At 41.5% G+C, this 144,179-nt stretch overlaps 2 protein-coding genes and 1 long non-coding RNA gene across 7 annotated transcripts; all 3 read left to right on the top strand.

The window, feature by feature from the left end:
- Positions 1–23,293: 23,293 nt before the first annotated feature.
- On the top strand, positions 23,294–24,368 carry LOC103699536 (uncharacterized). The gene is made up of 2 exons (XR_015969256.2): positions 23,294–23,845; positions 24,220–24,368. It is a non-coding gene; the product is annotated as an uncharacterized LOC103699536 (long non-coding RNA).
- Positions 24,369–62,136: 37,768 nt separating this feature from the next.
- LOC149752681 (uncharacterized) lies at positions 62,137–76,231 on the top strand. The gene is made up of 2 exons (XM_089925683.1): positions 62,137–66,173; positions 74,877–76,231. The coding sequence occupies exon 1, from the start codon at positions 63,818–63,820 to the stop codon at positions 65,084–65,086; it is 1,269 nt and encodes a 422-aa protein (XP_089781809.1). The 5' UTR covers positions 62,137–63,817; the 3' UTR covers positions 65,087–66,173; positions 74,877–76,231.
- LOC113461687 (uncharacterized) lies at positions 76,107–142,693 on the top strand. Of its 5 annotated transcripts, none has more exons than XM_089925679.1 (13): positions 76,110–76,364; positions 76,500–76,649; positions 76,734–76,845; positions 77,009–77,354; positions 88,537–88,750; positions 88,892–88,981; positions 112,115–112,370; positions 112,492–112,604; positions 120,214–120,312; positions 120,410–120,457; positions 141,892–142,002; positions 142,109–142,199; positions 142,432–142,693. In XM_089925679.1, the coding sequence occupies exons 1-13, from the start codon at positions 76,245–76,247 to the stop codon at positions 142,539–142,541; spliced, it is 1,860 nt and encodes a 619-aa protein (XP_089781805.1). In that variant the 5' UTR covers positions 76,110–76,244; the 3' UTR covers positions 142,542–142,693. The 5 variants fall into 5 exon arrangements, with proteins under 5 accessions (XP_089781808.1, XP_089781805.1, XP_038976891.1 ...); XM_089925680.1 differs by having other exon boundaries at positions 76,223–76,404; XM_089925681.1 differs by having other exon boundaries at positions 76,233–76,364; positions 76,450–76,649.
- The last annotated feature ends 1,486 nt before the right edge of the window (positions 142,694–144,179 follow it).

Here is a 144,179-nt window from a genome sequence, read left to right as displayed (position 1 = left end):
CACTGCAACATGCTTGAGAAGCATTGTACAAGAGTTGTACATTCATCAATCTATGTGTCACCAATAACTATTAGGTGAGGTGGCATGTAAATTGGTGGGACCGCAGTACCCACTAGAAACCCTAGTCGTGTGGGATTTCCGTTTTCCTACCAGGGGAGTGTGAGGGATTCGGAAAAATAGTGGGAGTTATATTTGTTCTAAAAGATCTTAGAATAGATTAGGACCAAGTACAAAAGTCTAACTAGAATCTTTACTCTCTGCAGATACAATGTCAGCTTCAAACCCTTTGACCCGTATTCTTGAGACCAACCGACTGACCGAAACCAATTACAAAGACTGGCTTAGAAATCTCAAAATTATTTTGGACTGTGAGAAAATAGGCTACATACTCGATTCAGATATCCCCACACTACCAACACGTCCTACTGATGTTCAGCGTGAGATGCATAAAAAGTGGTTGGATGATGACATTAGAGTAAAATGCTATATGATGGCATCCATGTCAAATGAACTCCAATGCCAGCATGAAAATATGAAGACTGCTAGGGACATACTGGCACACCTGCGAGAGTTGTATGGTGAGCAGAGTCGCAGAGCTCATTTTGAAGTGTCCAAGAGGCTTTTCAAAGCGAAGATGCGCGAGGGGCAGTCTGTCCATGATCACGGTCTGACTATGATCAAGGATCTAGAGGAGCTTGAGAAGCTCAGTATGGACATGCACAAGGAATTACAAGTGGATTTGATCCTACAGTCACTTCCTGATTCATTTGGTCAGTTTATAGTAAACTACCACATGAATAAGATTGAATGCACTAAGACTGAACTGATAAACATGTTGGTAACTGCTGAGGGAGCCTTGAAAGGTTCAAGGGGCAATGTCCTTGCTGCTGAGCTGACTTCTGGTTCCAAGAGAAAGTCTACTTGGAAGAAAAAGAAGCCTGCTAAGAGGCAGAAGAAAGACAAGAAGCCAAAGAAGGAAGTTCAAAAGAAAAAGGCTAACGACAAAGGAAAATGTTTCCACTGCAATGTCGACGGCCACTGGAAGAGAAACTGTCCTTCATACCTCGAGAGCCTGAAGAACAAGAAAGATGACATACCTTCAGAAGGTATAGACTTGCTCATTATTGAAACTAATCTAACGGTTTCTTCTACTTCTAATTGGGTTATAGATTCTGGTTCTAGTGCTCATTTGTGCACTACCATGCAGGGTCTAAAGGAAAGTAGAAGGTTGGGGGAAGGTGCGGTAACCCTTCGGGTTGGCAACGGGGCAAAAGTTGCTGCTGTGGCTGTGGGCACCTACCATCTGCGACTACCGTCTAGATTTAGTTTATTACTTAGAGACTGCTATTATGTACCTGCTGCTAGCAGAAATTTGATTTCTATTTCATGTCTAGCACAGGAAGGTCATGTTTTTTCTTTTGACAAAGACTGCTGTTCTATTTCTTTCAGAAATAAAATAGTTGCACGTAGTTTTATGATTGACAGTCTCTATCATTTACATATGGATGTATCTGTGAATGTTACCGAGCAAGAAGTGAGTGCCAAAGGATCCAAAAGATCCAGTGATGAGATAAACCAAAAATATTTGTGGCACCTCAGACTTGGCCATATTGGAGAAGATAGGATGAACAAAATGGATAAAGATGGGCTTCTCGGCTCATTGACTTCCGAGTCATATCCAGTTTGCGAGTCCTGTCTTCAAGGAAAAATGGCTAGATTGCCCTTTGTAGGACAAGGGGAGAGGACCACTGAAATACTTACCCTAGTACATACAGATGTATGTGGCCCATTCGATGTGCTATCCAGGGGACGTTATTCATACTTCATTACCTTTACCGATGATTATTCACGGTATGGGTATGTGTATCTTATGAGACACAAGTCTGAATTTTTTGAAAAGTTCAAAGAGTTCAAGAATGAAGTAGAAAAACAAACTGGAAAACCTCTTAAGGCTCTTCGATCAGATCGAGAAGGAGAATACCTTAGTGGGGAATTCCGGGACTATCTCAAAGAAAATGGCATAGTCTCACAGTGGACACCTCCGGGTACACCTCAACTCAACGGGGTGTCAGAGAGGAGGAATCGGACCCTATTGGATATGGTCAGGTCCATGATGAGCTTTACTGATTTACCTATGTTCCTTTGGGGAGATGCCTTACTCACAGCGATTTATTTATTAAATAGAGTTTCCTCTAAATCCGTTCCTACCACACCGTATGAGATATGGCATGGTAAGAAACCAAATCTGGGTCATCTCAAGATTTGGGGATGTCCGGCCCACGTCAAGAGACTACAGGCGGACAAACTAGAGGCTAGGACCATAAGTGCTCGTTTTATAGGATATCCTAAAGAGTCATTAGGATACAATTTTTACGTCTCAGAGGATCACAATGTGTTTGTGAGCCGTCACGCCATCTTCTTGGAAAACCAGTTTATCCTTGATAGAGGCAGTGAGAGGAAAATTGAGCTTGAAGAGAAAGTCTCTGAAAAACAACGAGTCATGGATCCTATAGAACCCATTCATAAAGAGCCAGTACACGATGTCCCTCGACCACCTCGTAGATCTAGTAGGGTCTCCCATCCTCCCGATAGATACTTAGGTATACTAGAAGAGGATACCGAGGAAATGTTCCTAGTGGGAGATAGGGATCATACACAAGATCCCAAAACCTACAACGAGGCGATATCTGATATCGATTCTGAGAAATGGTTGGAAGCTATGAAGTCAGAGATAGACTCCATGCATTCCAACCAAGTCTGGACCTTAGTAGACCCACCAGAAGGTATTGTACCTATTGGATGCAAATGGATCTACAAAAGGAAGATAGGTTCGGATGGAGAGGTAGAGACCTATAAGGCAAGGCTTGTGGTGAAAGGGTATAGTCAGCGCGAAGGCATTGACTATCAGGAGACCTTTTCACCTGTAGCCATGCTAAAATCCATCCGAACATTGCTTGCCATTGCAGCATTTCATGATTATGAAATCTGGCAGATGGATGTGAAAACTGCTTTCCTGAATGGATATCTTGATGAAGATATCTATATGGAACAGCCTTTGGGTTTCACTTTCAGTGATGGAGATCACAAGGTCTGCAAGCTGCAAAGGTCCATCTATGGACTAAAGCAAGCATCTCGGAGTTGGAACACTCGTTTCGATGACGCAATCAAAACGTTTGATTTCATCAAAAACGAAGAGGAACCGTGTGTTTACAAAAAGGTTAGTGGGAGCGCTGTCGTATTTCTCGTACTGTACGTGGACGACATCCTACTGATAGGGAATGATATTCCCATGCTAACCTCGGTCAAGGTCTGGTTGTCAAAAGAATTCTCCATGAAAGACCTTGGGGAAGCATCCTATATTTTGGGAATAAAGGTCTATAGAGATAGATCTAAAAGGATGCTTGGCCTTTCACAGAAGATGTACATAGAGGAGGTGCTGAAGAGGTTCAGCATGGAAAACTCCAAGAGGGGTCTCTTACCCCTTAGGCATGGAATTCATCTCTCCAAGAAGATGTGCCCCAACACATCTGAAGAGATTCAACGCATGAGCAAGATTCCCTATGCATCGGCAATAGGAAGCCTCATGTATGCCATGCTATGTACACGACCTGATATAGTTCTTGCTGTGAGTGTCACAAGCAGATATCAGTCGAATCCAGGTGAAGAACACTGGACAGCTGTGAAGAATATTCTTAAGTACTTGAGAAGAACTAAAGATTTATTCTTGGTTTTTGGAGGATCATCAGAATTAAAGGTAGAAGGGTACACAGATTCAGATTTCATGACTGATGTCGACGACAGGAAGTCAACATCTGGATATGTGTTCTTGTGCAATGGTGGTACGGTGAATTGGAAGAGTTCTAAACAACCGATCATTGCTGATTCTACTATGGAAGCTGAATACATCGCCGCCTCTGAAGCTGCTAAGGAAGGCTTCTCGTTCAAGAAATTCATTGCAGAGTTGGACGTGATGACATCAGATACCATAACACTCTACTGCGATAATAATGGCGCCATAGCCCTTGCTAAGGAGCCAAGGTCTCATCAGAAGTCTAAGCATATAGAGCGGCGCTTCCATCTCATACGCGACTATGTTAAGAAGAAATATGTAGAGGTGCAGAAAGTAGACTCTGCGGATAACGTGGCAGACCCGTTCACTAAGCAGCTAAGTCAGCAAAAGACTGAAGCCCACCTTGAGAAGATGGGGCTTAGATATATGACTGATTGGCTTTAGTGCAAGTGGGAGATTGTTAGATGTATGCCCTAGAAGTCAATCTGGCTGACACATTATTAATTCTAGGGACATAATTTTGTACTTGACTATTTATTATTGAATAAATAAAAGGCATCTTTTCATTCATATTATTTATGTGTCTATGAATCGTCCAAGAAATTAATAAGATGATGATACATATTCTCAAGGGTTGAGAATTTGAGCCATGTATCATTGGTGATTAATTTCTAAATGCTCCTGATCAATGGATCATCACGAGGACGGTGATCGATCCGATCAGTGCATAGATCACTTTCCTTCTGGATGGACGAGACTTGAGTCCACAGTGTAGGGACACTGAAGTGATAGTGCAGGTGCTTGTTAGAGAACAAGGGTACTGAGCGTGACCAAGACAAGAAGTCACTTGGATGTCTATCCACTCGTCAGTGACTTGCTTGATGTTGCAGTAGTGTGACTGATCCTTTGACCTGCGGTGCTTCGGCTACTCACAGTGAGGTTATTGTAGTTTGACTGCACACATACATGGTCTCTAGCCATATGGGTCCATGCAGTGTAGATTGGCTGCAGTAGGTTCACTGTAGGAGTAGGGTATGCACCTACAAGGAATCTATCGACCTTGATAGAAGAGGAGTGATCCTATGTGATTTGTTAGACTGAGTTCTAAGACCTTGGCCAGGGCAGTAATATAAAGTGGAGAAAGAGTTTTCCACTATCGAACTCGAGTCGAATAAATCTTGACATATGACAGACGATGGGGTTTGACGAGTTGTCCATGACCTCCGTCCTGTAGGGATCCACGATAGTAGGACTGTATCACACGTTAACTGCACCTAGAGGTTCATCATTCCATTCTGCTGGGTAGCCACTACATGCTGCTAGGTGTCACTGGTGGATGGTGGGACTCACAGGGATTATCTCGATGATCGATAAACCCTAATGAGTTGAGTTGGAATCGTTCCAACCCATTGAAAGGAGTTTTCAATGATATAGTGATAGAGATCACAATATATCTCACTACCAGTCAGAATAGAACCTATGGGGTCACACACACTAGAAGTATTGACCGATCCGATGGTTGAAAAGTGATTATGAATCACGAGTAATCAATTCGATTGATAAGAAGTTGAAGAAGGAAAGGGAATTAATTAATTGGACTTGAAACAAGAGTCCTACTTCGAGTAGGATTCCTAGAGTCCTAATTAGATTAGGACTGGGAATCCTAGTTGGAGTAGGACTGGGATTCCTACTTGGAATAGGATTCCTGCAATCCTAATGAGATTAGGAGTTTTGAATCAAAATTGGATTCCTACTTGGAGTAGGATTCCTAGAGTCCTAATCGGATTAGGACTTCGGATTCAAATAGAGTCCTAATTGGATTAGGACTAAAATTAAATATGTCCTAATTTGGATTAGGATTTCTTAAGTCACAATTAATTATTAATCTAATGAATCAATAAGACTCCTAATTGGATTAGGATTGAAGAGTTCAATTGAGTCAAAATTGATTTAAGTTCTAATTGGATTAGGACTTACCTAGATTGGATCCAAATTGGTTCACCCTTGGGCTAAGCCTAATTGGATTAGGGCTTGACCACATTAGGGCATTCCAATCCCTACCTAATATGGATTAGGGTTTACCATGAGGAGGGGGATAAGCCCCTCCCCTTTCCACGTGGAGAAGGGAGAAGAGACGGCGCCCCCTCTTAGGAAAGACATCAAAAGCTCCTAAATGTTAGGAGCTCCACATGTCTATAAAAAGGGACTTGTGGGCGGCACCTAGGGCATAGAAGAAGTCCTCTTCCTCCTTGCCGTACGCCTCCCTCTCCTCTCCTCTTGGTTCAGCCGCAAGCAAGGAAGATAAAAGCCAAAGGTGTTGGCGGCATCCTCTTCCTCCCTTCTTCCTTCCAACGCAGGGAAAAGAAAGAAGGCTGTGTGGGGATTCTTCTTCTTCCTCTTCTTCATCCTTCTTCTTCCTCCTCTCAAGTGCATTCAAGAGTTGAAAGAAAGAGAGGAGATCAGCCATCAAAAGCTATCTCTGCAAGGGAGCTAGCACCCTGGTGAGATAGAGAGCTTGGATCGGATCCTGCTTCGTGTGGATACCCGTAGAGGCCGGACGTTTGAACGGCTTCAAACGAACCTTCATCCTAAAACCACGAACTTCAGTTTGCGGTGATCATCTACCCGCACAAGGTGAAGATCTGATCTTCCTAAAGTATTTGAAAGTTTTAATTCTTATCTAACTGCGAACGGTTCATGAAACAACGTTCATGCGATGAACGTCGATCCCGCTTATGCCGATTCCGCTGCCATCTGATTTTTTTTGAATTATCAGCGGCATGGGCGGGTTCCCAACAGTGACTAGGGTAGGGCCAGCTGGGAAGCTGTGGAAGACCCAGCTGTTAAGCCCTTCATGAAGAGGAAGCTGGGCGTGACACCTCGCCCCCCCCCCCTTAACCACTTAAGAACCTACTGGTTCTTCCTTCAAAAGTCTCAAGAACCTGTGAACCGGCAGAAGAGGTGAGGATGATAGTGTTATTTTGATGATTAACAAGCAATTATCTAGAGTATGTTATAAGTTAAATCGATACTTCATTCATAAGTCCATTACTCTCAGTATATTTGTATGAATTGATATAGATACATTTCATTGTTCATTTGAATGAATCTAACCTTGAGTTGCAGCAAAGTGTGGATTGAGTCGACCCAAAGAATGATTGGGTCGACCCCGGCACATCAAGAAAACATTTGGCACACTTTTGCAAAAATGGCCAAGATGAACAGTGAGTTGGGTCGACCCAAGAAAAGTATGAGTCGACCCAAACATCAAGATCCTCAAAACAAGACAGAACAATGGTTCTCTGAATTTACTGAGAGGGTCGACCCAAGAAGTAGTTGAGTCGACCCAAGCTTGAGTCGACCCAAACCCTGAGAGGGTCGACCCAAAGGCAAGACAGAAAAGAAGACAGAAAATGGTTCTCTGGAATTACTGAGAGGGTCGACCCAAGAAGAAGTTGAGTCGACCCAAAGAAAGGTTGGGTCGACCCAAGTGAAGGAAGGCTGAATTACAAGTTTCTGTGGATTCTGAGAGGGTCGACCCAAGGAATGTTTGAGTCGACCCAAGTGAAAGTTGGGTCGACCCAAGGACAGGTTGAGCCGACCCAAACACGGGCTGAAGCATAACGGCTAGTTCTGCAGATGTACTTTTTGTCCTTCCAAAAGGGAGTAACGGCTAGTTTTTGAATTCTAACCATTGGGGCTTGTCCAAAGGATGTAGGAAGCTATTTAAAGTGGCACTATTCATCAGATAGAACAACTTTTGCAAAGAATATCAAAGAGTACACAAGAAAACAAAAGTGCCCTAATCTTCTTCATCCAAGTGCTTCATTCAAGAATCAAAGAAAGGGGTTGAGCAGATTAAAAGAGTCATCAAGAGCTCCATCCTCCCTTGAAGAGTGAAGCATCCTTGACAAAGAAGAGAGAAGCCACTTCAAAGCGATAAATATTTTTTAACTCTTCTTTGTAGTTTATATTGTTTCATTTGCTCATTTAGGAGTTTAAATCTTTCTTTTTGGTTGTTAAACTACTTGTAAAGGTTGGTTGGTTAGCCCGCAAAACCAACGGGATAGGTTTTTGGTGAGCCCGGAAAACCAAAGTGTAAAGGTTCGTTGGTGAGCCCGTAAAACCAACAAAGGTTTTTGGTGAGCCCGGAAAACCAAAGTGTATAGGTTTTTGGTGAGCCCGGAAAACCAAAGTGTAAAGGTTTTTGGATTGTGAGCCCGGAAAACAATCCAACTGTAATCCGCGAGATTATAGTGAATTCCCAAGGGGTCGCTTGGGGAGTGGACGTAGGTGCTAAGGAGAGCACCGAACCACTATACTTTGTGTTGTTTGTATTGTGATTTGTTTCAACTTGCTAACCATTCATTTGACTCAAGTAAGTTAGTTAAAATTAAAAGAAACCAATTCACCCCCCCTCTTGGCTTGTCACCTTGGGCAACAAGTGGTATCAGAGCAAGGTGCTCTAATAGTACTCATTGATTTCACAATCAAGAGTTAAAGATCATGACAACCCAAGTAGGATGCTCTATGAGTGAGGGGCAATCCACAAATAGACCACCTCTATTTAATGGCACAAACTACGCATATTGAAAAGCTAGAATGAGAATATTCATTCAAGCTTCAGACTATGAACTATGGTATATCATCACTAGAGGACCTCACACACCCACACTTAACATAGACGGCACTATCATACCCAAACCAGAAATGGATTGGAATGAGAGTGATAGAAGATTAGCACAGTTAAATGCAAAAGCTATAAATGTACTTTACTGCTCATTAGATGTAAATGAATTTAATAGAATATCTACTTGCACTACTGCCAAAGAAATTTGGGACAAACTTGAGGTCACATATGAAGGGACCAATCAAGTTAAGGAGTCAAAGATAAACATATTAGTACACAAGTATGAATTGTTTAAAATGGAATCTACTGAGTCCATAACTGATATGTTTACTCGTTTTACTGACATTATAAATGGGCTTAAGAGTTTAGGAAAGTCTTACTCTAACTCTGATTTGGTGCGAAAAATTCTCAGGTCTCTACCAAGGAATTGGGAGGCCAAGGTAACCACCATTCAAGAAGCTAAAGACCTCAATACACTGCAATTAGAGGAGCTTCTAGGATCACTCATGACCCATGAGTTGACAATGAGGCAAAATTCAGAAGATGAAGTCAAGAGAAGAAAGCCCATTGCCCTAAAGACTACCACCCCTAAACAACAAACTGAATCGGAAGATTCAGATGATGATGAAGAAATTGATGAAGAAGGGATAGCTATGCTTGGAAGAAAATTCAGAAAATTTATGAGAGGTAAGAATAGATTTCATAAAAAGAAACCCTTCCTTAAAGGTAACTCAAGCAAAGAAAAGGGTAAGGACAAAAAAAAAGGAAAAAGAAACTCTCATTTGCTATGAGTGTAACAAACCCGGGCATTATAAGATAGATTGCCCAGATTTGAAGTGGATGGCAAGAAAGCTGAAAAAGAAGAATTTCATGGCTGAATGGAGTGAAAGTGAGGAATCAAGTTCGGAGGAGGAAGATCATCAAGAGACGGCCCAAATGTGTCATATGGCCAATGACGATGAGGTAGATTCTGAACTTGACTGTGATTTTACTGTTGATGAATTACATGATGCATTCTTAGAACTCATGGAAGAACATAAGAAACTGATTAATAAAAATAAAGTTCTAAAAGAAGAAAATCAATCTCTTATCAAAGATAAGTTAAAACTGTCTCATAACTGTGAAACATTAAGTAGGAAACTTACAAATGAAATCAAGAATCTGATTGCTGAAAATATCAAGCTAAAAGAAGATGCTGAAAAATATAAATCCTTGGTAGATAAATTTACACTTAGTTCTACCAAATTAAGTATGATTCTTGATAGTCAAAAAGCTGTATATGATAAGGCTGGCTTAGGATATAGAACAAATATGAAACAAAAATTCTTAAAGAACATTTTTGTAAAAGCTAAAAGTGAAAATATCACTTGTTATTGCTGCAATAGGTTAGGACATAGAGCATATGAATGTAACTTTAGAAAGTTCAGTCAAAACAAATCAAGTAATAATCAAAAGATTAAATTCAAGAAAGTTTGGGTTCCAAAAGGAACATGGAGTACTAACCCTAAAGGACCCAACTTAGTTTGGGTACCTAAAGTTTCTTCTTGATCATGATTGCAGGAGTGTCTTGCAGCTGATAAAGTGGAAAAACGATGGTATCTAGATAGCGGCTGTTCAAGACACATGACCGGTGACGTAGATCAATTTGTCACCTTGGAATCAAAGAAAGGTGGAGTAGTAACCTATGGAGACAATGGTAAAGGGCATATCATTGGAAAGGGTAAAATTTTCATTGCTCCATCTATTTTTATAGAAAATGTCTTATTAGTTAAGGGTTTGAAACATAACCTTCTTAGCATAAGTCAATTTTGTGATAAAGGGTTTAAAGTCACATTTGAAGCATCTGTATGCATAATCACAAATCCTAAAGATAATAGCATTGTACTTGTAGGACAAAGGCAAAGAAATATTTACTTAGTAGATCTTCATGAGTTAGGCAAGAAAAATGGTTTATGCTTAATTACTAATGAAGAAAAGAAAAATGAAACTAGTTGGCTTTGGCATCGAAGATTAGGACATGCTAGTATGGAATTAATATCAAAACTAGTTAAGAAGGAATTAATAAAAGATGTGCCAAAATTGATCTTTGAAAAGGACAAAATATGTGGACCATGTTCATTGGGAAAACAAACTAAATCATCTTTCAAATCGAAGAATGTAGTATCAACAACTAGACCATTCGAACTCATACACATGGATTTATTTGGACCTACTAGAACTACAAGTCTAGGAGGGAAGAAGTATGGGCTAGTTATTGTTGATGATTTTTCAAGGTATACATGGGTTTCATTTTTGGCACATAAGAATGAAGCATTTTCTGAATTCTTGAAACTATATAACAATATAATAAATGATAAGAAACTCACCTTAGTAGCAATTCGAAGTGATCATGGTACTGAATTTGAAAATCAACACTTTGAAGAATTTTGCACTAAAAATGGTATATCACATCAATTTTCAGCACCTAGAACGCCTCAACAAAATGGGATTGTTGAAAGGAAAAATAGGACATTGGCAGAAATGGCACGCACGATGTTGTGTGAGTCAAATCTTCCAAAGTACTTTTGGGCTGAAGCTATAAACACTGCTTGCCATATTCTAAATCGAGTTTTAATACGACCAATAACCAAGAAAACTCCTTATGAACTTTGGAAGAATAAGAAACCAACTGCTAAATATTTTAAAGTATTTGGATGTAGATGTTTCATATTAAACAATGGCAAGGAGGATCTAAGCAAATTTGATGCCAAGTGAGATGAAGGTATCTTCTTAGGATACTCCACATCTAGCAGGGCATACAGAGTATTCAATAAAAGAACCTTAGTAGTGGAAGAGTCAGTCAATATTATATTTGATGAGTCTGATAGTGAGTCTGCTAAGAAAGAAAATATTGTTGATGATGATACAGGAATTATCGACTTTGAAAAGTTGAATATTGATGACGTGCCAAATCAAGATAAGGGAGATGATTGCGTGCCACCACAATCCCAAAGCTTGCCAAAGGAATGGAGGTATGCATATGGACATCCCAAAGACTTAATCATTGGTGATCTATCTCAAGGGGTAAGAACTCGATCATCTCTTAGAAATTTAAATGATTATCTTGCTTTCGTTTCACAATTAGAACCTAAGACTTATGAAGAAGCTGAAAAAGATACTAATTGGATAAATGCCATGCAAGAAGAATTAAATCAATTCAAAAGAAGTAATGTATGGACATTAACTGAAAGACCAAAGCATAACTCAGTAATTGGAACAAAATGGGTATTTAGAAATAAATTAGATGAGAATGGATTAGTTATAAGAAATAAGGCTAGACTTGTAGCTAAGGGATACAATCAAGAAGAAGGAATAGATTTTGATGAAACATTTGCTCCTGTAGCTAGATTAGAGGCTATTAGATTACTTCTAGCATTTGCATGTTTCATGGATTTTAAATTATATCAAATGGATGTGAAGAGTGCGTTCTTAAATGGTTTTATTGAGGAGGAAGTATATGTAGAACAACCTCCTGGTTTTGAGAATCATGAATTGCCAAATCATGTGTTTAAATTACATAAGGCATTATATGGATTAAAGCAAGCACCTAGGGCTTGGTATGATCGATTAAGTAAATTTCTGCTTAATAATGACTTTAGTAGAGGAAATGTAGATAAAACTCTATTTCTCAAAAGAAAGGATAAAAATCTATTAGTGGTACAAATATATGTAGATGACATAATCTTTGGTGCCACAAATGATACTCTTTGCAAGAAATTTGCTGATTTAATGCACGGGGAATTTGAAATGAGTTTGATGGGAGAACTAAGTTTCTTTCTAGGATTACAAATCAAACAAACTAAAGAAGGCATTTTCATTCATCAAACTAAGTATACAAAGGAAATACTAAAGAAATTTGGGAATGAAAATCATAAGGGAGTAGGCACTCCAATGAATCCTACTAGTAAGCTAGACAAAGATGAAAAAGGGAAGAGTATTGATATTAAGCTCTATAGAGGACTAATTGGATCCTTGCTCTATCTTACTGCTAGTAGACCCGACATCGTATTTAGTGTAGGAATATGTGCTAGATACCAATCAGATCCTAAGGAGTCACATTTAAGTGCTGTTAAGAGAATCCTTAGATATTTAAGAGGAACTACCAATATAGGATTATGGTACTCAAGAGACTCCTGTCTAGATTTGCTTGCATATTCAGATGCTGATTTTGCCGGATGCAAATTAGATAGGAAGAGCACAAGTGGCACATGTCAATTCTTAGGAAATAACTTAGTATCATGGTTTAGCAAAAAGCAGAATTCAGTGGCACTATCCACAGCTGAAGCTGAATATATAGCTGCTGGCAGTTGTTGTGCTCAAGTATTATGGCTTAAGCAACAACTAGAAGACTATGGAGTTAAGCTAGATAATATTCCTATTAAATGTGATAATACTAGTGCCATCAATCTTACGAAAAATCCAGTTCAGCATTCCAAGGCCAAACACATAGAAATAAGGTATCATTTTATTAGGGATCATGTGCAAAATGGAAATATATGTATTGAGCATATATGCACTGAAAAACAATTAGCCGACATATTTACGAAACCATTGAGTGAAGATAGATTCTGCATGCTAAGGAGGGAATTAGGCATGTGTGATCCTTTTTATTGAAGAAATATAAAAGGGAGCTAGTAGTCTCATGATACATTCCTCCAATCTCTAAAATCCCATGAAACATGAGTCAAATTTGTTATCTGTAGATTCCTTACTCATGTATCATTGTCCCAGAAAGAATTTATAAGGATTGGAAGCAAAGAAAAGTTTTAGAAGCAAAAAGGAAGAAAAAAGAAAAATTCTGCACTTGGGTCGACCCAACCCAGAATAGGGTCGACCCAACGTTGAGTCGACCCAAGAAAATTCTTGAGTCGACCCAACGTCGGGACCCCACTGTTAAAAGGGAGACTCGAGAGCAAAGTTAGGGCACTGTTTGCCCTTGTCCTCTTCTGAATACTCTAATCCCCACTTTCCAAACTCCTCCAAGCAGTAGATTACCTTAAGATCTTGCAGAAATGGGACCCAAAAGAGCCGTAGCCAAGAGATCTGGAAGAGTCTCACGGATCCAACGGGAGGAAAGGCAACCTACGGAGCCATCTACCGTGTCTCCACGACGTGAGGCACGTGCGGAGCCCCCTCCTCCTCCTTCCCCCTCAGTGATACTTGCAAGATTTGCGGGGAGACCGGTTACAACGGGGAGAAGGATCCATTCCGAGTTCTTTGATCAAGAAGGGTTTCGGTTGAGGGAATGGATCCAAAGGCAAGGTTGGGAGTATCTTTGCTCCCTAGATGTGATGATCTACCCCGGATTGGTTCAGGAGTTCTATGCCTTCCTTAAAACTGGTATGGGAGGGCTTGTTTCGGAAGTTCGAGGAGTTCGAGTTCGAGTTTCCGAGGAGAGCTTGAGTGAGCTGCTTCATCTACCCTGCGTAGGAGCCACTCCGGAAAAGCCTGAAAATAAAATGAGAGCCCTACAGCGGATCATGGAAAATGAGAACTTCGACTTTTCCGAGAAGGTAATAGCTAGTTCTCTTTCTGCTGAAATGAGATTACTGCTCAGTATAATAAATAGGATTTTATTTCCAAAGAGCGGGAGATTCGATCGCATCACAGAGCGAGATCTAGCAGTGATGGAGTGTATGATTCAGGGGATTCCCCTAAATCTTCCGGCCATGATACTGAGACAGATGAGGAAGGTGATCTGCAACTCGAGGGTATCACTACCTTATGGTATGATACTCACTTTGATTTTTCGACAGCACGGTATATCTCTCGAGGGGGAGGCATCCAAGAGTCTGCATCATACTGACACATACACTGCACGGACACTTATACGCATGGGATATGAGAAAGTGAACGGGCAGTGGATTAACACTGGAGCAGGCATTCAGGGTGAGGCACCAGAGGGCGATGCACCAGAGGCTGAGGATGAGGAGCATATGGATCATCCTACTGCACCTTTAGAGGCTGGACCATCATCATCCGTTCCTCCGAGAGATACGGATGAGTTTTGGAGTAGGATGACTGAGATCATGTCAGCTCAGGCCAGGACTATTACTGACCGACTGGACATCATGTCTGCTGAGATCAGTGATCTGAGGCAGCAGATAGGAGCACTCCGGAGAGAGAGAGAGACCCATGGACCATCTGTGCCACAGGCTGCCAAGTCAGAGATTTCGGCACAGAGTCATCCAGCTCGTCGTGCTCCACGCGAGACACAGTCTCACCAGACTCGACCTCCCCTCGCCACATACACTAGGCGGATGAGGACTAGATCCCAGCCATTAGAGTCTCCCTAGGCTGATTTTAGCATTTCTGTTTAGAGCCTAGGCTAGATATCTAGTTCTCGTATGTATTTTGCTTTTATCATGTATCTTTAAACTTTGATTAAGGAACATTGTATTTGTTTTTGTTTTTGGCATGAATGTACGAAAATGTTCCTATTTTGATCAATGAAGTTTGAAGTTTGGTATTTATTGCATCTTTTCCCGTGTACCTATTTGATGATCACAAAAAGGGAGAGAAGTAAAGAAAGAGTAATAGGGGAGAAGAAAGTAATAGGGGAGAAGTAAAGATATCTTTAGAAGTAAAGAAAGAGTAATAAGAGGAGAAGTAAAAAAAATATATATATATATATAAGAAGTTGAAATAAAAAGTTATGAACTTGTGTAAGAAGAGAGAAATAACTTGTAAAACAAATTGAAAATCATATAAGAAAGCATATACATCTAAGGGGGAGCAATTTGTAACAATGAAAATCTTCAAATCCAAAACTTCTATCAAATTTCAAAACTTGGCACATATAATTTCAGAATTTGGCACGCACCATTCACACCTCGATACATAACCTGAAACTCATGTTTTATCTCAAATTTTTGGAGTTTCATCTTTAATGAATTATAAATGAAAGGGGGAGTAATTCAAAAAGTCAAATTGGCAACATTTAAATAATATAGGGGGAGACTTCACTCTTATATATGAAAAACTGAAATTCAGCAAGGTAAGCCCTTTCAAAAACTGATTTTAAAAGACAAGTATCAATAGGCTCATACTCTTTATTTTGTAATCATCAAAAAGGGGGAGATTGAGGATGATAGTGTTATTTTGATGATTAACAAGCAATTATCTAGAGTATGTTATAAGTTAAATCGATACTTCATTCATAAGTCCATTACTCTCAGTATATTTGTATAAATTGATATAGATACATTTCATTGTTCATTTGAATGAATCTAACCTTGAGTTGCAGCAAAGTGTGGATTGAGTCGACCCAAAGAATGATTGGGTCGACCCCGGCACATCAAGAAAACATTTGGCACACTTTTGCAAAAATGGCCAAGATGAACAGTGAGTTGGGTCGACCCAAGGAAAACATGAGTCGACCCAAACATTAAGATCCTCAAAACAAGATAGAACAATGGTTCTCTGGATTTACTGAGAGGGTCGACCCAAGAAGTAGTTGAGTCGATCCAAGCTTGAGTTGACCCAAACCCTGAGAGGGTCGACCCAAAGGCAAGACAGAAAAGAAGACAGAAAATGGTTCTCTGGAATTACTGAGAGGGTCGACCCAAGTGAACTTTGAGTCGACCCAAAGAAAGGTTGGGTCGACCCAAGTGAAGGAAGGCTGAATTACAAGTTTCTGTGGATTCTGAGAGGGTCGACCCAAGGAATGTTTGAGTCGACCCAAGTGAAAGTTGGGTCGACCCAAGGACAGGTTGAGCCGACCCAAACACGGGCTGAAGCATAACGGCTAGTTCTGCAGATGTACTTTTTGTCCTTCCAAAAGGGAGTAACGGCTAGTTTTTGAATTCTAACCATTGGGGCTTGTCCAAAGGATGTAGGAAGCTATTTAAAGTGGCACTATTCATCAGATAGAACAACTTTTGCAAAGAATATCAAAGAGTACACAAGAAAACAAAAGTGCCCTAATCTTCTTCATCCAAGTGCTTCATTCAAGAATCAAAGAAAGGGGTTGAGCAGATTAAAAGAGTCATCAAGAGCTCCATCCTCCCTTGAAGAGTGAAGCATCCTTGACAAAGAAGAGAGAAGCCACTTCAAAGCGATAAATATTTTCTAACTCTTCTTTGTAGTTTATATTGTTTCATTTGCTCATTTAGGAGTTTAAATCTTTCTTTTTGGTTGTTAAACTACTTGTAAAGATTGGTTGGTTAGCCCGCAAAACCAACGGGATAGGTTTTTGGTGAGCCCGGAAAACCAAAGTGTAAAGGTTCGTTGGTGAGCCCGTAAAACCAATAAAGGTTTTTGGTGAGCCCGAAAAACCAAAGTGTATACGTTTTTGGTGAGCCCGGAAAACCAAGGTGTAAAGATTTTTGGATTGTGAGCCCGGAAAACAATCCAACTGTAATCTGCGAGATTATAGTGAATCCCAAGGGGTCGCTTGGGGAGTGGACGTAGGTGCTAAGGAGAGCACCGAGCCACTATACTTTGTGTTGTTTGTATTGTGATTTGTTTCAACTTGCTAACCATTCATTTGACTCAAGTAAGTTAGTTAAAATTAAAAGAAACCAATTCACCCTCCCCCCTCTTAACTTGTCACCTTGGGCAACAAGAGGTGTTGGAGTGGAGGCACCGGGGCACGGGATACTACAATCTCCTTCTCCTCTTCCCACAGAACGGAGTCTCAGAATCGTTAGCCTAGGCGTGGAAGCAGGGATCGTGGTACTCCCCAGAAGCTAGGTACGCCCCCGGGCTTGGCCACGGACGCCGCCGGTCGTGGCCCGGCCCCCCCTTCTGCTCATCGTCCTCCCTTCATCGGAGAAGAGAGGAGGAGAAAGGGGGAAGAGAGGAGGGAGTCTGGAAGGTTCTGGAGAAGAGAAGAAAAAAAAAGAAAAGAGAGAGAAAGAAAAAGAAAGAAAGAAAAAAAAAGAGGGAAGAGGAAAAAAAAGAAAAAAAAAGAGAGAGAGAAGATCCCTTTAATGGGTCCGGCCTAATGGGATGGATCGGGGTTCGGGTCCGAAACCCGTTAAGCCCAATAATAAGAAATTGGTTTAGCCAATTGAACTTGAACCCGAGCCCAATCAGATTGGGCTAAGTCTGGATGAGCCCAAACTGCAAATTGGGTCAAATCTGAACCGAATTAAGCCCAAATTAATTTGGGTCCGAATCCAATTAAGTTGAGTTAGTTCCAGCAGACGCAATTGAATATAAAGCAGGCCCAATTTAAACCCAATTCAACTAATTTGAGGCCAAATTGACCCCAGGCTGACCTTGACTCAGGCCCAAATGAGCCACACTGACCCTGAACCAAAATTAAACCCAATTAAACTAAGCCTATTGACCCGATCAGAAGACCGAATTAGCTAGAAAAGGCTGGACTCAATCATGAACCAGGCCCAATCCTTTATTTAAAAACCTAATTAACCTATGTGGACCCAATCTGGTTTTAAATTGAGCCCCAAAGGCTCTAAATTGGATAAATTGGACTTGGGCTAGATCCTTGGATGGGATCCAAGCAAGTAAGTTCATAGTATGATGAACTAAGAAATTTTATAATAAATAAATGGAGAATAATGTAATCCCTATGATGTTGTTTTAGGTGATTAAGGATTTGTCACCTGAACTCGAGAAATTTGGAAAGCGAATCACATTAAGTAACCTGTCCTAATCTTCTATGGATCACGCATGTAAGTAACCCGTCTTAATTTTGTTGTAGATCATGTATTATAAGAATGAGTGTTATTCATGCAATTTAAATTGCATATATGTTTTGTGAAAAATGTAAGTAACCTGTTCTAATCCTATTATGGATCATGCCATGTTTACTAACATCTCCTAAACATTTTTTTTAAGTATATATGATTCATGCATGATATGTTATGATGCATAAGTAACTTGCCTGATCTCATAAGCTATGGCTATGTATGCAATATGATTATGCTGATATTTTAATCATGCATGTAAGTTAGTATAGCAAAATCCTATCTAGCCAAGAGGCACTATAATGGGCTCAAAGATGCTACTGATCGAATGCAACTGAGCTGGCCTTGCTAGTGGTCGAGAATAACTAAGTTGGCCTTGCTAGTGGCCGAGAATGACTAAGCTGGCCCTGCCAGTGGCCGAGAATGACTTCGCAGTAGCATCCGAAAGAATGGACCACGGCATGCCGGGGGCACAGTTTCATATGTATACTTTATGAAAATATTTGATTGACTTAAATACTGCTTTGTTTACCCAGCATACATATTTTGCCATGATAAATTGTTAGATAATATATATGTCAGCTTCTCAAACCCTGATAAACATGTTTAGTCTTTTAGTTGATCCGATAAGATTATGCAGGATTACTTACTGAGCCGCATAGCTCAAACCCGTTTATTTTTCATTTTCTTTCAGATCCTCACCAGTGATCGCCATCAGATGCATTTTTCTTTTGCAACAGGGCTTCTTTCTTTTGGGGTACAACAGCATACTTTTGTGTACATAAACTTCATAGAAGCTCTGTATTTGGGTACTGACCAGCATGTTGTACTAAGAATGCTTTCATATATAAAGGTTTGGTTGGTTTGACTACCCTGTTACCCATGTATGAGGCTTCGTGTTATTGGGGGCGGTAGTCGGCAATAGCACGGCCGTGTCACAGATCCGGGTTCGAGGCGTGACATCTTGTGGTATCAGAGCAATAGGTTAATCATGAGTGAAAATTTTAAGTTTAATAAGGGAATGGGTAGTTAAGTCTCATCCAGTAAGATTCCGCATAATTGGAAAGAAAGAAAAGATTTTATTAGTCGTATCATTAGTCAGTCATGAAAAGTGCTTGACACAAATATTTTGATAGGTGACAATGAGCAACAAAAAGAAAGAAGTTAGGGCTAATACAAAACCATTCTTGGGGCATGATTGTGAAAGGTATGATATTAGAGTTTAAGATTAAGACTACTAAAGACTGTGACATAAGTGGCATCAAAGTTTGGATGTTTAAGATCATTGGGAATTGTAACAAAATTGGAGACAGAACATTGGTTTGAAACTAATAGAGACTGAGATAGAAGTATATGAGGGCTCAGATTTAAGACCTCTAAGAGATTATGATAAAGATAGACGTATTATATCTTAAGTGGTAGGATCGTTAAGATGTGTCGGAAAGTTGGCGAGATGGATAGCAATTAGGCAAGGAGACAAATATCATTATTTACTTTTGTTAGTGATAAATGATGTTATTTTATCAAAATTTTGAAATGCGGAAATCAGAATGCTAGCGAGCCATGCCAAAATAAGAATAAGCTATTTTGGAGATTTCTCGATGGAGTAATTTGTATTTTGGATTATGATTAAATTAGATTTTGGCTGATATTAAGTGGAGTACTAGCTATGGAATATTAAAGTACATTGCATATCAGTATACATGTGATTTTGGAGGTTTAACTTGATACTGGTACTATGGATAATACTTCTAGTTTGAAGTTAATTATTTTAATGGCAAGATAGGGTTCATTCATAAGTTGTTTAAGGCTTGGACAAGGAAAGGTTTTATATTCTTGAGGATGAAATCCGTATGACAATTATGAATGAAACTATTGTATAGAAAGAAAACATATTTGAGAATGAGATTTAAGAGTTTCTCCTTTGTTTACTTGGGATGTGAAATATTAGATCTTTGCAAATTACAATGCAAGATTGGTATTTTGATTGGAAGTCATTTAGTAAATTTTGAGAATAATTTTCAATCCTGAAGAATATTTTAGGTTCAAATGTTCTACTATGGATAAAGTGCAGTAGTTTGTGATCCTGTGATAAATCCATTAAACGAATATTAGTTGATGTTTTGACCAAAAAAAAAATAATTTGAATTAGATTTCTAATGGAGAAAAGTGTTGTTGATTCTATGAATAATCTGGAGATAGCCATATAATTTCACCAGTGAGTTTTTCTATTGTTGGCAATTCCTGGGAGATTTTGAGCATCTTAAATTTAGTATTAACGGATTGATGGTGCTTTGGATGAGCTTAGACCTGGAATGTTCCTTTCTCCTAGCTATGACATTTTCGATCTACCTATTTGAAAGGGGTTTGAAGTTTTGCTAGGATAAAAGTTGATCATTAAATTGTAGGCAAAGTTAAGAGAAGCAAGAGGATTATAGATTATAAAAAGTATTTGATGCTAATGCTCTCACCTATTTCTGTTAAGCCGATTACGATCTTTGTGTGGACTTAATCGAAAGCAATTAATTTCTTGGGGCCAAGGATTATAGCATTTAAAATCTAAGGTGGGAAGATTAGTCTTCTTTTGGAAGAGATCAAAGGAACTCCTATATCATAGATGGAAGGGATTAAGTTCTGAAATACCATGACTTTGTATGTCGTAATTCTTTATGTCGAAATCTTGTGAGTAGGTACTCTGAGAGAGACTAACTGAGATCTCGAGGATGACTCGATGGTTGACTACTTTTAAAGCCTGAACCTTAAGATATAACTAATTTCGAGGATGAAATTTATTTAAGAAGGGAAGAATGTAATATCCGGGCCCAATTTAAGCCCAATACCTTTTTGGGCCCGTACTTGAGCATTGGGCCAGGACACCTAATGGGCCCAACTGGGGCCCATTGTTGGCAGCCATTTGATGGCTGCTATCTCATTCCCTGAGGATGGATGTGACTAGGGTAGGGCCAGCTGGGAAGCTGTGGAAGATCTAGCTGTTAAGCCCTTCACGAAGAGAAAGCTGGGCGTGACACCTCGCACCCCCCCAAACCACTTAAGAACCTATTGGTTCTTCCTTCAAAAATCTCAAGAACCTGTGAACCGGCAGAAGAGGTGTTGGAGTGGAGGCACCGGGGCACGGGATACTGCAATCTCCTTCTCCTCTTCCCACAGAACGGAGTCTCAGAATCGTTAGCCTAAGCGTGGAAGTAGGGATCGTCGCTGGTACTCCCCAGAAGCTAGGTACGCCCCCTGCCTTCTCTTCTCCTGATTTATTCAGGATAACAAAGAAAGAAACAAAGAAAAGAAGATGAAGGGGGAGGGGGTTACCCATGCGCGGCCAGGGACGTCGCCGACGGCGTGAACGCTGCCGGTCTTGGCTCGGCCACAGGTACAGGCTGCAGACTGGCTGCGAGCACGGCCACGGACGAGCCCATTGGCCGCTGGAGTCAGCCGCGGGCGCCGCCGGCCGTGGCGTGACCCCAAGCTCGGCCTCTCCCGAGCCCCCTCATCTTCTTCCTTGTGATGAGAAGGGGAGGAGATTAGAGTGGAAAAAGGGTTCGGGAAAGCCTTCGGGAGAGAGAAGAAAGGGAGGAGAAAGGAGAATAAGAAAGAATGAGAGGGTTGAGAAGGAAGGTTGAAGAAGAAGAATAGGGAAAGGTGAAAGAAGAAAAGAAGAAGAGGGGACTCACCGGCTCGTCGTCGTGTGCGGCGGCCGTCGGCTTCGGCCGCGAGCACCGTCGGCACGAGCGTCGACCGCAGGCGCGGCCGAGGATGCCGCGGGGCTTGGCCGAGGGCATTGGCCGCAGGTGCGGCCGAAGGCGTCGCGGGCCTGGCCGCGGATGCCGCTGGTCGTGGCCCGCCCCCCCCCCCCCCCCCCCCCCCCCCCCCCCCTTCTGCTCGCCGTCCTCCCTTCATCGGAGAAGAGAGGAGAGAAAGGGGGAAGAGAGGAGGGAGTCGGGAAGGTTCTGGAGAAGAGAAGAAAAAAAAAAGAAAAGAGGGAGAAAGAAAAAGAAAAAGAAAGAAAGAAAAAAAAAGAGGGAAGAGGAAAAAAAAAGAAAAAAAAAAGAGAGAGAAGATCCCCTTAACGGGTCCGGCCTAATAGGACGGATCGGGGTTTGGGTCCGAAACCCGTTAAGCCCAATAATAAGAAATTGGTTTAGCCAATTGAACCTGAACCCGAGCCCAATCAGATTGGGCTAAGTCTGGATGAGCCCAAACTGCAAATTGGGTCAAATTCAAACCGAATTAAGCCCAAATTAATTTGGGTCCGAATCCAATTAAGTTGAGTTAGTTCCAGAACCCTGATAAACATGTTTAGTCTTTTAGTTGATCCGATAAGATTATGCAGGATTACTTACTGAGCCGCGTAGCTCATACCCGTTTATTTTTCATTTTCTTTCAGATCCTCACCAGTGATCGCCATCAGATGCATTTTTCTTTTGCAACAGGGCTTCTTTCTTTTGGGGTACAACAAGTATACTTTTGTATACATAAACTTCATAGAAGCTCTGTATTTGGGTACTGACCAGCATGTTGTACTAAGAATGCTTTAATATATAAAGATTTGGTTGGTTTGACTACCCTGTTACCCATGTATGAGGCTTCATGCTATTGGGGGCGGTAGCCGGCAATAGCACGAACGTGTCACGGATCCGAGTTCGGGGCGTGACACCACCCGTCTCAACGAGTCCTCCGACGACCATTAGCCATTCTCTTCTTCTTCTTTGTTTCCCATTCGCTTAGTGGTTTTGCTTACGAGACCATTAGCCATTGTAACTGAATTAATCGCACGGTGCTCTTTTTCAAAGGGCAAGAGAGGGGAGGAGAGAAAAAAAAGAACGAGTAAGGATAATAACATCAATTTAAATTTAAATTTTATTTTTAATTAATATAAATATTATTTTTTAACACAGTTAGAACAATCATTATATTAAAGGTATTTATACAATAATAGAGTTTTACGGAAGTATACATGTAAATATCAATTTTGAAAGAATATTCATGCAAAATCTAATATTTAGAAGGGTATGCATGTAAAAAAAATTTTAAAAAAAATTAATTCCCCAAAGGGCTACTACGAATTTGCACGAGATGACCGGTGAAACTCGCGGAAATAGGTGCGCTAAATGGATATTTAATTACCAAATCACTGTCGGCGGGCCCGATAAAACGTTCCTGTACGATTAACTGGCGTCCCAGAGCCGTCCCAGAGCATTTTCTTCCTTCGCCGTTGCTTCGTTTGGACCTTGCGGCGCTTCGATTGCGATCCCTCGCACCCTCCGCCCTCCCCGAGTCTACTGGAACCCGCACGCAACCACAGCCCCAAAAAACCGAAATACCAAACAATTTCGAAAAATTTATCTTCCACAATTCCCCGGCCTCCAACCAACCACAATGGAAAAACCCTAGATATTAATCCGGTGAGGGGGAGAGGTTCATGGATTACCCCCTCCATGGCTCCCGCCGCATTCCTCCACCCCCACCGCATCGCGCCCCTTCTCCCTCCCTCCCCCTCTCGCCGGCGCCACCGCCGGATTCTCTTCCGGATGTCCGCGGTGAGGGCGACGGCGGAGGTGAGGCGGCGCGAGGCAGCGAGGGAGGCTCGCAATGGGGCCGCGGTGGTGTGGTTTAAGCGTGATCTCCGCGCCGACGACCACCCGGGCCTCGTTGCTGCCGTGTCTCAGCACCAGACTGTTGTGCCGCTTTACGTGTTCGATCGCCGGATTTTATCCAGTTAGTTCCTGCTGTCCCTTTTTCGTCCTTCTAGATTCTCAATCTTGATTGATTTTATTTTTTTTTAGCAATGCACTGAATGAGTATGGTCACTGAGATATTCAAGTACTCCATGTTTGGTTTTGTTTGCTTTCTAGCTAATGCTTTTGACTGAAGTGGTAAGCTAGTGAGAGCAGAGCAGGTATACATATTATCGGGTCTGAACGGAAGATTGATTTTTTCCTTCATATTAGACATTGTATGTATCAGAGTCGGGATATTTTTATTTGATCAGCTTAAAGTTTTCTTTGAGTAAAGCTCACAAAAGAAGTGACTTGTAGACAAATGTCCTAGATACTCATTATGAGTAAAGCTACTGTGCTACTGGTATGCAGGTTTATTTCATTTGGTGTCATCTATTTTATTATAGAAATACAGCATGTGCAGCAGAATTGGCAGGTGGATGTACGATCCAGAGTTCTAGGGTGTAGAAATACATGTAAAAGGCAAGCGTGCTAATTTATAAATGTCAACATTGTTTTTATATGCTAAGGTGCACTTTGTATTTTTTTTATCAGAGATATTTTTTTTATCTTTTTCATTTTAAGTATTCCTTAGTTTCATTTTCTTTTTTCTTAAGCCCAACCTTAGTTAGCCAGTATTCTAAATTAATAACAAATTGTGAAGTGATACAAAATGGGCATTTGATAATGTTTGAAAGAAGAGAACAAGTAATTTAAGGTTTACATAATATTTTCTAGTCATAATGCATGAGAATCTCTTGAGATGTTTCTTACTTCTGATCTCTGGTAATTTAATATATTCAAACACTCACTGGTAAATGTGATAAAAACTGAAACATATTTTGATACTGCAATATTGTAGTTAAAGAGAGAGGATTTTTTGTCTGATCCAAGGTATATACAGCGCATTCTGAAAGTGAAAATTAAAATTCATGAATTTGAATTAACATAGAAAACTAACTTCGTTGACTAGGACCTCTCTTTATAGTCAACTTTTTGGACCTTGTCATACTACCGCCCAGTTTTCTTTTGTATGCATTAAAACCTATAGACTCATTTAGATCATGTCATGTGACAGTTTTTGTACAATCATCCTTGTCTCCACATTGCATTTGGTAGACATGTCAAGCTTCAATCACTCTCTTGCATGTATTCTTATCTTTTCTCTAGTGATGATATAGTTTTGCATTTGAAGTTAAACAACCTTCTTTTTTCTGGAATAATGGGGTAGCTCATCAGATCCATTCTAGTGTATCATATTGTGCATTTCTATGATTTGGTATACATCATTCATGCCATTTACTCTTTTGTTATCAGGGGATGGTCTACTTATGACACATGATACTCTTTGCAACTTCTATTGTGGAGTCCTCCACTGCATTCTTTGCTGTATCCTTGTGCAATACTTCGATTTTGATTTCTTGCTCTAGTTCTTGCATCTCTTCTTGTATAGGTGTCTTGGTTCTAACCTACTTGTGGTGCATAAGCAATGAAACTACACATCTCCTCTCCCATATCTGTTGGCATCGTTGGACAAATGGAATATAAAAGCCTATTGACATCAAGAGTTGCAGGCTCATGACAAGGTCATCATTATGTTTGCTTGTAAGTATGGTGATGAAATACCTCTTGAGTGTGGCTTCCTTATGCGTAGGTGGAAATGATGGGGTATGAAGTGTAGGATTTTGCTCACTTTTGCTGCTTGCTACCTTACCTCAGAAAACAAGGTAGAAGGGAATGGTTTTTTGGATACAAAAGTTTTCTATGCTTGCACTAGGATTTGGAGAATGAGGTTTGCTGTTAGGCAAGGGGTAATGGGGATTCTAAGATTAAAGCAGAAAGTACAATGTTGGCCCAATATTGAATTTTAGACAGTAATACTTATTTTTCTAGATTAAAGAGAAGATTAAAAGAAGAAAGGGAACAGAAAATAAAGGTTTAATAAGGGATGAGAGAAGAAAAAAGAAGGCACTGGAGAGAGAGAGAGAGAGCAAAATCTGGCCAAAGAAAATACATTCTTTCTCAGTTAAATACTCATACAAATCTGTACTACCCTTTTATCCAGCCTAAAACGATAACTTAATTGCCAAGTTGCCAAATAGCTTAAGGGCTCGTTTGGTTCGCGGGAAGCATTTTCCCTTAGGGCTCGTTTGGTTCGCGAAAAAAGAAGGGGGAAAAGTGTGGTCAACGGGAAAGTAATGAGATGCCTCTTGTTTGGTTGGAGTTTTCAAAGAAGAGAGACGGGAAAGTTGTATTTCCATGGGAATATGATTCCCACATTTCATGGGAAAGTCTGATGCGGGACAGCTGATTTAGAAAAGAATTTAAGAAGGGGAAGGAGGAGGGAAGAGTCTGGAGTCCACCAGATGCCAAAGCAAAGTCCTTTTTTTAATCCAAATATTCTCCCCACAACAATAGACATGAGGGTCTCATATATAGCCCTCTATGTAACTGCCCATGATTCCCACAAAACATCATATAACTACCCATGATCCCCACAACATATCCCACAACATAGCTAAATACAGTCATAACAAGTCAACAACTAACAAGGACGAAAATACATAATAAATAAACCAAAATACATAAGAAATAAAACTAGGGCAGCCAAAGTGCTATGCACGCCGGCGACGCCTATACACATGCTGGAAACGGTGGTCTGTGTCCCCACCAACTCCCCTCAGCTGAGAGGAGTTCGCCTCTGGCGAAACGGAGGTCTGGTAATGCTCCAACAGGTCTGAAGCAAGTCGCTGAAGCTCTTCTCTGCTAATCCAAGTATCATCTGACGGAGGTCGACCATGCCACCTGACTAGATATCGCTGATAACCACCATTCTGTGTACTGATAATCTGATCGTCCAAAATCTGTTCCACTGTGTCTGTGATCTGCGGAGAAATAGGTACAGGAGGCAAGGCAGGAGCAGGAAATAGGGTCTCAAAGTTGGATGTGAGGTCAGTGTCAGGCTCATTGAATGGGTTAGTAGGAATAGTTGTCGGACCTCGGTAGGCAACTAAGTCTTCTACATTAAAAACTGGATTAATCCCAAAATCACTTGGAATATCCACCACATATGCATTAGATCCAACCCGTTTCAGAATTTTGTATGGACCCATACTTCGGGCGTGCAATTTCCTAACGGCTCCTGGTGGAAACCGTTCAGGTCTGATTCTGATCATTACATCATCACCCGCTCGAAATTCTTGATAACGTCGACGTAAGTCAACAGCCGTTTTATATCTCGCATTGTTGATTTCAATTTTCTTCTTAATCTCTTTATGTAAATTTTGCATGTGTTGCGCAAAGGATTCAGCGGTCTCAGAGATTCTATTGTTAGGGGCTACTGGGATAAGATCAACAGGTTTTCGCGGTACATAACCTAAGACAATTTCAAAAGGGCTCAAGCCAGTGGTCCTGTTTACAGAGCTATTGTAGGCGAATTCAGCTATGGATAGAAGAAGATCCCAATTACCTGGGTGGTCACCTACTAAACATCGTAGAAGGGTTCCTAGACTGCGGTTGACCACCTCAGTTTGTCCGTCTGTCTGAGGGTGATAGGCTGTGGAATATTTAAGCTTAGTACTCATAAAGTTCCATAGGGTCTTCCAAAAATAACTAACAAATTTGACATCTCTATCAGTCACTATCGAGGTTGGAAGCCCATGGGGCCTAACGACCTCATCAAAGATAATCCTCGCAACTTTGGAGGCATCAGAAGTCTTGGAAGTGGGTAGAAAATGTGCCATCTTAGAGAACCGATCCACTACCACGAGAATGGAATCATGCTTACTTCTAGTCTTTGGCAATCCTAGCACGAAATCCATACTAATATCCTGCCAAGGACAATCTGGGACGGGAAGGGGCGTATATAAGCCAGTGTTTTGTTTGCGCTGTTTGGATAGATGACAAGTACGACACTGACTAACAATTTTTGCAACATCCCGTTTTAAGCTAGGCCAATAAAATCTTTGTTCGACCATATCAATGGTCTTATTTCTACCAAAATGGCCAGCTATTCCTCCCGCATGAAGTTCCCAAACAAGAAAATCTCTAAGGGATGTTTGAGGGATACATAGCTTGTTTCCTCGGAACAGAAATGCATCAATCACAAGGTAATCACTATTGTCCCTGGTGTGACTTTCTAACACACTAGCATAGATCTCAGCGAAGTCTGGACAAGTTGCATAATCGGCAATCATACGATCAAATCCAGTAACCTTTATGCTTACTGACAAAAGTAGTGCGACACGTCGGCTTAGGGCATCAGCTGCCTTGTTGTCAATTCCTGCTTTATGACATAACACGAAGGTGTATTCTTGAAGAAATTCAGCCCACTTTCCGTGTCGTGAACTCAATCGTTTCTGAGAATTCAAGTACCTCAAAGCTTCATGATCAGAATATAATACGAACTCTTGAGGTAATAGATAGTGACGCCAGTGACGCAGCGCTTGTACAACTGCATAAAATTCTTTGTCATAGGTGGAATATTTTCGTTTGGCATCATTTAGCTTCTCACTGAAGTATGCAATAGGATGTCTGTCTTGGCTTAAGACTCCACCTATACCTAGACCAGATGCGTCACAAGAGACTTCAAAAACTTTAGTAAAATCTGGAAGACGCATTACCGGAGCTTCAGTCATTCTAGTCTTGATCTCTTGGAATGCCCTTGAGGCCGCAACTGTCCAATGAAATTCACCTTTCCGGATGCAATCCGTAATCGGTGCAGTGATCGTACTAAAATTCTTGATGAATCTTCTATAAAAGGTGGCTAGGCCGTGGAAGCTTCGCACCTCAAATAATGTAGTGGGTTCGGGCCATTCAAGAATAGCTTGGACCTTCTGTGGGTCTGCTGAAACACCCTCAGAAGAAACAACGAATCCTAAGAAGGTTACACGATCAGTCATAAATGAACACTTCTTAAGATTCGCATATAGGCTTTCTTTTCTTAGTGAATTGCAAACCAAACGTAGGTGCTCAAGGTGTTGTTCCTTGTTTTTGCTATAAATTAAGATATCGTCAAAGTAGACTACAAGGAATTTACCCATGAAAGGTCTTAGCACTTGGGTCATAATTCGCATAAATGTACTAGGTGCATTTGTTAATCCAAAGGGCATGACTAGCCACTCGTATAACCCATCCTTGGTTTTGAAAGCTGTTTTCCATTCATCACCTGGGCGGATACGGATTTGGTGGTAACCACTCTTAAGGTCAATTTTGGAAAAGATAGTGGCACCTGCCATCATATCAAGCATGTCATCCAATCGAGGTATTGGAAACTGATATTTAACCGTTATCTTATTAATTGCCCTGCTATCCACACACATTCTCCAAGTGCCGTCTTTTTTGGGCGTTAGAAGCGCCGGCACCGCACACGGGCTAAGACTTTCTCGGATGAACCCTTTTTGGAGTAGTTCATCAACTTGCCGTTTCAATTCAGCGTGTTCAATCGGATTTAATCTATAATGAGGCAAGTTCGGGAGAGTCGCCCCTGGAACCAAGTCTATGGCGTGCTGAATGTCACGCATAGGGGGAAGCTCATCAGGAAGGTCCTCAGGAAAGAGATTCCTAAATTCTTCCAGAACATGATGAACTTCCTTCGGAAAATCTACTTGAAAGTCAGGAACAACTTCTTTGGACACTAACACAATGACTATGGATCCTTGGGCTGCTGCTTTCTCAAATTCCTTAGGACTAATGATTTGAAGGCGCTTTTCAACCTTCACATCCTTCTTTCCAGCAATAGAAGGTCTAGGCGGTAGAGGGTTTAGTCGAATTTTCTTTCCTTGGTGAACAAAAGAACAGGAATTGGATTTGCCATAAATGGTCACATCCAAATCATAAAGCCACGGTCTACCAAGGATGATGTGTCCGACGTCCATGGGAATAACATCACACCAGACCTTATCATTATATTCAGAAAAGTTGATTTGGACGAGACAACGCTCAGTGACTGGTATAGCGGTTTTATCCACCCAAGACACATTATAGGGGTTAGGGTGAGGCACTGTCTTTAACTGTAGCTTCTTGACAGTTCTTGTGGATACAACATTGACACAACTCCCACTGTCGATGATAACCTTACAGCCATGTTCGCCATATTTGATATAGGTGTGAAATATGGATCGACGCCTCCAGTCATCATCTTCTCGCTTTGGTTGTGTAAGGACACACCTGACTATGCCTAAAGGAGTGGAACCCTCAAGTGAGTCCGGTTCCTCACCTTCATCTGACTCTTCAGGGTCTATCTCTGGTTCATGGACCAACTCATTCTCTTCATCATTTCTATCTTCTTCGATGACCAATGTTTTCTTAGTAGGACATTGACTAGCTCTATGCCCAAAACCAAAACATCTGTAACACTGATCTCGAGAAATTTTGGGTGGTTCACTTAAAATTCCCTTACTCTTTTGATCATTAATTTTTGGGGACTCGGTCGCTTGATTTCTAATATTAGGCTTACTCCAAGTATTAGTTTGACTACCGTGGGTGTTCTTATAATTGGTCTCCTTAAGATCAAATCGCCTAAAGGTTGTCTTATTAGTATAACGCTCAATGTCTTGGACGAGTTGATAAGCATGTTCTAATGAATTGACCTCACGCAGAATAAGCTCTTTTTGTAAATCATCTCGCAATCCGGACCTAAACCTAGAAAGGGTCAATTCCACACTCTCGCGTGCATCACATCGCATGAAGAACTCATCAAAGCGAGCGATGTACTCAGACACAGGTTTGTTTCCTTGAATCAGTCGTTGCCACTGATCTAACAGGCGACTCTTATAGGATGTTGGGAGATACTTTTCCTTTAACTTCTCCTTCATTTCATCCCATTGTACCACAGGGGGTTGCCTAGCTCTAGCAAGCATATTTTTCTATTGTGTTCCAATGCAACTTTGCGGGACCAGTGAGCTTCATTTTTGCAAAACGAACTCTGCGATCTTCTGATAGATTATACCATTCAAAGTAATGGTCCATATCAGCGAGCCAGTCAATGAAGACTTTTGGGTCGAGACGACCATCATAACTTGGTGCATCGATCTTAATACTGCGCATTACGTGCTCATCTGGTGTCTCACGTGTTCTTAGGTAGTCCCTTTGGTGTTGGGGTCCAAGGCCTCTGGGGCGGGACGGTTCAATCTCACCAAGTTCAGACTCTCCATCGTTGTGAGTAACTTGGAGGTTGGTGATTGAATTTTCAGCCATAGTCAATCGGGTGTTTAGCCTAGTTTCAAGGTCAGTAATTCTTGCCCCCAATCTGGTTTCTAATGCTGCTATGGCATCTAACACTTGTTGGTTTGGGTTGGTCGACATCTCATGTGAGTAAGAGGTACCGCTGCGAGTTGTCATACTCTAGAATTCAAAAATTCTAAACATATAATTAACACTCAGAATAAAATCAACAATCTTGAATAAAAGACGACTATTGATATGGTCTCGGTTACCTTCAAATTAGCACGGGTGATAACAAAATATCAGGACCTTAGGTACTGCTTCCCTTGGTTTGGATCATGCAAAAATCTTTGCAGGTTAATCTAATGAAAGTGGGGTCCTTCAAATTGATTTGGGTTTCACCAGATTCAAGTAAAATTTCCTAGTTGCCTTTCGAGGATTTGAAAATAATTTGTAAGGCTCAATATGTGTTTTCAAGGGGCATAGGCTTTTATAAAATTAAGGTCCTATCTCAAACCGACAACATGAAGTGAAAACAATAATAATCTAAAGATAAACTAGTTTATAGGGAAAGGCTGAAAAATAATTATGTAAAGGAAAGATACGACCTCTTCTTACAGATCTGATTCAGTGAATGAGTTTGGATGTCAGAGTGTAGGATGCAGAACCGGAACCTGACGAGTTGTAGAAGATGCTGCTGAAAAATGGCTGACTGCAGTGTCGTTGTAGAAGTCCAACTCACGGCAGGGTCTGGATCCAACTGTAGAAGCCTGAAAGCCGGGCCCGCGAGGCAATGGGCCAAGGGTTCTATTGGGCTCACATAACAACGGGCCAATGGTTGGGATCGGTCCGCTCGCCTGAAAACAAATTAAAGAGGGGACTCGAAGCTTCTGGAATGGCTTCGGGTCCCTCTGACTCTCTGAGCAGTGGAGAAAAGAGTTGAGGGAGAGCGGGCGGAGAGCGGACGATGGAGTCGGCAACGGAGGTGGAGGTGGTGGCGCGGGGAAAGAGATGGGAGGGAGGTCTCGGTGAGAAGGGAGGGAGAAAAAAAGATTAGGGTTTGAGGGATGAAGTATGGAAGGGAGAAGGGTCTCGGTGAGCTGGAGGGAGAAGAAATGGGAGAACCCGAGGGTTGGGGAAACGGAGGGATGAAAAAGAGGGGAAACAGCGGTGGAGGCGAGCGTTGAGGTGAGCGGCGGCGGCGAGCGAGAAGGGCCTGGCGGCGGAAGGGAGAGGCGGCTCGGCGGCAGCAACAGGGAGCGGCGACAGTGGCGGTGGAGGCGTGGCAGCGAAGCGTCGACGGCGGCAGTGGTGGCGGAACCCTAGATCTAGGGTTCTTCTCCGTCGAGCAACAGGTACGATCTTTCTTGCTCTCTCTTTTTTTTTTTTTTTTTTTTTTTGAACACGGATCCGGGTTAATAGACTGGGTAACGGGTGAGGGACTTACCCGTTAGCTGGTGTTTCTTCAACCTCCCGACAGTTTCGGGAGGTGGTACCGGGCTCTGCGGCTACGGTTGCTGGCAGTTCCCGGTGGCCGATCGTGCCGAAGTCCATGCTAGCAGTGCGGGGGGGGGGTCTCAGTGGTCTGTGGTGGTGGCCGGCGACCGGTCACCTGCTCCGGCACTGGGTTTCCTCGCAGGAATGCCTTCCCGTCTCTCTTCGTGTGCGCGGTGGCCGGCAGACGCTTCGGCGGGTCCGAGGGACAGATCTGAAAGAAGGGCAGCGATGCTCCTCTTCTTTTTGACAGAGGGAGTCACCCGTGGTCCGTCAGCTCGCTCTGGCGTCCGGGGTCGGGTTACCGCGTAGATTTCGTGTGCCCACCGGAATCCTGGGATCCGGCGGTGCTCTGCCATACACTTGGTAGATTTCTGTGGGAGTTTCGGGACAGAGGAGACAACAAAAGATTTTTTTTTTTTTTTTTTTTTTTGCAGACTGTCCCACTGCGTCCCAGAAAATGGCAGTGAAAGAAAGGGAAGGGAAGTAGACTGAGGATCGGGGCGTTGGCACAGAGGCAAAGCCCAACAGTGCTCTGATACCAAACTGATGCGGGACAGCTGATTTAGAAAAGAATTTAAGAAGGGGAAGGAGGAGGGAAGAGTCTGGAGTCCACCAGATGCCAAAGCAAAGTCCTTTTTTTAATCCAAATATTCTCCCCACAACAATAGACATGAGGGTCTCATATATAGCCCTCTATGTAACTGCCCATGATTCCCACAAAACATCATATAACTACCCATGATCCCCACAACATATCCCACAACATAGCTAAATACAGTCATAACAAGTCAACAACTAACAAGGACGAAAATACATAATAAATAAACCAAAATACATAAGAAATAAAACTAGGGCAGCCAAAGTGCTATGCACGCCGGCGACGCCTATACACATTGGTGCGGACACCAGTGCCAGGTCAGCCGGTCGCCACAGGATCCAGCCTACTCAGCGGGTTCCAGCCGATTCAGCCAGCCTGATTTTATTTTAGATTGATTTATTTTATGTTGATTGGGTTTATTTGCATATTGTCATTTGGGTTTATTTGCATATTGTCATTTTAGGAAATTTTTGGAATTATTTTATTTGTAGGGGTTATTTGTTATTTTGTGACCCTATATATATGGGTCCATCCTGATGTTTAGGGTTTGATGAATGATGAAAGAAAATTAGCCTCCTTGTCTTCTTCTTCCCCTTCTCTTTTTCTCTTCTTCTTCTTCCCCTCCTCTTCTTCCCCCTTCCCTCTCATTCCTGCAGTTGTCCTGCATCAGCTTTGGTATCAGAGCAGCCAGGTTTTGCCCCTGTTGCCAAAGCCACGATCCAGCCTATTCTCCCCCTCGGTTCCCACCAACAACCAGAACAGGCTCCACCTTCTCTCCGTCAGTTCTGATCATCAAAGGGGCCATCTCTCTCCCTCCCGGTTTCACCAGAGAAAGGGGAAAGCCCCTTTCGGCAGTACCTCCGGCCGCTGTCAAACCCATGGCCATCTTCTCTGCGGCCGTCTGCAACGTTGCGCTGCCACCCTTGAAGCACCACCGCCCGCCGCTTTTCCATCAGCCGCGCTCCGCCCGACTTCCTCCGCCACGGGCCCACCATCTTCAACCGGCTCCCTCCCGCTCGCCGTCGCTTGTCGCCTCCAGTTGGACGCCGCCGCCGGCTGGAGCCCGTGACCGGCCGCCGACTGTCGCCGCAAACCTAAAGCCGCCGCCGCGACCTCCCCTCCCTTCCGCAGCGCTGCCACGAGGGTCGGCAAACCCTCCCGAAACCGTCGGGAGGTTGGGAGCAGGTTAATGGGTGGGTCCCAATCAGTTAACCCACAACCCGGTAACCCGGGTCCTAAAAAAAAAAAAAAAATCCTCGCACGTGACTTGCACGTGACCAAAAAAAAAAGAAAAAAAAAAGAAAAGAAAAGAGAAAAGAGAAAAAAAAAAAAACTACCTGTCATCTTCCTCGATCGGCCGCCCCTCGCCGAGTCTCCACCGGTCCGCATCGCCTGCACCGAGCCGACGCCACAGCAGTACCGCCGCCGCCGAACACCGACGCCCGAGCCGTCGGCGCCTGAATCGTCACCAGCAGCCGTCGCCGCCTCCGCCGAGCATTCCTCCTCCGAGCGCAGTCCATCCTCCGCCCTCTTCCGCAGCGCCGCTCTCTCTTCCAAGCATCCCGAGGTCTCCGCCGCTTCCGCCACGGTGATTGTCAGCCGCCGAGCGCCCCACCGAGCCGTCGCCGCTCGAGCAGAACCCCCGCGCGCCATCCTCCACTACCGCCTCCGCCCCGACCGCCTCCGCCTTCACTGCGACCCGTCGACGTCTCCCGTGAACGACACCGGAACCAACGCCTCCGCCTTCCCGTCCTCGCTCGCCACCCTCTTGTCTTCCCCAAAATCCCTTCTTCACCGCCGTCAACCTCCCTCCCGACATTTTCCCCTCTTCACAACACGGCCATCATCTAGCCCACTTCTGCACCACCCTCTCTTTCTAGCCTGTGGGCCTTTCGGGCCCAGCTACACCCCAGCCGCCCGGCCCCTCTTTCGCGGGCCCTACTTTCAGGCCCGCCTCTGTGCATCACAACCCCACCCTCTATTCAAACAGGCCGCCGTCGCCGGACCTACCAAATTGCTTTGCACAGGCCCGCCGAGTTGCTGAGATCAACCCCAATTGGAGTCGTTTGACAAGCCTACTTGCTGTGCAGCGCTTCTGGTCGTCACCCCAACCCAGATCAGGTTTCTTCCCTTACTACAAATTTTATTTGTTTGTCTAAATTTAGAATTAATTAACTCTTATGTGCTCTATTGATATTGCTTCCTAAAATTCAACACATCCACTCCAAACAACCCCAAAACCCTAGTAGTGGCCTGTCTTTGTTATTAATTGTAGGGCTACCTAATCTTTGGAAGTTCTTTGAGGCTCTGTGCAATCCTGCAACACACTGAAAACTAGTACTATTTGACTGCAACTACTTATCTGAATTTGTTACGTAATTCAAAGCCAATTTCAATTGCTTGAGTTAGCTTCCGATTATATTAAGTATCTACTTTGCAATTTTGAATTCATTTCATGCATTAGGTCTACTTAGGAACATTTATAGTTGGTCGGATCATACATTTTGACATTCATTTTATGCATCTACGTAGTGGTCGTGACGCATCTCATCCTGAGTCCCAATTAGGCATGGATTCCAAAATCGAAGCCCTATTAAAAGCTATCCAAGACACTAATGCTCAAGTCCAAAACACTAATGCCCAAGTCCAAAAAACTAATGCTCAAGTCCAAAATACCAATGCCCAAGTCCAAGCAAACAACTTTGATAATAGGCATGTTCCAGGTCACCATTATGCCTACCCTCGCCCTAGAGGACCAGGTCCCTTTCCTAATTTGAATAGAGGTTACTGACATAACGTAGAACCCAGAGCTCTTCGTGACCCTGATGAAGACGTAATGAGAGGCATTAGGGTGGAAGCCCCCACTTTTGACGGTCGTCTTGACCCGAAAGTCTTCTCCGATTGGTTACACGAAATGGACCACTTCTTTGAGTGGTACAATCTGTCTGAGAACAAAAAAGTTCGATTCGCTAGAATGAAACTCCTTGGTCGAGCTAAGCTGTTTTGGCAAAACACTGAACAACTATTAGCTAGGAGACATCAACATGAAATAACTGATTGGGTAGAGATGAAAGAGAGACTTAAAGAAAAATACCTGCCCCTTAACTACCAAGACGATCTCCTAAACCGATGGAACACTAAGTCCACATTTGTAAGGCGCCCTGACACACGGAGCACTCCCACCGGCCATAATTCCTTAGGGTCCAAACCTTCTGTAGGGTCTACTACTCATAGGCCCCCTCCTATTGCCCATGTCACAGGCCGAGACACTAATGGCAAGGGAATGCTTGGTGAGCCTCCCAAACCACATTCCAACATTCGGTGTTACAAATGCCAAGGTTTTGGTCACGTTACCTCCCAATGTGCGAACAAATTTTTCGTTATTGCTCAGCAAGAGCAGGGAGGTGACATAGATGACTTAGAGGAGCAAATCTATGAACCAAACCTCGATGACATTCAGGACATTGAGGAAGAGTGTGATGACAAACCTGAAACCCTAGAATGCACCCACACTCTACCTAGCTCGCTTGCACAGTCAGATAACGAGTCTGACCAGTCTACCATGAGTGTAGTTGGATATGCCCTCGCACAACCCATCGAAATTGATATTAGGATTTCTGAGCCTGCATATGCATTTACACAACACATTCATAAGTTGTATCAGGAAATCCATAAGGGCATTCATGCATGTACTGCTCAGTATAAGATGCAAGCTGATTTCAGTGCTAAAGAATTTCAAACTTGGGGTTACGTAATGATCCATCTTAAGGAATTGCATTCTCTTAGTATTGGACCATTCAGGGTGTTGCACAAGGATGGCACTGACGCCTATGCCATTGACTTTCCATTTGATTTCGGTCATAGCCTTACTATTAATATTAAAGATTTGGTTGCAATCCCTGATGACTCTTTTGCTGCACACTTTCCTGCGCCTGATGTTTATCCTATTATTGATTCCATGCCATCTTCGTTTTCTTTTACCCCCCATCGAGCACAAAAAGAGTATATTGATTCTATTTTAGCCGAGTAAATAGTTTTTACCAGTGATGGAGGCATCCAACATTTCCTGGTTCGTTGGCGAGGACGACCAAGGTCCGGCTACACTTGGATCCAGCGCGAGGAGATACCGTCGATTGACCCGGACTTGTTGGAGTACTACCAGGGCTTTACCGAGCCGCTTTCGTCGAGGTCGACTTCTTTCCATCCGAGGAGAGTTGGTGCGGACACCAGTGCCAGGTCAGCCGGTCGCCACAGGATCCAGCCAGCTCAGCGGGTTCCAGCCGATTCAGCCAGCCTGATTTTATTTTAGATTGATTTATTTTATGTTGATTGGGTTTATTTGCATATTGTCATTTGGGTTTATTTGCATATTGTCATTTTAGGAGCTTTTTGGAATTATTTTATTTGTAGGGGTTATTTGTTATTTTGTGACCCTATATATATGGGTCCATCCTGATGTTTAGGGTTTGATGAATGATGAAAGAAAATTAGCCTCCTTGTCTTCTTCTTCCCCTTCTCTTTTTCTCTTCTTCTTCTTCCCCTCCTCTTCTTCCCCCTTCCCTCTCATTCCTGCAGTTGTCCTGCATCACACATGCTGGAAACGGTGGTCTGTGTCCCCACCAAAGTCTTTCCCATGAGAAACATGGGAAAGCTACTTTCCCATGAGGCGGGAATCATTCCATTTTTACTTTTTTCCAAATTGGCCCTTCAGCATTAAAGAAGCATTAAAGAGGCATTAAAGATCTAATTTTTATTAAGGGCATAATAGGAATTATACATAACTTTTCTAGGAAAGTGGATGACCAACCAAATATAAGCACTTTGAAAATTTGTCATTTTTCCATGGTCAACCAAACATGCCAAAAGTACTTTCCTAGGCATCCTCTTCCTAGGAATTTGTTTTCCAGGAATCATATTCCTAGGAGGGAAAATGCTTCCCGCGAACCAAACGAGCCCTTATAGGAATATAATTCCTGGGAAATAAATTCCCAGGAAGATGATGTCTAGGAAAGTACTTTTGGCATGTTTGATTAACCATGGAAAAGTGACAAATTTCCAAAGTGCCTATGTTTGGTTGGTCATCCACTTTCCTGGAAAAGTTATGTATGATTCCTATTATGCCCTTAATAAAAATTAGATCTTTAATGCCTCTTTAATGCTTCTTCAATGCTGAAGGGTCTTTTTGGAAAAAAGTAAAAATAGAGTTATTCCCGCCTCATGGGAAAGTAACTTTCCCATGTTTCTCATGGGAAAGACTTTCTCATGAAATGTAGGAATCATATTCTCATGGGAATACAACTTTTCCATCTCTTTCCTTTGAAAACTCCAACCAAACAAGAAGCATCTCATTACTTTCCTGTTGACCACACTTTCTCCCCTTCTTTTTCCGCGAACCAAACGAACCCTAAGTAACTAGTAACTTGAGGTTTATATGACTTGCAAGCGAAGAAATTTGATGGCCAAGTAACTTGAGGCTATTAGACTAAGTAAGTGGACAATTAACTTGAAGTCCAATAACTTAAAAACCAAATAACCTAGGACTAAGACTCTAAAACAATGATAGACTTAATATATGATTAGATTTGGACCATTCATTCTTAGGGTTGATACTGACTTGACAAAAAACTCCTCATGTCAGGATCAAAGACTAATACACCCTTTCATGCTATCGATCAGACAATCGAATTCCTTCATCGCTTCTGGGCCCTCAATCTAAGGTTCACTATCTCGCTACTAGACCTTATATTGGTGCCGCGCTGGTATAGTATTGGTACGCTATATGGAGGTCGGTTCAGTGTGCCGATACTTGATATCCCTTCTGTACCGAGTTTTGGTCTGGTACTGGCACGGTACAATATGCATGGTATGGGGATGTGCACACTGGCATGGTGAACCATATCTCTACTATTGCACCATATGGGTGCTGATATTATTATTGGTTTCTGTATTTTTTTGTTCCTGCTTTCTTGCAAAAACATCCATTTTAGATGTATGTGTCCTAGTAGGCAATAATTTTTCTAGAAGGCTTATTCCATCTGATCTGTTGTACAAGTTGAATGGTGTCACATTGACCAATGTTGAGGATGATAGTGTTATTTTGATGATTAACACAATGATTGAGGAAATATTTAATTAGTATTACAAGTTAATGTGATACATCACTACTGAGTTCGACACTCTCGATACATTAGAAGAATGAGTTCAAGATGTCTTTCAACGATTAAGAATGAGATTAAATTTGTGATAGAAAAGGGATAGAAAATTCTAAATTCTAATTTAGCAAAGTTTCAAGTAAAATGTACTCTTAAGGGCAAAATAGTAATTTTAATTGTTAAAAGTATGTAGCACTACCATGGCATACATTTAAAACTGCTTGAAACATATTTCATTGATTGTATGGATAAGTCTAACCTCAAGATGCAGCAAAGTGTGAAATGAGTCGACTCCAACATCGGTGGAGTCGACCCTGGTACATCATGGAACCATCAGGCACACCTCTGCAAAAATGGCACGGATGAACAGTAGTGGAGTCGACCCCAAGTAAGCTTGAGTCGACCCCAGAAGATGAGCCGACCCCAAGGAACCTTGAGTCGACCCCAGCTTCAAGCCTCAAGAAAACAAGTCTCTGGAATTTACTGAGAGGGCCGACCCCAACTTTCCTTGAGCCGACCCCAGATGGAGCCGCCCCCAGGAATGCTTGAGTCGACCCCAACTGGACATAAGTCGACCCCAAGGCTATGTCGTTCAAAATTGTGTCTCTGGAATCTCTGAGGGGGTCAACTTGAGTCGATCCCACTATGGCTTGAGTCGACCCCAAAAGGAGTTGAGTTGACCCCAGTGAAAAACAGCTGAAATATAAGGTTCTGTGTTTCTAGAGAGGGCCGACCCCAATGTAGCAGGAGTCGACCCCAGTGAAAGTTGGGTCGACCCCAGTGAAAGTTGAGTCGACCCCAAGTATGATGAACAGTGGTTTGAGTCGACCACAGGAAAGTTTGGGTCGACCCCAGCACGGGCAGAAGCATAACGGCTAGTTCTGCAGAAGTACTTTTTGACCTCCCAACAGCAAGTAACGGCTAGTTTTTGAAATCTAACCAATGGGGGGTGACCAATGGATGAGGGAAAGTATTTAAAGTGACACTATTCATCAGAGAAGATATCCTTTTGCAAAGAAATCAAAGCTCATTCAAGAAAGAAAAAGCCCTAGCATTCTTCATTCAAATGCTTCACTCAAAGAGACAAAAGAAAGTGGTTGAGTAGATTCTAAGAGACATTAAGAGCTCCACCAACCCTTGAAGAGTGAAACAATTTTGACAAAGAAGAGAGAAGTCTCATCAAAGCGATAACTATATTCTAAACTCTTCTTTGTAGCTCATAGTTGTTATATTTGCTAATCTAGGAGTTTCAACTTTCTTCTTTTTCTTAATCACCTTGTAAAGGTTTGTTGGTGAGCCCGTAAAACCAACGGTGTAGGTTTGTTGGTGAACCCGTAAAACCAACTGTGAAGGTTTGTTGGTGAGCCCGTAAAACCAACATAGGTTTTTGGTGATCCCGAAAAATCAAAGTGTAAAGGTTTTTGGATTGTGAGCCCGGAAAACAATCCAACTGTAATCTGCGGGATTATAGTGAATTCCCAAGGGGTCGCTTGGGGAGTGGACGTAGGTGCTTAGGAGAGCACCGAACCACTATCTTCTTGTGTGTTTGCATTGTGTATTGTTTTAACTTCACTTACTCATCAATTAACTCAATCAAGGTAGTAAAAAATTTAGAGAAACCAATTCACCCCCTCTTTTGGCTTGTCACCTTGGGCAACAAGTGGTATCAGAGCAAGGTGCTCTCATAGTATTTGTTGATCTCACAATCAAGAGACAAAGATCATGATAACCCAAGTAGGATGTTCTATGAACGAGGGGCAATCCACAAATAGACCTCCTCTGTTTAATGACACTAATTACACATACTGGAAAGCTAGGATGAGGATATTCATTTAAGCTCTAAACTATGACTTGTGGAATATCATAACTAGAGGACCACACACACCCACAATTAGTATAGAGGGCACAATCATTCCCAAACCAGAAATGGATTGGAATGAGAGTGATAGAAGACTAGCACAACTAAATGCTAAAGCAATTAATGTACTTTACTGTTCACTAGATGTAAGTGAATTTAATAGAATATCTACATGCATCTCCGCGAAAGAAATTTGGGATAAACTGGAGGTCACACATGAAGGAACTAATCAAGTTAAAGAGTCAAAAATAAATATATTAGTACATAAGCATGAGTTGTTTAAAATGGAATCCACTGAGTCCATAACTGAAATGTTTACTTGATTCACGGAAATCATAAATGGGCTAAAGAGCTTAGGAAAGTCTTATACTAACTCTGAACTAGTGCGAAAAATTCTCAGGTCTCTACCAAGAGTTTAGGAGGCCAAGGTAACTGCAATTCAAGAAGCAAAAGACCTCAATACACTGCAATTGGAAGAACTTCTAGGATCACTCATGATCCATTAGTTGACCATGAGGCAAAACTGAGAAGATGAGGTCAAGAAAAGAAAGACCATTGCCTTGAAGTCTACCACTCCAAAATAGGAAACTGAATCAGAAGAATCTGATGATGAGGAGGAATATGATGAAGAAGGAATAGCTATGCTTGCAAGAAAATTTAGAAAATTTATGAGAGGAAAGAAGAAATTTCATAAAAGGAAGCCCTTCCTCAAAGGTAGCTCAAGCAAGAAAAAGGGTAAGGACAAAGAAAAGGAAAGGGAAACGCCAATTTGCTATGAGTGTAACAAGCCCGGGCATTTCAAGATAGATTGTCCGGAATTGAAATGGATGACAAGAAAACTTAAGAAGAGGAACCTTATGGCTGAATGGAGTGAAAGTGAGGAGTCAAGTTCGGAAGAGGAAGATCAACAAGAGACGGCCCAAATCTGCTACATGGCCAATGACGATGAGGTAGATTCTGAACTTGAATGTGATTTTACAGTAGAAGAGTTACATGATGCATTTTTAAAACTCATGGAAGAACACAAGAGATTAATCAATAAAAATAAAGTTCTAAAAGATGAAAATCAATCTCTTATCAAAGAAAAGCTAAAACTATCTAATGACTATGAAACATTAAGTAGGAGATTCACCAATGAAACCAAAAGTCAAATTGCTGAAAATGTCAAGTTAAAAGAAGATGCAGAAAAATACAAATCCTTAGTGGACAAGTTTACACTTAGCTCAACTAAATTAAATATGATTCTTGATAGTCAAAAAGCTGTATATGATAAAGCTGGGTTAGGATATAAAACAAATAGGAAGCAAAAATACTCAAAGAACATATTTGTGAAAGCCAAAAATGAAAATATAACTTGTCATTGTTGCAATAAAGTAGGACATAAAGCATATGAATGTAATTATAAAAAGTCTAGCTACAACAAATTGAGTGATAATTATAAGCTAAAATCCAAGAAGATTTGGGTTCCAAAAGGAACATCAAGTACTAACCCTAAAGGACCCAACATAGTTTGGGTACCTAAAGCATATTCTTGATCTTGATTGCAGGGGTGTCTTGCAGCTAATAAGGGGGATAAACGATGGTATCTAGATAGCGGTTGTTCAAGACACATGATAGGTGACGTAGAACAATTTGTCACCTTGGAATCTAAGAAAGATGGAGTGGTAACCTATGGAGACAATGGAAAAAAACTTATCATTGGAAAGGGTAAAATTTATATTACTCCATCCACCTTTATAGAAAATGTTTTATTAGTTAATGGTCTGAAACATAACCTACTTAGCATAAGTCAATTTTGTGATAAAGGTCTTAAAGTCACATTTGAAGCCTTAGTATGCATAATCACAAATCCTAAAGATAATAGCATTGTACTTATAGGATAAAGGCATGGAAATATTTACATGGTAGATCTTCATGATTTAGGCAAGAAAAATGGATTATGCTTAATTACTAATGAAGAAAGGAAAAGTGAAACAAGTTGGCTTTGGCATCGTAGACTAGGACATGCTAGTATGGACTTAATATCAAAACTAGTCAAGATGGATTTGATAAAAGATGTGCCAAAATTGATCTTTGAAAAGGACAAGATCTGTGGACCATGCTCATTAGGAAAGCAAACAAAATCATCATTCAAATCAAAGAATATAGTATCAACCACTAGGCCTTTTGAACTCATACACATGGATCTATTTGGACCTACTAGAACTGCGAGTCTAGGAGGAAAAAAGTATGGACTGGTTATAGTAGATGATTTTTCAAGATATACATGGGTTTCATTTCTTGCACATAAGAATGAAGCATTTTCAGCATTCTTAAAATATTATAAAAATATCATAACTGAAAAGAAGCTCACCTTAATAGCAATTCAAAGTGATAATGGAACTGAATTTGAAAATCAACACTTTGAAGAATTTTGTAATGAAAACGGTATCTCACATCAATTTTCAGCACCTAGAACGCCTCAACAAAATGGGGTTGTTGAAAGGAACAATAGGATATTGGCAGAAATGGCACGCAAAATGTTGTGCGAGTCAAATCTTCCAAAGTACTTTTGGGCTGAAGCTATAAGTACTGCTTGCCATATTTTAAATCGTGTTTTAATACGACTTATAATCAAGAAAACTCCTTATGAACTTTGGAAGAATAAGAAACCAACTGCTAAATATCTTAGAGTATTTGGATGTAGATGTTTCATTTTAAACAATGGCAAGGAGGATCTAAGTAAATTTGATACCAAGTCAGATGAATGTATCTTCTTAGGATACTTTACATCTAGAAGGACATACAGAGTGTTTAACAAAAGAACTCTTGTAGTTGAAGAGTCAATTAATATCATTTTTGATGAGTCTGATAGTGAGTCTCCTAAGAGAGAAAATACTCTTGATGATGATGCAGGAATTATTGACTTTAAAAAATTGAATCTTGATGACGTGCCAAATTAAGAAAAGAAAAATGATTGCGTGCCACCACAATCTCAAGACTTGCCAAAGGATGGAGGTACGCACATGGACACCCTAAAGACTTAATCATTGGTGATCTATCTCAAGGGGTAAGAACTCGATCCTCTCTTAGAAATTTAAACGACTATCTTGCTTTTGTTTCACAAATAGAACCTAAGACTTATGAAGAAGCTGAAAAAGACATAAATTGGATAAATGCTATGCAAGAAGAATTAAATCAATTCAAAAGAAGCAATGTATGGATATTAACTGAGAGACCAAAGCATAACTCTGTAATTGGAACAAAATGGATCTTTAGAAATAAATTAGATGAAAATGGGGTAGTTATAAGAAATAAAGCTAGACTTGTAGCTAAGGGATACAATCAAGAAGAAGGGATAGATTTTGGGGAAACATTTGCTCTCGTGGCCAGATTAGAAGCTATTAGATTACTTCTAGCTTTTACATGCTTCATGGATTTCAAATTGTATCAAATGGATATAAAAAGTGCCTTCTTAAACGGTTTTATAGAGGAAAAAGTATATGTAGAGCAACCTCCTGGTTTTGAGAATCATGAATTGCCAAATCATGTGTTTAGATTACATAAGGCATTATATGGATTGAAACAAGCACCTAGGGCTTGGTATGATCGACTAAGCAAATTTCTACTGAATAATGATTTCTGTTACGGGGGAACTAAGCCGCCATGCTCCACGTGACCGGCACGCGCGCCCATGAAGACTACGGCTGTCCTTTGATCCAGCAATCCGACCCCGAGTCGGACATCTTCGGCTCCACAGCCCGACCTCAAGTCGGCTGCCCTTCGATCCAGCAGTCCGGCCCCGAGTCGGACATCTTCGGCTTCGCAGCCCGACCCCGAGTCGGCTGCCCCTTAATCTAGCAATCCGACCCCAAGTCGGATATCCTCAGCACCGCAGCCCGACCCCGAGTCGGCTGCCCCCTGATCCAGCACTCCGACCCCGAGTCGGAGATCTCTTGATAACGACAGGCTGCTTCCCAGAGGCACGCCGAGGCCTCCTACTCCACTACTCCCTGCAACGGCTGTATCCGATGCTGTTCCACAATCTCCTGTATCAGCCGTACAAAGCGGAACTCCACTACGCCCTGTCATGGCCGTACCCAGCGCTGCTCCACGACGCCCTGTAACGGCCATGTCAGTGGCCATTCCATTGCGCCCCACGATGACAAACCCCCCTGAGAGACCCCCCAGCCAGGTATATATGCGGCTGGGGGGAGAAGGGGGGGTAAGCAATATCTTCCAGAGCACTCTCTTGCTTGCTATTATCATCTCTCCTCCTCCTCCAATCTCCTCTGACTTGATCGTCGGAGGGCCCCCACTACCCCAGTGGTGGTGCGAGGCTTGCTTGCAGGTTTCCCGGTGGAAGGTGGAGCACAATCAACATCAACCAAGGCAGCTCAGACGGAATCCCGTTCACACCGCTGTGCCAATCGTTCTCGGTTTGGACCACCAGCAACAGTTGGCGCTAGAAGGAGGGCCCTGATCTCAGAGCGATCGTAATGGCACGGCGAGGTGGTCGTGGAGCTTCCAATGCCTCCGGTCGCGGGGCCTCTCGCGCCTCCGGCCGGGAGGCCGCTGCGTCTCCAACACATTCTCAGCAACACTCCACCATTCCACCCCCCATTCAGATGGTCGAAGCCGCTCAGTTCGACCAGTTAGCCCAGCAGGTTCGCACCCTCGCGGAGGCAGTGCAGAACCTGCAGGGTGTGATGTCTCGAGCGCCACAGCGGGCCCAGGAGCCGCTGCCCCCCGAGCGCTCACCTGTCTTGCTCAACCCGCGCTCCTTCCTCTCCCATGGGGAGGAGCGCCGGCGCGAGGAAGGTTCTCGAGCAAGGTCCATTCTGCCAGGACCTTCTCATCGAAGCTGCACGGGGTACGAGAGGCGGACCCGGGCGCGTTCTCCGACCCCCCAGTCCTCGAGGGGCCCGCACTCCAGTCGGTCCCCCTCGCGCCGCTCCTTGTCTCCCACCCACCGGTCGCGCTCCCTGGACCGGTGGGTGGACGATCTCCACAGACAACTCCAGGTCCTGAAGGGCCACTCCAAAGATCTCTTCGCCGACTTGGAGATCTCCTCCCAACCGGCGCTTGCCTCGAGGATCCTGCGGACCCCAAATCCGCCGGGATTCAAAATGCCGGCGATCGAGCCCTATGACGGGGCGGCGGACCCGCGGGATCACGTGGAGAGTTTCAGGACTCTTATGCTCCTCCATGGAGCATCAGATCCTCTCCTCTGCAAGGCCTTCCCGGCGACCCTCCATGGCCCAGCCAGGGCGTGGTTCGCCGGCCTGGAGGCTGACTCTATCCAGTCCTTTGACCAGTTCACTCGCCTCTTCATCAGCCATTTCGCCGTCAGTAGCCGGCGGCGATTGGTTTCCGACTCCCTCTTTGATGTCCGGCAAAACGAGGGAGAAAGCCTGCGGGATTACCTTACCCGCTTCAACAAGGCTACATTGGAGGTCCGGAACCTGAGCCAGGAGGTGGCTCTCTCAGCCCTGAAGCGTGGCTTCCGGAAGGGCAGACTCACCTTCTCCCTGGACAAACGCCTGCCGCGGAGCTTTCCGGAGCTGTTGTCTCGGGCGAACCAGTATGCAGACGCCGAGGAGGCAGCCGCCCACCGGAACAAGGAGGCCGCCGAGGCCCCTCTAAAGCTCGGGAAGAAAAGGCGAAAAGAGGCACCCCAGAGGAGGAGCCCGACGCCTCAACATCGGCGTAGAAGCCCGTCACCGGCGAGGAACCACGGCGCCCCACGCCCTCGTTCTCCGCACCGACGCTTCAACCGGTACACCCCACTCCTGGCCCCCCGGGCCCAGATCCTTATGGAGGTCAAGGGGCGGGAGAACCTCCCGGTCCCGAGGCAAATGAAGAAAATCCCTGGGAGGAGGCCCTCTCGGGCGTACTGTGAGTACCACCGAGACCACGGCCACGACACCGAAGACTGCTTCCAGCTTCGGGACGAGATCGAGGCTCTCGTCCGCCGAGGGCGTCTCGGTCGATATGTAGACGACCGACGTCCCCCCGCAGACCCGCGTCCGGCCGACCCGGCCCCTCAGGAGCCTCGGGAGCAGAATCGACCCGTCGCGGGCGTGATCCACACCATCACTGGGGGCTGCTCTCGGCCCGTGAGGAACGCAGGGGGCTCGATGGAAGCATCAGGGGTGGCCGTCGCGAAGAGGCAGCGGGTCGGAAATGTAATCACTTTTTGTGATGAGGATGTAAAGGGGGTTCAGACCCCCCATGATGATGCCATGGTGATCTCCCTCACTATGGCGAACTATGATGTAAGGCGTGTTCTTGTGGATAGTGGAAGCTCAGCTGATATTTTGTTTTACGAGGCCTTCCAAAAGATGAGCTTGTCCCGACAAGTGTTGCACAAAACATCCACCCCCCTCATAGGATTCACTGGAGACGCTATCTCGGCTGAAGGTGTCATTGAGCTGCCTGTGACTGCGGGCGTTGCACCCGCAGAAGCCACGGTGCGGCTCGGGTTCTTGGTCGTCCGTGTTCCCTCGGCCTACAACGCTATCCTCGGACGACCCGGACTGAACGCCCTTCGCGCGGTAGTCTCTACATACCATTTGCTAATGCGGTTCCCCACGGCGGCCGGGATTGGAGAGGTCCGAGGTGACCAACCGACCGCACGGCAATGTTTCCTAGCAACTCTCAAAGGGAAGAAGCCCGTGGAGGCCCTAAGCGTCGAGTCCCTTGACGCCAGAGACGAGGTGGCTTTGCGGCACGGGGAGCCGGCCGAGGGTGTGATCGAAGTTCCCCTTGAAGAGGGTCGCCCGGACCGTACGGTCCGGGTCGGTGCCAACCTCGACTCGGAAGCTCGGCTCAGGTTAGTGGAATTCCTCCGAGCCAATGCTGATGTATTTGCCTGGTTGGCGGCCGATGTACCTGGGATCAACCCGGAGGTCATTTCTCACGCCCTCAACGTCGACCCGACCCACCGACCAGTAAAGCAGAAGAAGAGACACTGTGCCCCGGATCGGATCCGGGTGGTCGACCAGGAGGTAGACAAACTCTTGGATGCAGGCTTCATAAGGGAGGTGAGCTACCCCGAGTGGCTGGCAAATGTCGTACTTGTCCGGAAGGCGAGCGGAAAGTGGAGGATGTGCGTCGACTACACCGACCTGAACAAGGCGTGCCCCAAGGATAGCTTTCCGCTTCCACGGATAGACCAACTGGTCGACGCGACTTCCGGATATCAGCTGCTGTCTTTCATGGACGCCTTCTCCGGCTACAACCAAATAATGATGGCTCCACAGGACGAGGAGAAAACTGCCTTTATAACAGACCGGGGGCTGTACTGTTACAAGGTAATGCCCTTTGGTCTGAAGAATGCTGGCGCCACTTACTAGCGCCTCGTCAATAAAATCTTCAAGGAGCAGATTGGCCGGAACGTGGAGGTGTACGTGGACGATATGCTGGTGAAGAGTCGCCATGCAGACCAGCACATTGCGGATCTGGAGGAGACTTTCGCCACCCTGCGGAAGTTTCGCGTGAAGCTGAACCCAGCGAAGTGCGCCTTTGGTGCTTCGGCCAGGAGGTTCCTCGGTTTCATTGTCAACCAGCGGGGGATCGAGGCCAACCCGGACAAAATCAAGGCCATCCAAGATATGTCCCCTCCGACCAAAGTGAAGGAGGTTCAGGAGCTCGCTGGAAGGGTCGCCGCGCTCGGACGATTTGTGGCAAAATCGGCCGAATGCTGCCAACCGTTCTTCAAGGTGTTGAAGCGCCCGAAAGACTTCCTTTGGACGGCCGAATGTCAAGTGGCATTCGACCAACTCAAGGAGTACTTGGCGTCTCCTCCCCTGCTGTCCAAGCCGCGAGAGGGGGAGATGCTCTACCTCTATCTGGCGGTCTCCCCAACCGCAGTCAGCGCAGTACTGGTTCGGGAAGAGGCAAAGCTCCAGAAGCCTGTGTACTACATCAGCCGGGTCCTACGGGATGCCGAGACGCGGTATACGAAGGCGGAAAAGATCGCCTTCGCGCTGCTCACCGCGGCCAGGAGGCTTCGCCCCTATTTCCAGGCCGCATCCGCCTCGAAGAACGCGCGCATCGCGGCCGCTTAACTGACACTCCTCGCAAGCAGCAACTGGCGATCCGATTTTCCAGGTAACGCATCAATTAGCGTTTAATGCCCTTCTGGTGTTCCCCAGGCAACGCTTGGAGAAGAGGAGAAACACGATCGCAGCTGGCCACGGAGAAACCCCGTCGGGCTGCAAGCGACAGGCGCATGGCCAACGAGCGGAATTTCCCGAGGCACGGCCCTCGGATGCCAGGCTAACCCGATGATCATTCCGGGAGCAGACTAACCTGAAGCCCCGACCGGTCGCCTCGGCTTGCGCCAGCCTTGGCCGACCAACGAGCGGAATTTCCCGAGGCACGGCCCTCGGATGCCAGGCTAACCCGATGATCATCCCGGGAGCAGACTAGCCTGAAGCCCCGACCGGTCGCCTTGGCTTGCGCCAGCCTTGGCCGACCAACGAGCGGAATCTCACGAGGCTCGGCCCTCGGATGCCAGGCTAACCCGATGATCATCCCGGGAGCAGACTAGCCTGAAGCCCCGACCGGTCGCCTTGGCTTGCGCCAGCCTTGGCCGACCAACGAGCGGAATCTCCCGAGGCTCGGCCCTCGGATGCCAGGCTAACCCGATGATCATCCCGGGAGCAGACTAGCCTGAAGCCCCGACCGGTCGCCTTGGCTTGCGCCAGCCTTGGCCGACCAACGAGCGGAATCTCCCGAGGCTCGGCCCTCGGATGCCAGGCTAACCCGATGATCATCCCGGGAGCAGACTAGCCTGAAGCCCCGACCGGTCGCCTTGGCTTGCGCCAGCCTTGGCCGACCAACGAGCGGAATCTTCCGAGGCTCGGCCCTCGGATGCCAGGCTAACCCGATGATCATCCCGGGAGCAGACTAGACTGAAGCCCCGACCGGTCGCCTTGGCTTGCGCCAGCCTTGGCCGACCAACGAGCGGAATCTCCCGAGGCTCGGCCCTCGGATGCCAGGCTAACCCGATGACCATCCCGGGACCAGACTAGCCTGAAGCCCCGACCGGTCGCCTCGGCTTGCGCCAGCCTTGGCCGACCGACGAGCGGAATTTCCTGAGGCCTAACCCTCGGATGCCTGGCTTAGTGCCGGAAGAATTTCCTGAGGCCTAACCCTCGGATGCCTGGCTTAGCGCCGGAAGAATTTCCTGAGGCCTAACCCTCGGATGCCTGGCTTAGCGCCGGAAGAATTTTCTGAGGCCTAACCCTCGGATGCCTGGCTTAGCGCCGGAAGAATTTCCTGAGGCCTAACCCTCGGATGCCTGGCTTAGCGCCGGAAGAATTTCCTGAGGCCTAACCCTCGGATGCCTGGCTTAGCGCCGGAAGAATTTCCTGAGGCCTAACCCTCGGATGCCTGGCTTAGTGCCGGAAGAATTTCCTGAGGCCTAACCCTCGGATGCCTGGCTTAGCGCCGGAAGAATTTCCTGAGGCCTAACCCTCGGATGCCTGGCTTAGGGCCGGAAGAACTTCGAGAGTCAGGAGTCGGCAAGACGCTGCCAAGAGTTAAAAAGAAAAAAAAGAGGAGGACGAAAGCGAGATGAAGAAACATTCGACTTGTATTAATTTTCATTGTTTCAGGGCCAAGGCCCATACAATTTGGCAAAACGCCGACATACAAAAAAAAGAGGACAACGAAAGGTACAAGAGGTCAGCTTGGAGGAACCCCCGGGTCGGGAGCGTCGGGCTCGTCCGCAGGGGGTAGGGAGGCGGTAGGAGAATCAGCAGGCGATGGCGCCGGAGAGGAGTCGAGAAGGGTCGCTCGCGCCCCAAAGGCGAATCGACACCATTAAGGAAGGATGTCCGCCGAAATCCTCAGACTGCCAGGTCAGCAACAACCGCCATACGCCATAAAGAAGGCGGGGAGCTCGAAGCGCGCGCGCCTCTCCGAGGGATGGCGGCAATCTCGAAGCATCACTCCCTTCACCCGTTCCCCTTCTGGTTCCAGGCTCGAAAGTGGGGGGCTACTGTTACGGGGGAACTAAGCCGCCATGCTCCACGTGACCGGCACGCGCGCCCATGAAGACTACGGCTGTCCTTTGATCCAGCAATCCGACCCCGAGTCGGACATCTTCGGCTCCACAGCCCGACCTCGAGTCGGCTGCCCTTCGATCCAGCAGTCCGGCCCCGAGTCGGACATCTTCGGCTTCGCAGCCCGACCCCGAGTCGGCTGCCCCTTAATCTAGCGATCCGACCCCAAGTCGGATATCCTCAGCACCGCAGCCCGACCCCGAGTCGGCTGCCCCCTGATCCAGCACTCCGACCCCGAGTCGGAGATCTCTTGATAACGACAGGCTGCTTCCCAGAGGCACGCCGAGGCCTCCTGCTCCACTACTCCCTGCAACGGCTGTATCCGATGCTGTTCCACGATCTCCTGTATCAGCCGTACAAAGCGGAACTCCACTACGCCCTGTCATGGCCGTACCCAGCGCTGCTCCACGACGCCCTGTAACGGCCATGTCAGTGGCCACTCCATCGCGCCCCACGATGACAAACCCCCCTGAGAGACCCCCCAGCCAGGTATATATGCGGCTGGGGGGAGAAGGGGGGGTAAGCAATATCTTCCAGAGCACTCTCTTGCTTGCTATTATCATCTCTCCTCCTCCTCCAATCTCCTCTGACTTGATCGTCGGAGGGCCCCCACTACCCCAGTGGTGGTGCGAGGCTTGCTTGCAGGTTTCCCGGTGGAAGGTGGAGCACAATCAACATCAACCAAGGCAGCTCAGACGGAATCCCGTTCACACCGCTGTGCCAATCGTTCTCGGTTTGGACCACCAGCAACAGTTTCAATAGAGGAAATGTAGATAAAACATTTTTTCTCAAAAGAAAAGACAAAAATCTGCTAGTAGTACAAATATATGTAGATCACATAATCTTTGGTGCCACTAATGATAATCTTTGGTGCCACTAATGATAATCTTTGGTGCCACTAATGATAATCTTTGGTGCCACCAATGATAATCTTTGCAAAGAGTTTGCTAAATTAATGCAAGGAGAATTCGAGATGAGTAGGATGGAAGAACTAAATTTCTTTCTCGGATTACAAATCAAGCAAACTAAGTGAGGATGATAGTGTTATTTTGATGATTAACAAGCAATTCTCTAGAGTATGCTATAAGTTAAAATTGATACTTCATTTATAAGTTCATTGCTCTCAGTACATTTGCTTAATTGGAAATATATATATGGTCTTGTTCATTTGGATGAAACTAACCTTGAGAATGCAGCAAAGTATGGATTGAGTCGACCCATAGGTTGATTGGGTCGACCCCGGCACATCGAGGAATCATCTGGCACACTCCTGCAAAAACAGCACAAATGAACAGTGAGTTGGGTCGACCCAAGGTAAGCAAGAGTCGACCCAACCTCCAAAGAACCTCAAAATGCAAAGGAAGAATGCTCTCTGGATTTACTGAGAGGGTCAACCCAAGAAGAAGTTGAGTCGACCCAAGTAAACCTTGAGTCGACCCAAAGAAAGGTTGAGTCGACCCAAGTGAAGAAAGGCTGAAATTCAAGGCTCTGAATTTTCTGAAGCTGACCTTGGGTCGACCCAAAGAAAGGTTGGGTCGACCCAAGGCAACAGAAGGCTGAATTTCAAGTTTCTGTGTTTTCTGAGAGGGTCGACCCAAGAAATGGTTGAGTCGACCCAAGTGAAGGTTGGGTCGACCCAAGGACAGGTTGAGCCGACCCAAACACGGGCTGAACATAACGGCTAGTTGTGCAGAAATGCTTTTTGGACTCCCAACGGCTATAAACGGCTAGTTTCTTCAATCCAACGGTCAGAAAGGACTATTTGGAGGTTGGAGAAGTATTTAAGAGGGAGTATTCATCAGAGGAAGCAAGCTTTTGGAAAAATACATCAAGTGCATTCAAGAAAGAACCCTAGCAAGGCAAGCTTCATCCAAGTGCTTCATTCAAGAGTCAAAAGAAAGGGGTTGAGCAGATTCAAAGAGTCATCAAGAGCTCCATCCTCCCTTGAAGAGTGAAGCATCCTTGACAAAGAAGAGAGAAGCCACTTCAAAGCGATAAATATTTTCTAACTCTTCTTTGTAGCTTATATTGTTTCATTTGCTCATTTAGGAGTTTAAATCTTTCTTTTTGTTTGTTAATCTTTTGTAAAGGTTGGTTGGTTAGCCCGCAAAACCAACGGGATAGGTTTTTGGTGAGCCCGCAAAACCAAGTGTAAAGGTTCGTTGGTGAGCCCGTAAAACCAACAAAGGTTCGTTGGTAAGCCCGTAAAACCAACGTAGGTTGTTGGTAAGCCCGTAAAACCAACGTAGGTTGTTGGTAAGCCCGTAAAACCAACGTAGGTTGTTGGTAAGCCCGTAAAACCAACGTAGGTTGTTGGTAACCCCGTAAAACCAACGTAGGTTCTTGGTAAGCCCGTAAAACCAATTGTGAAGGTTCGTTGGTGAGCCCGTAAAACCAACATAGGTTCTTGGTGATCCCGAAAAACCAAATTGTAAAGGTTTTGGATTGTGAGCCCGGAAAACAATCCTACTGTAATCCGAGGGGTTATAGTAAAATTCCCAAGGAGACGCTTGGGGAGTGGACGTAGGTGCCTTGGGGTGCACCGAACCACTATATATCGCTGTGTTTGTGTTGTGCTTGTTCTTATGCTTATTATTGCATTATCTTTCATCTTTACTCTAGTTTAATTCATTCAAGTAATTTAAGAAAGCATTCACCGCACTTAATTAAGAAAACTTTTAAAACACCAAAAGTTTAGAAGAAACCAATTCACCCCCCCCCCTCTTGGGTTGTCACCTCGGGCAACAAGTGGTATCAGAGCAGGTGCTCTATAATTCCTTGCCTTTTTTTTTTTGGTTTTGACCTAACCGTCAAAGAGCCAAAGATCATGACAACTCAAATAGACAGTTTCCTAGGAGAGGGACAGTTAATTGATCGACCTCCACTATTTAATGGCATAAACTATACACATTGGAAAATACGCATGCGGATTTTTATACAATCAGTTGATTATAATTTATGGAGCATTATAGTCAATGGAACACACACAAACACTAGACATAATGAGAAAATGGTTCAACAAAATTCAAAAGCCATGAACCTATTATATTGTGCGTTAGATAGGAATGAGTTTAATTGCATATCTTCTTGCATGACTGCTAAAGAAATATGGGATATGCTTGAAGACAAATATGAATGCACTAACAAATCTGAAACATCATGTGTAGAAGGAGAGCAGTATCATATTGAAAATCCATGCTTGGTGGCACAAGAGGTACATACTGAAACTGAAAGCAATTTTACATTTGATGAACTCCATGATGCCTTTTTTGATTTGTATTTAGAATATAAGAAACTTATTTGTAAGAACAAGAACTTGAAGATTGAAAAACAAATTCTAATAGATGAAAAACTGAAACTAACCAGTAAAACTGAAATCTTAATTAAAGAAAATCAAGAACTAAATCAAAGAGATCAACTTCTCACTGAAAGTCATGATAAACTTAAGAAAGACAATGAGTTACTTTCAGAAGATAACAGAAGATTAACTAAAGAAGTTGACAGATTAAAACCTATTGTTGAAAGATTTACGCTCAGCTCTGAAAAACTGAACCTAATGATAAATAATCAAAGAGTTGAATTTGATAAAGTTACATTAGGATATCAACCTTGGTACACTCAAAAATCTTTTAAAAATATGTTTGTTAAAACAGTTTTTAATTATTCTAAAACAGATTCTTATAAACAAAAGCTAATTAAAATCTCTTCTGTTGTTCCTAAATCTATACATTACAAATTTGATAAACCAAAATGGGAGAAACAGAAAACTGGAAGTTTTCCTACTACTCATGTTCGATCTAAGTTTGTTAAATTCAACAAGAGGATACAGAAATACATCCCTTGTAATACTAAAATCTGTAAATTCATGGACAAAATAGCTATTAAGAAAATATGGGTTCCAAAAGGAACAATTATAGCTAACCTACAAGGACCCAAAAGAGCTTGGGTTCCTAAGTTGAAAATATGATTATTTTTCTGCAAGCATGTCTAGCTATCCAAGGTTCTAATGAAAGACGTTATCTAAACAATGGGTGCTCTAGACATGTGTTAAAGAATTGAATGTAACTAAGAAGAATGATTCAAATGAAAGAAAGAATGAAATAAGTAATTCTTACATCTTCTCGTGTTGAAATTACTTCATTAGTTGATTAAAACATAACTTGCAAGTATTAATCATTTTTGTGATATAAGTGATATTTTTTTATGAAAAAAAAATATATTCAAATCACTTCATTTTTATAGTATGCTCCACTTACTATTGGATAAGTTGCAAAATGGTTAATTAATTTATTAAAAAATAACTCGATGAATTCTCTATATGCTTGATTAAGAATTTTTATCCATGGCATTATTTTTTATTGATCATGAAAATGATAATGTGTACTTGGTATGCTTTTGAATATTTGCACTATGAATACCAAGATTAAAGAAACCATCCTTGGCACATAGAATCAACTCATGCTAGTATGTACTTACTCCCAAAAGATCTTGCCATAGGCCCACTTAGATTATCTACTTAAAGGTCAAAGTTTTGCTATGCATGCTAACTAAGGAAACAAACAAAAATCTTTTCTAAATCTAAAGATGTTGTTTCCATCTCTAAGTTTTCAAAAGCTTACGTTGGATTTATTCTTGGGAAATAAAACTGAAGTATTTTTCTGTATTTACTAAATCTTGTAAAAGTGTTTCAAATGATAAAGGTTTCCAAACTGTGAAGATAAAGAGTATCATGGCACAGTGTTGAAAACCAAAATCCTGATAAAGGTTATACAGAAAATAATATTAAATCCAACGATTTCAGCACCAAGGACACCATAAGTAAAATAGAGTTAATAGAATTCTTGAAGAAATGCAAAAGATAATTATGTATGATAGTCATCTACTTAAATAATTTTTAAAAGACTATCATCACTGCGTGTCATACATATAATCTCTCTTAAATCTATTTTTTGATGAAAACTTCTTTTGATCTTCTGAAAAATAGAAAAAGAACTATTGCATATCTCTCATATTTTTCAGTCGTACATGTTATGCTTGATATGTTTCCATGAAAATAATGCCAAATCTGATAAAGATATTTCTATCCTTGGATATCATTCATCAAGCAATGCATATAGAATATTCATGAAAATTTCTAGTTGTAGAAGTATCAATTCACTTTATTCTTTATGAGACTAATGATTTATTATCAAAATACTAAAAACAAATTATATATATATGTATATGGTTAATCTTTTACATATAACAATCTGAAAACATGTTAATAATTAGAACCAAATTGAGTTTTTCAGAAATGCACTTAATGAAGAAAAATTGATGACTACTAAAAGACTAAATCAAGAAAAGATAAAATAGATCTTGATGAGATTTTGTATGATTAGAAGTAAAGATCACCATTATCATTTGCTTGCTTTATGAGCTTTATATGCTATCAAATGAATGTGTAGAACTCACCCCTATGTGGTTATTTCATTAAAAAGGAGATCTATGTAAAATAACCACCATACTTAAAAATACACATTACATATATGATAAAGCAATATGTGATTTGGTACAAGCATCAAAAGCATGATATATAAAAGCTTAAGTAACCTTTTTGATAGAAAGTAATAGTGATAAATCTATGCATCAAAAAGAAGAATTTGTAATATCTTATTTGCTCAAAGTATGCATTGATGACATCATTTTTGGGTTCTACTAATGAAGAATTATAATGAAGATTTTACTTAGCTCATGTAAGGTGAGTTTGAAATATGTGTGATGAATGAATTAACATCTTCTCTCAATCTCCAAATTAAGACAAACAAGAAAGGGGATCTTCATTGACCAAACGGTAGTCCACAAGAAAATTCTTATAGAAGATTGGCATGAAGAAGGTACATCTATGACCCCATCTTGTAGAATTTGAAAAGGATGAGCAAAGTAGATCTATTGTTTAAAGCTGTATTGAAGCTTGATAGAATAATTATTTCATCTTACAGCTAATAGACCAGAATGTATGCTCATTATGTGTACTTGGGCAAGACTTCAATCTAACTTTAATGAATCTTATTTTATTGATAACAAATAAATCATAATCTGAATTTTTGATAGAAACAACTGATTAAGATAAAATTGATTAAAACTTAGCTAATATGTCTTATTGATAATTATCTTAAGGAAATAGAATCTAAGCTAAATTGATTCTGAAAATAAAAATTGACTTGACCTTGATAAATCTTTCCATTGCTCACATGCTTGTCATTGAACTATCTTGGTTAATGAAACTATCTCTTTAGTTCAAGTGATATGTGCTTGCTTATATTTAGGCAATCTCTTGAGTAAAGTGACTCAACAAGCAACTATTGTCATATCTTATATTGAGTCATCTAGTTTAAAACAAAGAATATGTTAGATGAATGTTTTGTATCTTGAAGAAACTAATAACTCTCCTTCAAGAAAGAAAAGGAGTTTGTTAATAATGCAGGATCCTTGAGCAAGAAAAATGAGAGATCTCAACTTGAAGGATATCTCCATATAAGGTACAATAAACATTCACATGCAAACAAGAGAGAGGACCTTCCTCAGCCAAAAGTTCATACATAAGAAATCTAGTAGGTATTTGACTGAAGAATGCAGAATGAAATGGTAATTCTAGATACTTCTCTCATAAATTAATTGAGCAAAGTCAATAACTTAAATCTTATTATGGCATGATTGAGGCCTTTAATTATTAATTTTTGATATCATGTCTATAATTGATTGACTTATACTTTTAGAGATTGTTTCATGGTTTGCCCAAACTAGAATATATCTTTGCATATGTCATAACCATGAAATACACAAGTTTATGCTTAAAATTTTGATCTAAAATAACTTGTGTGAAATTATGAATCCATGAACATAATGAAAATGTTGTTTGTATGATACACAAGATTAATTCCTCATTCTGCTCTTTCATGTAAATTACTTGAGAATAACAAAAAGAGAGAGAGATAAAGAAAAGAAAATGAATATTATTCAAGAGGTGTAGAATCTAAGCAAAGGCAAATACTCCAATCTTAAGGAAAAGTAAAACAAGCATAATATATTCGGGACATTTGGAAGGGATAAAATCCATAATTAATTACACTAAAACAGGAAGAATTCGAAGTAAACATTTTAACCCTTCTATATTGCTCATCATAGGGATGGTGCCAATGGGGAGGCTAGTGGTAGTACCCGGCACTATTTGACCCAACTATTCGGTGTAGGGCATATTAGGGACGGCACAAGAGGGAGGCTAGTGGTAGTACCTCGTGCTCCTTTCCAACTCCACCGGATAGGGAGCAAATAGAGTATAGAGCATAAGAAAGTAAAAATGAAAGACAAAGTAAATGAATGTATATAAGAAGAATCAAGTCAAAATGGTTAATCACTTGAAAACATACTTTAAGGAATATATCAGTGCGAAATTATATTTAAATAGGGGGAGTTTATTTGAAAAGAACTGATTTTGATCCTTGACATTCTTGTTCTTAGTATTTTAATGCATGACTTAACACATGATATATTTTACTAAATAAAATGTTAATGTAAGAAAAACAGAATTAATTTTGATGCCTTGGTTGATTGCTCTGATACGCATCCGAAACATATCTTTTCTTATCATTAAAATGTACTAATATTGGTCTAAATGATGTGTCTTTCAATGATCTTGATTACAAGCAAACATTTTTAAATATATGATTATGTTTTGATATTTAAAAATTCATTGAGCTTCATGTATACATTGCTGAAAAACTGTGATTAAGAAATTGAATTCTATAAATACACGTACCTCAATGATCATCTATAAAAACTGTGATTTAGAAAATCTCTTTTGATATTCACTAATGAATCCTAATTGACTTGATCTTTAGAACTTAAATTGTGTGCCAATTCATATTTTTATGTATCAAATTGTGCTTATTTTCTAAAGGGATAAAAGAAAGTTTGTAAAAGAACTCTAAGATGTATCAAAAACTACATGAATTCACATTTTGGTACTTGTGCCCCAATGCTCTTTTTATCATAAAAGAACCTTGAAGTCATTAAAAGTTAATGATCCAACATGATGATATGACTTTCAAGTATATAAGTTTTGATCTTTCACTCTGAAAATTAATTAAAATTACTCTCCTGTTGATAAAATACTTAATAAATTGGGCAAAAGGTCTTAAACGAACAAGCTTTCATACTTAGTGAAGAGAGAGTAGATTTCCACTCATGTCCTTCCTTGAATATCATTCATGGTACTTCTTGAATTAACCTAAGGAAGATTCCACCTACACTTGATTAGAAAACTATCTTTGAAATCTACATTTAGAAATCACTTCTGGCTTACATCCTAAATATCTCATTCCTAAAGACAAACACATAGAAATAAGATAAGGGATCATGTGCAAAATGGAAACATATGTATTGAGCATATATGCACTGAAAAACAATTAGCCGATATATTCACAAAATCCTTGAGTGAAGATAGATTCTGCACGCTAAGGAGGAAATTAGGCATATGTGATCCTTTTTATTGAAGAAATATAAAAGGGAGCAAGTAGTCTCATGATACATTCCTCCAATTTCTAAAAATCCATGAAACATGAGTCAAACTTGTTATCTATAGATTCCTTACTCATGTATCATTGTCCCATAAAGAGTTTATAAGGATTGGAAGCAAGGAAAATATTTTAGAAGCAAAACGAAAAAAAAAATTCTGCACTTGGGTCAACCCAACCCAGAATAGGGTCGACCCAACGTTGAGTCGACCCAAGAAATTTCTTGAGTCGACCCAACGTCGGGACCCCACTGTTAAAAGGGGGACCCGTGAGCTATCTAGGGCACTGTTTACCCTTTGTCCTCTTCCAAAAATCCTATTTCCCACTCTCAATTAGAGTCTCCCTAGGCTGATCTTAGCATCTATATTTAGAGCCTAGGCTAGAAATCTAGTTCTCGTATGTATCTTGCCTTTTCTCATATGTATCTTGCTTTTTTCCTTATGAATCTTGTCTTTCCCTTATATCTTTAAATCTTGATTGTGGAACATTGTACTTTTCATCATTTTGAGCATTAATATATGAAAATGTTCCTATTTTGATCAATGAAGTCTGAAGTTTGTTCTTTATTGCATCTTTTTCCATATATATGTTTTTGATGATAACAAAAAGGGGGAGAAGAGAAGGAAAGAGTATATAAAGGAGAAGAGAAGGAAAGAGTATATAAAAGAGAAGAGAAGGAAAGAGTATATAAAAGAGAAGAGAAGGAAAGAGTATATAAAGGGAGAAGAAAGAGTATTACTTTTGTGAGAAAGAGTGAGTAAAGAAGTTATGAAAAGAAAAGAGAAATAAATGGGCAAACAAATTGAAAATCATATAAGAAAGCTTACATATCTAAGGGGGAGCAATTTGTAACAATGAAAATCATCAAATCAAAAATTTCTATCATAATTCAGAATTTGGCACATATAAATTCAGAATTTGGCACGCTCCTTTCTCACCCCGATACATAAGCTGAAACTCTTATTTTATCTCAAATTTTTGAAGTTTCATTGCTAATGAATTATAAATGAAAGGGGGAGCCATTCAAAAAATCAAATTGGCAAATTTTGAATGATATAGGGGGAGATTTCACTTATATATATGAAAAGCTGAAATTCTGAAATTCAATCCCTTTTATAAACTGATTTTAAAGACAAGTATCAATAGGCTTATACTCTTTATTTTGTAATCATCAAAAAGGGGGAGATTGAGGATGATAGTGTTATTTTGATGATTAACAAGCAATTCTCTAGAGTATGCTATAAGTTAAAATTGATACTTCATTTATAAGTTCATTGCTCTCAGTACATTTGCTTAATTGGAAATATATATATGGTCTTGTTCATTTGGATGAAACTAACCTTGAGAATGCAGCAAAGTATGGATTGAGTCGACCCATAGGTTGATTGGGTCGACCCCGGCACATCGAGGAATCATCTGGCACACTCCTGCAAAAACAGCACAAATGAACAGTGAGTTGGGTCGACCCAAGGTAAGCAAGAGTCGACCCAACCTCCAAAGAACCTCAAAATGCAAAGGAAGAATGCTCTCTGGATTTACTGAGAGGGTCGACCCAAGAAGAAGTTGAGTCGACCCAAGTAAACCTTGAGTCGACCCAAAGAAAGGTTGAGTCGACCCAAGTGAAGAAAGGCTGAAATTCAAGGCTCTGAATTTTCTGAAGCTGACCTTGGGTCGACCCAAAGAAAGGTTGGATCGACCCAAGGCAACAGAAGGCTGAATTTCAAGTTTCTGTGTTTTCTGAGAGGGTCGACCCAAGAAATGGTTGAGTCGACCCAAGTGAAGGTTGGGTCGACCCAAGGACAGGTTGAGCCGACCCAAACACGGGCTGAACATAACGGCTAGTTGTGCAGAAATGCTTTTTGGACTCCCAACGGCTATAAACGGCTAGTTTCTTCAATCCAACGGTCAGAAAGGACTATTTGGAGGTTGGAGAAGTATTTAAGAGGGAGTATTCATCAGAGGAAGCAAGCTTTTGGGAAAATACATCAAGTGCATTCAAGAAAGAACCCTAGCAAGGCAAGCTTCATCCAAGTGCTTCATTCAAGAGTCAAAAGAAAGGGGTTGAGCAGATTCAAAGAGTCATCAAGAGCTCCATCCTCCCTTGAAGAGTGAAGCATCCTTGACAAAGAAGAGAGAAGCCACTTCAAAGCGATAAATATTTTCTAACTCTTCTTTGTAGCTTATATTGTTTCATTTGCTTATTTAGGAGTTTAAATCTTTCTTTTTGTTTGTTAATCTCTTGTAAAGGTTGGTTGGTTAGCCCGCAAAACCAACGGGATAGGTTTTTGGTGAGCCCGCAAAACCAAGTGTAAAGGTTCGTTGGTGAGCCCGTAAAACCAACAAAGGTTCGTTGGTAAGCCCGTAAAACCAACGTAGGTTGTTGGTAAGCCCGTAAAACCAACGTAGGTTGTTGGTAAGCCCGTAAAACCAACGTAGGTTCTTGGTAAGCCCGTAAAACCAATTGTGAAGGTTCGTTGGTGAGCCCGTAAAACCAACATAGGTTCTTGGTGATCCCGAAAAACCAAATTGTAAAGGTTTTGGATTGTGAGCCCGGAAAACAATCCTACTGTAATCCGAGGGGTTATAGTAAAATTCCCAAGGGGACGCTTGGGGAGTGGACGTAGGTGCCTTGGGGTGCACCGAACCACTATATATCGCTGTGTTTGTGTTGTGCTTGTTCTTATGCTTATTATTGCATTATCTTTCATCTTTACTCTAGTTTAATTCATTCAAATAATTTAAGAAAGCATTCACCGCACTTAATTAAGAAAACTTTTAAAACACCAAAAGTTTAGAAGAAACCAATTCACCCCCCCCCCCCCTCTTGGGTTGTCACCTCGGGCAACACTAAGGAAGGTATCTTTATTCATCAAACTAAGTACACAAAGAAAATATTAAAGAAATTTGGAAATGAAAATCACAAGGGAATAGGCATCCCAATGAATCCCACTAGTAAGCTAGACAAAGATGAAAAAGAAAAAAGTATAGATATGAAGCTTTATAGAGGCTTAATTGGATCTTTGCTTTACCTTACTGCTAGTAGGCCAGACATAGTGTTTAGTGTGGGAATATGTGCTAGATACTAATCAGATCCTAAGGAGTCACATCTAAGTACTGTCAAAAGAATCCTTAGATATTTGAGAGCAACCACAAACATAGGTTTATGGTACTCTAGAGACTCTTATCTAGATTTACCTGCATATTCTGATGCAGATTTTGCTGGATGCAAATTAGATAGGAAGAGCACTAGTGGAACATGTCAATTTTTAGGGAATAACTTAATATCATGGTTTAGTAAAAAGCATAATTCAGTAGCATTGTCAACGGCTGAGGCCGAATATATAGCTGCCGGGAGTTGCTGTGCTCAAGTACTATGGCTCAAGCAACAACTAGAGGACTATGGAATTAAACTAGATAGCATTCCTATAAAGTGTGATAACACTAGTGTCATTAACCTTACCAAAAATCCAGTTCAGCACTCTAAAGCCAAATATATTGAAATAAGGTATCATTTCATTAGAGATCATGTTCAAAATGGAAATGTATGTATTGAGCATGTGTGTACCGAGAAACAACTAGCTGACATATTCACAAAACCTTTAAGTGAAGATAGATTTTGCATGCTTAGGAGGGAATTAGGCATATGTGATCCTTTTGATTGAAGACATATAAAAGGAACAAGTTGTCTCATGGTACTCTCCTTCCATTTTCAAAAACTCATGAAACATTAGTCAAACTAGCCATTTATAGACTCCTTACTCATTTATCATTGTCCCATAAAGAATTGGTAAGGATTGGAAGAAAGAAAGAATTTAATTTTTTTTTTTTTTTTAAAAGCCTGAACTGGGGCCGACCCGAGCCAGAATGGGGTCGACCCCACGTTAAGTCGACCCAAAAAAATCTAGGGTCGACCCAACGGCGGGACCCTGTTTTTAAAGAGGGACCCGTGAGCTATTCTAGGGCACTGTTTCATCTTGTCCTCTTCCTAAAATCCTATTTTCCACTTTCCAATCCCTTCCAATCATCTCCAAACAGTGCTAGATTGCTTCTCTACGCCGTTAGATCAAGACCTAAGGAAGGATTTGGTGAAAATGGGACCCAAGCGAGCCGTTGCTAAGAGATCCGGGAGAGTCTCACGCCCAACCATTGTAGATAGACATGCTAGAGATTCCTCTACAGTTTCCCCACAAGGTGAGACACGTGTAGAGCCTCCTCCACCTCCTTCCCCTTCAGTTCAACTTGCTAAATATGCGGGGAGACCGGTTACCACGGGAAGAAGGATCCACTCCGAATTTTTGGATCAAGAAGGGTTCCGTTTGGAGGATTGGATCCGAAGGCAAGGATGGGAGTATCTTTGCTCCCTAGACTTGGTGACCTACCCGGGCTTGATTCGTGAGTTCTATGCCTTCCTAAAAGTTGGAATGGGAGGGCTTGTATCTGAGGTCCGAGGAGTACGGGTTAGAATTTCAGAAGAAAGTTTGAGTGAGTTGCTCCATCTCCCCTGCGAAGGTGCAACTCCAGAAAGGCCGGAAAGCAAGTTGAGAGCTCTACAGTTGATCTTTGAGAGAGATGATTTTGACTATTCCGAAAATGTGATAGCTAGCTCTCTATCAGCTGAGATGAGGTTGTTGCACAACTTCATAGGTCGGATTTTGTTTCCGAAAAGTGGGAGATTTGTTCACATATCTGAGCGAGATTTGGTCATTATGGAGCACGTCATTCAGGGCATTCTCCTGAACCTCCCAGCTATGATGATCAGGCAGATGAGAGAGGCTATATGCAAGTCGAGAGTTTTTCTGCCCTATGGTATGATACTCACCCTGGTTTTCCGACAGCATGACATATCAGTGGAGGGAGAGATCTCCAGGCATCTATTATTCACTGACACTTACACTGCACGGTCCCTAGTTCGTATGGGTTATGAGAAGGTGAACGGGCAGTGGGTGCGTGGAGGAGCAGGGATGCATGCACCGGAGGATGATGCACCAGAGGTCGGAGACTCCATCCCTGAGGCTGAGGTACCTGAAGATCATCCTACGGCACCTTCAGAGGCTGGACCGTCGTCATCCGTACCTACGGGGTGCACAGAGGAGTTTTGGAGTAGGATGACTGAGCTTGTGTCAGCTCAGGTGAGGACTCTCTCTGATGGGTTGACGAGCAGGATGGACATTATGACTGCTGAGATTAGAGATCTCAGAGAGCAGGTGGGAGCATTACAGAGAGAGAGGCTCACGGTCCATCTGTGCCCCGAGCAGCTGAGTCGGAGGTTTCGGCACAGAGTCATCCAGCTCAGCGAGGTCCATGCCAGACTCAGTCCCATCAGGCTCGACCTTCCCTCGCCACTTATGCTAGGAGGATGAGGACTAGATCACAGCCCTTAAATTCCCCCTAGGCCTGATGTTAGCATTATAGGAGTCCATCATGACTAGTGCCTAGGATTTATCTAGTTCTCATATGCATTTTACTTGGTTGATGTACCTTGAACCTTAATTTTAGAACATTGTACTTTTGGCTTCAATGTACTACAATGTTCCATTTTACTCAATGAAATTTGGTTGTTTATCATTTATTGCTTCTACTTATCTATTGTCATACACTAGTTTGATGATAACAAAAAGGGGGAGAAGTAAGAAAAGAAGGAAGTTGCGATGTAAAGGGAGAAATAAGTTTAAAAATTATAGGAAGAAATAATATTCACTTAAGGGGGAGGAATATGTAACAATGAAATTTTTTTTTAAAAAAAACAAGAAAGTCTGAATTTTCAATCAAAATTTCTGAATTTGGCACATTCTTCTCGTGCCTCGATACATAACCTGAAATTCTTGCTTTATCTCAAATTTTTGGAGTTTCATCCTTAACCAAATACAAAAAAAAGGGGGAGAAAATCAAAAGTTCTAATTGGCAATATTTGAATGAAAGAGGGGGAATATTCACTTTCAAATTTGAAAAGCTGAAATTCAGCAACTTGAGCTCTTTCTAAAACAAAACTCCTAATTTTAATATAAGTATCAATCTATTTATACTCAATGTTTTGTAATCATCAAAAAAGGGGAGATTAAGGATGATAGTGTTATTTTGATGATTAACACAATGATTGAGGAAATATCTTATTAGTACTACAAGTTAATGTGATACATCACTACTGAGTTCGACACTCTCGATACATTAGAAGAATGAGTTCAAGATGTCTTTCAACGATTAAGAATGAGATTAAATTTGTGATAGAAAAGGGATAGAAAATTCTAAATTCTAATTTAGCAAAGTTTCAAGTAAAATGTACTCTTAAGGGCAAAATAGTAATTTTAATTGTTAAGAGTATGTAGCACTACCATGGCATACATTTAAAACTGCTTGAAATATATTTCATTGATTGTATGGATAAGTCTAACCTCAAGATGTAGCAAAGTGTGAAATGAGTCGACCCCAACATCGGTGGAGTTGACCTTGGTACTGTCACGCCCCGAGCCCGAGGCGCGGCAGACGCCGCACGCCCGCACGGCGGACCGCACAGGCGTGCAAGGCATCGGATTACATCAAAGCAAATACAGATGTTCAATACTTTATTTAAGGATTAATAGCAGATCCTTAAAATTGACAAAATACTTAAAATCATTCAAAAGCAGTCTTACAAAACTCCAAAATAACATATGCCAACATAATTCAAATGTCCAAACTAAACTAACTAAAATTTCAAAAACTGAAGAATCATCGGAATTCTAACGCACTCCCCAATCCCGTGCGATCAAGCCTCTGGATCTGAAAAACGAAGAAAACAGAATAATGAGCTACACTAGCCCAGTAAGTAACAAAATACCCCAGAGTGGGGTCAGAGCATATCAGATCAAAATACAGGATAATGTTTGAAACAAATCACAAATAATATCATTTTTGTTTTTGTAAAACTCTGATATCATAATCTCAACATGATAGGCTACGGCCACGTAACCCAGTGGCATGGGTTGCACAGAGTGCCAGAAACCACTATTGTTAGTCACCGGTGGAAACGGTGTCCAGAAACCACTATTCTAATCACCGGTGGCGCGGTGTCGAAACCGGTTCCTCACAGAATACAAGTCGACAGGTCCAACGTATAATCCCCATTGGCGGGGCCAGAACAGAACAGACAGATCATAGCCATGCTGAGAATATATATATATATATATAAACAGATTTCATAAATTTTTCAGTCATAGTTTACGGATTTCAAAGCATAATTTTCAAATGAAATTTAACATGCCAGACCCATTTTACTAAATACAAAACATATTTTAGAATTTAATCTATTTATCTGAAAATCACACTTGAAGTATTAAGTTACTTACCTCTTCTCGCTTAATTCCTACTTCAGATAGGCGGATCAGGTTCACCTGTTTAAATTTAATTAATTCTTTGTTAATATCAGAATTAAGCAAAAATCCAAAAATAATATTATTGGACACGGCCCACTGGGTTCGGGTTTCGGGTTCCGGGTTTCGGATCCGGGTTCGGGTTCCGGGCTTGGATCTGAAAAGGGCCCAAGCTGGGCCCACAAGGGTACTGCCCGACTGGGCCCAATCGGACTGGACTGGGCCCAAGTTGGGCCTGCAGTGGACTGGGCCCAAGTTGGGCCTGCAGTGGACTGGGCCCAACGGGCCCAATTTGGCCCGTGATGGGCTCCTCCTTCCCCAAACCCCCTCACGGGCAGAGGAAGCAGGAGACACAGAAGAGAGAGGGAGAGGGCCAGCCCGGGTGGCCTCCGGCCTCCTCTTGGTCGACGGTCAGCCGGCCGCTGGCGGCCGGCGGTTGCGGCGGTGACTGACGAGGAAGAGACCGAGAGTGGTCTCGGTTTGGGGCCAAAACAAAGGGAGGAAAGCATGCATCGGCTAAGATCGGAGAGCACAAACGGAAGAGGGCTTACAGGCAGTCGGCGGAAGTGGCGGATCTCGGCCGGGGGAGGCTCGGTCCGGTGTCAGGCGGCGGCGGCGACGCTTGAACCCAAGGAGATGGGTCTCAGAACAGGGGGTGGCTGCGAGGGGGATCCGGGCGGCGCTTGGTCGGGAGGGTACACCGGTCGGAGAAGAGGAGGAGGGAAGGAAGAAGAGGAGGAGGAGGAGCTCGGGATGCCCTAGGGTAAGGAGTAGATGGGGCTTTATAGCCCCATCGCAACGGTTCTCCGCCGCGATGTCAAGCGAGATCCACGGCCGATTCACGGCCGTGGATGGACTAGGAGGGGCGCCGCGGGGATCTCGCGGCGCCCTTGCCTTGTTTGCCCCTCCGGAGGAGCCGGAGAGGATCGCCCACGCGATCCTCTGTTCCGGCTCCTTCCCCAAATGAATCGGGGCTGAAGTCGGCGAGGGCTGCCGACTTCAGCCCCGTGTCTCACATTCTTCCCCCCTAAAAAAATTTCGTCCTCGAAATTTAACATACCTTAGCTTGCAAAAAGGTCCGGATATTTTTCCTTCATCTCATCCTCCAGCTCCCACGTGGCCTCTCGTTCTGAGTGATGGCTCCACTGGATCTTAACATAAGGAATCGTGCGCCTCCTCAACACTTGCTCTCTTCTATCAACCACACGTACAGGCTGCTCAGGATATGTCAAATCTTCTCTAAGCTGCAAGGGAGCCACTTCTACCACATGGCTCATATCTGGAATATACTTTCTTAGCATGGAAACATGAAAAACATTGTGAACTCCAGACAGTGAAGGTGGAAGTGCCAATTTGTAGGCCACTGCTCCTACTCTTTTCAGAATCTCAAAGGGGCCGACATAGCGTGGACTAAGTTTTCCGCGTATTCCAAATCGCATCACCCCTTTAGTAGGAGACACTTTCAGAAACACATGATCTCCGACCTGAAATTCTAATTTCCTTCTTCTATTATCTGCATAACTTTTCTGTCTGCTCTGAGCTATCCGGAGGCGTTCCCTGATCAGCTGGATCTTCTCTACTGTTTGTTGCACAATCTCGGGGCCCATAATTCTTCTTTCACCAACATCATCCCAACAGATAGGTGATCTACACTTTCTTCCATATAGAGCCTCATAAGGTGCCATTTGAATACTTGCCTGGTAACTGTTATTATATGCAAACTCAACCAAAGGTAAGTGACGGTCCCAAGAACCTTTCATATCCATTACACAAGCTCTTAGCATATCTTCCAAGGTTTGAATGGTTCTTTCTGATTGGCCATCAGTCTGAGGGTGGAAAGCTGTGCTGAAGCTCAGAGTGGTCCCCAAGGCTTTATGCAAACTACTCCAAAAGTGAGATACAAACCGCGAGTCCCTATCGGAAACAATGGATACGGGTACTCCATGCAACCTCACTATTTGTTCAATGTAGAGCTCTGCAAACTTTTCCAAGGTCATTCCTACCTTGAATGCCAAAAAGTGTGCCGACTTTGTCAATCTGTCTACAATCACCCATATAGCATCATAACCTTTAAGAGTGCGAGGCAACCCGGAGACGAAGTCCATAGTGATGTGTTCCCACTTCCATTCAGGAAGTGGTAGGGGCTGCAACAACCCTGCCGGTCTTTGATGCTCTGCTTTAACTTGCTGACATGTCAAACACCGAGCCACAAATTGTGCAATTTCTCTCTTCATATTATTCCACCAAAATGTGCCTTTCAAATCCTTATACATCTTAGTACCCCCAGGATGCACTGTATATCCAGTATTATGAGCTTCCTTCATAATTTCATTCTTTAAATTGGAGTCATTTGGAATACACATTCGGTTCCTGTATCTCAATGATCCATCCTCATGAAGTCTGAATTCTGATTGAGAACTTGATTCAATATCACTTTTAAGCTTTTGCAACTGAGGGTCATCTGCTTGAGCAATCCTGATCCTCTCTATCAAGGTAGGTTGGACACGTAAATTTGCCAATTGTGCATCGGAGTCATGCCAACATACCTCAATTTCTGCTCTCCTCAGATCTTCCAGAATTTTCCTCTGAGAGGTGAGTAAGGCAGCAATACTACCAGTGGATTTTCTGCTCAGTGCATCTGCTACCACATTAGCTTTTCCCGGATGGTAATGAATAGACAAATCATAATCCTTCAGTAACTCTAACCATCTTCTCTGTCTCATGTTTAGTTCCTTCTGGGTAAAAAGGTATTTCAAACTTTTGTGATCAGTGTACACCTTACAAGATTCACCATATAAATAATGTCTCCAAATTTTTAATGCAAACACAACAGCAGCAAGTTCCAGATCATGAACGGGGTAGTTCTCCTCATATGACTTTAATTGTCGGGAAGCATATGCAATAACCTTATCATTCTGCATCAGTACACAACCCAATCCTTTCTTTGAGGCATCACTGTAGATGGTATAACCTTCGCCACTATAGGGAAGGGTAAGGATGGGAGCGGACACCAAACGTTGCTTAAGCTCCTGGAAGCTCTGTTCACATTTATCTGACCACTCAAACTTAACTCCTTTACGAGTTAGTCGAGTCAAAGATGCAGCAATAGAGGAAAAATTCTCAACAAATCGTCTATAATATCCTGCTAGGCCCAAGAAGCTGCGAATCTCAGTAACACTATTGGGTCTGCTCCAGTTGACCACTGCCTCGATCTTCTTTGGATCCACATAGATACCCTCTTTAGATATTACATGCCCTAGGAACATCACACTGTCTAGCCAGAATTCACTTTTCTTCAACTTACCATACAACTGCTCTTGTCTTAGGGTTTCCAGTACTAACCTCAAATGTTGCTCGTGCTCGGCCTGGCTCCCAGAATAGATCAAGATATCATCAATAAAGACTACTACAAATTTGTCCAGAAAGGGTCTGAACACCCTGTTCATCAGATCCATAAAAGCTGCAGGGGCATTTGTCAGTCCAAAAGGCATGACCAAAAATTCATAGTGCCCATAGCGAGTACGAAAAGCAGTTTTAGGCACATCTTCAGCCCTTATCTTTAATTGATGGTACCCAGAACGAAGATCAATTTTAGAGAATATCTGAGCACCCTTTAACTGATCAAATAAGTCATCAATTCTTGGTAGAGGATACTTGTTCTTTATTGTTGCTTTATTTATCTCTCGATAATCAATACATAATCTCATACTACCATCCTTCTTCTTTACAAATAAGACTGGAGCTCCCCAAGGTGAAACACTAGGTCTGATGAAACCCTTATCAAGAAGATCCTGCAACTGCTCCTTTAATTCTTTCATTTCAGCTGGAGCCATTCTATAGGGGGTCTTAGAGATTGGTGTGGTACCAGGAATTAAATCAATTGCAAATTCAATTTCTCTATCTGGTGGCAAGCCAGGAAGGTCTTCCGGAAAGACATCAGGGTATTCATTCACTACTCGAATATCTTCCAATCTTTGATCTGATTGTCTGGTGTCAACCACTGTGGCAATATACGCCATACTCCCCTTTCTAAGCAGCCGCTTAATTTGCATAGCGGAGACAACTCGAGGGGAGGTATAAGCACCACTCCCTACGAAGCTGAATTCGGTATCTCCGGGGATCTGAAAGTTTACCCGTTTCTCATGGCAATTAATGGTGGCAAATTGTGATGCTAACCAGTCCATACCGAGGATTATGTCAAAGTCATGCATATCTATAACTATTAAATCAGCAGGCAAGTCTCTACCTACAATCCGAATTGGACAAGTCTTGCAGACCTGATTACCAATCATCCCACTCCCTGCAGGAGTGCTAACATGCAGATCATACTCTAATTGCACACAAGGCAGGTCATGTTTTTGCACAAATGTAGATGACACAAAGGAATGCGTAGCACCAGAATCAAATAGTGTATGAGCATAAACAGAAGCAACTGGCAATGTACCTGACACCACCGTGTTGGATGCCTGAGCATCCTGCTGAGTCAGTGCATAAATACGACCCTGTGTGCGCAGTCTCCCCCCTTTCTGCTGCTTAGGAGAAGAAGGCTGAGCTGACTGAGCCGGAGCAGGAGAAGCTTGCACTTGCTGGTTTCTTGAAGTTTGAGGCCTCTGAACTGATCGAAGGTCCTGTTGAGGACACTCAGCTACCTTATGACCCTGCTGGCCGCATCTAAAACAGGCACCAGATAATCGTCTACAGTGTTCAGTCTTATGCATATCACCACATGCATCACACTTCTGCTTCTCTTGCTGAATAGTCTTTCCATCAGATCCTTGCTTCCCTGATTGCCAAGATTGGTTATGTGATTTTGCAGTTTTGCTAGAATTCTGTCTACTGCGAGCATCATAATCTCTGCTTCTCTTCTTTTGTTTCTTATCTTTGGCATCATAGGTTTCTTTCCAGACAATTTCCAGATTCTTAGCCCTGTCTACCAGATCATCATAGTTTGTCGAGTTTATTGCGGCCAAACTCCGACGTAAGTGAGGCTTCAATCCTTCTTCAAATCTCCTCATCCGAGACTCTGCATCCATGACGAGGGTGGGAGCAAACCGAGATAGCCTGTCAAACTCTGCCTCATACTCATCCACAGTCATAGTTCCTTGATTCAGATTGAGAAATTCCCTCTCCAGCTCCCTCAGGCGACTGGAGGGAAAATACTTGGAGTAGAATGCTGTGCGGAATCTCTGCCAGGTAAGCGCCTCATGCTCGGGTGCCAATGTGCGCTCCACAGACATCCACCAATGATGAGCTCGGTCCTGAAGCATATAGGTGGCAAATCTGACCTTCTCTTCATCGGTGCACTCCATTGCCCTGAAGGCTTTCTCCATTTCATTTATCCAGGTTTCGGCCTCTTGAGGACTAGTGGTGCCTTTAAAAGCCGAAGGTGCCATCCTCTTGAATTCTGCTATACTCCTTCTTTGCTCAGGAGGAGCAACATCCTGCTGGACTGGTTGCTGAGGTTGTTGCCTCTGTTGGCGTACTAACCCGACGACCTCCTCGATCAGTTCGAGCACCCGAGTTTGATTTCCGGCGGCAGCTTCTGGAGTTGATTGACCCTGGGTCCCTGAGTTATGCGGTGCCTCGCCCGCTTGGTTAGTAGGGGCTCTTCCCCGAGGGCCCCTGACCATCCGATTCAGGCTACGGACACGACGAGGCGGCATTCTGATTCAGTAAAAATATATAGATATTATAAAATCATCCAAACAGAATAATACGAAATAGTTAATAAAATAAATAAACATTATCCCCTTATCTGGTTCCTACCCATCTCTCAACCTTTCTGACGGATCCTACGAATCCTAAAACTTAGGCTCAATATAATTGTTTCAGTTACAATCCCTAGTGATCTTAAACCTGAGCTCTAATACCACCAAATCTGTCACGCCCCGAGCCCGAGGCGCGGCAGACGCCGCACGCCCGCACGGCGGACCGCACAGGCGTGCAAGGCATCGGATTACATCAAAGCAAATACAGATGTTCAATACTTTATTTAAGGATTAATAGCAGATGCTTAAAATTGACAAAATACTTAAAATCATTCAAAAGCAGTCTTACAAAACTCCAAAATAACATATGCCAACATAATTCAAATGTCCAAACTAAACTAACTAAAATTTCAAAAACTGAAGAATCATCGGAATTCTAACGCACTCCCCAATCCCGTGCGATCAAGCCTCTGGATCTGAAAAACGAAGAAAACAGAATAATGAGCTACACTAGCCCAGTAAGTAACAAAATACCCCAGAGTGGGGTCAGAGCATATCAGATCAAAATACAGGATAATGTTTGAAACAAATCACAAATAATATCATTTTTGTTTTTGTAAAACTCTGATATCATAATCTCAACATGATAGGCTACGGCCACGTAACCCAGTGGCATGGGTTGCACAGAGTGCCAGAAACCACTATTGTTAGTCACCGGTAGAAACGGTGTCCAGAAACCACTATTCTAATCACCGGTGGCGCGGTGTCGAAACCGGTTCCTCACAGAATACAAGTCGACAGGTCCAACGTATAATCCCCATTGGCAGGGCCAGAACAGAACAGACAGATCATAGCCATGCTGAGAATATATATATATATATAAACAGATTTCATAAATTTTTCAGTCATAGTTTACGGATTTCAAAGCATAATTTTCAAATGAAATTTAACATGCCAGACCCATTTTACTAAATACAAAACATATTTTAGAATTTAATCTATTTATCTGAAAATCACACTTGAAGTATTAAGTTACTTACCTCTTCTCGCTTAATTCCTACTTCAGATAGGCGGATCAGGTTCACCTGTTTAAATTTAATTAATTCTTTGTTAATATCAGAATTAAGCAAAAATCCAAAAATAATATTATTGGACACGGCCCACTGGGTTCGGGTTTCGGGTTCCGGGTTTCGGATCCGGGTTCGGGTTCCGGGCTTGGATCTGAAAAGGGCCCAAGCTGGGCCCACAAGGGTACTGCCCGACTGGGCCCAATCGGACTGGACTGGGCCCAAGTTGGGCCTGCAGTGGACTGGGCCCAAGTTGGGCCTGCAGTGGACTGGGCCCAACGGGCCCAATTTGGCCCGTGATGGGCTCCTCCTTCCCCAAACCCCCTCACGGGCAGAGGAAGCAGGAGAGACAGAAGAGAGAGGGAGAGGGCCAGCCCGGGTGGCCTCCGGCCTCCGGCCTCCGGCCTCCTCTTGGTCGACGGTCAGCCGGCCGCTGGCGGCCGGCGGTTGCGGCGGTGACTGACGAGGAAGAGACCGAGAGTGGTCTCGGTTTGGGGCCAAAACAAAGGGAGGAAAGCATGCATCGGCTAAGATCGGAGAGCACAAACGGAAGAGGGCTTACAGGCAGTCGGCGGAAGTGGCGGATCTCGGCCGGGGGAGGCTCGGTCCGGTGTCAGGCGGCGGCGGCGACGCTTGAACCCAAGGAGATGGGTCTCAGAACAGGGGGTGGCTGTGAGGGGGATCCGGGCGGCGCTTGGTCGGGAGGGTACACCGGTCGGAGAAGAGGAGGAGGGAAGGAAGAAGAGGAGGAGGAGGAGCTCGGGATGCCCTAGGGTAAGGAGTAGATGGGGCTTTATAGCCCCATCGCAACGGTTCTCCGCCGCGATGTCAAGCGAGATCCACGGCCGATTCACGGCCGTGGATGGACTAGGAGGGGCGCCGCGGGGATCTCGCGGCGCCCTTGCCTTGTTTGCCCCTCCGGAGGAGCCGGAGAGGATCGCCCACGCGATCCTCTGTTCCGGCTCCTTCCCCAAATGAATCGGGGCTGAAGTCGGCGAGGGCTGCCGACTTCAGCCCCGTGTCTCACAGGTACATCATGGAACCATCAGGCACACCTCTGCAAAAATGGCACGGATGAACAGTAGTGGAGTCGACCCCAAGTAAGCTTGAGTCGACCCCAGGAGAGGAGCCGACCCCAAGGAACCTTGAGTCGACCCCAGCTTCAAGCCTTGAGAAAACAAGTCTCTGGAATTTACTGAGAGGGCCGACCCCAACTTTTCTTGAGCCGACCCTAGATGGAGCCGACCCCAGGAATGCTTGAGTCGACCCCAATTGAACATGAGTCGACCCCAAGGCTATGTCGTTCAAAATTGTATCTCTGGAATCCCTGAGAGGGTCGACCCCAATGGAACTTGAGTCGACCCCACTATGGCTTGAGTCGACCCCAGTGAAAAACAGCTGAAATATAAGGTTCTGTGTTTCCTGAGAGGGCCGACCCCAATGTAGCAGGAGTCGACCCCAGTGAAAGTTTGATCGACCCCAGTAAAAGTTGAGTCGATCCCAAGTATGATGAACAATGGTTTGAGTCGACCCCAGAAAAGTTTGGGTCGACCCCAGCACGGGCAGAAGCATAACGGCTAGTTCTGCAGAAGTACTTTTTGACCTCCCAACAGCAAGTAACGGCTAGTTTTTGAAATCGAACCAATGGGGGGTGACCAATGGATGAGGGAAAGTATTTAAAGTGACACTATTCATCAGAGAAGATATCCTTTTGCAAAGAAATCAAAGCTCATTCAAGAAAGAAAAAGTCCTAGCATTCTTCATTCAAGTGCTTCATTCAAAGAGACAAAAGGAAGTGGTTGAGCAGATTCTAAGAGACATTAAGAGCTCCACCAACCCTTGAAGAGTGAAGCAATCTTGACAAAGAAGAGAGAAGTCTCATCAAAGCGATAACTATATTCTAAACTCTTCTTTGTAGCTCATAGTTGTTATATTTGCTAATCTAGGAGTTTGAACTTTCTTATTCTTCTTAATCACCTTGTAAAGGTTCGTTAGTGAGTCCGTAAAACCAACGGTGTAGGTTTGTTAGTGAACCCGTAAAACCAACTGTGAAGGTTTGTTGGTGAGCCCGTAAAACCAACATAGGTTTTTGGTGATCCCGGAAAACCAAAGTGTAAATGTTTTTGGATTGTAAGCCCAGAAAACAATCCAACTGTAATCCGCGGGATTATAGTGATTCGGTGCTCTCCTAAGCACCTACGTCCAAAAACACTTATTGATTCGGTGCTTGTCACCTTGGGCAACAAATGTCTTTATTAAAATACTTATTAATTTGTATGAAGAAAACTTTATAGTGTTCTGTAGATTATTTATCATTGCTGACAAGAAAATTTAGCAGCCTTATTCTATTCTTGTTTAATTTATAAAAATTTTTTGTATGCAGATTTTTCAGATGAGATGCTAAAGCTGCTTCTCCTTGCTTTGGAAGATCTTAAACAATTACTGAAGGATCAGGGATCTGATCTGTTTATTGCTTTCGGAAGTGCAGAAGATGTCATACTGAAACTTGTGAATGAGGTTGCTACACAAGGCTTATTGTGATTTTATGTCTGAAAATGTAAATACATGTCAGATGGCTTTTGACTTCTCTTTGCATGAGCAGAACATTTATTCAAACCACGTAGTTGAACTCATGGTATCAAAGTGTAACAGGTGAAGGCTAGCTACATATTTGCAGAAGAGGAGGTAGAATATAATCTTCATAGTGTGATGTCTCTTGTTCAATCATCTGTGTCTTCTGAACCATTTGTATGGGGAAACCCTGAGTTTGTCTTTTGGAGAACTCCATTTTATAATGTTGGGGTATGCATCTCTATGGTTTTACAGTTGCTTCCACGTAAGAAAATATTTGATACAATATAATGTTTCCAATGCCTGCCTTTTCAGAACCTGGAGGAACTACCTGCATCATATCATGACTTTCTGAAGTTGCAGTTATCTCAAACCATTCCAGTTGCAGCCCCAACCTTACCTATATTGGACATGGAAGTGGACAGAGGTATGCTGTTAAGTTCCTGAGATTTAACTTATCTTGCTGATTTTGTTTAAAAAATTAATTCATTGTTGATCCAATTTTTAAATATCTTTGTGAATACATGCATGCTTGTATAAATATGAATACTGTAACAATACATGTTTCTTACGATAGTTTTATTCTTCAGGTGCTCTTCCCATATTTGATGATGTAAAAAAGTACTTGCAAGGGAAACCTTGCCAATCAGATAAGTGCTGGATTTCTCTTAAGAAAGTATCAGCTGAAAGCATTTTAAGGAAGGAGTGCATCAGTCAAGCTGTGATGAAATCTGATCCTAGTGAAAGCCTTAAAAGTAACGAAGGGAAGAATATAATCTCATCAACATTAAACAATGTCAAAAGCACAAAAATTGCAAAATCTGTGTTTGCATCAGTAGAAGGAACTCAAGTAAGAGGTGGAACGAACAATGTCTTGAATGCCTTAGCTGCTTACTTGAGATACCTGGAGGGCACTGCACGGGATGATTGGCAAGAGTATGCTGGTTAATAGTACTCTAATTTAATTGGTTTATTTTGGTGACAGCTGGGTTCTTTTCTTTAATTCACCCAGTTTGGAAATTGATATTAGGTTTACCTGGTGCTTAACATAATCTTTTAGAAAATTTGTTAGAAGATTTTTTGAAGCATGATGTTTGTACTTCTTTACCCTTTCTTTTATTGAAAAAACTGAGTACTTTACATCTGGAACCTTAGCAGGGCCTTAGAATTTGTTTCTTAATCAGTCCGCCTATGCTCTTAGAAGATCATGGTTGGCAAGTGATCATTTAATGGAAAACTAATACTTAATGTAGGCCTTCGCTATGCATTGGTAAGCAGTATTGAGGCTCAATAGTTCCTTGAATAACTTTCATTAGTAATTGTATATAGTATTCATAATTTGAATATTGTTACCCAAGCACCGTCTTTCTGTAAAAATTCAGCATATGGTTGATAAATCAGTTCAGTTTCTTGTTCAAAACTTCATTATTTAGATTGAGTTCTAAACCTCATCTGATGAACTTCATTTTTTGCTTGCTTTATAAACCGTCTTGCGCTTGTTCTTATTGGAGGTTACATCGCAGGCTAGTGTTTTCCTAGCTCTCTCTCTACTTCAACTAGCCTTGTAAAACATACTAGCATCACTGCATCTTCTATTTTTATGGCTTACAACCCTGCCATCTCAACCATTGCTCTTTGTCTAGATCCCTGGATTATAAAGTTCTTATGCTTCCTATCATGCACATATTTTTTGCTTCCTACTAGTTTTCTTATGCATCCATTGAGCATATTCGTTCCTGCTAGTCTAGTGGACCTTGGACCTTTTCATTTCCAAACTTTTATGCTACATATAATAAGGGGTGTATTGTGCTGGGCTTGATTGAGTATGGTCTCATCAAGCTTGGTTTGATATTTTTTTTTAAGCTTAAATTTATGATCAAGCTTGGCTCATTTAATATTTGCTTGAGCATAATTTTGAGCCAAGTGGAAAATGAGTCTAATTTGAGCTTTTAAACCAAGCTAAACTTGAATCAAGTTTGGATCAAGCTCAGTTCAATTTTGACCATTAAAACCCAGGACCCATTTCATTGTCATATACTCATGAGAGTGATCACATCATGAACTACAATGATGTAGTTAAGCCATCATGTTGTTTAAATAAAGCATTATGTTAAAACTATTGCCGAATCTGTTTCTATGGTTGGTTATAAATGTTTGTCATATACTCATCAGACTGATCACATCATGAACTACAATGATCTAGTTAAGCCATCATGTTGTTTAAGTAAAGCATTATGTTAAAATTATTGCCGAATCTGTTTCTATGGTTGGTTATAAATGTGTGCCTATAACTCGATATCTCATCATTTTGCTATATTAGATATAAATTGTACAACATATATTCCTTGTGTATATAATATAATTTAAATACATATTTCTGAGCCATATTGAGCTAAGTCTGATTGAGTGGTGGCTTGGCTTAAAATCAATGTCAATCCTAAAAGCGAAGATCAAGCTTTGCTTGTTGAGATTCAATTTGAGCTTATTGGAGCCTAAAATGATGCGATACACGAGCTGCTTGCAAGTGGCTTGAAACAACTGCCAGACCTGCGTATTATATTACTGTCCTTAAGGGTGTCTTCATAACTTTTTATTGCATGCAATTAATTGTCCTTAAATTATTGCAACAAGAAGACCTTAAGGAGTGTCCTTCCAGCAAAAGTGATACATTACTAAAATGGTTTTTTCGTATATCTCGTCTTTCTTTCATATTCTGTAATAATACATCCTTGATCATATCTTATTGCCTTCTTGGGGAACTTCTTTAAGACTGCCTCATTTGCTTCATCCGTGGGATTTTCATCCATGTTTAATTTTTAAGATTTATATTCATACTTTCAGAATTACTGATAAACATGACTCTCTATGCAAAGAATTCGTATTAAAGTTTCTGAAAGAAAGGTTTCAACTTGTGACTTCCATCATCAATACTGATGTGGTGATTTGCATCAATCGTTGTTCTGCATAGGTTTGTGATTGTTGGATTGCATTTTGTCTTTTATCCATTTCCAATTACATTAAAGGACTAAAAATTATGATAATTATTAGGGGTCAATATTAGATTAATGCTCCTGTAAATAAGAAGTTTAAATATTAGTTGGTTTGACATATGTCTTCCTCTTTGGAAAACTAGAATTTAGTGTTATTATTATTATTGTTACGAGAGGGATAAGAGCTAAGGAGTTCTAGGTTAATTGTGGTCTGTGGCAGGGTGAGAGTCATAGCATGATTAGAAATAATTTTCAAAGAGGGGGTATTTGAAATTTTTATTTATAAGGCTTTATGGAGATGGATTGCTAAGATCCTGTGAGGCCTGGCTCATTGGTCAGCCTAACACTACATGGGCCTAGTCCATTGACCATGAAGGATGAGGCTTGGCCCCCTTTGGCTTGGCTTGTTGCTAGCATGTCTTGCTCCCAAAATTTGATGGGGCAAAGCCTCTGTTTCTACTTGAATGAGGCAGACTTCGCTTCCTTGATCACCAACGGGGGCTAGGAAACCCTAGCCTCCATTAGCCATAAGACTCCCACCACCCCTAGTGAGGCTGCACCCCAAGCTCTCTCTTCTCCTTGTTTTTCTCTCTTTCTTGGGCTTTTTCTACCATCTGCAACTGTTGTCCAGGTCCGCAATCTCGGTACTAGTATCATATTGGTGCATTATCGGTTTGGTATGGTATGGGCTGATATGGTACGATATGTACCTCGTACTGAGATAGATTTCAAGCCTTTTGCCTCACTTTTTATCATGGTATTGCTTGAAACTAGGTATTATGGGCCGGTACGAGTCAGTACATCCCTCGGTTCACCTTGGTATGTCTCAGCTCATCTTGGTGTAGGTCGGTACGAGTCGCCGAAGATGAGGAATTAGCATCTCACTATTTTCTTTCTTCCTACCTATTTCTGTCGAGAAGATCCACTGTCGGACCTAGCCCATCACCATGTGGACTAAGGGACACTGCAATATGGGTCTAGGTTGGATTTGTGGTACTTGTGATTGGATTTGAACTGATTTAAAACCTTAGCCTGGCTAGGATGACAGAGTTTAAATGGAGGGAGTATGTGAGGACTTGTGTGGGTGTGTCTACTCCCACATCGGCTATGCAATTGGTGGATCCCAAATACTTACATAGGACCAAAGAACCTAAATAATACATTTCAGGTAGCCTTTTTGGGTGAAGCCGTGGGTTGTGACAAACTAGGGTTATCCTAAAAGCATATCCTAAGGTACCAATTGCTAGCTCTCATATAGTCCTATGTCAAACCCTTGTGATCATAAACCTAGCTTTGATACCGTTATAATTATCACATGCTTGACCCAAGCATGATTGAGGAATGCGACAACCCATCGCACACATGTAGGGCTGGCCCCACTAGCATACATGCGACAACTTGTCAAATATACAATTAGTAATTAAAACCTCCAAAACTCAATAATTTCTAGAAACTCATCAAGCTAATTTTCAAAACATTATTAATTTACATATTCAAGTGAAACTACACCTCAACCAACATAACCACTTCATTATTTCCAAAGAAAATTGTAAAGGCTGGTCTGATACAATTGGATCTTAAGTCTCACTCTATTCTCACAATCTAACCTTTCTATTCGTTCCCTTCCTATGCCTATAGAAATCCAAAGAATGAGCTAGCCTAGTAAGTAACAAAAACCATTATCTAAGAGATCAAACAAGTATAACAAATAAAACCATGATGACTGTATGATACAAAATAACTTATATAGAGATATAATACTCCCATAATTAAAGTTTTATATTTGTAATTTTAAAATACTGCAATATATCATTTTCTAAATCAATAATTCAGATATGATTCCAAAGAGCATTTTCAATATCAATACCAGAGCCAAGAACTTTGCCAATATTATCAATAAAATTATTTTCTAAAATAATTTACTTACTCATCAATCTATAAAACTACAACCACATTATTTTTATGACAGGGGCCAAAATACGGCACTTAACCCCTATGGAGTAGGTCCAAAGTATTGCACATAACCCCTATGTAGGTCCAAGTATCATACTTATTCCTTGTGGAGTATGTCCAAAGTAATCAAGTTCTGGAACTGCCAAGATATGATCTCCATTGGCGGGATCCAAAAGATAGTTAGATTGAGTGTTCAATCATTGCACACAAAATCCACTTATTTAACCAATATTATTGTATTTTATTTTGCATTGTACAAGTATGGCTCAACACTTTACAAATCCACAATTATGCAAAAATATCATTCCAATAGTTGATATGCAAGCATGATTTTCCAAATCAATATATATTAAAACTTCAAAATATAAAATATGTAGGTTCATACAAAAGTTTCCAAAAATTCAATTATTTGGAATAATTTTAGTAATAACTCATGATTATGAAAAACGCGTAGATGCCATGGATATCCAAAAGCTCAATAATATGATAGCTTCATGCTTGATCTAATTTAAAGGTACACAAAACAAACTGGACAATTCTCAAGACAATTCTCAAAGTATTTAACAATAATTAATACAAAATATTTTTCAAAATATATATAAGTTAGAATTGCTCTTGTTAGGCTGAGGTTACTTACCTTCTCGCACTAACCAACATCTTGAAAATTTGTGAACACTCCAAAATCAACCTAAAACAAGGTAATTGAGAGTTAAATGCTAGCTTCCTGTCCACCCTTTTATACATTATTAATTCTAGATATTTCTAACTTCCGAGTCTATACTACTATTAGCTAATCTAATATAACTTTTGTTTCTCCCTATAGGAATATCCTAAACTTACAAAATTTTAGGATTAATAAGTAAATTCATCCCACTTATGATCATGGTATGCTGAACCGGCCCGTACCGGCCGGTTCAACCCGTACCGGACTGATCCGGTACAGCGGTGGAAAACAGGAGCCAGAACCAAGCAGTACTGAGGGTGTACCGGTGCGAACCAGACCGGTTCGCATCGGTACAAGGCCGAACCGGACCGGTTCCGTCTGGTTCGGCTAGGACTCGGTGCGAACCGGCACCGAGTTCGGTCCAATGTGGCATTTACAGCTACAATGGCATTAAATGCAGTGCTACAGTGGCATTAAATGCCACTATAACAGCTATAACGCAGCTATAGTATCATTATAATTCAGCTACAATATTATTACAATGGCATTTAATGCTACTGTAGCTGTGCTGTGGCATTTTTGCACGCGCTCGCGCTTGCTGTAGCCGGAAAAAAAGGCGCCGTAGCCGAAACCTGGCTGAACCGGTTCAGTAAGGCCCGAACTGGTACCGAACCTGTCTGGATCGCCACCGGTACGCCGACCGGTACCGGTTCGACGTACCTTGCATATGATATGCAAAATTTTTAGAGTTAATTTCATATCTAAATAGTGAAATAATTAATCCAAATCAGGGCTTCATAATTTGCTTTATTTTATATAGCTATAGTAATATAGCGATTTTCCATGCTTCTTTTATGAAATAATATTTGAAATATTTTAGATCCAAAAAAATTATTATTATTATTATAATTTCATCAAAAATCATGCCAAAACACTAAGTTTATGTAAGATTCTAATCAAATGCAAGGTCAACACCCTACATGTCAGGCCATTTCGACAATTTAATCAACCAAGTTATAATCGTTTTAAAAATTCTCAAATTTTGCAGGTTTATTCATCCATGAGTTAACAATTTCTAGTTAAAATTTCAGATTGAAATACTCACCCAATTTTGAGGTAAAATTTTTGGTTATAATAGGGCAGAACCTATCCATCCTATGATCACCATCAAATTACATAAAATCCCCACTCTACTCTAGTTCATTGTTACCCAATATGTCTGATATTTTAGACATTCAGTCTTACCCTAAACCTTCCAAGATTACTCCTATAATATCAAAAATTCTGATTTAATGAAATGGTTGAGATCTTACTATGATAATAGAACTGACCGGTTCTAGGCCGGTTTGCATCGGTTGCGGCTGGTTCTGGTTGCTTTGGGATCTGTTCCCGCCAGTACAGTATCGGTTTCGGCCGGTTCGGGGCTGAAACTAAATATTAAAGGCAAACCGACTCGATTTCGCACCGGGTCGGCTCGATACTTTCCGAACCGAGCGGCTCGGCTCGGTTCGGCAGACCATGAGCCAAACATTATCGTCGGCCAACCCTGTTCCCTTTCTTCAACTCTTCCTCCTAGTTTTCTAAAATTGCTCGTATTTCCTTTGTAATCTTTTCTAATTGTTGGACTTGATTCCATGTAGATGTATAACCGTTTGAACAAGAAGTCCAATAAGGGGTTATTACACAACAGCTTCTTAAATCAAAATTTTTATTGGGAAATTTTTAGAATTTATTTGGATTTGTATATCTACTGTAGGGTAAGTAATGATCCATCTTTTCTAGATTTTTCAAATAATTATTCTGAATATATTTTTACATTAAATAAATTATAAGTTGATTTACTTGCGATTTATAATTTTATGGAACTATGTTTGAATGGAAATTAAATTTGTAATTCAGAGGTAATATTTTTATTATGGAATATTATGCAAGTTGTTTATTGATTTTATTTGGAATATGCATATTTGGATTAGAATAAAATATATATGATTTTGTAAAGACCTCTAACATGTTTTGGATTTGGACTCTCAGCTAGACTATATTATCGATTCGGTTAAACTTTGGTACTTTGACCATTCTGGGACTTGATTAGTATGGACTTGCTCCGTAGGGGTTAAGTGTGCTAAAATGGACTTACTCCGTTGGATTAAATATGGTACTATGGACCTATACTGCAGGGGTTGAGTGCTGTATTATACACCTACTTTATAGGGGTTAAATGCGGTACTTTGGACCTACTCTACGAGGTCTAAATGTGATATATGGGCCCTGCCATAGAGATGATGCGCTAATAGTTAAAACAATTTACAGCATACCATACTAAATCAGATGGTACAGGGCGTACTATACGATTTTGGTTCAGTACCGGTATGTGGTAGGGGGGAGGGGGGGTACCGACACTGTATATCGAACTGGACCTTGTACCGAGGTACCGACATAGTTATAAGATAGCATCGGTATGGAGCCCAGTACCGAGACGGCGTACCTTGAGTTAAAAGGTTGTTGAGTTGAACATGATATTTTCAAATTGAACTTAGTATTAAGAATATGAGTATTTGAGCAATACTGGATATTCTAGATTTGTTTGGTATTATGTAATGCTTTTGTTTATATTGCATATTATCCATAAATTTATTTATTTAATTTATTATGTGAATTATCTAGTTAAGTTGTTCATCATTACTTATTGGGTTGTTGAGCTTGTTATCTGATGTCTTCTTTCCTTACAGATTTAAAGAATTGGTCATTGATAAGGTACTCTATAGATGTGTATTAGAAGCAAGAGCCGATCGTGAGGTGTAGCTCTGATTTAGTATTGCTTTCATAGTTTGGTATAGAAACATTTATAGGTTTCTTATTTTGATCAGTGTTTGAAGAATAATCGATGTAAAACTCTCATGAACAAAATTCTGAACGTCTCTTGTTAGTTGGATTTATTAATTATTGGAATTTGGATTTTAGTTGCTTTGGTTGTATTCGGTTGAATTATTATGATATCATGATGGTAGCGTTGCATGCATATGGGAAAAGAGCACTATGAGTATGCGGCAATTGCCATGTCCCTATCTCGTAATTTCGGATCCGGGACATGATAGATCCCATCATTACTTACTGGATTGTTGAGCTTATTATCCGATGTCTTGTTTCCTTACAGATTTAAAGAATTAGTCGTTGACAAGGTATTCTATAGGTGTGTATTAGAAGCAAGAGCCGATCGTGAGGTGTAGCTCAGAATTAGTATTGCTTTCATAGTTTGTCATTAGAAACATTTTATAGGTTTCTTATTTTGATCAGTGTTTGAAGAATAATCGATGTAAAACTCTCATGAACAAAATTCTGAATGTCTCTTGTTAGTTGGATTTATTAATTATTAGAATTTGGATTTTAGTTGCTTTGGTTGTATTCGGCTGAATTATTATGATATCATGATTATAGCGTTGCATGCTTGTGGGAGAAGAGCCCTATGAGTATGCGGCAATTGTCATGTCCCTATCTCGTAATTTTAGATTCGGGACATGATAGATCCCATCATTACTTACTAGGTTGTTGAGCTTATTATCCGATGTCTTGTTTTCTTACAGATTTAAAGAATTAGTTGTTGACAAGGTACTCTATAGATGTGTATTAGAAGCAAGAGCCCTATGAGTATGCGGCAATTGTCATGTCCCTATCTCGTAATTTTGGATCCGGGACACGATAGATCCCATCATTACTTACTGGGTTGTTGAGCTTATTATCCGATGTCTTGTTTTCTTACAGATTTAAAGAATTAGTTGTTGACAAGGTACTCTATAGATGTGTATTAGAAGCAAGAGCCGATCGTGAGGTGTAGCTTAGAGTTAGTATTGCTTTCATAGTTTGGCATTAGAAACATTTTATAGGTTTCTTATTTTGATCAGTGTTTGAAGAATAATCGATGTAAAACTCTCATGAACAAAATTCTGAATGTCTCTTGTTAGTTGGATTTATTAATTATTAGAATTTGGATTTTAGTTTTTTTGGTTGTATTCGGCTGAATTATTATGATATCATGATGATAGCGTTGCATGCTTGTGGGAGAAGAGCCCTATGAGTATGCGGCAATTGTCATGTCCCTATCTCGTAATTTTGGATCCGAGACATGATAGATCCCATCATACTTACTGGGTTGTTAAGCTTATTATCCGATGTCTTGTTTCCTTACAGATTTAAAGAATTAGTCGTTGACAAGGTACTCTATAGATGTGTATTAGAAGCAAGGGCCGATCGTGAGGTGTAGCTCAGAGTTAGTATTGCTTTCATAGTTTGGCATTAGAAACATTTTATAGGTTTCTTATTTTGATTAGTGTTTGAAGAATAATCGATGTAAAACTCTCATGAACAAAATTCTGAGTGTCTCTTGTTAGTTGGATTTATTAATTATTGGAATTTGGATTTTAGTTGCTTTGGTTGTATTCGGATGAATTATTATGATATCATGATGGTAGCATTGCATGCTTGTGGGAGAAGAGCCCTATGAGTATGCGGCAATTGCCATGTCCCTATCTCGTAATTTCGGATAAGGGACATGATAGATCCCATCTCAAAATTTATTTTGTTCTAAAATAGTAGCAAAAAAAGTCATATTTTTGCTTTGTGGGCTTCTCTTATTTTATCTCCCTTAAAGATAGAGCAAAGAATCAAGTGATGTGTAAAAATAGTAGGAGTATTATCTCCTTATTGGAGTAAAAAATTTTAGAGATTTTTCCTAAGAAATTGTGCTTTCTTGTAGAGTTGTGTGATGCAATTCTAACCTAGGTGTGGTGCCTACGGGATTCTAAATGTGGTGCCTGGAACATCTGTCTTTTTTTCTTTTTCTTTAACTACAACACCCTAAAACCTCAAATTCAGATTTGATTCTGTCTCCACTAAACCCTAGCAACCATGATACGCTATTCTGTACCAAATCGTACGGTATTGGGCGTACCAAATCGTACGGTATGGGGAGTACCGTACCATACCGCTTTGGCGTTGGTATACGGTATAGGGGCGTATCGATACTCAATATGCCGAACCAGCTCTGTATTGTACCATGTCGACATAGTGATAGCGTGGCACTAGTATGGGGCCCGGTACTGAGACGGTGTATCTTGTTAATAACCAAAAGCAACAAAACCCATATCCACTCATCCATCAATTATCCTTTAAATTCACAAAACAAACAAAAATTTTAGGCTTTTTTTGCATGGATACCCTTCTAAATATCGGATTTTGCACGAATACCCTTCCAAAATTGCTATTTTTATGTATACCCTCGTAAAACTCTGTTATTGTACAATTGCCCCTAATATAATGGTTGTTCTAATGATGTTAAGAAAAAACCATATTTATATTAATTAAAAATAAAATATTTTTTTAAAATTACGCTACTGTCCCTGTCTTTTTTTTCTGCTATTGGGATTGTGATCGTGATTGCTTGTATACCCATATAAATATTTCTATTTGCACGTCTACCCATTATGGATATTTTAGTCATTTTAATTTGATACCGTTAATTTTTTAACGGCATTAGATAGCATGGGTACATATGCAAAGACAAGAATAAAAAAAGGTAGAATAGCAAAACAAGTGTTTTAAGAGGGTATACATGCAAATATCAATTTTAGAAGGGTATTTATGCAAAATTTGATATTTAGGAGGGTATTCATACAAAAAATCCAAAATTTTGTTCCCATTTTTTCTACTTCCAGCTTACTTAAAACCCTTAAAACTGCATCGTTTTGCTTTATTTTGAACCCAATTCGCTCCCCATCCATATAGCAACATAAACCTCAGCTTCTTACACAATTTTCCTACCCTTTTAGCTCAAAACTGCCCATTAATCATCCCTGAATTTTCCATAATCAAGTCTGTCCTACATTAGAAGTTCTATATATATTCTTGTCCAGATGATGGATCCATTATCATGTTTACCATTATGCAATGAAACATATCAAAAGCTTGTCACTTTGGTTTAATTTTAATGTCAAAAAGGAGAAATTATAATACATTAGGTAAAATATCTTATGTAATTGGTGCCAAAATTGGTATTCGCTCTAATTCTCTTGAATTGACACAAAACAAAGTACTGGGAAGATAATAATCATGCATGATGGAAACGCAAGTTGAGACACAATCTGGGCATTCACATTGTAGCAGCAGAGCTAGACATGTCACCTTAGTCATGAATAAAAATGGACTCAGATTGGTGACTGATGGATGCAAACTTCATTCGTCTTGTATCAAACCTATTATGTCAATTTTTTTTTTTGTTTTATTTTGTAATTTAGTTCATGTTATTATCAGTATTCTTATACAACATTATATTATTATTCATTGTTTCTGAGAGGTTACTGAACAATCTGATTTATGATGCGATTTTCCAACTTGAGTCACAGATATGACAATATTGGCATGCCTGTTATCATTCAACAGGCAGTTTATTATGTGGAAGCAATGCTTCATTTTGGTGTTCAGAAACCTGAAGAGTACTTTTGCCTGATATGTTGAACAGGTTACATGAGAAGTTACGGAAGGCTGAATGTAGAAAAGGAGCTTCATTTGGTGCTCTGTTTGGTTCTGCCCTTTATCTTGGAACTATATCCAGGAGGAGAGTTTACTATGAAGCTATAAAATATGAGAGAGAACGCAATGCAGGCTATGTATCACCATTTGGATACTCAGCACCTACTGTTGCAGCTGCAATTGATGCTGTTTGTTCGATGGAGGTACGGTTCAAAAGAATGAATTGTGTTGGAGGTTATGTGCGCTAAATTGTCTAATATTGTTAAATACTTATTAAAGTTTATCGTCTTGGATTTCATCATTCTTTCTTGCATGCATCTCAAAGTGCAACTGATGTGTGACAGTGGTATTGGCTCTTGGCTTTGAAATGCCAAAAATGCAATGAAGGGATATATCCTATACGCATTTGGAGTTGGAAAAGCTATTTAATTCAGGTATTTGGTGGTATTTCTTCATGAACTTTTTAGGTGTACTTTTCCTGCTTTATTTCCTTTGATGTTGACCATGCACCAGGTAGCATCAGAAGTAAGGTTGGTTGTACTGGTATGGTGCGATACTATGCCTTGCTGTGTTCTAGGGCATACCGACAAAGGGAGATCTAGAGAGAGAGGGAGAGGGAGAAGGAGAGAGGAAAAGGGAGGGAGAGGGAGAGCAAGGAAGGGAGGGAGAGAGAGGGAAACTTGAACTGAAGTCGGCTGCTGACTTCAGTTCAAGTAGGCAAAATAAAAAATGGCGCCTTGTTTCGGAACAAAATAGGGGTCATTGTTTTTGACGAGGGCTTTTGTCCCTTCCACCATCTCTCTCGGCCTCCCTCTCCCTCCGTCCCTTTCTCTCTCTCTTTTCCTCTCTCCTTCTCCCTCTCCCCCTCCCTCGCCTGCTTTATCGAATTGAGGGGTGGAATTATGCCGGTCCGCTTTTGGTATGGTTTGGTACACCCCGAACCTGGCGGTTGCCCGATTCGGGGTGGTACAAGTGAATGCTGATCAGAAGTTTTACAAATCTTATAATAGAGAAGTGTAGGCTTATATTTGGGGATAATAATATAAGAAAGATGAATATTCATGTTATGCAAATACAGAAAGCAGTTTGCAGCCTTGTTTTTCTTTTTTTGAAACAAAAAATTCTGAATACACATTTTATGAAGCGAGCCATGTGGAGAAGTCATCACAATATTAAATCTTATCCCTTTTGCTAAAAAAATCCATTGAGTGAATTTTTGATTTATCAGAAAAGTCTGCATTATGAATTCCTTGATATCCTGCATGAGGATATCAAAATAAAATCATGATTGATAAAGGAGCTTGAGTGTAGTTCATACTGTTTCTGTTGTATGATAGCGATGTGGCCCATGCCAGTAAAATGGTCCTAGGTCTGACTTGGCACATAAGCTGATACAAAACTGGCTTGGGATTGCATATTGAGTTTCTGGGTTGATTTGAGTTTTGAAACCACTTTATTATTCTGGCAGAAAATGTTGGTTTTCCATAGTGTTGGGTAGATCTAGCTGTAGGTTCTCTTGGCAAATATTGACATATCTGAGCCCAGCTTCAACATGACCAGTGGGCCTGTATTGCATAGGATTTGCTGTCAGCTTGCTATTTTTGTGCAGGATTTTGAATGTGTAGGCACTGAAGTTTGATCTATATGTAGGAACTGTCTTTGGAAACCAAATCTTCTTCAAAATTGTAAATGTTAAAGCTTGCTTGTTTCATACTCAATGTACATACACTTTTTGCAAGACAACCATGTATATATTTGTCAGTATATTTTTATTTGGTCCTTGAACACAATACCTCATGCCAGTGTTGTAGCACTAAATCTGATCCTTTTTGCATGCAACATAACCCATTTGTTGTTGGGCTTAAAATGTGATACCTCCCAACAATGTTCAACATCACATCTGCACCTTCCTGAATATAGCGTTGCCCAAACCATCATTAGTTTGGTCTTACAATGGGCCCATCACCCATGCTTGTGTCTTCTCCTACACCTTCTGCGTGTAACATAATGCAAACAATTGCTATCTGGTCACCTGGTCTTGTGATACTTTAATACATGCTTCTCCTGCTACCCTGCCTGGTCAAGGCTATCCTCCAGCCTTCTTTTAGCACGATCACATTAGCAAAAGATGCTAAGTTGTCCTCCCACAAAAAAAAAAGAAAAACGTGTAGGGTTTTAGCATGTTATAATGCGCAGCGGAAGCTAGGGATTTTAAAAATTTCTTAATAAAGTCCCTATGCATGAAACCCTTTTAAGCCTAGATCACCTTAATGATTACAATCAAATGATATAAAATAAATGCAGAATTAGTAGAATACCTCAAACGCTAATCCAAAGTGTACAATTTTCACGAGGCGTCCAAGTGTCCGCCCTCCAATGGTGATCCACACGAAAACTTGATCAAGACTTTAGCTCCAAAGACTTTTGATCCTTAATGCAGAATTCTTCTAAAGAACTCTAATGGCTTGCTTTCCTTCCTTTCTATTTTCCTTTAGCCTTCTAAAATCACTTCTAATCCTTTTGTCCTAAAGAAGACCACCTTGTCTTGGCTTAGGACACACTAGAAGCAATGCTAGAAAGAAAGAAACTAATGTAAGAAAGAAAGAAAAGAGGAGTGGGGTGGAATTGGAATGATGAAACCCATGGAGTGCTAACCTATTTATAATAGGTGTAGGGATGCATCTCCAAGGGATGCATCCCATCCACACATCCTCTCATGAAAGGGCATCATCTAAAGGGCCATATCAAATAAGAGGAGGTGCAGATCAAGTGAGGAGGTGTATCAAATGATATGTCCTTTCATGTGGTGCCATATTTTGACCAAGTCAACATCACATGCTAATCACATGTCCATCACGCCTCACCTCTTGATCTTTCGTGATGATGATCCAAGGGCTCCAATGCAAGGCGCCATTCACTTGACCCATTATGTCTTCATCCAATGGTGGGATTAAGATCCAATGGTCAATTATGGTAGCCATCCTCTAACCCAATCCAATTGGGTTAAACCAACTCTCCATTATGTCTTCATCCAACGGTAGATCAAGATCTAACGGTCTAGATTGAATGATTTATTAAATCTAATCCAATTAGACTCAAACCAAGCCAATTAGGTGCCAACTCTTGGCTAACCCATATTAGAATATGATCTAATCAAATTAGATCAATTAAGAATCAGATTCGAATCCAATTCGAATCAGATTCGAATCCAATTCGAATTAGGAGCTAAGGTTTGCAACACCTGCTAGGATGTTTATCTTGCAAACATGATCTAATCCAATTAGACCCTTGATAAGTTTTCTTGTGTGTGACCCATTGGGTTCCATACTTAGCCAGCAATAGGTGTGAGTGCGAGTTGACCCAACTTGATTAGAACTCTTCTAATCGATTTAAGTCCAAACTGCGCGAACCCGAACTTAACAATTAGAATCCTTTCAAATTGGTGATCGAATTAACTCTTTAATTTGATCAAACCTATAAAACAAGATTGACGTCTAGCAACGTGTCATGTCTACCCGGAAAATATGGAATTTGGTTGAAATACCAAAAATACCCTTCAGTGGCAAGTTACCATGCAATTCAATCCTTTAATCAAACTGCATCCCAAAAATGCATATGAGTATGAATATATGTCAAACTCAATTTCATATTCATATTTTTCTCAATCTTTTAATGATAATTCAAATAATGAAACATTAGAAACTCTTTCTAATTTTCATTCTACTTTGATCAAAGGTTTCCTGAATTATCATATGATTAGAATAAATAGGATGCTATCTTCTCTTACTAGAAGTGATTAATTCCTTGTTGACCTACTCATAATCTTCGTACACAATTCACCATATCCAGAAGACCTCGTACATAACTTATTGTCATGAATGAGTGTAAACCAAAATATGGGTTCATGTGCACAAGATACCATGGTGATCTCAGGTCATAGGATCAGTTGCACAACTCCCACTAAGAGAATCATCTTTTGACATGTAAGTAAGACTTCATAAGATTTCTCTTTGTAGGTCAATTCAGTGAACTCATTCCTCTAATGAGCACCCACATCTTTGTATTAGTGTCTCCACACAAATGATTGTGAGATCAATCATCCTCTGCATCGAGCATACATAAGACATGCCAGTCTTTCCGGTAATCATTGATCCCCGACTCAATGTACCAATGACTGGGAATATTTAAGATTAGGATTTTAGGATTTTAAGTCTCACTAGTATGATCTCATCATAGTCTTAAAACCATTGCCCTAATCTAAGGAGTTTATCATAAATATAATCAACAGCATATGATAAAACATAACGCCTTTATTCATATTTAAATGTCATGTACATGATTTGGACAAATCAAAAGAAAAAACCTTTCGCAATACATATTGCGATTGGCTTGTAGGGCATCTACTCTTTCAATCTCCCACTTGCACTAAAGCCAATCGCTCTTATATTTTATCCCCATACAATCGAGGTGGCGATCGAACTGCTGTTGTGGTAGAGCTTTAGTGAACGGGTCTGCTAAGTTGTTCTTTGTGTCTACTCGTTCAATGACTATGTCTTGTCTCTCGACGATCTCTCGAACGAGGTGGAAGCGTCTTAGAATGTGCTTGGATTTGTGATGAGATCTTGGTTCCTTTGCTTGAGCAACAGCTCCAGTGTTGTCACAATAAACTGAAACTGGTCCAGCAATCTCAGGAACTACTCCCAACTCAGCGATGAACTTCTTCATCCAGACAGCTTCCTTAGCGGCTTCACTTACAGCGATGTATTCTGCCTCAGTAGTTGAGTCAGCTACAGTTTGCTGCTTGGAACTCTTCCAGCTCACTGCACTACCATTTAGGGTAAAGACATACCCTGAAGTGGACTTGCTATCATCTGGATCTGATTGAAAACTAGAATCAGAAAATCCTTCTAGTTTCAACTCAGATCCTCCATAAACTAGAAAAATATCTTTAGTCCTTCTTAAGTACTTAAGAATATTTTTCACAGCTATCCAATGATTTTCTCCTGGATCAGCCTGGAATCTGCTTGTTATGCCTAAGGCATAAGCAACATCAGGCCTAGTACATAGCATAGCATACATAATTGATCCTACTGCCGAAGCATAGGGAATAGAATTCATTCTATTCCTCTCTTCAGATGTCTTAGGAGACATCTTCTTAGAGAGACGTATGCCATGACTCATAGGTAAGTAACCTCTTTTACTTCCTTCCATGCTGAATCTTTTTAGCACACGATCTATGTACTTAGACTGGGACAAGCCTAGCATCCTTTTAGATCTATCCCTATAGATCTTTATACCAAGTATATAGGATGCTTCTCCCAAGTCTTTCATGGAAAAGCTTTTTGATAGCCAAGTCTTGACCGATTGTAACATTGGAATATCATTTCCAATGATTAGTATGTCATCTACATACAATATTAGGAAGACAACGGCACTCCCACTAGTCTTCTTGTACACACATGGTTCATCCACATTTTTGATAAAACCAAACTCTTTGACTGTTGTATCAAAACGGATGTTCCAACTCCTCGATGCTTGCTTTAATCCATAAATGGATCTCTTAAGCTTGCATACTTGATTTGCTCTCCCACTTGAGACAAATCCTTCTGGCTGTGTCATGTAAACCTCTTCCTCAAGATAACCATTAAGGAAGGCGGTTTTGACATTCATCTGCCAAATTTCATAATCATAGTATGCAGCTATTGCAAGCAAAATCCGAATAGATTTAAGCATGGCAACTGGTGAAAAAATTTCATCATAGTCAATTCCTTGCTTTTGCCTGAAATCTTTTGCCACCAATCTAGCCTTGTAGGTTTCTACTTGGCCATCTGCTCCAATCTTCTTCTTATAGACCCATTTGCAACCTATAGGGTTAACACCTTCTGGTGCATCAACCAAAGTCCATACTTGGTTGGTATACATAGAGTCTATTTCGGATTTCATAGCTTCTATCCATTTGTTAGAGTCATTACTCATGATAGCTTCCGAATAGGTCAGAGGATCATCATTTTCGATGATATGGGCTTCATCATTCTCAATGATAAACCCATACCTCTTAGGTGCATTTCGCACTCTATCTGACCTTTGGAGAGGAGATGTGTGTTGTGGTTGTACTTCATCAATGGGTACATCTGGTTGAAGAATTTCTTGTGTTTCTATTTGTAGGTCTTGAACTTCATTAAGTTCAATTCTTCTTTCACTGCCCTTTTCTAAGATAAACTCTTTTTCTAAGAAAGTGGCATGCCTACTAACAAATACCTTTTGTTCAGTAGGGTGATAGAAGAGATCCAATACTTTCTTTGGAATAACCTATAAATGTACATTTATCTGATCTAGCACTTAGCTTATGTCCAAAATTTCTTTTGACATATGCTTGGCAGCCCCATATTTTAAAATATTTAAGATTGGGCTTTCTACCTCTCCATATCTCATATGGAGTACTAGATACAGATTTTGAAGGTATCCTGTTTAGCACATATGTAGCAGTTTCTAAGGCATAACCCCAGAAGGAAATAGGAAGATCTGTAAAGCACATCATAGACCTTACCATATCTAATAGAGTACGATTCCTCGGTTCAGCTACACCATTTAGTTGTGGCGTATACGAAGGTGTCCATTCAGAGAGAATGCCCTTTTCTTTAAGATGATTTAAAAATTCACTAGAAAGGTATTCACCTCCTCGATCAGATCGAAGAATTTTAATACACTTTCCGGTTTGTTTTTCAACCATACTTTGATACTCTTTAAACTTATCAAAGGCTTCGTATTTATGTTTCATAAGATACACAAATCCGAACCTTGATAAATCATCAGTGAATGTGATGAAGTAAGAGTATCCACCTCTAGCTGGAGTTGTCATAGGACCACATACATCTGTATGTATAAGTCCTAATAACTCACTTGCCCTTTCTCCATGTCCAGTGAATGGAGACTTGGTCATTTTTCCCATAAGACAAGATTCACAAGTTCCTAATGATTCATAATCATAAGGATCAAAGAACTCTTCTTTGTATAACTTGTTAATTCTTGATTCACTTATGTGACCAAGTCGGCAATGCCAAAGGAGGGTATTATTCACTTCCTCTTTCTTTCTTTTATTGCTTTTATTAATATGAAAGACATTGTCATTAAGTAATAAAACTAGAAGACCATTTTTCATAATGCCATTGCAAAGATGCTTATTAGAAAAATAAATAGAGCAACCATTGCCCTTTCCATTAATTTCAAAACCTTTCTTTAACAACAAAGGAATGGAAATTACATTTCTAATAATTTTGGGCATATAATAACAATTTTCTAATTGTAGGAGCTTTCTCGAAGGCAATTCCAAGTTGTAGGTTCCAACAGCTTCAGCCTGGATGGACTCTCCTCCAGCGCCATACAGCTCGAAGTCACCTTTCTTCAAAATTTTAATTTTCTGTAGTCCATGCAAAGATTTGCAAATGTGAAAACCACAGCCGGTATCCAATACCCATGAATTTGAATTTGAAGAACTTAATGACAAGTTGGCATGTAACATAAACATACCTTTTGATGCAACTCTTGCATCGGTCTTCATACTTGCAAGAAAACTCTTGCAATTCCTTTTCCAGTGGCCAGCTTTGCCGCAATGAAAACAGGTACTTGATCCGGAGTTTTTCTTTCCTTTTTTCTTTTTGATGCTACTCTTGGGGTTCAATCGTTTCTTAGAACCCTTATTTTCCGATTTCCTCATAGAGGTGCTATTTATAAGAAGGAGTGGACCTTTATCCTTCTTAATATGCCCTTCAGCTGTTTTGAGCATATTTAACAGCTCGGGCAGGGAGGTGTTCAGCTTGTTCATGTGAAAGTTCACAACAAACTGAGAGAATGAATCAGGCAGTGATTGCAGGATCAAATCCTGACTGAGCTCACTATCCATAGCAAAACCTAATTGAGTTAATCTGGTGATCAAGTCTATAACCATAAGAACATGGTTTTGCACTGGAGTTCCTTCATTCATTCTAGCACGGAACAACTGCTTAGATATCTCATACCTAGCAGTCCTGCTTTGTTCTCCATACAACTCTTTTAAATTGAGAAGTATGGATTGAGTGTCCATGCCTTCATGTTGCCTCTGTAATTCATTGTTCATAGAGGCAAGTATGATACATTTGACAGTCACACTGTCATTTTTCCACATCTTATGTGCGGCAACCTCCTCTTCTGTAGCATCATCCCCTAGATCTCCAAGATCAGGGGTTTCAAGTATATAGGAAATTTTCTCCTGAGTGAGTACTATCTTTAAATTCCTCAACCAGTCCACATAGTTTGGTCCGGTCAACTTGTTGGCATCTAAGATGCCTCTTAGTGAAAGTGAAGAAGCCATTTAATAATTCTACATATGCAAGAACAAAACTAATATAAGCAGACCAATCATGATGACATGTTTGCAACTAGATAAGGACTTTAATCTAATTTGTCTCCTACTATTTTTATCGAATATCATAGCCCTCCCCTATGATAAACGTGAAAATATAATTTTTCTTAGTAGGGTTGAGATCCTAATTCATCATAAAAAGCCTTGTGTTTACACAACAAACTCTTATGAGTTCAAAGGTAGGAAACTCTTTCCAATTGCATCTCATGCAATTCTCAACTTTATCTTGTCCTCTTAAAATACTTATTGCCTTGTGTTAGAACAACAAACAATAATATTTTAGTTAAGTCAAACCCTTCATTTCCATATAGTCATATTCGAATAATATTGCCCTTGTGGTTGCACAACAAGGCAATATATTAAAATATGCCATAAGCATCTTAATGCACCAAGACAGTATAACATCAGTCCCCATTGCAAGTCTTGTGTTAGCACAACAAACTAGCATGGATCTTGACATAATAATATCGAGGCATGAAGGAAGGCTATCAATAGTGTTATATCAATATTAAGCTTATCCATAATAGGCAATCAAATAATTGGCCAGGTAAGCAGGTGGGAGGCTCCCCTTACTCAGAGAGTAAGGTCCTAATTAAGTAACCACCTTTAGTGCTTTCCTTAGACACCAATTAGATTAATTGTTCTAGAATGGGTTAGCTCAAAGTTTTTCAACACTATGACTTAATATAATTTTTATTGAGGGCTTACTAGTCTCTAGCACATTCTTTAATTGTAACATACATTTAACATATCTAAAATAAACTATTATGCATCATGGCTATCTCATAGCATGTATAAATCATAAGCAATTAATTAACATGCTTCAACATATTTTCATATGGAAAATTTCATATCATGATATTTTATTACATAACATATCATATATTAATCATACATTTCAGCATTTCTCTAAGCATATGACATTACTATCTCATAGTAAATTAATAATCATACATCATACATAATTATTTGATTGAACCAATTAAGGATGGCTCTGATACCACTGTAGGGTTTTAGCATGTTATAATGCGCAGCGGAAGCTAGGGATTTTAAAAATTTCTTAATAAAGTCCCTATGCATGTAATCCTTTTAAGCCTAGATCACCTTAATGATTACAATCAAATGATATAAAATAAATGCAGAATTAGTAGAATACCTCAAACGCTAATCCAAAGTGTACAATTTTCACGAGGCGTCCAAGTGTCCGCCCTCCAATGGTGATCCACACGAAAACTTGATCAAGACTTTAGCTCCAAAGACTTTTGATCCTTAATGCAGAATTCTTCTAAAGAACTCTAATGGCTTGCTTTCCTTCCTTTCTATTTTCCTTTAGCCTTCTAAAATCACTTCTAATCCTTTTGTCCTAAAGAAGACCACCTTGTCTTGGCTTAGGACACACTAGAAGCAATGCTAGAAAGAAAGAAACTAATGTAAGAAAGAAAGAAAAGAGGAGTGGGGTGGAATTGGAATGATGAAACCCATGGAGTGCTAACCTATTTATAATAGGTGTAGGGATGCATCCCATCCACACATCCTCTCATGAAAGGGCATCATCTAAAGGGCCATATCAAATAAGAGGAGGTGCAGATCAAGTGAGGGGGTGTATCAAATGATATGTCCTTTCATGTGGTGCCATATTTTGACCAAGTCAACATCACATGCTAATCACATGTCCATCACGCCTCACCTCTTGATCTTTCATGATGATGATCCAAGGGCTCCAATGCAAGGCGCCATTCACTTGACCCATTATGTCTTCATCCAATGGTGGGATTAAGATCCAATGGTCAATTATGGTAGCCATCCTCTAACCCAATCCAATTGGGTTAAACCAACTCTCCATTATGTCTTCATCCAACGGTAGATCAAGATCTAACGGTCTAAATTGAATGATTTATTAAATCTAATCCAATTAGACTCAAACCAAGCCAATTAGGTGCCAACTCTTGGCTAACCCATATTAGAATATGATCTAATCAAATTAGATCAATTAAGAATCAGATTTGAATCCAATTCGAATCAGATTCGAATCCAATTCGAATTAGGAGCTAAGGTTTGCAACACCTGCTAGGATGTTTATCTTGCAAACATGATCTAATCCAATTAGACCCTTGATAAGTTTTCTTGTGTGTGACCCATTGGGTTCCATACTTAGCCAGCAATAGGTGTGAGTGCGAGTTGACCCAACTTGATTAGAACTCTTCTAATCGATTTAAGTCCAAACTGCGCGAACCCGAACTTAACAATTAGAATCCTTTCAAATTGGTGATCGAATTAACTCTTTAATTTGATCAAACCTATAAAACAAGATTGACGTCTAGCAACGTGTCATGTCTACCCAGAAAATATGGAATTTGGTTGAAATACCAAAAATACCCTTCAGTGGCAAGTTACCATGCAATTCAATCCTTTAATCAAACTGCATCCCAAAAATGCATATGAGTATGAATATATGTCAAACTCAATTTTATATTCATATTTTTCTCAATCTTTTAATGATAATTCAAATAATGAAACATTAGAAACTCTTTCTAATTTTCATTCTACTTTGATCAAAGGTTTCCTGAATTATCATATGATTAGAATAAATAGGATGCTATCTTCTCTTACTAGAAGTGATTAATTCCTTGTTGACCTACTCATAATCTTCGTATACAATTCACCATATCCAGAAGACCTCGTACAAAACTTATTGTCATGAATGAGTGTAAACCAAAATATGGGTTCATGTGCACAAGATACCATGGTGATCTCAGGTCATAGGATCAGTTGCACAACTCCCACTAAGAGAATCATCTTTTGACATGTAAGTAAGACTTCATAAGATTTCTCTTTGTAGGTCAATTCAGTGAACTCATTCCTCTAATGAGCACCCACATCTTTGTATTAGTGTGAGACACGGGGCTGAAGTCGGCAGCCCTCGCCGACTTCAGCCCCGATTCATTTGGGGAAGGAGCCGGAACAGAGGATCGCGTGGGCGATCCTCTCCGGCTCCTCCGGAGGGGCAAACAAGGCAAGGGCGCCGCGAGATCCCCGCGGCGCCCCTCCTAGTCCATCCACGGCCGTGAATCGGCCGTGGATCTCGCTTGACATCGCGGCGGAGAACCGTTGCGATGGGGCTATAAAGCCCCATCTACTTCTTACCCTAGGGCATCCCGAGCTCCTCCTCCTCCTCTTCTTCCTTCCCTCCTCTTCTCCGACCGGTGTACCCTCCCGACCAAGCGCCGCCCGGATCCCCCTCGCAGCCACCCCCTGTTCTGAGACCCATCTCCTTGGGTTCAAGCGTCGCCGCCGCCGCCTGACACCGGACCGAGCCTCCCCCGGCCGAGATCTGCCACTTCCGCCGACTGCCTGTAAGCCCTCTTCCGTTTGTGCTCTCCGATCTTAGCCGATGCATGCTTTCCTCCCTTTGTTTTGGCCCCAAACCGAGACCACTCTCGGTCTCTTCCTCGTCAGTCACCGCCGCAACCGCCGGCCGCCAGCGGCCGGCTGACCGTCGACCAAGAGGAGGCCGGAGGCCGGAGGCCGAAGGCCACCCAGGCTGGCCCTCTCCCTCTCACTTCTGTCTCTCCTGCTTCCTCTGCCCGTGAGGGGGTTTGGGGAAGGAGCCCATCACGGGCCAAATTGGGCCCGTTGGGCCCAGTCCACTGCAGGCCCAACTTGGGCCCAGTCCACTGCAGGCCCAACTTGGGCCCAGTCCAGTCCGATTGGGCCCAGTCGGGCAGTACCCTTGTGGGCCCAGCTTGGGCCCTTTTCAGATCCAAGCCCGAAACCCGAACCCGGATCCGAAACCCGGAACCCGAAACCCGAACCCAGTGGGCCGTGTCCAATAATATTATTTTTGGATTTTTGCTTAATTCTGATATTAACAAAGAATTAATTAAATTTAAACAGGTGAACCTGATCCGCCTATCTGAAGTAGGAATTAAGCGAGAAGAGGTAAGTAACTTAATACTTCAAGTGTGATTTTCAGATAAATAGATTAAATTCTGAAATATGTTTTGTATTTAGTAAAATGGGTCTGGCATGTTAAATTTCATTTGAAAATTATGCTTTGAAATCCGTAAACTATGACTGAAAAATTTATGAAATCTGTTTATATATATATATATATTCTCAGCATGGCTATGATCTGTCTGTTCTGTTCTGGCCCCGCCAATGGGGATTATACGTTGGACCTGTCGACTTGTATTCTGTGAGGAACCGGTTTCGACACCGCGCCACCGGTGATTAGAATAGTGGTTTCTGGACACCGTTTCCACCGGTGACTAACAATAGTGGTTTCTGGCACTCTGTGCAACCCATGCCACTGGGTTACATGGCCGTAGCCTATCATGTTGAGATTATGATATCAGAGTTTTATAAAAACAAAAATGATATTATTTGTGATTTGTTTCAAACATTATCCTGTATTTTGATCTGATATGCTCTGACCCCACTCTGGGGTATTTTGTTACTTACTGGGCTAGTGTAGCTCATTATTCTGTTTTCTTCGTTTTTCAGATCCAGAGGCTTGATCGCACGGGATTGGGGAGTGCGTTAGAATTCCGATGATTCTTCAGTTTTTGAAATTTTAGTTAGTTTAGTTTGGATATTTGAATTATGTTGGCATATGTTATTTTGGAGTTTTGTAAGACTGCTTTTGAATGATTTTAAGTATTTTGTCAATTTTAAGCATCTGCTATTAATCCTTAAATAAAGTATTGAACATCTGTATTTGCTTTGATATAATCCGATGCCTTGCACGCCTGTGCGGTCCGCCGTGCGGGCGTGCGGCGTCTGCCGCGCCTCGGGCTCGGGGCGTGACAGATTTGGTGGTATCAGAGCTCAGGTTTAAGATCACTAGGGATTGTAACTGAAACAATTATATTGAGCCTAAGTTTTAGGATTCGTAGGATCCGTCAGAAAGGTTGAGAGATGGGTAGGAACCAGATAAGGGGATAATGTTTATTTATTTTATTAACTATTTCGTATTATTCTGTTTGGATGATTTTATAATATCTATATATTTTTACTGAATCAGAATGCCGCCTCGTCGTGTCCGTAGCCTGAATCGGATGGTCAGGGGCCCTCGGGGAAGAGCCCCTACTAACCAAGCGGGCGAGGCACCGCATAACTCAGGGACCCAGGGTCAATCAACTCCAGAAGCTGCCGCCGGAAATCAAACTCGGGTGCTCGAACTGATCGAGGAGGTCGTCGGGTTAGTACGCCAACAGAGGCAACAACCTCAGCAACCAGTCCAGCAGGATGTTGCTCCTCCTGAGCAAAGAAGGAGTATAGCAGAATTCAAGAGGATGGCACCTTCGGCTTTTAAAGGCACCACTAGTCCTCAAGAGGCCGAAACCTGGATAAATGAAATGGAGAAAGCCTTCAGGGCAATGGAGTGCACCGATGAAGAGAAGGTCAGATTTGCCACCTATATGCTTCAGGACCGAGCTCATCATTGGTGGATGTCTGTGGAGCGCACATTGGCACCCGAGCATGAGGCGCTTACCTGGCAGAGATTCCGCACAGCATTCTACTCCAAGTATTTTCCCTCCAGTCGCCTGAGGGAGCTGGAGAGGGAATTTCTCAATCTGAATCAAGGAACTATGACTGTGGATGAGTATGAGGCAGAGTTTGACAGGCTATCTCGGTTTGCTCCCACCCTCGTCATGGATGCAGAGTCTCGGATGAGGAGATTTGAAGAAGGATTGAAGCCTCACTTACGTCGGAGTTTGGCCGCAATAAACTCGACAAACTATGATGATCTGGTAGACAGGGCTAAGAATCTGAAAATTGTCTGGAAAGAAACCTATGATGCCAAAGATAAGAAACAAAAGAAGAGAAGCAGAGATTATGATGCTCGCAGTGGACAGAATTCTAGCAAAACTGCAAAATCACATAACCAATCTTGGCAATCAGGGAAGCAAGGATCTGATGGAAAGACTATTCAGCAAGAGAAGCAGAAGTGTGATGCATGTGGTGGTATGCATAAGACTGAACACTGTAGACGATTATCTGGTGCCTGTTTTAGATGCGGCCAGCAGGGTCATAAGGTAGCTGAGTGTCCTCAACAGGACCTTCGATCAGTTCAGAGGCCTCAAACTTCAAGAAACCAGCAAGTGCAAGCTTCTCCTGCTCCGGCTCAGTCAGCTCAGCCTTCTTCTCCTAAGCAGCAGAAAGGGGGGAGACTGCGCACACAGGGTCGTATTTATGCACTGACTCAGCAGGATGCTCAGGCATCCAACACGGTGGTGTCAGGTACATTGCCAGTTGCTTCTGTTTATGCTCATACACTATTTGATTCTGGTGCTACGCATTCCTTTGTCATCTACATTTGTGCAAAAACATGACCTACCTTGTGTGCAATTAGAGTATGATTTGCATGTTAGCACTCCTGCAGGGAGTGGGATGATTGGTAATCAGGTCTGCAAGACTTGTCCAATTCGGATTGTAGGTAGAGACTTGCCTGCTGATTTAATAGTTATAGATATGCATGACTTTGACATAATCCTCGGTATGGACTGGTTAGCATCACAATTTGCCACCATTAATTGCCATGAGAAACGGGTAAACTTTCAGATCCCCGGAGATACCGAATTCAGCTTCGTAGGGAGTGGTGCTTATACCTCCCCTCGAGTTGTCTCCGCTATGCAAATTAAGCGGCTGCTTAGAAAGGGGAGTATGGCGTATATTGCCACAGTGGTTGACACCAGACAATCAGATCAAAGATTGGAAGATATTCGAGTAGTGAATGAATACCCTGATGTCTTTCCGGAAGACCTTCCTGGCTTGCCACCAGATAGAGAAATTGAATTTGCAATTGATTTAATTCCTGGTACCACACCAATCTCTAAGACCCCCTATAGAATGGCTCCAGCTGAAATGAAAGAATTAAAGGAGCAGTTGCAGGATCTTCTTGATAAGGGTTTCATCAGACCTAGTGTTTCACCTTGGGGAGCTCCAGTCTTATTTGTAAAGAAGAAGGATGGTAGTATGAGATTATGTATTGATTATCGAGAGATAAATAAAGCAACAATAAAGAACAAGTATCCTCTACCAAGAATTGATGACTTATTTGATCAGTTAAAGGGTGCTCAGATATTCTCTAAAATTGATCTTCGTTCTGGGTACCATCAATTAAAGATAAGGGCTGAAGATGTGCCTAAAACTGCTTTTCGTACTCGCTATGGGCACTATGAATTTTTGGTCATGCCTTTTGGACTGACAAATGCCCCTGCAGCTTTTATGGATCTGATGAACAGGGTGTTCAGACCCTTTCTGGACAAATTTGTAGTAGTCTTTATTGATGATATCTTGATCTATTCTGGGAGCCAGGCCGAGCACGAGCAACATTTGAGGTTAGTACTGGAAACCCTAAGACAAGAGCAGTTGTATGGTAAGTTGAAGAAAAGTGAATTCTGGCTAGACAGTGTGATGTTCCTAGGGCATGTAATATCTAAAGAGGGTATCTATGTGGATCCAAAGAAGATCGAGGCAGTGGTCAACTGGAGCAGACCCAATAGTGTTACTGAGATTCGCAGCTTCTTGGGCCTAGCAGGATATTATAGACGATTTGTTGAGAATTTTTCCTCTATTGCTGCATCTTTGACTCGACTAACTCGTAAAGGAGTTAAGTTTGAGTGGTCAGATAAATGTGAACAGAGCTTCCAGGAGCTTAAGCAACGTTTGGTGTCCGCTCCCATCCTTACCCTTCCCTATAGTGGCGAAGGTTATACCATCTACAGTGATGCCTCAAAGAAAGGATTGGGTTGTGTACTGATGCAGAATGATAAGGTTATTGCATATGCTTCCCGACAATTAAAGTCATATGAGGAGAACTACCCCGTTCATGATCTGGAACTTGCTGCTGTTGTGTTTGCATTAAAAATTTGGAGACATTATTTATATGGTGAATCTTGTAAGGTGTACACTGATCACAAAAGTTTGAAATACCTTTTTACCCAGAAGGAACTAAACATGAGACAGAGAAGATGGTTAGAGTTACTGAAGGATTATGATTTGTCTATTCATTACCATCCGGGAAAAGCTAATGTGGTAGCAGATGCACTGAGCAGAAAATCCACTGGTAGTATTGCTGCCTTACTCACCTCTCAGAGGAAAATTCTGGAAGATCTGAGGAGAGCAGAAATTGAGGTATGTTGGCATGACTCCGATGCACAATTGGCAAATTTACGTGTCCAACCTACCTTGATAGAGAGGATCAGGATTGCTCAAGCAGATGACCCTCAGTTGCAAAAGCTTAAAAGTGATATTGAATCAAGTTCTCAATCAGAATTCAGACTTCATGAGGATGGATCATTGAGATACAGGAACCGAATGTGTATTCCAAATGACTCCAATTTAAAGAATGAAATTATGAAGGAAGCTCATAATACTGGATATACAGTGCATCCTGGGGGTACTAAGATGTATAAGGATTTGAAAGGCACATTTTGGTGGAATAATATGAAGAGAGAAATTGCACAATTTGTGGCTCGGTGTTTGACATGTCAGCAAGTTAAAGCAGAGCATCAAAGACTGGCAGGGTTGTTGCAGCCCCTACCACTTCCTGAATGGAAGTGGGAACACATCACTATGGACTTCGTCTCCGGGTTGCCTCGCACTCTTAAAGGTTATGATGCTATATGGGTGATTGTAGACAGATTGACAAAGTCGGCACACTTTTTGGCATTCAAGGTAGGAATGACCTTGGAAAAGTTTGCAGAGCTCTACATTGAACAAATAGTGAGGTTGCATGGAGTACCCGTATCCATTGTTTCCGATAGGGACTCGCGGTTTGTATCTCACTTTTGGAGTAGTTTGCATAAAGCCTTGGGGACCACTCTGAGCTTCAGCACAGCTTTCCACCCTCAGACTGATGGCCAATCAGAAAGAACCATTCAAACCTTGGAAGATATGCTAAGAGCTTGTGTAATGGATATGAAAGGTTCTTGGGACCGTCACTTACCTTTGGTTGAGTTTGCATATAATAACAGTTACCAGGCAAGTATTCAAATGGCACCTTATGAGGCTCTATATGGAAGAAAGTGTAGATCACCTATCTGTTGGGATGATGTTGGTGAAAGAAGAATTATGGGCCCCGAGATTGTGCAACAAACAGTAGAGAAGATCCAGCTGATCAGGGAACGCCTCCGGATAGCTCAGAGCAGACAGAAAAGTTATGCAGATAATAGAAGAAGGAAATTAGAATTTCAGGTCGGAGATCATGTGTTTCTGAAAGTGTCTCCTACTAAAGGGGTGATGCGATTTGGAATACGCGGAAAACTTAGTCCACGCTATGTCGGCCCCTTTGAGATTCTGAAAAGAGTAGGAGCAGTGGCCTACAAATTGGCACTTCCACCTTCACTGTCTGGAGTTCACAATGTTTTTCATGTTTCCATGCTAAGAAAGTATATTCCAGATATGAGCCATGTGGTAGAAGTGGCTCCCTTGCAGCTTAGAGAAGATTTGACATATCCTGAGCAGCCTGTACGTGTGGTTGATAGAAGAGAGCAAGTGTTGAGGAGGCGCACGATTCCTTATGTTAAGATCCAGTGGAGCCATCACTCAGAACGAGAGGCCACGTGGGAGCTGGAGGATGAGATGAAGGAAAAATATCCGGACCTTTTTGCAAGCTAAGGTATGTTAAATTTCGAGGACGAAATTTTTTTAGGGGGGAAGAATGTGAGACACGGGGCTGAAGTCGGCAGCCCTCGCCGACTTCAGCCCCGATTCATTTGGGGAAGGAGCCGGAACAGAGGATCGCGTGGGCGATCCTCTCCGGCTCCTCCGGAGGGGCAAACAAGGCAAGGGCGCCGCGAGATCCCCGCGGCGCCCCTCCTAGTCCATCCACGGCCGTGAATCGGCCGTGGATCTCGCTTGACATCGCGGCGGAGAACCGTTGCGATGGGGCTATAAAGCCCCATCTACTCCTTACCCTAGGGCATCCCGAGCTCCTCCTCCTCCTCTTCTTCCTTCCCTCCTCCTCTTCTCCGACCGGTGTACCCTCCCGACCAAGCGCCGCCCGGATCCCCCTCGCAGCCACCCCCTGTTCTGAGACCCATCTCCTTGGGTTCAAGCGTCGCCGCCGCCGCCTGACACCGGACCGAGCCTCCCCCGGCCGAGATCCGCCACTTCCGCCGACTGCCTGTAAGCCCTCTTCCGTTTGTGCTCTCCGATCTTAGCCGATGCATGCTTTCCTCCCTTTGTTTTGGCCCCAAACCGAGACCACTCTCGGTCTCTTCCTCGTCAGTCACCGCCGCAACCGCCGGCCGCCAGCGGCCGGCTGACCGTCGACCAAGAGGAGGCCGGAGGCCGGAGGCCGGAGGCCACCCGGGCTGGCCCTCTCCCTCTCTCTTCTGTCTCTCCTGCTTCCTCTGCCCGTGAGGGGGTTTGGGGAAGGAGGAGCCCATCACGGGCCAAATTGGGCCCGTTGGGCCCAGTCCACTGCAGGCCCAACTTGGGCCCAGTCCACTGCAGGCCCAACTTGGGCCCAGTCCAGTCCGATTGGGCCCAGTCGGGCAGTACCCTTGTGGGCCCAGCTTGGGCCCTTTTCAGATCCAAGCCCGGAACCCGAACCCGGATCCGAAACCCGGAACCCGAAACCCGAACCCAGTGGGCCGTGTCCAATAATATTATTTTTGGATTTTTGCTTAATTCTGATATTAACAAAGAATTAATTAAATTTAAACAGGTGAACCTGATCCGCCTATCTGAAGTAGGAATTAAGCGAGAAGAGGTAAGTAACTTAATACTTCAAGTGTGATTTTCAGATAAATAGATTAAATTCTGAAATATGTTTTGTATTTAGTAAAATGGGTCTGGCATGTTAAATTTCATTTGAAAATTATGCTTTGAAATCCGTAAACTATGACTGAAAAATTTATGAAATCTGTTTATATATATATATATATTCTCAGCATGGCTATGATCTGTCTGTTCTGTTCTGGCCCCGCCAATGGGGATTATACGTTGGACCTGTCGACTTGTATTCTGTGAGGAACCGGTTTCGACACCGCGCCACCGGTGATTAGAATAGTGGTTTCTGGACACCGTTTCCACCGGTGACTAACAATAGTGGTTTCTGGCACTCTGTGCAACCCATGCCACTGGGTTACGTGGCCGTAGCCTATCATGTTGAGATTATGATATCAGAGTTTTATAAAAACAAAAATGATATTATTTGTGATTTGTTTCAAACATTATCCTGTATTTTGATCTGATATGCTCTGACCCCACTCTGGGGTATTTTGTTACTTACTGGGCTAGTGTAGCTCATTATTCTGTTTTCTTCGTTTTTCAGATCCAGAGGCTTGATCGCACAGGATTGGGGAGTGCGTTAGAATTCCGATGATTCTTCAGTTTTTGAAATTTTAGTTAGTTTAGTTTGGACATTTGAATTATGTTGGCATATGTTATTTTGGAGTTTTGTAAGACTGCTTTTGAATGATTTTAAGTATTTTGTCAATTTTAAGCATCTGCTATTAATCCTTAAATAAAGTATTGAACATCTGTATTTGCTTTGATGTAATCCGATGCCTTGCACGCCTGTGCGGTCCGCCGTGCGGGCGTGCGGCGTCTGCCGCGCCTCGGGCTCGGGGCGTGACAATTAGTGTCTCCACACAAATGATTGTGAGATCAATCATCCTCTGCATCGAGCATACATAAGACATGCCAGTCTTTCCGGTAATCATTGATCCCCGACTCAATGTACCAATGACTGTGAATATTTAAGATTAGGATTTTAGGATTTTAAGTCTCACTAGTATGATCTCATCATAGTCTTAAAACCATTGCCCTAATCTAAGGAGTTTATCATAAATATAATCAATAGCATATGATAAAACGTAACGCCTTTATTCATATTTAAATGTCATGTACATGATTTGGACAAATCAAAAGAAAAAACCTTTCGCAATACATATTGCGATTGGCTTGTAGGGCATCTACTCTTTCAAAACGTTGCTAGGTTGAAAGATACAGATTATTGCTTAAAAGGTTTATTTGGCTGGTCTAAATGTATCTGAAGCCTAGGCACCTGGTTACTATTGTCAAGGCTATCAAAAAAAAAAATTGAATTACTATCCTATTGTTAAACACTAAAGCCTACGATTATTTAAGTTTGAACATATCACTGATTCAACATTTTTGAATCACACTTTAGGAAATTGATACAGAAATAATGGGATCTTCTCCATAAAATGCTCCATGCAAGGGATCTTTTATTTTAGGAAGCTGTTAATATTTAAGATCAAATTTATCTCATCATATATGTACACATTTATATATGTGTCTTTGTATAGATAGTGCAGTACATGTTTCTGCAACCTTGAACAATTACTCTCTGCGGCTTGGAAGAGATCAATCTGGGTGCATGAAGACTCTAGTATTTCTCATATTGGTCTGATTTAAGCTTCGAGAGTTTTTCCTATGTAATTTCTATTGCCTTAGTTTTTTCACAACCATGCCGCTTGAGAAATTCTCAATCTCCTTCCATGCATGTAAAATTGTTTGTCATAAATATTTTTCCCTTCTTATTTAGCTTTTCTCTCTTCTTTAAAGTTGGAAAAAGGTTAAGGGATTCAACAAGTTCCAATGGCCTTGACTGAGGAGGCAATGGAATTAGTTCAATAGGTCTTCTAGTCTAACAACTGGTAACCATCTGCACTATGACATGGGATAACTGATTGAGATGCCACATGCAAACTTAGCCATGGGGAGGATCTGATTGAGATGCTGTAAGCAAGCTTAGGCAAACATAGGCACACTTAGCATGCTCACAAACTAAACACATAGGCAAAACACCTAGGTCTGTCCCCAGGTGAAACCCTTCCAGGATGTCGAATTAATGGGAACATAACTAGGTAATGACTTCTTATATGGGTTCACAAATGAATCAAGTTCAATCTGATGGTTTTGTTTGATGCAGATTTTAGTTGGGCTTGATATATGTATTTAATAATGTTAATATGTTAATTATGTTATAAGTATTTTGCTATTAGGTATTAAACACTCATTATTGGTCATTGTTATTAATATTGTTTGTCTATTGATAAAATATTAATATTGTTGTTGCTATTTTTATTATATTTAATATAATTTATTTATTTTTAATTAGTAAAATACTAAAAATAGTAACTGCATGTATCTGCTTGTGTGGGCCGTATATCGCATATCCACTATATGCTCCCTTGGCTGCCTGCATACTGAAGCCACCTTTCAGAAGACTGACCTCAAGTAATTTATATGGTGGCCAAGTAACTTAACGACTAAGCTACTTGAGGGCCAAGTAATGTAATAATTAATACTTAAAAATTAAATAAATATGAACTCGGTATATGAAGAAATTTATAGAGAGTTCTGATGCTATGATAGGATCCATCGATGCTGATAGCTATTGGTTGAGGGCTTGGATCATCATGATTGAAATTGTGCCCCATGATATAGCAATTTACCTCTAATGCCAACTTGATGCTGGATAATTAAGGGGATGGCTTGCAATAATGTAGATAGGCCTAAGAGGTGAAAGAAATCAAGGAAACAAAGAGAGGAGAGAGATTAGAGAAGAAAGCAGTATAGGGGGAGTAGGATGGAGTTTGAGAGAGGGAAGCAACAGAGGGGTAGGAGTCCAAACCTTGCCAAAGAATACACTCTTTCTTAATTAAACTCACATATAAAATATGACTCAGGACTATTCTTTTAGCTTGCCTATGTCCTATATATATATAGCTTACCCTGATATGAGGATTAACTAACCAATAAATAATATATAACATTGGGACCAAATCACTTACAAGTCAAGAAGTTGATAACTGAGTAACTAGAAAGTGTTTGTTACATAGGGGCCAAGTAACCTAATGGCTGATTCTCTAATTAAAGACTGAATAAATACAGACTCAATGCTCGAAGCAATTTGGCCCATCAGATAGTTTTGGTGCTTGAATATTCTCCATTGAAACTCCCAGAAATTATGCCATGTGATCGAAATCCTTGACTTCATCATCCCCTTCTGTTTAGTGTTAAAACTATTGTGTTGGAAAGTGGGGGAGCAGAATTACCAGCTCTTAATTGTTTATCACTTTCTTTTAGGTAAGGGACTGCTTGGCTTGCGAGCTAAACACCTTAATGACATGTCTAAGGTACTTTTCCAACTCTAGTGCCAATAGGAGGCCTGGCTAACATTATCCACTAGGGGAATCATTTCTTGCTTAATATTAGGCTGCAATCCATTATGGAACCGAGAAATTGTGGGGTAGGACAGCCTTGATTAGGGAAAATTCAGGGAATGGGTTGTTTTGGGCTAAAAAAGGTAGGGACTTTGTGTAAGAAGCTAGGTTTTATGTTGGTATATGTATGGGAAACGATTTGGGTGCAAAATAGGATCAAAAAGAAGAAGTTTTGAGGATTTTACGTGGGCTGGGAAAAGAAAAACGGGAATAAAAATTTGTTTGTTTTGTAAATCTGAAGGCTAGTTGATGGATGGGTGGCTATGGATTTGTTGCTTTTGCTTGCAAGTGTTTAGTCGGGATGTAATCAGATCTGAATTTGAGATTTTAGGGTGCTATAATTAAAGAAAAAGAAGAAGAAAAGAGAGATTTTCTAGGAATCACACCTAGAATTCCATAGGTATCACACCTAGTGTTAGACTTGCATCACACAACTCTAAAAGAAAGCATAACTGCTTAGGAAAAATCTCTGAAATTTTTGATTTCCTTCATAATAAGAGATTACAGCCCTATTTATAGAGTTCTAATACTCCTACTCCTATGAGGACTTGGATTCCAAATAACAAATCTATAATTTTGACTAATTAGACCCCACTAAGGACCATAAATTAAGCCTCAAAATATAAATAAACCTAAAACACAAAACATGAGCCCTATGACAGTCCATGTCCAGCAAATCTAGAAAATTACAAAAATACTCGACTCTAAAAACTTAAGAAAATGTTCATTTGTCTCTATTTGCTTCCATGTCATGCTACTTGCCTTCCTTGGCTTTGCATGGCCAAGGAGCGACTTCAACTTTTGCTTTTCTTTTTTCAAATCTTATGCTTTGCAAAGTGTGGTGAAGATTAGCAACTTCTGTTAAGGATTACTAAACTTACACACTTATACGTCAATTTACATTTTTGTTCTACTTCTTGTATCATATTTTTCATGCAAACTCCTTGCTTTATTTTCAGTATACAGTTGTCGGGCATGAAGGTCCTGCAGTTCTTTTTGTTCATGGTTTTGGAGCTTTTCTGGAACATTTCCGTGACAATCTATCCAGCATTGCTGATGGTGGACATCGGGTTTGGGCAATCACACTTCTAGGTTTTGGGAAGTCAGAAAAACCAAATGTCATATACACCAAACTTGTGTGGGCAGAGTTATTGAGAGATTTTATCATTGATGTTGTGGGTGAACCAGTCCACCTTGTTGGCAACTCAATTGGTGGTACTTCCTAATTCATGATAATAAATGAAACTGTTTTTGAATAGATAGCATCTTCCCCCAACTTAATGCTGACAGTGTTCTTCATTATAACTTATTAGTCCTTACCGCCATTTGCTTTCAGGCTATTTTGTATCTATTGTGGCTGGTTTATGGCCGGCTCTTGCAAAGTCTTTGGTTCTTTTGAACACTGCTGGTTCAATTGTTCCAAGCTATTCCTCTATTCCATTAGTAGAAGTAAGGGCATTCAGGCTCTATATCAGCTCTCTGTTTGTATTGTTGCTTCACTTATTTAAATGCATCAAGTATCGTACTCATGTTGGTTAGCAGTTAGCATGGTATATATCGTATGATGCTGGCTACAAAAAAAAAAAAAGGGAAACTTATATTTTTCATATTATAGAATGCTGTGTTGCGACAAATATTGAAATTTTGTATCTTAAGTAAATTTAAAAAACATGCTCGTGTCGATGAGTGTAACATAAATAGACATAATGCATGATGGCAACATGTTTGGTCACAAATTAATCTAAATAATTTGAGCAAAATATTAATCTATCATTAACTTATGTAGCTAATAACATCCCAAGGTCAGAAGAAGGAAAGAAGATGTAAAAGGAGCCTCTTGGCTATCAATGCGTCATGTGTGATCAATTAATCAATCCGCAAAGTGATATTTTGATGATAGTGAGCTGACAACTCGATTCTTTAGAATAGTACAGAATATCTTGAAAAACATTAGTAGTTTTAACCGAAACGGTTGCTTGTTTGTTGGATTACTGAGCATTTGACTCTCCTATATTGGATAATATTCTGTGCTTTGAAATAAGATGCCTTGATATGTAAAGCTTGGGTTTTCACACTCTCAAAACTCAAAATACTAGAAACTGTTCGATATAGCTTTTGATTGTTAGTGTTTTTTAAAATTATCATTTTCCTCTTTAGTCCATTTTACCCTCCTCATCATCTCCTTCTTTGCCATATTCATCTCATAAAAATATGCCACCTTTAGAATTCTAAGCCATGCAACATAGCCAATATTTGCTTGTTTTTTATTGTTTATTAATATCAAAGTACCATCATGATGAACAATTTTGGTTTATAGAACATTTGCTTCCCATTTTTTTGTTTTTTAGGTAACAAAGATACGAAAAATGAATACCTTTTATAGAGTTTATCTCAAGGTCCTCCGAACCGGTACCGAAATTCGTACCGGTCGGTGGGCGAGTCGGTTTGGTACCGGTTTGGTACTGTATCGACACATGGTATGCTTGGGCATGCCGGTTCTGAATCGGCATGTCCTTTTTTTTTAATTTGTCAAGTTTGATTAATCGGTAATCAATTTTTTTAATTATTTCAATAATTTTAAGTATAATTTGATGTTTTTTGATGTTTTTATGATTCCGGTATAACCTAAATGATGCATCTTGTTGTTTTAAAGTGATACAAAATATAAAATGATTAGTGAGATGTTGCATGCTATATGAATCAACAAGAAATATCCTAAAATCAACAAGTGAGGTGAAAATATAAAATAATACAATCAATTACATATATTTAAAGTATAACATATATACTGATATTTAAAATTTTGTCGAGTGGCTATGTTTCGTAGATATCCGGATCATTAGTATAGTTAGGAGGCACATCGTATAGATCATCCATAGATCTACAACATATCATAAAATCAAGCTAAAATTAAAAATTTTGGCATGATTTCTCCTTATTTCACAAATTTCAAGATATTTTTTGGCGTCCAAAGAAAGAGGAAATGAGATAGGAGAGGGAAAACATACCTTATTTAGGGTTGGATCCTCCTTCAATCATACTGAATCAGCGTATTTTTTGCTCTGGAGAAGGAGGGAGTATTTGATAGGTTGGAAAGGCCTGAGAAACTTCTCGGGCCTCCCCCATTAGCCTTTACAACAAAAGAAAGAGAGAGGGAGAGGGGGGCGGTTCGGAACCGGTCTGACTCAGTGTGAACCGGACGGTTTGTACCGGTTCCGCACGGAACCGGCTGGTTTGGACTAAGTTCGGGTGGTTCACGACCGGTTCTGGCCCGTTTCGAGTGGTTCTTATTGATTCGGAGCTGGTTATGGTCAGTTTGGAGCCGGTTCCGGAAAAAAGAGATGAACCGTCCCGGTCCCCCAGCGGGTCGGCTCGGAACGGGCCGAGCTAGGTGGTTCGGCCTGGTTCGGCGGATCTTGGTTTATCGTTATCAAATTTAGTTTTATCGTATCTCCATTTATAGTTTTATCATAATATGTTTCTTGCACTTATCCTTTCTGATACTTATGCACTTTTAGGTTCAGCATTGAATTCTTGCATGTCTCATCAACCAATTTGGAGCAGGGTGCTAGTTTAACATTATTATAAGCATTTGATATTTGCTCATGTTTGGTCAGATTAGAAGGTGTAGATGATTATTTTGGAGGTGGAATAATTTACTGAATGGCTAGTTCCGCTTTGCTGATGCAGCACTGCACAGTCCGTGATGTTACTTTTTCTTCCAGTTTTGTTCTCCCTCAAGTCTTAAGATTATCCATTAATTTGGCAGTTCCATGTTTCCATCTCACTTGCAATCAGGATATAACCTTTAACATAGAGCATTAACGTAGTCGGTCAGTTTAGAAAATTTGTTCTTTTTCAGCTCTTCACTGATTTTTTCTTGAAAGATTAGGATTCAGGACATCTTTTCGAGTTTTGTCATTCCAATTAATAAAAACTAAGCTTTGAATGTTATTGGAGAATCATCTGAAAGAATTTTTTTCCCCTAAGAAGGTGATGAAATGGAAGTGGAGGTTGGGCCAATGGAATGAAAAGAGAGTGATTCAGGCTTCAAAGGGACAAGTTCTTGTTCTATTTGTTTTGGGTTTTTAAGTATAATTACATCCTTGGCTTGTTAGGCCAACAACTTGGGATTCAGGAGTTTCGGTTTAAATTATATGTGTACTGTGAAATGTATCTTTGATGTATTACATGCATCAAGTGATATGATTTTTTTTAATGTTTAGTCACGAGCATGGTATACCATACTGTCTAAACCGGACGATACGGGACCTACCGTATTATACCAATTCAGTACTAGTATACGGTATGGAGGGTAGCTAACACTCGGTGCGCCAAACCGGCCCACGTACCGGGCGTACCGACACAGTGACAAGGTGGCACCAGTACGGGGCCTAGTACCGAGATGGCGTACCTTGGTCACGAGTTTGATTTTAAAATCTGAAATTTTATTACTTAAATCGGTGACTAAATTTAGTTCTTTTAGAATATTTTTAGGATTTTAAAAGGACCTACTTTACAAAAATATTTTTGAAAAATAAATAAAGGATCTGATTTTTTTCTCTCTCTTCTCTTCTTCCTCAATTTCTTTTTGTATTTTTAATTGATCTTCTTTAACCTAAGGCTGATCTATTGCCTCCAAGAAGCAGTTGCTTATTGAATGTTTTCAGTTGAAGTTTATTCTTGTTCTAGGCTTTCCTTGGGAGATCCAATTGAGAATGCTGCTGCACGAAATTTGTTATTAAGCAAAGACACTACTAAATCATGGATGTTGAGCTGAAAAATCTGTCCTTGAGAAGTGCAGAGCTTGAAATTGTTATTTCATATTTTATGAGGATGTTCAAGTTAATGGAAAGATGTGTTGTGAACTTGTGATAAAAAGTTTTCTCTAGTTCCTACTTTGGTTCCAAGTCTAAAAGTCAAGCTTGGAGGACAAAAGAGAGACTGGCAGTTTTATTGAGGCCCGCGAGGTCTTCCATTTCTGTCATTTCTATATCATGAAGTAAAATTGTGGTATGCATTTTAGTAGTTGTGTAAAGTCAAGAACCATCTACCTTCTTCAAAAGTTAAAGCTAATTCACAGGATGGTTGGATGAAAAGGCTTTTTGTTGACAAAATGACTAAACCAATTGAAGAGCAAAAGATGATGCAGATTGGAAATTTACCAATATCTTCAGAATGGTGGGTGCTAGTGGACCATTAAGGAAATCATTGATAGCAAAACATTGGAAAATTTTGTTTCCACCAAAGTAGTAAATTTGAACTTAAAGAGATGGTGCAGAAGGTGGCCCTAAATCGATTAATAGGGCTACATGACCGTGAATATGATATTGAGTCGTTTGAAGCAGCACTGCATGATTTCTTCTGCTATTGACAAATTCATGAATCAGGTGCTTTATAATGCCATTGCCTTGATGGCTCCATATTCTTATTAGGAAAGCCATGACTTCTGTGTGTTTTATCAATTAGCCATGAGTCCCAGGACAACCTTTGATCTGTTGATGAATTAACAGAAAACAAGATAATCTGAAAGTTTAAGAAGCGTCATTATACTTGGATTTGTATTAGCACTTGGTAATATAAATATATGAAGAACATCATGGAGATTCAAAGCTCTTTCAACTCTCAACTTAGCCGGTCCACCCTAGTTGCATGCTTTCCCAGTGGGAGGAGAAAAAGAATGTGTGTGAATAGAATAGGTGGAACGAGAAAGAGAGAGAAGGAGAGAGAAAACATATTCACCTGATCTTATCTTAAACTGACTTACTCTAAGTCGGTCATATACCTGGTTCAGTACTAAACTAGACAGCTCCATCATATGACTTGATCCAATGGCTCTCCTTCTCTCTCTCTAATTCATTGGATGCTATCTAGAGTAAGACCTTATACCAGGACATAATATAGATTTGTGTTCCACCTTATCACAGATCACATCAACAACCCCGAATTGAGCATATTAATAAATATGATTCTCCATCTATATTGTCACCAATTGCAATTAAAACTACAAATTGGATGGTCCAGATTGACCCACTCTGACATATACAAGTGTAACTGTCCGATTCATTGAATTGCACAATTTTAAATTGAAAACAATATTTATTTTAACAAAGAAACAAAAAAAATCTATAAGGTCACATAAATCTACTTGATCTACATTTTTTTGCAAAAATTCTGAGAACTTTTTTTTTGCAAATAAATTTGTGTTCGAGCTCCTAAACTCGCAATTCATGTGTAAACAGTGAGCTATTACACACTCTTCGTTAACAATTCCCATGCAAGCTCAATCATAAATACATGTGTGCTCTTAGTATACCAACCAATGTTAAAGCAAGCATACTAATCATGAAAGTTGAGCAAATTACATGAAGTACATAATAAGCTTTGATATTCTCATGGAACAAGACATCAGCAACCAAAATAATAATGAGAGGTTTACCTAATGTGTTGCCTAATCATACCTAAGCATTTCAGGAATCAGACATATCGAGTACTAAGATCGTTCTAGAGGCGCCCACTAACCAGATACCAATGATCTGTGTTTTTTTCAAGGACTGCCTCTTCCAAATCCAGGAAGACATCTCTTATTCCAAAGACAGCATTGGTGGTCATTGGTTGGTTGTCATTGATGAATCAGAAGTAGATTTCGTGCGAGTGATTTTTTTCCTTGAGATCTTGATTGCCCCTCTTGGTCCAGTGTTTATCAGAATTTAAATTTGAAAGGATTTGCTTTCATGATTTTTTTTTTATTTTTTTGTCAACTCCCATGATGATGGTGAAGAAATTGGGTATCTCTTTTATTTGGACTTTTTTAATAATGTACTGACCCTATTTCTTTGTCATGTTTCTTCAAATGCATAGTTAATCAACATACATATAGTACACATTATATCTGAATTTGGTGAATTTTCAAACAAAAGAACATTTCTTTTTTTGATGTTCTTTTTGAATTATACAATAAACTTTGTATATGTTTTGAATGTGTGTGAAAGTACTTGTTTTATATGAATGAACGGCAAAGCTGTGGCTTAAAAGTGCAACAAATGTGGGCTTTAATTTATTGAATCACATATTTCCTTCTTCCTTCCCTTCCTCTGCCAAAAGCCTTCCATCTTTTTTCAGACCCTAAAGAGAAAGGAAGAAAATGCCTATCAACTCTCCCTGGTCCCCATTTTTGCAGTCCAGTAGCAAGCAATGATGGCAGCCTTATGGGCAACAAGATCACAAACTCACAATCAAATCTGTTTGCCTTACTTGTTTGCAATTTGACTCCCATGTTCCCCTTTTCTCTCAATGGACATGTAGAACTCCTCTTTGATTTTTTTTAAATTTTAACTCATGGTCCAAAGTACAGAGGAATGAAGGAATTGTTTCAAAAAAAAAAATTGCTCGAGTGTTTATGCTTCCTTTCCTTGCCACAGTGGCAGCAATTAATTCATAAGTGGGTTACTTTAATAATTTTAGTTGTCAGCTGTAATATGTTCATGACCCAAATGTAGAAAGCCACAAAACTGTAATATGTCAGCTGTTTCCTTTGAACAAAATGACTGTATTTAATGTTAGCATTTGTGTGTGACAACCGTTACTTTTTCCCCTTTCAGTTGTACACTTGTGCTGGAACCCTCCCCCAATGTTATTTTATAAACAATAACTTACTTATGTAGAAAATATTATTTTAAATTGGAGAATCTAATTTTGGCTATGGGTTGCACTCACACCTGTTGCGTGTGAGCCATTGTTGTACCAAAAAAAAAAAGGTATGAATGAATTCTATCTATTTACACTTATGTGTTGAATTTTTGTCTTCCACCAGACTTTGAAATCATACTGTGCTATATTTGTATATATTTGTATCCCGATTTGGGCCAGCCATGTTATTTGACTAAGCTTCAGATGGTATTATTTTGCTGAATATGAAATGACTAACAATGATCATGTGAAGGCGATTGAATGACTGATGGATACCCCCATAGAGCTTGCTTTATCTGTTAGTATAGATATAAACATAAAAATGTAAAGAAGGGTGTCCGGTGCACAAGTTTCTCATCATTATAAGATCTGGAGAGAGTCGGATGTGCACAGCCTTACCCCTAGGTGTGGAGAGATTGTTTTAACCAAGTTACGATGGGTCTGAAATATGATTTGGAACAGTTTCAACCAAAGGCTGCGGAACCAGGCCGAACCGGCCGGTTCGGCAGTACTGAGTTGACCCGGTTTCGCATTGGGTCGGCTCTCCATTTTAATTCGGTTCCAGCCCGTATGGTTCGCCATTTCAATTCATCTGGCCCCTATGGGCTGGAATCGCAGAGGGACCGGTCGGAACCGACCGAAATTGGCCGGTTCAATGTCGACTCGGTGCAAACCGGTTGATTCGCATCGAGTCAACCCGGTTTCGAACCGGGTTGATTGTGGGCACTATGGATACTTGTTTCTTGTAGCATACAACATCTCACTAATCATTTTATAATTTGTATAATTTTAAAATAATAAAATGCATTATTACGTTAAACCAGGATCATAGAAACATTAAAAAATCAAAAAATATCAAAAAATATGAAGAAAACATTAAGAAAACATCAAATTATACTTAAAATCATTGAAAAACTTCAAAAAGAGTGATTACTAATTAAATATTCTTGAAAAGTAAAAAAAAAAATGGTGTGCCAGTACGGAACCGACACGCCCTAGCCGTACTGGTTCCAGTTCAGTACTGAACCGTACCGACTGCCGACCGGTACAGGTCCTGGTATCCGTTCGGCGATTCCTGGCTTCAACCATTTATTATTGGCTTTTTTTATGAAATGGGAAACACCATTGCAAGGACTAAGATGGAATTGTGCATTTCATATAGTCTTTAGGATTAATCTCGTCCTGTGTATCTTTTACTTTCTTTGCGTTAATGTAGTGTCATTATGTCATATACAGGAGAGAAAGAAAATGCTTGATGAAGATTTTCTGGTCTTTTTTACATTTCATTATGAGAAATTTGACCTTTAAGCTCTTGATCTCAAGAAAATAGGAATCATCAAGTAAAATTCTTCGTTTCTGACATTTTCAGGAAGGACAAACATCAGGGCTTGCATGGTTGCAGGCACGCCTCCTTTTGCTGTACCTTAGGTCAAGAGCTGGAAACATTCTTAAGAAGTGTTATCCAACTGTATGTGAGCCTAAAAAGCTCCTTCCTTTAATGTCTTTATTACAAAGCTTGACCTCATTGATAGGTAGGTGTTGTGTTTTCTCATTTCTTTGTGCAGAATACAGAGAGGGCTGATGACTGGCTCATTGGTGAAATGCTTAGAGCTGTATCCTTTATATTACTTTTGGCAGAGAAATAGTATCTCCAAATTAATTACTAAAGTGTTATCTGCTGCATAGTTGGAATATACTACTATTTACTACAATCTGATACTTTGCCTATTGTATGTCATAACTTTGTCTATTTGCAAGGAACCAGGTAATAAATGCATCTTATAGGTGCTTGATCATTAATTTATTGGACCATGGTTTCAACTTAAAGTTTAAATGTAGATGTAGCCATGAAATTATTATTTTAATGGGGTCTAATTTCATTAGTAAGCCCTTATTAATTCTTCTTAAAATGATTTTATATAAATGGTTTTAAAAATGACTAAATTATGTAAGCAAGATTGCAAGTGATGGCCTGTGCTTGTTTGTGTCAGCGAGCAACTATGCCATGCCAAAGTTGTTGCCTGGCACAAGTTGACACAACAGTCATTGATTCTTCTTTTATAATATTTTTAATTAAACAAAGTTCTTTTGTGTTTTCATTTTTTTTTTGACAATGTGGTATGTGCCCTGTTGACCATGGCTACTATACCCATTGGCACTAGCACTTAAATCCTTGTCCTTCTTTGAAGATATTTTAACTTGATTGTTATATTAGTTTAAAATTAATTGTTTCATTTGCACAATTTATTTGAGCTAGAAACTGATAGTAACTAATAGTAATAGTAGGTTGGGTTGAGATCTGTGAAAGCCTGGACTCTATATGTCACTATGAGCCCCAAGCTTGCAGTTGTTAGAGGTTGTAATAGTTGATACTAATATGGTTCATTGGAAGTATGTTAAACGTGAATATTGTGTGAAGCATTCCAAATGTAAATGATATGTCCTAAACAATAAATAAATTGATTCTAAATCAACTTAATTTTATGCATGACTTTCTCTATTGCTTAGCCCTAGCCTACACTTTTTAAGTTCTGAAAATCAATCTTCAATGAGTCTAAGTGAGAATCTTTTGCATTTGTACTTGCATGGTGATTACCTTATAATTACTATAGACATCAAAATTTTTGCTTGCTTGACTTGCTAGTTCACTTATATGAACAGGATATTTTGAGGGAAAAGTAGGAATAATCCTTAAAACAATACACTTGACCAAATGAAGATACACAACTAAAGGTTTTATTAGTATTGCAATGATATACCTTGAGGTTTGAAATACTGATTTGTATGGTTTGTACTAATGTTCACTGAACTGGTATCGGAGATCATACCAGCCGACGACTGGTTTGGTACGATACAAGTCAGTACCGTACCATTCCAAGGCATATCGAAAGGGTGGGGGAGAGGGAGAAGTAGAGGGAGGAAGAAAGAGGGATGGAGAGGGAGGTTGAGAGAGAGGATGGAGGAGGGAAAGAGAGAGGGAGGGAGGAAGGTGGGGAGGGGCTTACTTGGGAACTAAGGTTAGTCCCCATCTCGATAGCGAAGGCAAAGGTAGAGGGGTGGGGGGAGGTGGCGCGGAAGGCGAGGGAGAGGTCGGAGGGTGGAGACAATGGGGTCGTAGAGACGAAGGGCGGGAGAATTTGCTAGAAAGACAATGGGAGAGGCAGAGAGGGAGAGAGGACCTGGGAGTGTCTTGGAGGGGTTGGGGGGAGAGGGAGAGAGAGGACCTAGGGCATCGGGGAGGGGGGTTTGGAGGAGGTGCTCGAGAGGCTGTAAAGGGCTGTATCGACCCAACTGTCCGAATTATTCCATTTCTTAACCTATTTAGTTCGGTACGGCTCAAACTACATGGTTCGGGTTAGCTCGGTCTTCCTTAGTCTGTACCAACCCCTTGACAATGAAGGAGGGCATCATTTTGGCAAATATTGCCTTAATTGCTTGAACCGGCCCTAGATCAAGCGGTTGAGGGCACTTAAAGGATGATACACATTTGGCCGGTCTTGAACCAAGCATACTACCTCGTATTACTTGGGATGGCTAAAACAATCCTTTTTACAATTAAATGTTTGAAATGAAGTTGGGAGAAGAAAAGACTAACTAGGGAGATTGGCTTGTAGGACCAAAGCTTGGTTTTTGAAAATTATTCAAGCTAGGTTTATATTCTCTCATCTTTTTTCCCTTATTTTAGAAATCCAAGTGGAATCTTGTTTTCTTGTAATAATCACATGGAAATTGTTGAATGAGGATTCAATATTGCTTGATCATTGGATTCATATATAGGGCATGGCTTTGAGATCAAAATCAATGATATTTGATGTTGTAATGAACCCCAAAACTTACACAAAAATTGTATAAATCTGAAATAGTCCAAAAATGGCTGATCAAGACATGCAGACGGCTCTCTATGCAAATCCATTAACACCATTTGTCAGCACAGTCCTCGATATGATGCGTCTTGTACCACCCCAGGTGGGCATGCTCCCATACCTTGATATTCCAACTCTTGGTTTAAAATTATAGACATGACCAAACCTATGATGCCATATATTATGAGGTGATGATGGTATTGTAGAAAAAAAAAGGGCAACATTAAGAGTAGGAAGATGACAATCAAGGTTCGCCGAACCAGTATTGAAAGACATACTAGCCGATGACAGGTTTGGCATGATACGGTTCCGTATCATGCCTTTCTAGAGCATACCAAAATAGGGAAACCTAGAGAGGGAGGGGGAGAGGGAGAAGGAGAGAAAGGAAGAGAGAGAGGGAGGAGAGATAGGAAGAGAGAGAGGGAGGATGAGAGGGAGAGGGAGAGGGAGAGAGTGCAACTTACCTAGGTTGCACGACGTTGTCTTCAACTGGCCGGGGATGGAGGGGCTTGGTTAGGGTTTTGACACTGTACAAGGGGCGAATGAAATTGGCCGCAGCCCTACAAGAGGATCGCAATCGCAGTCCTCTATTACAAATCCATTTTTTTATTTTTAAATTTTGAATTGAAGTTGGCAGATTGTTTGCCAACTTCAATTCGAAATTTAAAAAGACAAAAGGGTTTCGAAATAGAGGACCGGGATTGCAATCCTCTTCTTTGTTCCCTTTCCCCCTTGTTCCACCGGATGACACTATGGTTGGTCCTCTTTCTCTCTCTCCCCCCCTTCTTGGCGATGGAAGAGGGCGATCATGCATTTTTTATATGCCGAACCGAATGGGACGATTGAAGCATGCCTTTTCAATAATATATTTGTAGAGCTGTTTCACCTATGTCCATTTCCAATCATTCATCAAGAGTTGAGCAAAAACAAAATGAGATAATGCCATGGCAATCATTAAGTTGGCCAATGAAAATATATTTGTAGTATGAAAGACAAAACAAAAAACATCCATCTACAGGTGGATAGTGATAGTCAACTTTAAAGACCACGCAATAGCACGTATCTAGTAGGATAGTGATTACGGGTATCGATCCACAGAGATTGGGGTATAGTTGTTTTCTTAAAAAAAAATATTTAAAAGAAAAAGTTTGTGAAGAAAATTAAACTAAGAAATTTAATAAAAGAAAATACAATTAAAATGATATCAGTTTGGGGGAACCTAGGGCAAAGAATTCACCACTAACATCGGAATAAGGGTTATTTATATTTTAATTCGTTCTTAGATTAACATGCAAATTGGCTACAAGCCCTATAAGCATTCAAATAAAATTTCACAAAAGTAATTTAGGAACATCCATCTTCAGTTAGCATGAAATGTCTACCCTAAACTAATGTGGCAGGACACTGCATCTTCCTTAAGCATGGATGATCTTACATTAACTTAGTGATCATGAAAAACAGTTGTATAAACATCATACTTAAAATCACAGAAATTAAATATGGGATGAAATAAAATATTCATTAAGAACAGAATAAAGTTTATACAACTCCAAGAATAGAAATCAAAAATATAAAACCCGTATCCCTTTGTTAGGGCTGCATCCAGCCCTAGTGAAGAGATCAGCCTTCCATGGTATGGGAGGTAGCAGCAACGACGCAGAAGGCCTTCATCATGACTGGGTTCCTCCCTTCTTCGTCTTCCCTCTCAGACTAATCTCAACACGAACTGAATAAAAATCAAACTCCCTTCCTCATATATTTTGTTCTTTCCGTGGGGAGTTATTCCCATAATACCCAAAAGTTCTCTCTCCCCTTTTATTCTTGTGGGAACTCAACCTGAGAAGAGCCGAAGAGGAGTGGATCCCCAGCCAAGTTGCTTCCTCTGTTTCACGCCTGGCCTTTTATAGGCTCCAATCTCTCTTTCCTCTTCCTTATTTCGAATCATGGATAAGGATGAACCCTTTGCCGTTGGGATGAAGTTTGGCCTGATTTGCTGGACTGCTGTGGTTCGGATCTTGGATCCGGCTGCTGGGATGCTGATCAAAGGAGAAGATGCGTGAAGCAGGGGAATGACGATCACGGCTGAGAGAAGATGCCGAAAGATGCGTGAGGATAAATCGTGGGGAAGGAAGGCTGGGATCTTGCTGGAGTTGGACGTGAAGCTCGGGATACTGTGAACAGATGCGTGGAAGAAGATTACAAGGCAGGTTCGGATCCGTGAGTTGCTGTCCGTGGGCGACGAAAGAAATCGGCGCTTCTTCAACGCGGAGAGGATCTTGAACGCGGCTGGGACGCGTTGGATTCATCATGGGCGATGGATTTGCTGGACAACTGCGAATGGGAGGGAGTTTGGAACTTATCCGAAGCAGGGGATGAAGGTTGGATGGATCCTTCGGCTGTGGTGTGGAGCTGGGAATCTAGTTGGGATAAGGATTGGTCGGTTTGGGAGGAAGGATTGATCTGTTGGGATGAGGAGATTGCTGGGATTTTGAATGCGGAAGGGAGAGTGAAGTTGAGAATATCTCGGCTGGGAAGAAGTGGTTCCGAAACATGGGATTGGCTGCAGGAGAAATCCGTGGATGGTGAGTGATCCGGAAGGATGAAGCTGCGGGCGTGGAGCAGCATGTAAACGGGATGAAAAGATTTCCGGCAGAGAGGAATGTCGTGTGAGACTTCATTCGTGGACAAATGGGATCAAGCCAAAAGAAGAGGATGCGGTTCATACGGCTGGGAACAGGGGATTCGGATAAAGCTTGGATGATGTTTGAGAGTATCTCGGCTGAGGCTTTGGGATCCGGCTGTAGGCGTTTGAGAAGATCTCGGAGGGAGAGGATGAGGATGCTGGGAAAATGTGGACGTGGGAAGCACAGGAGATTCGGGAAGATGAAGCTAAGGAGGGATGTTTGGATTGCGGAAGACGTGGTCCTGTTCCGCTGAAGCAAGGAGAGTTGGATTTGGTGGAAAATCCGGATGGGGTTGATCCGGAATTATGGCTGGGACATTGAAATGTTGACGCGGAGATTTGGAGGGAAATTGGTTGCTTTGGGATTCGTGCAAATATGATGGTATGCTTTGAGATCTGAGAGACAAATAATTGAAGGGATTTTATTGTTTTTGAGATTAAAATAGGAGAATTGAATCATGTGAAAAAAGAGTTGGAACGAGTGGGAAGAAATTTAGGTGAACTTGTGAAGAGTCAGGAATTAATGGGAAGCACTGGGTTCTGGAGAAGAGTTCTTGGAGTCGACTCTGGGGGATGTAAAATTATGAAATGATGCAGTGTTAGTTTAGGCTTTACCTCATTAAGCTTGACTTGACCTGCATACATTAAGCTCAATCAGTAAATAAATAAGTAAAACTCGAATTACCTTTAATAATTTATTAAAATGCAGTGATGAAGGTAACACATTTTTTTAGTTGAATTTACAAAATATGTGAATTAAAATAATGATAAGTGCTATGAATAAGATATTAATTTGTGCATTATTTAGCACTTATCACACCCTCCAACCTACATTTTGCTAGTCCTCGAGCAAAATAAAAAACTAACTCACTTTCGCAGGAATCGCGATTGCATTTACCATATGCAATAAGGCTTTAAACCCCTAGGTGGCCCTAGTGGACGAGTTTTGTCTCGTGAGGGTTTCCGGCTCAGATACCCACAAACTGCTGTCTAAAGAATTTATTTTATTGTTTTGTAAAATCTAATTTCAAATGCATTGATGCCAATAATTTCAAAAGCACACAAAGTTTAATTACTAAGTCAGCCCAAATCCTATGTCAGTATGCAACTTAAGTTGAAGTCGTTAAGTTTCCGTTAGGGAGTTGTAAGACTTTTTATACTTGGGTGCTCGGTGATATCTGGACCATACACAAGCTAAGACTTTAGATTCTCCAAAATACTGCTAAAACTAGTAGTTTCCAAGAATTGATAATCACTGATTCAAAATCATTCTATCTTGCAGGATTTCGAGAGTTGTGGATGTTTACTTTAATACCTCATGGGCTTTATCTGTAATATTCCAGTTTACTCGAATTTTTACAACGACGGCTTTTACATTATTGTCTTTTTCAAGGTCAATATTATTTTCTCTTTCTCTATTTTTTTTACTTTGTATAAATTACGCACTTTTACTCTTGTAATGATTCCTCCGTGTAGCGAGCATTCAGTCAACACTCCCACACCAGATGGCATAAGGTGTTGGGCATCAAGACTCCCCTACGGACCTATGCTCGGATTTCTCATACAAGCCCGCTGACCTTTGACAATAGATAGCCCTTTTCGATGTACCTGACTAAATTCACCTCTTTTTTCTTTTTCTTTTTTTTTTAAAAAAAATAAGATTATGGTGAATTAGATAGGTATGATTCATCAGGACTCAAGGTTGCTACCAGATTTAACAACATAATGTTGAACCTAACCCTTAGAAGTGCAGGCCATATGTGTTGTGAAATTCCAAAGTAAAATTATCTTACAACTCACTAAAAGAACTTTTAATGAAAAGAACTCAAATTGTCTTACTCTTGACTAGTCATTAGGCTTTTTAGATTTTATATACTTTGTGTGTTTATCATTTCAGCACTAAAGCATAGAAATTAGTTTTTTTTTTCAAGTAAAAATTCGAAAAACTTATTCACAAAATCAAAAATTTCGATTTTTTTTTTTTAAATTTTCAATCTCATATCCCCCAACCTAAATCAGACATTGTCCTCAATATTTTTTTTTAATATTGTATTATTTTATTATTATTATTATTATTATTATTATTATTATTATTTTGGACGAAAATATGATGCATATGGAGGATAGAAGTATTTTACCTTAGTTGCATCAGTAATATGAGGACTCCTGCTAAGAAATTGAAAAAAATGCAATAAGAAAAAAAATGCAAAAATGACCTACGAAAATTGGATTGCCTCCCAACAAGCGCTAAGTTTAACGTCTTCAGTCAGACGCAGATCATCCTTAATTATATCATGCCGGGCTCATGTCGAGTTTTCCAAGGAAGAAAATTTGTGGGAGACTGATTGTTGGGCAAGGAGTTGATTGCTTCTATGGCCTTGTCTATATCAAAGTTAAAATGGGCCAAGTATGTTTTCAGAGGGTCATCTGCCAAAATATAGGGAAGGGTTTTTTCTACAAGATCGTCCAGTTTGTCTATTAGGAAGCACTCAACTTCTTTTGCGGGTTGATCAGAGGCACGAAATATATTTAACTTGACCTTCATATTTCCAAAAGATATATTCATCACCCCAGTTCTACAATTTATACTCGTATTGGCTGTAGCTAAAAAGGGACGACCTAGAATCATAGGGATCTGTTTCTTAAGATTAGGCACAGGTTCCATATCAAGGACGATAAAATCGACTGGAAAATAGAATTTGTCTACCTTGACTAGGACGTCTTCAATTATTCCTCGTGGTATTTTTACAGATCAATCAGCCAATTGAAGAGATACCGAGGTTGGTTTTAACTCACCTAACCCAAGTTTCTCATAAACTGAGTAAGGTAAAAGGTTGACACTTGCTCCTAGATCTAAGAGTGCTCGATCAATTAAATTATTTCCTAAGACACAGGAGATGGTGGGAGCACCAGGATCTTTGAATTTCGGAGGGGTGTTGTGTTGGAGAATAGAACTCACTTGCTCAGTTAGGAAGACCTTTTTAGGCACATGTGTCCTAGATTTTCGCTTTTGGGTATAAAGGTCTTTGAGAAATTTAGCATAGGAGGGAACTTGTCTAATAGCATCAAGAAGCGGGAGGTTGATTTTGACTTGTTTGAAAACCTCCATCATCTCCTCTAGTGAAGTTCCCTTTTTGCTAAAGGGAGAGGGTGAATTAAGAGCTTCAGGAAATGGGGCCTTTGGGATGTGAGTTTTGGCAGAAGGTGGACTAGCTGAAGAAGAAGAAGAAGGTTTTAGATTTTCATTTGACATATTTCTATCTTCTTCTTCACCTTTCTTATTGTTGTCCTCCTCAATCTTATTGTCTACTACACGTCCACTCCTTAGGGTAGTCAAAGCATTGGCTTGTTCATGATGAATTGTATTTAGTTGATTTTCTTGAGCCATGTATTGTCCCCTAGGATTACTTAGTGGTTGGCTTGGAATCTTTCCTTCCTCTCGCTTGTTCAGTGCATTAGCTAGTTGCCCCATTTGGGATTCTAGCTTGGCGATGGATTGCGTGTGAGAGTGCACCAATTGTGTAATAGTTTCCAAACCTTGAAGGGCGGTCAACACTTTCTCCTCAAAGGCTGTGTTTCTTTGGGATGGAGGAGGATTGTGTTGAAATTGAGTCGAGGGACGGTAGGGATGCATATTTTGTGGGGTTTGAAAATTCTGAGGGTTTTGAAAATTTTGGGAGTAGGGTTGGGCAGTATTCGAAGCTTGCTGCTTCCAAGAAAAGTTTGGATGATTTCGCCATCCCGGGTTGTAAGTGGTAGAATATGGATCATTATCCGGTCGGAATTGTGTTTGGGCAGCATTTACTTGTTCTTGCACAAATTCAGGAAATTGAGCTGCGGAAGGGCATTCATGAATAGGATGAGACGGGCTAGAACAAAGAGCACAGACTTGTGCTTGGGGAAAGTTTGGAAGCTGTTCTCTAGACATTAGCTGGTCCAACTTGCGGGATAGTGCATCTACTTTGTCAGATAGACCTATGGACTGGCTAACTTCATATATGGTCCCTTTTCTTTAAGAACTCGGGGGTGCTTGACGAGCGGAGGAGGCATAGTGGAGGGAATTTTCATTAAGGTTTTCAAACATCTGCCATGCCTCATGCTCACTCTTAAGCATGAAAGTTCCCCCACAAGAAGCATCAACCATTTGACGATTTCGTTCAGACAACCCGTCATAAAAGCATTGCACTAACTGCCATTTGGGTATTTGATGATGCGGACATTTTCGGAGTAAATCTCTAAATTTTTCCCAGGTTTCATGAAATTCTTCACCGTTAGATTGGGAGAAGCTTGTGATTGCACGCCTAAATTGGTTCGTTCTTCCTATGGAAAAATATTTTTTCAAAAATTCATGTTGCATTTGAGCCCAAGAGAGAATGGAATTGGCTTCTAATGAATGGAGCCACTGCTTAGCTCTATCCTTAAGGGAAAAAGGAAACAGCCTAAGTTTCAGAGCATCATCAGTGAAGTTCTGAATTTTGACAGTAGTGCAGATCTCAAGAAACTCATCTAAATATTTGTATGGGTCTTCATTGTTGAGTCCATAAAAAGATGGGAGCATTTGTATCACACTAGACTTTATTTCATACTGTACAGCAGCAGTGGTATCAGGTAGTCGAATACAAGATGGAGAGGTATAAATGGAAGGAGTAAAGTACTCCTTTAACAGTTTGGGTTCTTCAGCCATCTCGATAAGTGGTGTAAATCCTATTGTTCTATAGGTGCGGATTTCGGCTCGAAGGGCCCTAATAGAACGCTCTATTTCAGAATCAAAAGGTATTAATTCAGGAGATCTGGAATGACACCCTAGCATACACTAAAACTTTTCTGATCAATCAAGTGCAGTCAAGCATTCATTAAAATAAAACACATCAAATCCTTGTGTTTACCCTAAAATCACTAGACAGCTCCTAACTGGTTTGAAGAGGGCACCTAAGCCTCCAATCCGGTCTAATAACTGAGTTGACCAGGTAAGCTCCCAGGTAAGTGGGGGGGTCACGATGCGTTGCAAAGGTCCCACTTAAAAACCACTTGCCTCGAACAGATGAACTGTCTCCCTTGGGACAAAGCTTGCCTAGACATCAACTGAGCCACAGAGCGAAATTGGTGCAACTTTCGGTGATCTTCGTCCTATTGAGCTCGAATGTCCCTAGGAGCCAACGTCTAATTGATTTTAATTAAAGTGATAGCTATGTACGAATTGGTTCACCTAATTTGGGCAAGAATCTGGTGATGAAATCCAGTTCTTATCTTGTTGGGGTGATTGCCCTTACTATGTGCGGATTAATTGGTGTATGTGTATCAAGCATGCATTCACACTTTTACTGAAATTAAAATCAAACAATCACCACAAAATTTCAAGCAAACTGGGAATCAATTTAAACAAGAAAGGTTTAGAGGTTACCAAAGGAAATTTCTCCAGCAAATTTTTTTTTATTTTTAGGCAAACCTCTACAGCATTCCTTTTTCAGCAGTTCCCTTTTTGATCGTCCCAGATTTCCTCTTCGATTCCTGATCAAATAATACCAAAAGAAAAACCAAAAATTAGTAAGAGCGAAGAATGAGATAAGGAAAGTAACAAAAATAGAAAATATTTTTATTTTATTTTAGATATATATATATATATTTTGAAAGTTTAATTTATGAAAAGAAAAACAACTATGCTAGCAATCCTCGGCAACGGCGCCAAAAATTGATAGTCAACTTTAAAGACCACGCAATAGCACGTATCTAGTAGGATAGTGATTACGGGTATCGATCCACAGGGATTGGGGTATAGTTGTTTTCTTAAAAAAAAATATTTAAAAGGAAAAGTTTTTGAAGAAAATTAAACTAAGAAATTTAATAAAAAAAATGCAATTAAAATGATATCAGTTTGGGGGAACCTAGGGCAAGGAATTCACCACTAACATCGGAACAAGGGTTATTTATATTTTAATTCGTTCTTGGATTAACATGCAAATTGGCTACAAGCCTTATAAGCATTCAAATAAAATTTCACAAAAGTAATTTAGGAACATCCATCTTCAGTTAGCATGAAATGTCTACCCTAAACTAATGCGGCTGGACACTGCATCTTCCCTAAGCATGGATGATCTTACATTAACTTAGTGATCATGAAAAACAGTTGTATAAACATCATACTTAAAATCACAGAAATTAAATATGGGATGAAATAAAATATTCATTAAGAACAGAATAAAGTTTATACAACTCAAGGAAATAGAAATCAAAAATATAAAATCCGTATCCCTTTGTTAGGGCTGCATCCAGCCCTAGTGAAGAGATCAGCCTTCCATGGTATCGGAGGTAGCAACAACGACGCAGAAGGCCTTCATCATGACTGGGTTCCTCCCTTCTTCGTCTTTCCTCTCAGACTAATCTCAACACGAACTGAATAAAAATCAAACTCCCTTCCTCATATATTTTGTTATTTCCGTGGGGAGTTATTCCCATAATACCCAAAAGTTCTCTCTCCCCTTTTATTCTTGTGGGAACTCAACCTGAGAAGAGCCGAAGAGGAGTGGATCCCCAGCCAAGTTGCTTCCTCTGTTTCACGCCTGGCCTTTTATAGGCTCCAATCTCTCTTTCCTCTTCCTTATTTCGAATCATGGATAAGGATGAACCCTTTGCTGTTGGGATGAAGTTTGGCCTGATTCGCTGGACTGCTGTGGTTCGAATCTTGGATCCGGCTGCTGGGATGCTGATCAAAGGAGAAGATGCGTGAAGCAGGGGAATGACGATCACGGCTGAGAGAAGATGCCGAAAGATGCGTGAGGATAAATCGTGGGGAAGGAAGGCTGGGATCTTGCTGGAGTTGGACGTGAAGCTCGGGATACTGTGAACAGACGCGTGGAAGAAGATTACAAGGCAGGTTTGGATCCGTGAGCTGCTGTCCGTGGGCGATGGAAGAAATCGGCGTTTCTTCAACGCGGAGAGGATCTTGAACGCGGCTGGGACGCGTTGGATTCATCATGGGCGATGAAGGATTTGCTGGACAACTGCGAATGGGAGGGAGTTTGGAACTTATCCGAAGCAGGGGATGTAGGTTGGATGGATCCTTCGGCTGTGGTGTGGAGCTGGGAATCTAGTTGGGATAAGGATTGGTCGGTTTGGGAGGAAGGATTGATCTGTTGGGGTGAGGAGATTGCTGGGATTTTGAATGCGGAAGGGAGAGTGAAATTGAGAATATCTCGGCTGGGAAGAAGTGGTTCCGAAACAGGGGATTGGCTGCAGGAGAAATCCGTGGATGGTGGAGTGATCCGGAAGGATGAAGCTGCGGACGTGGAGCAGCATGTAAACGGGATGAAAAGATTTTCGGGAGAGAGGAATGTCGTGTGAGACTTCATTCGTGGACAAATGGGATCAAGCCAAAAGAAGAGGATGCGGTTCATACGGTTGGGAACAGGGAATTCGGATAAAGCTTGGATGATGTTTGAGAGTATCTCGGCTGAGGCTTTGGGATCCGGCTGTAGGTGTTTGAGAAGATCTCGGAGGGAGAGGATGAGGATGTTGGGAAAATGTGGACGTGGGAAGCACAGGAGATTCGGGAAGATGAAGCTAAGGAGGGATGTTTGGATTGCGGAAGACGTGGTCCTGTTCCGCTGAAGCAAGGAGAGTTGGATTTGGTGGAAAATCCGGATGGGGTTGATCCGAAATAATGGCTGGGACATTGAAATGTTGACGCGGAGATTTGGAGGGAAATTGGTTGCTTTGGGATTCGTGCAAATATGATGGTATGCTTTGAGATCTGAGAGACAAATAATTGAAGGGATTTTATTGTTTTTGAGATTAAAATAGGAGAATTGAATCATGTGAAAAAAGAGTTGGAACGAGTGGGAAGAAATTTAGATGAACTTGTGAAGAGTCAGGAATTAATGGGAAGCACTGGGTTCTGGAGAAGAGTTCTTGGAGTCGACTCTGGAGGATGTAAAATTATGAAATGATGCAGTGTTAGTTTAGGCTTTACCTAATTAAGCTTGATTTGACCTGCATACATTAAGCTCAATCAGTAAATAAATAAGTAAAACTCGAATTACTTTTAATAATTTATTAAAATGCAGTGATGAAGGTAACACATTTTTTTAGTTGAATTTACAAAATATGTGAATTAAAATAATAATAAGTGCTATGAATAAGATATTAATTTGTGCATTATTTAGCACTTATCAGATAGTTTGTTGGAGACAATGGAATAACCATCAATAGCATATAGACTTGAAGTGGCAATAGCAAGGATATGTTAATGGGAAAAAGGGCGGAACCTCAAGCATTTAGGGCTTAGAGTTGCTTGAGATATGTATGGTAGGATTGCTTATGGTAATAATGGTTGCACATATGAGGGTTTCAACTAAGCTAGGTACATGATAAGGGTCTTAAAGGGAGGAGTGGTGGTCATAAAAGCAAGAGGCTAGGGCATAGTAGACATGATAACAGTGATGACAAAAGCATTGAATAATTGTTGTTGCATCTTGGCATCTTAGAAGTGGTATCTAATTAGATGGTCGAATTCTGACAATACCCATGAAAGATCATGTCAGAAAAGTAGAAGCATTCAATGAGTTAGTCGATGGTTATCAAGAGCATTTAAGATTTGGGGGAAAAAAGCATGATTATAGGTTTTCGATCAATTCAACAATAGATAAGTCTCCTTAACAAGCTAGTTAAAGAGCAATGTCAAGACATTGGTAGAGAGGGATGCAAGAAATGCTGAACTGACCTGTACCGGCCGGTTCAGCCTGTACCAAACCGGTACCAGCGCTGACCGGTCCGGTTCGGCATTAAAAAATGGATCCGGCTCTTATGGGGCCGGAACTGACCTAAACCGGCCGATACTAGATGCGTACCGGATGGAACCGGACGGTTCTGTCTGGTATAGGTTGGAATTGGTACGAACCGACCGGTTCGCACCGGTTTTCCGGTTCGCATTGGTTTGCTAAAGCACGCGGGTCGGTTTGCACCGGTTTTCTGGTTCGCATTGGTTTGCCACAGCGCGCCGCCCGCGCGCTGTGGGTAGTGTGCCATTGATTTGGCAATTCATCCCCTTAAAATCCTGATGTTGATGCATTAGAAGTCCGCGGCGCGCTGTGGGCAGTGCGCCATTGATTTGTTAATTCATCCCCTTAAAATCCTGATGTTGATGCATTAGAAGTCAAAGGTTCAATTACTAGTACTAGTGCCCATACTAGTACCTTTTTAGTACAGTATGATTTTGTAGACACATTATACATCTTTTAGTGCCTATATAGTACTAGTGAGGTGTTTTACCATGTATTCGTACCTCAGTTGTAGAAACCTTTTACCTAGGTTAACATATCCACTTTGGAAATTCCCTGAAAACTTGAATCGGCACCAGCTTCCCTAGTGCATCCTTCAAATAAATAAAGGGTATCCTAGTGCATGACTCTTCTGCCATTGCAGGGTCTAGGACAGATGTATGTAGCCTTATCCCCACTTGTAGAGTGGCAAGTTCCACGTTTCAAACCTGTGACTTTTAAGTGACAATGGGGCAACCTTATTGTTGCACCAAGCATGGTCTGCTGAACCGTCCCGTACCGGCCGGTTCAGCACGTACCAGACCGGTTCGGTACGATGGTAGAAAATGGTTCCGACCCTAAAGAGGCCGAACCGAACGGTACGGAGGCGTACTGGTGGGAATCGGACCGATTCTCACCGGTACAAGCTTGATACCGCCTTGTACTGGTGTGAACCGGACTGGTTTTTATCGGTACGGCTTCAGAGTACCGCGTGCTGGGCAGCCCGGAATGCTGGCACAACGGACAAGTATGCCAATATGGAGGAGGCCATGGCCTCCCATCACGTATCTACTGGCGGGAGATCTCCCTAAGGAGGCAAGAGGGGGCTTGCGGCGACCCAAGAGCCCTCTTTGGAAGTTTGAAAGGTATAATCCTCTTACTGCTTCGAGGACTTATATCCTTATGGAGATTGATGGTCGAGGCTACCTGCGCCCTTCGCATCGGATGAAGGGCTTGGTGACTAAGAGAGACCAGAAGAAGTATTGCCACTTCACCGGGTTCACGACCATGACACCGAAGATGGCATCAAGCTCAAGGATGAAATTGAGGCACTCATTCGGTGCGAGCAGCTGGACCGGTACGTGTGCACTCGGCAAGACCGGAGAGCGCCCACTTCGGCCTCTGATCCGCCATCCTCGGAGCTGATCGATAATTGTTCAACTACTAGGATCATCAACTCCATCTCCAGCGGTCCTACCGAGGTCCCAGGCACCTCAGGTAGCCGAGCCTCAAAAGGTTGAGGCTATCCCGAAGAGAGTGCACGGGAGAGAACATCACCTTCTCCAATGCCGACCAAGGGGGACTTCGAACTCATGACCACGCCATAGTTATTTTTCTTACTATTACAAAATACAATGTAAAGAGTGCTTATTGATAATTGAAGCTCGACCGACGTATTATTTTATGATGCTTTCCAAAGAGAGTACTTATTGATAATGGGAGATTGTATGCTGAACAACTTTGGAGAGTCAACACTCATCTGGTCAGTTTCTCGAAAAACTCGGTTCTCATAGGAGTGATCAATCTACCGGTTACTGCGGGACAAGAACTCCGAAGTAACACTTTGAGGCTAGACTTCCTTGTGGTTTGAGTGCCCTCAGCCTGCAATGCAATCTTGGGCTGATCTTGTCTGAACACTTTTTGAGATGTGGTATCCACCTACCATCTGCTCATGCGATTCTCCATGAGGAGCAGAGGTAGAAATTCGAGGTGACCAAGCAATGGTTCGTCAATGCTACATGGCCACCCTCAAAGGAAAGAAGCCGGTAGAAATCCTACTGATCGAGAGGCTGGACACAAGGGACAAGCTGAAGGAGCAATGAGGATAATGGCCGAAGAGTTGGCGCAGGTCCCTTTTCGAAAAGATGAGCCAGACCGAACTGTCTAGATCAGGTCCAGGCTAAGTGAAGAAAACCGAGCTGAAGTGATCAACTTTCTCCGCACAAACACGTATGTCTGCGCCTGGTCGGCTGCTGACGTGCTAGGCATAAGCCCTGAGGTGATGGCTCACGAGCTCAATGTGGACCCGACTCACCGACCTGTGCGGCAGAAGAAAAGGACTTTGCCGCGGAAAGGCAGCAAATCATAAACTAGGAGATTGACAAGCTTTTGGAGGCCGGCTTTGTTCATGAGGCAAGCTGCCCTGACTGGCTAGCCAATGTACTTGTCAGAAAATCTAATGAAAAGTGGTGAGTCTGCATCGATTACACCGATCTGAATATGGCCTACCTAAAAGACCTTCATGAATGCTTTCTTTGGGTACAACCAAATCCCGATGGCGCCCGAGAATGAGAAGAAGATAGCCTTTCTTACTGACAAAGTCCTCTACTATTACAAGGTAATGCCCTTTGGCTTAAAGAATAAAGGGCCACTTACCAGTGCTTTGTCAACAAAATCTTCAAGGAGCAGATTGGCCGAAATATAAAGGTGTACGTGGACGATATGCTCGTGAAAAGTCGAGCAGTGGAGCAGCACATCGTTAACCTGGAGGATTCTTTTGCGACCCTCAGAAGGTACCAAATGAAGTTCAACCTGACGAAGTGCGTTTGTGGGGTCACCACAAAAAAATTTCTAGGATCTATGGTGATGCAGCGAGGCATTAAGGCAAATTCCGAGAAGATCCGAGCAGTGCAAGAGATGCATCCGCCAAGGAATGTAAAAGAAGTCCAACGCCTGATTGGATGGATTGCCGCATTTGCGATATTCGTCTCCAAATCGGTAGAGCGCTCCCTCTCATTCTTCAAGGCCTTGAAGCACCCGAAAAACTTTCATTGGATCGAGGAGTGTCGAGAGGCCTTCGACCAATTGAAGGAGTACCTTAGCTCATCGTCCCTTACAAAACCACAGGTTGGAGAATCCTCTACTTGTATCTGGCCGTTTCTCCTTCTGCTGCGAGTTTAGTCTTGGTGTCGGAAGAAAAAAGGTGCTAGAAGCCGATCTACTACACGAGCCGAATCCTGCAGAATGTCGAGACCAGATACTCCAAGCTTGAGAAGATATATGCCCTCATCATCTCAGCTCGAAAGCTTCGGCCGTCTTTTCAGGCCCATTCTGTCACAATCCTAATTGACCAGCTAGTCAAGTAGATCTTGCAGAAGCCCGAAAATGTAGGTCAGCTAGCAAAGTGGGCGGTGGAGCTCGGAGAGTTCGACCTGGAGTACCGACCTCGGCTGCCTATCAAGGCGCAGGTGTTAGCAGATTTTCTGGTGGGGTGCGCCATTGCCGACGAAGATTCTGCCGAGCTTTCCGAAAGGAAGACCATAGAGCGGTCGTGGATCCTGCATGTAGATGGGTCAATAGGCCCGGAGGGCAGTGGGGCTGAACTCATACTCACCAGCTCGGACAGAGTAATCACAGAGTATGCTCTGTGGTTCAAGTTCTCAGCCTTAAATAACGAGGCCGAGTATGAAGCGCTCATCACTGAGCTCGAGCTTTCCAAGAAGCTTGGGGTCCAGCAGCTGAAGTTCTTCAGCGAAAGATGCGGCTGACCTCGTCAAGAAGTGCAATCGATGTCAACGACACACAAACATCCAATGACGACTAGCTGTCCCGATGACACCGATCAGTGCCTCTTGGCTATTGGCACAGTGGGAAATTGACATCCACGGACCCTTCGTAATGGCGACAGGGCAGCACAAGTTCCTCTTTGTGGCGTGGACTACACCAAGCGGGCAGAAGCTGAGCCGGTGACTCGGATCACCGAGGCAAATGCTCGGGACTGTCCGGAAGGCCATGCTCTGCAAGTTCGGGTTCTCTCAAATTATCATAGACAACGAGCGTTAATTCGACAATGCCCGATTCAAAAAGTTCTGCTCCGAGCTCGGGATCGACCATCGGTTCACCTCAGTGGCACATCCGCAGACCAATGGGGAAGTCGAGGTGACCAACTGGACTATCTTGCTATGGCTAAAGGGAAGGCTCGATCGAGCAAAAGGGTTGTGGGCCGAAAGAGCTATACAATGTCCTATGGGCATACCGCACAACACATCGGATTTTCACCGGAGAAACGCCCTTCAAGCTCGCCTTTGGAATGGAGGCGATGATCCTACTGGAGATCGGGCGTCCATCACTCTAGGTAAAAAGCTCCAACGATTAGACGAATTTAGGTCGGCTCTGGGCTAATCTCGATCTGCTGGAAGAAACCAGAGAGCAAGCTCAAGTCCGCCTAGCAATGTACTAGAGGAAAGCTACTCGGTACTACAACTCCAGAATCAAAGGCAAGCTCTTTCGACCTAGCGACCTCGTCTTAAGGAAAACTGAAGTGTCACAGCTAGGGAAACTTGAGAAGCTGAGCCCAAACTAGGAAGGCCCATACCGCATGATTGAAGCAGTGCGGCTAGGAACATATAGGCTTGAGCACCTTGACGGTGCTCCTATCCCACGAACTTGAAACTCCGACAACCTCTGCATCTATTATCATTAAAGCTCATTGTAGTCCGAACTGATTTTCAATAAAAATTCTCTTATTGTGCGTCTTTCAGATTGGATGACTATGACAGACGTATTCAATTTTGGTACACCCCAGAGGCGCATGGGCCCCAACAAGGGAGATACCCTAGGGGCACCTGGGGCCTCCTCAAGTTGAGCCCACTTGGAATTCCTTTAGGACCATAGTCCAGAGATGCTTCTAGGACCATAGTCCAAAAATGAACAAGCCGAGCCCACTCGGAATTCTTCTAGGACTATAGTCTAGAGATGCCTCTAGGGCCATTGTCCAGAGATGAACAAGCCGAGCCCATTCGAAATTTCTTTAGGACCATAGTCTAGAGATGCCTCTGGGACCATAGTCCAGAGATGAACAAGCTGAGCCCACTTGGAATTTTTTTGGGACCATAGTCCAGATATGAACAAGCCGAGCCCACTCGAAATTCCTTTGGGACTATAGTCCAGGGATTCCTCTGGGACCATAGTCTAGAGATGAACAAGCTGAGCCCACTCGAAATTTTTCTGGAACCATAGTCAAGATAATCAACTAAGGAGGCACCTCGTGCCGACCCTTGACCTCCTTCAATCAAACCCACTCGGAATTTCTCTAGGACCATAGTTCAGAGATGAACAAGACGAGCCTACTCGGAATTTCTCTAGGACCATAGTCTAGAGATGAGCAACTATGGAGACACCCTGGACTGACTTGGGACCTTCTTAAGCCGAGCCCACTCGGAATTCTTTGAGAGCCGAACTCCGGAAAGATTGACAGAAGAGACCAAGACAGGCTAAAGCCCTACAAGGGGAAGAGTTCGGTGCAACGATCTGAACTCAAGCCAAGAAATGAACAAGTAAAGGCTGAAGCCAGGTATTTTGAAAATTTTCTTACATTATCTTTTAGTACATGCATTGACCTCGGCAGAAATCGAGCAAAAAGAGATACAAGAAAAGATCGAAGCTCGGGGCGATGACCTGAGCTCAAGCAAAAAAAACAAACAACAAGAACAAAAGCCGAAGTCATGTACTTCGGGAAATTCTTTACTTTCATTAGTTTTAAATTTTTACACTTACCTCAGTGGAGGCCAAACAAAAAAAAGAGTACATGCTCGGTTTACCCGAGCGAAAAGAAAAACAAGCAAAAAGATGAAAAGGCAAGACTTCAATCCTCGCCTTCCCCCCCTTCGCCGCTGCCGAGGCCGCCATCGCCATCACTTGCCGAGGTATCTAGTTTCATTCGGTTGAAAAAAAAGTTTCCAACCCAATCTTGCAAGATGCAGATCTTTGTGAAGACCTTCGCCAGCAAGACCATTACCCTGGAGGTCGACTGTTTCCGAGAGGTTACTGAACAATATATTCAATGCTTATCACATCTAACTGTTTGGATTGGCTAATGACTTGCTCAATATATTCAATGATCCATGGATGATGTCACAAAGGGCTTAGGATTAAGTTCACTTGAGAGGCAAGGTTAGATTTTATAGCCTATGTTGCATGGACATGGATGTGAAATTTGGATTCTGACACATATAATTGTCTGACACAGTATGATAAGGAAAGGACATTTGGAGACATGTAGGAAAAATGATATTGTTAACTGAAATCTTTTTGTTTTTAAAATAGTATAAATGAAAAATTATATTTATTTTAAATTAGTATAAATGAAAAGATTGAAAATTTGATTTGTTGAAGTCTTTCAGTATGCAAATTTCTCATGCAAACTCCAAAATTAGTTTAAGGATGTAATCATGCAAGAAACATCACATTTTGCAAAGTTTCTTGACACCGAATTCCTCTAAAAAGAGCAATTGCCCACTTTTAACATCATCATGATGGGTCTAATTTATCATTTGAATATTCCAACTCTCGATCAATCTAAAGCCACAAAAAATCATTTGAATACTCCCACTCACCATCAATCTGAAGCTACAAATATAAAATAAGTATCTAGGTGTCTAAATGTGTCTGACTCAGTATGTATCAGAGACAAATTCTTTGAGCTGGATGCAAGTGCCCAGGTAACACAAGCTATAGCATGAACCTTGGTGGAGGCTTTTGTGCATAGTCAAAACATACAAATGTAAAAGGTTGTCGTCATGGTGAGAATACCAGATACAACCCATAGTAAGATACAATGTAAAGCACTGCACAAAATAGTATGACCTCTGTGCAACTACATTCTTCTACTAGTTTTTTTTATAGAATAGTTCCTCCTAAGTATGAAAACATGGCCTTTTTCTGTTTTGTCTGAATTTGGACAAAATTTTATTTCGTCCATTTCTTTTAATAGAACTCAATTCCATTTTTTCATTATTGTAATCTCCAAACTAGACTGTGGAATGGAAATCCATTTTTAAGAAAATTTCCTCCTTGTTGTGACTCTAAATGAATTTATGTTTTTGTGCATAACAAGCATGGATAATGTTGGAGCAAGATATGGAAGGTCAAACTGGCACTATTGAAAAGGTTTTTGAAAAAGAAAAAATTCACTTTATTTTCACGTTTGAAAAAGGGTTCCCTTTGTTTCACAGATATAAGCCATTTTGGACTTTACGACACCATCATGCCTCTGCCCTTGGATGAAGGCACGTGTTTATTTTAGTCAATGCAAGCAATTGTTAATGGATGCACATGTTATACAAGTTGATGTACACTTAAAACCATACCTATAAGTATTTTAAAAGGAAGGGTCTACTGGTCCAGTAAAATTCAAATCTAGATGTTCCTACAGAAAAAAAAATGTGGTTGTTTTCTGCAAATTTAATAATCAAATGGATTCTTTATGTAATCTAGCTTATTGGTCATGAAATACATTTTGTGTTTTCTTTTGTTGAGATGGATGCTGCTGACTGTAGTATCATAGCGTGCCATGTGTAGAGAGACCCAACCTTGCCACTGTTTTCCTTGACAATTTTGTGATAATACAGAATTAGAGATTCTACGCATAGCATAAGAGTGCAATGTTCTCAATCTTAGGAATGTATTTAGTGCACGTGTCAAATATGTGATCCCCTAATGCTATACACCTTCCTTGACAAGTATCTCAGTCATACGATCCTGGTGTACCTATAGTGCTGGAGAGCATATTAAACATTAATCTGTCAATTCCTCTAAATTATTTATTTGACTCCTTTGGTGGAAAAATCTTAATTATACAAGTAAGTGCATTACTAAGATTTAGTTTAGTCAAGCTGGCAGTTGATCAATTGATCAGCTAATTATGATTGCTTCATCTAAAGCTCGTTTCTTTTCTTGATAAACCAGGGAATGCGAGATCCACTCTCCAAATCCAAGTTATTCTTGTCCATGCTCAGAGAGCATTGCATCAGGGTCACAATCAGTGAACTGGATGCAGGTAACTGATTCAGGCTTTCTGATGTAAAATATAATGCTATTATTGTTTAGTTCTTGTACATGTTATGCATTTTATTCAGTGCATATGGTTGATGGTCCATCTGATGCACTGCACTGGAATATGATTTTAAAAAGCTGAAACATCATTGGAGGTCAAGATATATATGCATGGGTCTTGGCACATTTGCTCCTTGTCACCTTATTCATTGTTCATGCTGTTGATGTTCTTTCAGGTCATTGCCCGCATGATGAGCTGCCAGCGGAAGTTAATTCAATCCTAAGTGAATGGATGAGTACAGCTGAAAGTTTCACAAATACAGTTGAAGGAGCTAAATCATTTTAATGTAGCTTGAGCTTTTATTAGACATTGCCTGACATATTTCATTTCCTGAAAAGGTGATTGGCCACTGATAGGTATTTCATAAGGTGTTCACTACATGACACAACATTAATAATTAATGAAAAAATTCAGTTGCCGAAAATTTTGTGCTGCAACTGCCTCCAAGGTATGCTGCCCCTCCTTTTTCACTGCTTGGACAATAAATTCAGCTCAATACCTTTAGCAACTGTCAGGAAGTTTGACATTAATTTTATCTCTTGATATTTTTATTTGGTGAATGATTTCCTTGTAGTTGTTGCTTCTTATTTGTTTGTTTTACATTGGGGTTAATCACAGCTTCTTTTTGAGGCTGGACATGAGGTATCTTCATAAATGGATGTGGACTGTAGCTCCCTTTTAGTAGTTTCTTAGAGGCTATTCATCGTTGGAACTTCTATCTGCTTAAGGAGTTCGAATCCTACTTTACATCCTTTTTCACTTGTGTACTTATTTATTATAATAGAATAACAGAGTAATCCACTACAGACCATCTGATTAAGGGCATAACTGGGGCGAGTCTCTGTGGTATGGTTAATAAAAGACTTACATAAGAGTGAAAAGCTTACTGGATTATTTCTGCATGAGGATGCTTCAGTGCGAATGCTCTAATTTCGTGCGACGTGTGAGGACTTCTTTCAAACAGTTGGTGGGTAAGGAGAATGCGTGATCGCAGGCCGGGAAAGATGAAGGAAATGACCATAGGATCAAAGATTGGCGAGGAGCGACCATCCTCGGGGGTGACTGTGACCAACCCATTGTGGGCGGAGGTGGCGAAGGGGTCTTCTTGGCAGGCGGCATGGACCAATCTCCAGATCTTGGACAAGGAACTGGTGGCTCTACAGAGGCACTTCACTAAAGTCCCTATCCCTGAGCTGCTCTCGAAGAGAGTGGCAAAGGCTAGGGAAGCTTGGATGTTCGTGGCAGTGGTTCTGCAAAGCTTAAGGAGGCAAGCCTCAGCGGAGGGGGTCACCTGAGAGATGCGCCTGAAGGGGAAGCTCGACTATCAGGTCGAGGCCTTCCCGATGGCAGAGTAGTACCACACCCTCCACTTCAAGTGTGAGGCGGACTAGGAAGCAGCAGTGAACGGGCCATGGTTGGTTGCTGGCGAGCTTCTCGACATGGAGAGGTGGCAGCCAGACTTCGTCCTTCGGCTCAAAGAGGTGAACTGGGTGGCGGCATGGCTTCGACTCCCATGGCTCTTGCTCGAGTACTTGGAGGAGTCTTGGAGATTGCAGCTACAATGGGTTGGCCAATCACGATTGATGGCTTCACCGATCAACTCCGAAAATTAGGCTACGCGAGGGTGAAGATGGAGCTAGATGCTAGATCCCCTATCAGGCCCGAAGTCTTCATTAAGGGGCTAGCGGAGGAATTTTGGCAGCCTTTCATCCATGAAAACCTGCCAGCTTTTTGCTATAAGTTCGCCTAGATCAGCCATGGGGAGGGCGCTTGCCGCTTCACTTCCCCGACACCGGCTGGGGCGGAGGGAGTGGGGGTTCGGACAACACCAGAGCCCATGGTGATGGAGGCTGCCTTGGAGGCCTCGGGATAGCCAGCCAGGGAGGGGACTTGGGAGGGTAGCCACCCAATCTTAGGACCGTG

The sequence above is a fragment of the Phoenix dactylifera genome, chromosome 10, assembly GCF_051530095.1.
Source record: "Phoenix dactylifera cultivar Ajwa chromosome 10, Ajwa_hap1_PhDact_Kaust_v1.1, whole genome shotgun sequence".
Taxonomy (NCBI): Eukaryota; Viridiplantae; Streptophyta; class Magnoliopsida; order Arecales; family Arecaceae; genus Phoenix; species Phoenix dactylifera.
This window is presented reverse-complemented; position numbering and strand designations above follow the sequence as displayed.

Bases quoted from the DNA above. Each gene is read 5' to 3' on its own strand.
- LOC149752681 (XM_089925683.1), top strand. From the start codon at position 63,818: ATGGGACCCAAGCGAGCCGTTGCTAAGAGATCCGGGAGAGTCTCACGC.
- LOC113461687 (XM_089925679.1), top strand. From the start codon at position 76,245: ATGCTAAAGCTGCTTCTCCTTGCTTTGGAAGATCTTAAACAATTACTG. The intron at 76,846-77,008 runs GTATGCTGTTAA...TTTATTCTTCAG, and splicing joins GGACATGGAAGTGGACAGAG to GTGCTCTTCCCATATTTGAT. The intron at 88,751-88,891 runs GTACGGTTCAAA...GATGTGTGACAG, and splicing joins ATGCTGTTTGTTCGATGGAG to TGGTATTGGCTCTTGGCTTT.